Source organism: Ursus americanus, chromosome 5 (assembly GCF_024610735.1).
Source record: "Ursus americanus isolate L20-20 chromosome 5, mUrsAme1.1.p, whole genome shotgun sequence".
NCBI lineage: Eukaryota > Metazoa > Chordata > Mammalia > Carnivora > Ursidae > Ursus > Ursus americanus.
Genome location: NC_142131.1, coordinates 46,848,884 through 46,993,062, shown reverse-complemented (window position 1 = coordinate 46,993,062; position 144,179 = coordinate 46,848,884). Strand labels below are relative to the sequence as shown.

General features: G+C 40.6%; 2 protein-coding genes across 3 annotated transcripts; one reads left to right on the top strand and one right to left on the bottom strand.

Moving 5' to 3' along the window:
* Positions 1 to 7,798: 7,798 nt before the first annotated feature.
* LOC148110095 (uncharacterized) lies at positions 7,799 to 9,473 on the top strand. Its single transcript, XM_087861910.1, has 3 exons — positions 7,799 to 7,913; positions 8,613 to 8,743; positions 9,114 to 9,473. The coding sequence occupies exons 1-3, from the start codon at positions 7,799 to 7,801 to the stop codon at positions 9,471 to 9,473; spliced, it is 606 nt and encodes a 201-aa protein (XP_087718036.1).
* A 32,162-nt stretch (positions 9,474 to 41,635) lies between these two features.
* JAKMIP2 (janus kinase and microtubule interacting protein 2) lies at positions 41,636 to 108,963 on the bottom strand. Of its 2 annotated transcripts, XM_045795068.2 has the most exons (21): positions 108,706 to 108,963; positions 95,590 to 96,087; positions 91,784 to 91,993; positions 89,880 to 89,978; positions 86,046 to 86,192; positions 85,246 to 85,386; positions 83,044 to 83,100; positions 81,942 to 82,061; positions 80,700 to 80,828; positions 77,680 to 77,763; positions 76,937 to 76,999; positions 74,213 to 74,311; positions 72,513 to 72,611; positions 70,708 to 70,761; positions 69,733 to 69,798; positions 64,607 to 64,675; positions 62,381 to 62,458; positions 60,245 to 60,448; positions 54,716 to 54,781; positions 51,092 to 51,162; positions 41,636 to 42,167 (listed from the first exon to the last, which is right to left on the bottom strand). In XM_045795068.2, exons 1-20 carry the CDS (start codon positions 108,832 to 108,834, stop codon positions 51,112 to 51,114), a joined length of 2,463 nt encoding a protein of 820 aa, XP_045651024.1. In that variant the 5' UTR covers positions 108,835 to 108,963; the 3' UTR covers positions 41,636 to 42,167; positions 51,092 to 51,111. The 2 variants fall into 2 exon arrangements, with proteins under 2 accessions (XP_045651024.1, XP_087718280.1); XM_087862154.1 differs by lacking the exon at positions 51,092 to 51,162.
* Between the last annotated feature and the right edge of the window lie 35,216 nt (positions 108,964 to 144,179).

Sequence of the window (144,179 nt, the reverse complement as noted above, 5' to 3'; positions counted from 1 at the left end):
GGCACCTCTGTAGGACCGATCCCTTAGCCGAATAGCCACTATCTCCTGATGGTGTCAGAATTGAGCTGAATAGTTAGGACACCCAGCTTGTGTCTGGAAACCCCATCCCCACACTGGAATTGGTACCAGAAGCCCTACATCAGCATGGCAGGTAGCTGAAAACTATTCCTGCTGAGAATCAAACAGGAATAAGGGCTAAGGGCAGGTGGGCCTAAGATGGACCACTTCGGATGTTATTTTTATTTTTTGGGGGGGAGATATTATTTTAAATCAAAGTTACATACAAGACAGCCTGTGCAAGAAAAACACTCAGACCCCCTTCTGTTCCCCAGAAAGCAGAAAAAAGTCTCCCACATGAATGGTGCTCACCTTATACTAGGAGGTAAAGAGGCATCCTTATCACCAGAGATGGGAAATCAAGAGCAGAAAAATCTGTATAAACAACCTTTGTGGGGCACCTGGGTGGCGTAGTTGGTTAAGGGTCCGACTCTTGATTTCAGCTCAGGTCATGATCTCAGTGTCTTGAGATGGGGCCCCGCCTTGGTCTACATGCTGGGCCTTGAGTCTGCTTAAGATTCTCTCTCCCTCTCCCCCCATCCTTCTCTCCCTAAAAAATCCCCAAACCCAAAAAACAAAAAACAAACTTTGTTACTTTGACTAATTTACTACCCCAGCCCAATATCTGTTTAGAATTCCTTACTAACTGAAGATCCCAAAGTTAAATTTTCTTTGTCCTGTCCACTCACCACAAATTTATTGTCTCCTTGTCTAAAAAATATAAAAACCGCCTGCCTTGGGCATTTCTTTAGGTCTCAGTGTCATTATTGGGCTTCTGTACACACACAATAAAACTTTGGGTTTTTTCTCCTGTCAATCTGTCTCATGTAAATTTAATTGTTAGTCCAACCAGAAGACCCTGAAGGAGGGAAGAGGTTTTTTTACCCTTCACAGGTCTCCTTCAGTCTCTCACCCCAGACAGTCTATCTTCATGCTTTGCTTTACAAAAAAACCCTATCTTGGGGCACCAGTCTAGTTTAGTTGGAGAAGCGTGCGACTCTTGATCTCAGGGTTATGAGTTCAAGCCCCACGTGGGTTGTAGAAATTACTTAAAAAAAAAAAACCTTAAAAAAAAAACTTAAAAAAAAAAAAAAAATATATATATATATATATATATAACCCCATTTCAATAACTGCTAGGTTTTGCTCTCGCTGAGTCTTATTTCATCAACTCCCTACTCTTTCTGAGATTACATTCACTCAAGCTCATTATGGTATTGTCAAACTCCTTGCTAATATTGATTTATTTTATTCAATATGCATAAAGTGTTCTTTTCCCGTAACATTAGAGGATTTCAAGAATTGTTCCAAATCCAGTACAAAGCATGGTTAAGATCAAATCTCATAGCCTTGATAACTTTGTATTTAATAGAATAAGAGCTCCCTGGCTCCTGGTCTGTGATGACCTGATAGAATCACAATGTCTATTGTATGTAGCACGTGCTAGAACTGAATTCTGAATCAACATGATGCACATACACTTAAAATCAGAAGAAACTGCTCCAATAAGCAAAGACGAATACACTTCAATAGAACACAAAATATTTTTTAAGATAAATTAAACAAATAGATTCGTACCATCCACTCCAGGTTAATTTTCCAATAGTAAAGAAGAATGCTTGCAAATCATAGTAAGAACACTCAACTGCCCTCCTTTACAATCTAGCATGAGGAGCCTTAAAATGAACATCTTCAAAAATATATGCAAGGCAAGAAGGAGAACGCTCATTTATAACGAGAATGCAAAGTAATATATTGAACATTTTAAAGTGTTCATTTTATAGTTCTTTCCTGCCTAAGTACAAGACACTGGGCAGAGTCTGCAAAATTTCTGTCATGCCAGATATAAGATAGACTTGGTGGCAAAGTCCTGAGGGGTGTTCACTGACTTACTCCAGAGCAAAGTGTGGTAAGGTTGTTGTCTTCAAGAACAGTAACAAGCCCCAACTTAAATCTCTCTTCTTTGGGGAGGATTTTCCTGACACTTTAGACTGGACCATGTCCCTTGGTATTATCCCCACTCTAACCCTATGACTTTCGTCCATAGCATTCGTCGCAAATGCAATTTAAACAAATATTTGGATAATAATTTGTGTAATGAATACCTTCCTCATTAGAACGTAAGGTCCATGAGATGGAGTTTGTCCTATCACTTATTGAAGGAATCCAAATGTTTATTTCAATACTGAATTTATATGCATTCAAATCATTTTGTTGAATGAATCAAAGAGAAAAATTTACTCAAAATGATAAACAAAAACAATAAAAAGAGTGAATTCAGGCAATAAACAGGAGGGAAAAAAAAACCCTCAGTCTGACACATATTTAAAAAAAGAAGAGTGAACACATTGAAAATGAGCCAAGACGAGTTCTTTCCAAAATCTTGATATTAAAAGAATGGTCCTCCATGACAGTGCCTGTACTTTTAATTATATTGAGAAAGTATGTAATGATATACAAGCCCTTGTGGATTCAGTCATGCCTTTATAAGGCTTTGTATTTTGTTGTGATTCTATCTATATATACTTGGAAAATAACAGGCAGTTTTTGTATGCGACGCATGATTCATTCCATCTGCAGAGAACACCACAGTCAAGCACACACATTTGGTGTTTTCTTCCACAGTTCCTTGAATACTAGGGGACTGTCACTCACTATCTGAGAGTTACTAGGCTGCTGAATCATACCCCCAAATTGCTGTCTATTGTAAAAGTCTGAGGTTCATAAGCTCAGTGTTTGGCAATAAGGTGAATCAGCAGATCTAGTCCTTAATAATTAGACAAGATCCCTGCGAAATCTCAAGAATGTCTTCCAGCCTTCAGTTTGCACAATCAAGATGGCGGCACATACACTTCTGAGGCTTCTTTTTGGTAACATAGGTATCTGTTAAGAAAGAAGCAGGAGTGAGGGAGTGAATACCCTCACCTCTACCTCTGTCTCCTCCTGTTCTCTAGTTTATTGTTGTTGCCCCACCTGCCAACCCCAACAGAAGCTCATGGGCAAGAGGGTCTGGAGAATACAATCCAAAGACAGCAGCATCTTGGGGATTCTTGTCCAAGTTGGTGATGTAGGAAGACCCTACACTCACCTCCTCCACAGAACACACCAAATTACACCCATTTATAGGACAATTCCTCCTGAAGAAGAACTGAGGGCCAACTGAACAGCTTGTAACAACCAAAGATAGAAAGAACAGCAAAAGAGAACAGCAAGAGAGAGGGAGACAGACATAAGCATGTCAAGGCACAGTCTAGCTCAGAGAAGGACCTCGATTGGATCTACAGGGTCAAACGTTAGATAACCAGCTGTGGTAAAACAAAAAATACATTTGGTTTTTGTCCTGGTTTCCTGGCACAAAGCTCTTCAAACCCTTGTAATTTCCAAAGTGATAGGAGTATCTTCTGTGATTCACAACAAGCCTTTCAATCCCTCCTGAGTTTATGTCAATGAAGTGACTCAGGGTGAGGTCCCTATACAGGCTCAGAAAGAGTAAGTAAATTAGAGGGAGATTAAAGGAGATTAATGTTCCAGAAAAACTCCTGAGCAGCAAGATTGGGTGAGCTTCCGAGTAGAGGGACACTTGGAGGTACTGAAGAGTGGCTTGCCCAGAGCGGGTGTGGAAGCCCCATACCTCTTCCACAGACCCGGCCCTATGCAGTTCTTCCATCTGGCTGCTAGAATTATCTCCTATTATACTTACACGATTATAATTCCTGAGTTATATCCTTTTATACTAAATTGGTGATCTAGTAAGTAAATGCTTTCCTGAGTTCTGTGAGCCTCTCTAGCAAATGGGTGGAAACTCCAATTTATAGCAGATCAGTCAGAAGCAGAAGTGACAAGCCCAGGACTTGCAGACAGCATTGGAGGGTGGGGAGGGCTGCCTTGCTGGACTGGGCCCTTAACCGGTGGGATCTGACACTATCTCTAGGTGGATAGTATCAGAACTCAATCAAATCGTGGGACATCTAGTGGGTGTTACAGAATGGCTTGATATTTGAAAAATTCACACGTCTGGTGTCAGAAGCAAAATCGTGTTGTAGTAGAGAATTGAGAGTAGAGAAGACACACTGAAGTATTTTTCCCTGGACTAGCCCAGCGGAGAAACTTGTACATTTGTACAGTCCATGGCTTTCAAAGCAGTCATTAAGTCCACAAAGGCAAGGACTGGGAAGCTGACAGTGGGATGAAACAGAGCAACAGAGCAGTTAAGTCACTGGCCCAAACCTGAACAGCTAGTAACAAGTGGAGCTAGCACTTTGCTTAAGGATCTGAACTTTGTCTGGTGTCTTTGATGTTTATGCTTCCCACCTTCCCCCCTTTCCACAATCACAAGATATCCGAATCTAGAAATTCTTTGGTGCTATGGCTGAACATTGTGGGTGATTCGTATTCTGTTTCTTTTCTGTTTATTTGGGGATTTTGCCTCTATTTATAAAATATTACCTCTCTCTGTCTATAGTATTTGTGGTTGGTATTGGTGGTGGTGGTGGTGTTAAAGTGCCCAGAATCTTTCAGACCCTCTGTGTGGATGAGTTATGGCTAACATGACGCCTGATTATTCCCACCACTGGGCAGAAAAGCTGGTGCTTGTAGACCTACACAGGGCTGCCCCCTGGGGACTGTAAGAAGGAGCCCCTTCCCCACAGGGAGTGGAGAGCCTGATGTGCTAGGATGATGGTGAGCCCTCTGTGCTTTGTTGTTACCCCAGAAAACTTCCATAGTGACGTTCTATTCTCTTCTATGCCAATTCATGGTTTTCTTGTGCATTACTTTCCGTACCCCCTTGGCTGGCCAGATTCAGTGAGAATTACCAAATAAACTTAACGTTTAAAAATTAATAGGTGTTTCTACAAGGAAACTCAAAGAGTAAAAGGCAAAATTGTCCATAATCTCATCACCAGAGAGAACATTTTCATCTAAATCCTTCTAGTCTTTATTTTCTGTGTGGATATACATGCCTATTTATATAAAATTTATTTTAAAATGGAATTATTCTATACACACTGCTTTGCAGCTTACTTTTAATCCCATATGGTGTCTTAACGACATAAATTTTTCAAATTTCATACAGAACTTTTCCCAGCTATTTTATATCCAGAGAATGCTATGGCTAGAAATGAATGCCCTCTAGTTGGAGTAAGTGATAGGTGAAATGCCAGCTTTTCACACTGAAGTGTGCATATGACTCACCTGGGGATCTTGTTCAAATGCAGGTTCTGATTCTGGACGTCTGGGGTAGGACTTGAGGTTCTGCCTTTCTAGTAGGCTCCCTGGTGACGCTGATGTAGCTGTCTGTGGTCCACACTTTGAGAAACATACAGGTGTGCTGGAAAGAATTCCAATCTAGGAGTCAAAAACATGTGTCCAAATTTTGGTCATGAATTTTGGATAAGTTTCGAAACCTCTTAACTTGAGCTCTCTTATATAAAGTTCTCATTTTATAACAATCTGAAAATGCTTGGCACAAATTATGGATTTAGCTGTACAGATTAGTTATATGTGTGTATAGTTAAACTATGAAAGTACAGTTGAATCAAACTTAAATCATCATAGGAAAGCTACTTGAAGGAGAAACACAACTCTCTCTTCTCATATCCCCTATGTCCCACCTCCCATTGCACCCAAAGAACAAAACCTGCTCTCAAAATAGAAAAGAATGTTCATTAAATGGGCTTCTTGTGCTTACAGAAGTCCAAGACACCGAATTTAGAGAGAGAAATTGATCCACTTTGACCTTTTTAAAACGCTCAATAAAAAAGCGATCTATAGCCCAATGTGACCAGATGCCCCAGCACAGCCTCTATACACCCATCAGCAGCTCGCAGGTTCATTCGTTTCTCTTACAAACATACTAACATCACAAATATATGTGTAAACTGCATAAAATCCACTTTTCCTATTTATTCTTTGTCTATTTTTTCTGTCCAGAGGCCAACCATGTTCTTCTTCCCCAAATCTCCTTTTCTGTGGCCTCCCCGTCTTGCTGATTTCAACTTCCTCTCCCTCCAAGATCTTCCCCTCTGGACCCTCCATATCCCTTTCCTTATGAAGTTCTTGGCTTCTCTCGTTTTTTATCTTCATATGCATGTCTCTGCTCAATAAATGGCACTTCTCAGGAGTCTGATGGGATCTGGTGTTTTTCTTGCCATCATCATTGCATTTGATTTTTCTTTCACTCTTCAAAAGCACAATAATATAGAATTAGACTTTGTGTTTGTCTTTTCATCTATGGAATTTTCCAGCTGTATCATTTTATAATTCCTGACCTTTTTTTTTTTTTTTTTTTTTTAAACACAAGGACAGACTGGGGCCTCCCCTACAAAGGTAGGAGCAGAGGGAGCCAGGTCTGTCCTGAGAGAAAGGACTTGTTCCACCTGCTCAGGGAGCCACTTGGAGGGTTATTGGTGGGTCATCTAGCTTTGTGAGAAGGAGTAGATGCCAGGCTGAGTAGGTCTGGTTCTTGCCTGTGTTCCAGGAATTTGTTTTTATGAAAACTGAAAGAGCTAATTCTTAGGTGCTGTTTGATTCTGGACTCCTATAATGAAATTCTGAAGGCCTCCTACTGAGATGAAAATTGGGGGATTAGGTTCTCTTGAAATACCACCCTGGGTGGGCTTAGCTTGTGGACAGTCTGAGCTAGACAAAGAAAAAGAGTGAACTAAAATAGTTTTATTAATTGACCAAATCAGGCCAAGATAAAATTTCTGAGGCTTACATGTCCAGATCTTAATAAGCAAATGCTGTTCTTTGTTTATTCCCATGGAGCCTAACATACTCTCAGGCTTCTTAGCACTAGGGAGTGCAAACCCTTCTCTGCAAACCCACAGCAGTGGGGGAGGGGCAGAAGAAGGCCAGCTTCTTTGTTGTGACCTGGTTATTTATTTATTTTTTTGCAGATTCCTGATTCTACACAATAATTTTTTGTACCTGTATGTGGTGTGGTCGGGGGGGCGGGGCAGGTTCGGTTAATTTAAGTACATATGAGATTGCTCAAATCCTTTTTAGAATACTGGATAGATATATAGATATATAGATATATAGAGTCCACTTTTATAGAAGGGAGGTAATGTGGGAGTGAAAAGAGAATGAAGGGAAACAAAATATACTGTTGGGCTGGCCGAGAAAAAGGGGCCCAGACACCCAAGATGGCCGACTCTCCCGTCAAGATTTAAACCAAAACCTAGGCAGGAAACCGAAACCCGTCCTACCGACTTTCCTCACCCCCCAGCAGTACCCAATAAAAACCCTTGCTGCCTTGCCCTGGGCACGACTTCCCCGACTCACCGCTCTTTCCTGAGTCGTGGAACCTCGCCCGAGGGTGCTTGCAATAAAGTTCATCCCTTGAACCATGCTTGCCTTGCGGTCTTGATTTCATTGGCGACGAGAAAAACCTAACATTTGGTGCCGAAACCCGGGAGGAGATCGAGCCCCTGTTTCGGCACGGTGGCTCTCTACTCCTCTCAAGCGGACTGGGACCCCTCTCTCCCTCTCCAAACATCTCTCGGAACTTGCTGTGGTGAGTGTTCCCTGGTCCCCGATCCTCCTCTGGGACGCCCTGTCCTAATCGTGGCTGCGTCAGGGCAAGCCCCCCCTTCCGGCCACCTGGTGGCCCCCGTAGTTCCGAGGAATTGGGAGACGTCCCCATTCCGCTGCAACTACCCTCCCCTCCGAACCACGACTCAGCACACGGACAAAGGGACGCCTTTCTCCGTGCCCTGGGTTGATAGGCAAAGGGGCCATGGGAACCTCTCAGTCCAGATTCGACGGTAAAACGCCCCTGGGCTGTCTCCTGGCCAATCTTCGAGCCCTAAAATTGGATCAGGACCTACGAAGGCGACGCCTCATACATTACTGTACTGTCGCTTGGCCCCAATATCAATTGGACAACCAATCACAATGGCCCCTGAAGGCACCTTCGATTATCAGGTGCTCATGGATCTTGACAACCTCTGTAGACGCCAAGGCAAATGGTCCGAGGTCCCCTATGTCCAGGCTTTCTGGGCCTTACGCTCTCAGCCTTCACTATGCTCCCGCTGCTCCACCTCTCAGGTCCTCCTCGCCCGCTCTCCCCCTCCAACCCTTCCGCCTACTGCTCCCAAGGACCCTGATCCACCCTCTCTCTCTCCTCTCTCTGAACCTCCTGAGGACCTCTCGGGGCCCCCCATAAGGGCCCCCCTCGTACCTCCACCCCCCCTTACCATCCCGTTCCTCAGCCGCCTGTATCCCCTAATCCCCCGCAGACCCCAGAGCCGTCCCCAGCTCCGGCTACTCCAACGGCTCCTGAAGTTCTACGCCTCGGGACCGCCATTGAGCCCCGCTCACCCCCCCCACCCCCCGACTCTCTCTCTTCCCCTCCCATCTCCGTTCGTACCCGGTCCCGGAATCCTTCCCCCGACCTGGTTTGTCCCCTGAGGGAGGTCGCCGGGGCCGAAGGGGTCGTCCGAGTCCATGCGCCCTTCTCCCTGCAGGACCTCTCCCAAATCGAAAAGCGCCTGGGCTCTTTTTCAGCCAACCCAGATAATTTCATCAAAGAATTCCAATATTTGGCCCAGGCCTACGACCTCACCTGGCACACTTACATGTTGTCCAGACCACCACCCTCACCACTGAGGAGAGGGAACGTATCCAGGCTGCCGCCCGAGAGCATGCCGACCAGGTTCATCTTACCGACGCCACCATGTCGGCCGTCGCTCAGGCGGTGCCAGCTGTAGAACCAGGCTGGACTATCAGAACGGACAAGATGGCCGCCGACGCCGCGACCGCACGGTCCAGTGCCTCATCGCCGGGATGAGGGCGGCCTCCAATAAAGCTGTAAATTATGGTAAGATCAGGGAAATCATTCAGACCCCTGACGAGAACCCGGCTGTATTCCTTAACCGGCTAACCGAGGCCTTGACCCAATTCACCCGTCTAGATCCGGCCTCTCCAGCGGGGGCCACGGTCCTAGCCACTCACTTTATCTCCCAGTCAGCACCAGATATTCGAAAAAAATTTAAAAAGGCCGAGGAGGGCCCCCAGACCCCCATTTCCGACCTGGTGAAATGGCATTTAAGGTCTTTAATTCCCGAGAGGAGGCGGCTGAGCTTAAACGGCAGGCCAGGCTCCAGCAGAAGGTTCAGCTACAGACCCAGGCCTTGGTAGCGGCCCTGCGGCCGGCCGGCTCCAGGAGCCAGCAGACGGGGGCAGCCAACCGTACCCCACCGGGGGCATGCTTCAAATGCGGAGCTGAGGGGCACTGGGCTCGTCAATGTCCCAACCCAAAGGCGCCCACCCGACCGTGTCCTCAATGCCATATGATGGGGCATTGGAAATCGGACTGCCCTAACCTCTGGGGATCCTCGGCGCCTCTACGCGGGGGCAACCCCGAGACGGTAAGTCCAGCCTTCCAGCTACTTGGGTTGGAGGACGACTGACAGAGCCCAGACTCGGACACCCCTCTCACCCAGGCCGAGCCCAGGGTCACGCTCCAGGTAGTGGGTAAGTCCATCTCCTTTCTGCTGGACACGGGGGCTACCTACTCAGTTCTGCCATCCTACTCGGGACCTATGCTAACCTCACTGGTCACTGTCACGGGGATAGATGGGACCTCCTCCTCTCCCAGGGTGACCCTTCCCCTTACTTGCAGCCTGGATGGCTTCCCCTTCTCCCACTCGTTCCTCGTAATTCCCTCTTGTCCAGTCCCCCTACTGGGAAGGGATATCCTCCAAAAACTGCAGGCCACCATTCGTCTCTCTCCCTCCCCCTCGACCTCAGAATGCCTCGTCTTACCCCTCCTTCCTGCCCATCCGACCCCCGCCCCAGATAACCTTCCTGCAGTGGATCCCCAGGTCTGGGACACCTCTAAACCCATCATTGCATCCCATCATACCCGTGTTAAATACAGCTAAAAGATAACTCCAAGTTCCCCTTCCAAGCACCGTTTCCCATTTCCCTGACTCACTGTCAGGGTCTCAAGCCTATCATAGACCGGGTGAGACGGCAGGGGCTCCTGATCCCCATCAGCTCCCCCTGTAACACCCCTATCCTGCCAGTCCGTAAACCCTCGGGGGCCTACCGACTGGTGCAGGACCTGCGGCTCATTAATGAGGCTGTAGTCCCGCTTCATCTGGTCGTCCCCAACCCGTATACCCTATTGTCTCATGTCCCGTCTAACACTTCTCACTTTACTGTATTAGACTTAAAGGATGCCTTCTTTACTATCCCCCTGCACCCTGACTCCTACTTCCTATTTGCCTTTACCTGGGAGGACCCGAACACACATGTCTCCAGGCAGCTGACCTGGACAGTCCTGCCTCAGGGATTCTGAGACAGTCCCCATATTTTTGGTCAGGCGTTGGCCACTGACCTGCAGCAGTGCGCCCTTAAGGCCAGTACCCTGCTACAATATGTGGACGATCTCCTCCTCTGCAGCCCCTCTCTCTCCTTATCCCAGGAAGACACCTCTACCCTACTCAATTTCCTGGGGGGCAAAGGGTACCAGGTCACCCCTTCAAAGGCCCAACTGTGCACCCCCTCAGTCACGTACCTGGGTATCTTCCTGACTCCCACCTCTAAGTCCCTTACCGGGGACCGCATCCACCTCCTCCGGGAACTCCAGCCTCCTCAAACCACGGAGGAAATTCTTTCCTTTTTTGGGCTTGTAGGCTTTTTCAGACACTGGATTCCAAATTTCTCGATCCTGGCCCGACCTTTATACCAAGCGGCCAAGGAGACCCCCCAGGGTCCTCTCACTGACCCCACTTCAGTCCGGCACTTGTTCTCCAAGCTGCAGGACTACCTCACCGCCGGACCAGTCCTGGCGCTACCTGACCACTCTAAACCCTTCCACCTGTTCACTGATGAGCACTCCGGCTCAGCCACTGGCCTCCTAGCCCAACCAGCGGGGCCCACATACAGGGCCGTGGCCTACCTATCTAAACAGTTAGACACCACCACCTGAGGATGGCAGCCCTGCCTCCGAGCACTGGCGGCCGCCGCCTCTCTGACCAAGGAGGCCCTTAAACTTACTCTGGGACAGCCCCTCGTAGTCTGCTCTCCCCACTGACTCATGGATCTCCTCAGCCACTGATCCCTGGCCCAATTAACCCCCTCCCGCCTGCAACTGTACCATCTGCTATTCGTTGAAAATCCGCAAATTTCCTTCTCTGCCTCCCCTCGCTTAAACCCTGCTACTTTGTTGCCTGCACCCTCGCTCAGCCCTGAACCCACTCATTCCTGCCCGCAACTCCTGGAGGACCTCACTCCCAGGGCTCTCTGATCAGCCGTTGCCTAACCCTGACCACGTGCTCTTCGTGGACGGCAGCTCCCTCCTGGCCTCCGACGGCCAAAGACGCGCCGCCTATGCTGTAGTCACTTCAGAGGCAGTAATAGAAACAGCTCCCCTTCCTATCGGGACCATCTCCCAGAAGGCTGAGCTTATAGCTCTCACCCAGGCGCTACCCTGTCTAAGGGACAGCGAGTCACTATATACACGGACTCCAAGTACGCCTATCTCATAACTAACACCCACTCTGTCCTTTGGCAGGAGTGGGGGTTCCTGACCACCAAGGGCACTCCTATAGTTAACGGGCCTCTCATTGCCAAATTACTCAAGGCCCTTAGCTTGCCCACCGAGGTAGCAGTAGTCCACTGCCGCGGCCACCAGACCTCCAAGGACCCGGTCTCCCAAGGCAATAACAGGGCGGACTTAGTGGCCAGGCAAACGGCCCTGAACACCTCTTTGGCTCCGATCCTCCTCCTCAACACCCCCCACCGGCCTTCTTACTCTGAAAAGGAGGAACCCTCCAAGGCCTAGGGGGAAAACCCGGAGACAAGGGATGGACCTACATCCAGAATAAAACTGCCCTGCCGGAAAACATGGCTCACACCCTAATCACAGACATTCACCAGTCTCTCCACATTGGCCCAAAGGCCCTCCACCAGTTCCTGCAACCTCTTTTTCACCACCCTTCCCTATCTCGGGTAATTGAGACAGTTCACAGAGCCTGTAAAACCTGTTCGGCCGTAAATGCACAGGGCGGAATCTGCAGACCAGGGCCCAACCATCAACTCCGTGGCCATCAGCCAGGAGAAGACTGGCAACTGGACTTCACTCACATGCTCCGCCACAAAACCTTCCGATACCTGTTAACTCTGGTCAATACATTCACAGGCTGGATCAAGGCATATCCCACGGCCCGAGAGACAGCGGATACAGTGGCCACAATTCTCATTGAGCACATCATTCCAAGATTTGGACTACCCCGAACTCTGCAGTCAGACAACGGACCTGCTTTCATCTCCAGTATAACCCAACAGGTGGCAGAGAGTCTCAACATCACCTGGAAACTCCACATCCCCTACCACCCTCAATCGTCGGGTAAGGTAGAAAAAGCTGATGGGTTCCTCAAGGCAAAGCTCACCAAACTGACCTTGGAAACCCGTCTTTCGTGGCCCACACTCTTGCCCCTGGCCCTCACCAGGCTTAGGGCAACCCCTCACGGACCCTCGGGGTTGAGCCCATTTGAGCTGCTATACGGCCGACCCTTCCTTATAAGCCATAACCTCCCAGCCGTTCCCCCACCTCTCCTGTCCTACCTGCCTTACCTTACCCTCCTGCGGGCTCTCCTGAGGGCCCATGCTGATGCTGTCATCCCTGCCCTGAATGACCATGACCATAAGGAAGCCCCCCTTCAGGGGCTATTCCCAGGGGACCAGGTCCTTCTCAGAAATCTGCACCCAGGCTCCTTGCAGACGCGATGGACAGGGCCTCATGCCGTCATCCTTACCACCCCAACCACGGCAAAACTGCTGGGGCACCAGGCGTGGGTACACATCAACAACCTCGAACGGGCACCTACAGGTAATGACTGGACCTCTCAGATGGTAGGCCCTACCAAAGTTCGCTTGGTACGGGCTCCTCCCTCTGGTTCTCCTGAGCCCCCTGACCCAAGCGACAGAACATGAATGCATGTGTGGCAGCGGACACACAAGGTACTTCCAGTCATTCACCTATATGCCTGGTAAATGCTACGCAGGAAAGTCCCCATATACTTGCACATCTGCCCACACCCCAGGAAGAACCTTCTGGATGTCTGACCTCACTGAAAGGTACAGTGACCCTTGCGACACTTACCCCAAGATGGGGAAGGTCTGCTGGACATATCTGGCCCAGATAGGACTCTCCGACGGAGGAGGGGTCCAGGACCAGGCCGGCCGTAACCAAACCCAGCAAATAGTCCGGAGGTTACGTGAGCAACTACAAGCCCAGGCCTATCCCACCTACAAGGGAATCAATCTCGACAGCATCCAGAAGGCTCTCACCACTGAGCAACTGACAGTGGCCCTTTTAAACTCCACTATAACCTGTGGCGGAACGTCTCTCAGGACCACGACTGCTGGATCTGTTTCCCCTTCTCTACTCTCTCTAACATTGTGGGGATACCCATTCCAACCTGGTGGCCCCTCCCCAATTCCACCATCAACAATAAGACAGTCTACATTGGACCCATTGGAGGGACCATACCAATCCCTAATCTTTCCTCCACCATCGACACCCTCACCCCTCACACCGCCAACATCACCTCCTCCCTTACTTACTGCACTCCCTCGGGGTTGTTCCTCTCGTGCCCCAAGGGAATCTATCGCTGCCTGACTACTAATGACTCCCTAGACTGTATATTTATCCTACTATCACCATCTACCAACATCTACTCCCATTCCCAGCTCCTGTCCATACTATTCCCCCAGCGCCTAGAAAAAAGGGCTGTATTCCTTCCCCTGCTGATAGGGGCGGGCTTAATCACCGGGGTGGCAACTGGAGTGGCTGGGCTTGGGACGTCAATAAATTTCTACTATAAACTCTCCCAAGCACTCAACAATGACATGGAACGGATCACCAACTCCCTTACTGCCTTACAGACCCAGGTCACCAGTTTGGCTGCCATTGCCCTTCAAAACCGACGCGCCTTGGACCTCCTGACCACCGAAAAGGGAGGAACCTGCCTCTACCTAAACGAGGAGTGCTGTTACTTTGTCAACCAGTCGGGTATAGTCACCTCCAAGATCCGGGAACTCAAGGACCAGATCCGAGCAAGGCGCCAAGACACCTCCATATGGGGCCTAGACCCCCATACATGGGTAACGTGGCTTCTCCCTTTAGCGGGACCCCTCTGCTTAATCCTCCTGCTAATTTTGGTTGCCCCCTGCCTTATTCGGTACATACAGGAACGCTTGCGGGAAGTAACTCGGGTGTCAGTCAACCAACTGCTCCTACAGCCCCATTCTCGCCTGCCCACTTCCGACTACCCCTATGACGACGCCCAACCATCAGCAGAAAGTAGCCAGAATGGAGTTGACGCCCCCGATACCATTATATAAAACAAAAGGTCGGAATGTTGGGCTGGCCGAGAAAAAGGAGCCCAGACACCCAAGATGGCCGACTCTCCCGCCAAGATAACCAACTCTCCCGCCAAGATTTAAACCAAAACCTAGGTGGGAAACCGAAACCCGTCCTACCGACTTTCCTCACCCCCCAGCAGTACCCAATAAAAACCCTTGCTGCCTTGCCCTGGGCGCGACTTCCCCCACTCACCGCTCTTTCCTGAGTCATGGAACCTTGCCCGAGGGTGATTGCAATAAAGTTCATCCCTTGAACCATGCTTGCCTTGCGGTCTTGATTTCATTGGCAACGAGAAAAACCTAACATATACCACTTCAAAACATGCCTCTTTGGCATATTGATTTTTGTGAGCTGATTATTTTTGAGAGGCTGCAGACACAGAAGAATGTGAAAACCACATAGAAGTTACCCTTTTGTAAGAGACATTTACCTTTATGAGGGAAATGTCTACTTATAAAGGTATCTCCCTCTCTATACCTGGAAGAGGGGGATGACCAAATCTCTAGAAACTCTCATCAGTGGAGAAAGCATGGACTTAAATCTGCATGATAACCATACCCTCTTTGCAGTGCTTTATTTGAGCTCCTCCCATAACTGGTCTTCCCACCTCTCAGCCCCCAATGCAAAACATCTCTTTTGTCTTTAGCTGGAGGTATTTAATTCTGGTGAGTTACTCAGTTTTGCTGGCTAGCTCCCATATAGAGAGAAAGTACACAAGTAACTAAACTGTTTTTCTTCTGTTAATCTGTCTTTTATTATGGGGGTGGGATTAAGGGTGGGGTCTCAGCCAAGAACCTAGAATGGTAGAGGAAAAAAATTTTCCCCTCCCCTATAGCAGGAGCAATAAGGGCAAAGCTGACAAGATATTTTTATGTATTTTGGAGAATAATGATTAGGAACCAGATCAAGGAGACTGAATTTAAAGAAAATGAAAGACTGAGCAAAACTGATGAGTTTACATGACCTTTTGGGAATGTAAGGATAATATCTTTGACTCACCTTGATGATATTCCACATATTCTTATAAATAACTTGTTACCATCTTGGAAAGAAGCTTCTCACCCTGCTGGTCACATCTTATAATATTAAAGTGGCTTCTATTTATTGAGTACTTGCTATGCAGATAGTAATATTTCTTGGGTGTGCAGGGCAAGTTTATTACCACCTTCTGGTACTTACCCTTGGTGACACAGAATTGGATGAAGGGAAGTACAACTGGCAACACTATGAGACACAGGTTTTGCTACTTGGGCTATAGCATTCCTGCACAGAGAAGTCTGGACCTCAACATTTTCCATCTGCAGGAACAAGAGTCAGTGGTCACTCTTTAATGGGCAATTCTGAGTTCCCTCTCCTGGAGGTCAGGGAAAGTCCATTTATGCCTCTGTAAGTTAGAAGGTCAGGCTTCGGGGTGTGCCAGGACAGTTGTGAATTTTTGGTATATAATGAGTTGCAACATAAAACAAGGAGGACAGTTTGGGACTCTTGGGTTAGAGTGGGGATGGGAAGAGAATCAAGCATCATCCATGGCTTTGATGGTAGTGATTCTGCTTCCCATGATAAGCTCAATTTTTCCATTCCACAGTCCTTAGGTACAGTAGGTCATTTAATTTTCATAGAACTTAGTGGCTCCATTTTCTTCCACTTTTTCAACTATGGAAACCCAGTCTCAAAGAAACAATATTAACTTGATCAAGAGCACATAATCCAAGCAAAAAAGAGCTAGGCTTTAAAATTCAATCCACGGACACCAAAGGTCCTATTCCTTTCCCTTGTAAGGGTAAGAGAAGTTCTGCCAGTGCAGAATACACTGCCCATTACTACCCCACTCCCAGCTGCAGGGAGTAATGGGAAGGGAGTATCACAAAGGTCTACTGCTCTAATAATTGCTCCTAAGTAGTTACCAGTCCTCTCCAACCCACTTGGGTTGTTTTGTTTTGTTTGGAGAGGGGGAGGAGGCCCTGTCTGTCTGCCAACTTCTTTATTCCTTAGAACTGATAGGTCTTGGGATTCCAGTTTAAACTTCATTTTGGAGAAATCTGAGCCCAACGAAGCATGTCATGGCCACGTCAGGGTGGGTTTTTTCATTCTTTCTTTTTCTTTCTTTTTTTCTCTTAGCCAAGCAGAGTTGAATGGACAGGCTCTTGGCAACCTCATCATATCTATTATGTTCTGATCATTATTTAAACAAATGGTATTCACTAGGGTCCAAGTCCAAGGGACGGGACACAGAGAAGGCTTTTTATCAGTCAGCTGGACTGCCCTTCCCTTTTCACGAGTCTTTTGTGTTCCCTGAGGATCCCTCCAGTGTGGAGCAGTTCACAAAGGAATGAGATGGACTCAGCTTTTGTCTGGGGTGGGACATCCAATCAGTCCCCTCTGCCCTGTTGCAGATGTCTGGATCCTTTGGATGATTTTCTGTCTCTATTCAAATAAAAAAGTGGGGATGAAACAGTCAACACACTTTTCAGGCACTGGGAGCCGCAGAAATGGAGAGTAATGTGCAGGTTTTCTGCAAGGTCAGTTCTGATAAAGTATCAAGGAGGTACATCCGTGTGGGTGCTCTGACTTACACAGCAGAGAAGAAACAGGTGTTGAAAGATGCTGGCTCCAGAGACAGTGGGCCTTGCTTCCAATAATTATCCAAGTGATCTTGAAAAATGCCTTAGCCTAGCAAGACTTAGATCCTTTGTCTGTACATGGGGACAATAATTACAGTTATTTCATTGCATTGACTAGAGGAATAAATGAAATACTATATGTAGATTGCTTATTAGCACATTTTGAGTTTTTATTAAACTCTTACTTTTATAATTAGAGCTGAGGATAGGTTTATGGAGGAAGGTGGCCTTGGGTCCTGGAAAGGAGAAAAATTATAGAATATTTCAGGCCCAAGTCCAGGGACTTGGCTTAGGAGTACAAAGACATCCGCAATTTATCTTTTTACTCTAGGTGCAAAGTTAGTAAAAATTTTACTCATTTGAAAGATCTCAGGTAAACTACACTGGTTTAGCACACGGACCCTTGAGCATAATTGCCCAAGCCACATTCCCACAGAATAATAGTACAGAATATTTTTTAAGTTACCTCCCTGAACCCTGTAAAACAAAAAACAAAAAACAAAAACAAAACCAGGTTCTTTCACCGAATATATTTGGAAAAACTCAGCATATTTGGCAATTCCTAATCAACAGTAAGATAAAGGCTCAGAGCAGGCCTATATGAAAAGAACATAACCCAGCATTAACCAAATAAATTTGAACATGAATCATTTGTTGTTGCTTTTACTGCTATATTTGTTGTTTGGTGTCAGGAAAGCAGAAGGGCGCACATACTTGATGTAGGAAAGATGTTGGGATTTGGAGCCAACAGCCAAGAAAGAATTCTTGAAAAATCTTCAGTGCAAGAAGGTTGCAAGATTTTTTTGAAGCGTGAGGACAGGACCGGTGGGCAGAAAGAGCTGCAATGGGGTCGTGAGGAGTGGCTGATTATATACTTTCAAGTTGGGAGTAGGTGAGGGAGAAAACCAGCCTCCAAGGTATTTCGGAAACAAGGTTTCCAGGATCCTGAGGGGGCTAGCTATAGTTAGGAAAAGGTCATTTATTACTGTTTAGTAAACCCTCAGTCATGAGACCCTTCAGATGTGTATCGGTGGGCCATATGTTTGGGGGATGATTGCCAACATGTCTCTTGGGATTTAGGGGAAGGTAGAGATAAAGGAAGTTTCCAATGGAATTAATATGTTAAAGTAGGCTTACGGAATTCTGGGTGGTAGAGCTAAGATTGCCTTTTGCCCTTAGCAAAGTGTTAACATTGAGGCAGCTGAGCTCCCAGAGGAAAGTCACTCTGCCTGTTTCAAGGACTTGTCAGTGGGCTGTAAGTAGTAAGGGAATTTAATTCTTTTTTTTGCCTTTGTTTCCCACATCATACTGACATACTGAAGAACACAGGTCTGTGAGACATGCATTTGGGAGCTCTGTCCTCTGGTTATTCCCCAGAGTGGAATTGGCTGTAAGGTGGTTCACCCAGATGTGTGCTGTGAGAGCAAGCATTGCATGCAGGGTGTCTAGTCCATCAAAAAATATTCTCTGCAGGGAGCCTGGGTGGCTCAGTTGGTTAAGCGCCCAATTCTTGATTTTGGCTGGGGTCACGGTCTGGGGGTTGTGAGATCTGACCCAGGTTGTGCTCTGCACTGAGTGTGGAGCCTGTTTGGGATTCTGTCTCTCTCTGTCTCTGGCCGCCCACCCCCCCACAACTGCCTGCTAGTGGTCTCTCTAAAAAAAAAAAAAAATTCTTTGCAACACTTAATGGTGACACCAGGCATTGCCCTGAAGTGGTGGCTCTAAAGGGCAGTAATTCTGAAGGCTCAGGAGCTGAGAAGTCTGAGTGGGTGGAACCAGCAGGGGGAAGTACTCTATCTTGTCACCTCACAGTAAAGTATGACTTTCAATTAGCTAAGTTTCCAAGATATTTTTATAATCAACTTGCTTCTGAAAAATCTACAAAAATTTTACCCACTCCAACTCTTTCCTACTGTAGTATACAGAGTGTGTGGAAGGTCAGGGCATTGGGCAGAACTGAGAACGTTGTGGGGTATTTGTTAGACATGGGAATAGAAGGAGGGCAAGGAAGGAAGCCAGAGAGAGAATGATGAAGCCATGATCTCTTAATTTGAGAGGAAAAAAAAAATATATATATATATATATAAATACACACACACACACACGTGTACCTACGTATTTGAGAGAATTTGAGAGAATGTATATACACATGCACCTATATATAGATTAAAATATTATCCTTAGAACAAATCAGTAGCCATTCTTTTAGATTTATATAGAAATGTAATTTGGGTTTTAGGGGAGTGGAAAAACCCTAAAGATAACCGATGAAAATTTCAATGTTTTAAATGTATCTGTAGCTATATAACTGTAGATTAAATTTGCTATGACTAAGCTTTTACGAATTATTTAGCATCTCGTAGGTTGCTGGCACTGCATCGTGAGAACTTCCTATTTCTGAATTTTTTGGGTCTGAGCCCACCCACTCAGTCTAATGTATTGGGTCTTGGGAAATCTCTTTATGTATTCCTCGGTTTCTTCATCTGTAAACTGAAAATAATAATTTTGTTTCTGGGATTTTATGGAACAAAATAGTATACTGTAGTCATTCCCAAACACCTGTCCATATACTGGGGTTAGTTCCATAACAGAGGTAAAAGAAGAAAAAATAAGATCATTGTGATGAGTGTTAATCAAATTTTGTACAATTTTAAAAATGGAGATAAGTTCTTTCTACCTTTTGGCTTCAAATCTCCTTTACTTTATAAAATACTTTTTAGAGGCTTCTCCTTATTTTCCCCCCTCTTTTATTAGTAGGTAAAATCTCAGGATGCCTGGCTGGCTCAGTTGGTAAGGCGTGTGACTCTTGATCTTGGGGCTATGAGTTCGAGCCCCATGGTGGGTGGGGCTAATAAAAAAATCTTTATTAGTAGGTAAAATCTCAAAGTCCCAGGGCTGCTAAGGTGGTGACATGGGAACACTCACCAGATGTGAGTGCTCCTGTGATTTTTGCTTCCTGTAGGAAGTTATCCCTCGAACAGAGGAGAGAGAGCTCTTCAGATAAAAGTATTTGGGGGTTAGTCCCTCTCAAAAACAGTACCTTAAAGATGTTATTAGGGCCTAAGGAATCAAATAAAGTGAACTGCTCACAAGGTGTGGCCTCATTAGCGCTGAACCCTACAGACAGAACAGCCAGCTGAACTGGGAGAGAGCCATGGGGCTTTATTTTCCAAATGTCTCTGGCTGCATCACACAGCCAAATACTACTACTGATCTCCTGTTAGTCATTATTTGGCATTTTCTGCATCTCTTCTGTCCCCTATTCATGCTATAATTTCTACAGGCTTATTTCTTAATTCATTTAACAGACGTTCACTGGGGTCCATTGTTTGTCAGGTATCATGCTGAATATTTTGAATGCTTCATTATCTCATTTAATTCACACAACGGTTTAGTGAAACAGGCATTATTTTCATTCTCAATTTTCACAAATCAGCAAATGAAGCTCACATGGCCGTGTGCCACACAAGCCCCATTCAGCAAGAGAGTCGCTTAGCTGGGTTCAAGCCCAGGTGTCTCACGGTCTCAACATGGACCATGGAAACGCAAGCTCTTCAGTACATCAGGGAGAGTGTATGGTGGCAACATTAAAAACAAGGACTTTGGAAACATACAGTTTGCATAAGTTTATTTAGAAAATGGGGACAATAATGGAGCCTAACTTTTATGGTTGTTGTCAGGATTAAATTAAATGCTGTATACACATTCGTGGAACACAGTAAGGTTTTGGGTAATAATGTTAACATCAGTAACTGGACTCTGCTGGGCATTGTATGAGCCCTTCTGGGAAATGAGAAAATACATAGACCATGTGAAGTGAAGCAGGAAGTCTGGGTGGTGGGGTCCAAGTTGTGCGGAAGGCTTGAAGGATTATATTTAGAAGTGAAAAGATGATTGTAGGTGCGCTCCCATCTGGTGAGGGCTTCCTTGTTGAATCCCTCCTGGCCTGGTGGGCCCTGGCGCCTTAGAGATAGAATCCTAGTTTGTTTCTAGACACCACGTTTGCAGAGCTTTGCCCCAGTCCTGCGGGGGAGGGAAATGACCAATGAGGGAGGAGGTTCACGCAGCTGAGACCTCATGAAAGCCATCTGTATGGATGAAAAGCCGAGCCAGGCCTGAGGGGACGCCCTCCATCCTGGCTGTCTGGTTTGTGCTGAGAAGTGCAGTCAGTCTCTGATTACCTTGGCTCCAAACCCTTTCTCACAATGGTCCAAGAACCAAAAGATTAGGATCCTTCTGGCAGTTGCTGGCGTGTTCTGAACCACGACTTTTGAATTTGCTCCAAGCCTGGGACCCAGCTACCCAATGGAGTGTATGAGGAGGGGATTTCACATGGGCAAGAACCTGAAGGGAGAAATTGCTATGAAAGGAAATGAGGTCATGACTCCTGCTGCATAGCATTTCCTCCAGACTGGAGGGACTGGAACCATGATTTAGATATCTTTTGATATGAAACTAAAATCCACAACGATGATGAGTATTTAGAAGCTGGCAAAATTTAGGAAGCATGTCATGTTTATTTATCATTTATTTGCACACATTTTCAATGTAGACAAGCATCTAAGGTCCTAAAACTTCTCCAGAGGATGACTCATTTCTCCTGGTTCTTATCTTGGGTGTTGTTATCTGAGAGGGGTGAGGAGAAATGTGCTTAATTTTAATGGATTTTCTTGCATTTTTATACATTTCTACATATGCCCTAAATAAATAACGTACAGGATTCATTTGGATGTAAGTGTTCCTTTCTCTGGGGTAAATGCCCAGGAAGGTGGTTGTTGGTTGTATGGTAAGTGCACATACAGCTTTCTTTTAAGAAAGTGCCAAACGATTTTCCAGAGTGGCTATACCACTTTACATTCTTACTAGCATCAGATCAGTTCTTCACATCCTTATGGTATTTGGTATTGTCACTATTTTTCATTTTAACTGTCCTAATAGGTACGTAATGACATCTTATCATGGTCTTAATTTGTATTCCCACCAGCTGCATTGCCATATTTACATAGCCTTATTGAGATATAATTTATACACCATATAATTCATACTTTTAAAATGTACAATTCAATGGCTCTTAGTTTATTCACAGAGTACTACATCCATCATTGTAACAATTGTAGAGCATTTTTATTACCCCAAAAGAAACTCCTTGCCTCAGGGAGCCTAGGTGGCTCAGTTGGTTAAGCATCCGACTCTTGATTTCAGCTCAGGTCATGATCTCAGGGTCTTGAGATCAAGCCCCATCTTGGGCTCTGCGCTCAAAGGGAAGCCAGCTTCTCCCTCACCCTCTGCCCCTCTACCTGCACTCTCTCTCTTCCAAATAAATAAATAAATCATAAAAAAAAAAAGAACTCCTTGCCTCTCAGCCATTCATCCTCCAACCTTCCATCTTACCCCATCCCTAGGTGACCACTGATCTATTTATCATCTCTATAGATTTGCCTATTCCGGACTTCTTATATAGATGGAAACATACAGAATTTGGTCCTTTGTGATGGCCTTCTTTCACTTAGCTTAATGCACACAACATACATCCATCTTGTAGCATGTGTTACTACTTCATTATTGCCAAATAGTACTCCAATGTATGGTTATACCACATTTTATTTATCCATTCATCAGTTGGGTGGATCCACTTTTTTGGCTGTTATTAATAATGCTATGAATATTCGTATGTACATTTTTGTGTGAACAAGTTATCAGTCCTCTTGGGTATACACCAATCATTAGGTCCCATGGTAACATATGTTTAACCATTTGAGGAATTGGACACTGTTTTTAAAAATGGCTGTTCCAATTTACATTCCCACCAGGAGTATATAAAAGCTCCAATTTCTTCACATTCTTGCCAACAGTTCTCGTTATCTTTCTTTTTGAGTAGAGCCATCCTACTAGGTATAAAGTGGTACTTTGTTGTGATTTACATTCTGCTGATGTCTAATGATGATGAGCATCTTTCTGTGATCCTATTGGCCATTTATATACCTTCTTTAGTGAACTATTTAGAGCTTTTGCTCACTTTTTACTTGAGCTATTTGGGAGATTCCTTTGTACATTTTAGATACATGTCCCTTATCAGATACATGATTTTCCAAATTTTCTCTTATTCTGTGGGTTGTCTTTTCACTTTCTTGTGAGTGTCTTTTGAGCGACAAAAGTTTTAAATTTTGATCATCTCCAGTTTAATTATTTTTTTGTTGCTGTTACTTACGCTTTCGGTGCCATATCCATATTGATGCTTTATTTCAGTGCCTAATCCAAAAGTATGAAGATTCAAACCTTTCTTCTAAGAGTTTTAGAGTCTTAGCTCTTACGTTTAGGTCAATGATACATTTTGAATTAATTTTTGTTTATGGTGTGAGGTACGAGTCTACATTCTTTTTTTTTTTTTTTTTTTTTTTGAGAGGGTTGAGGGAGGAACAGCCAGAGGGAGATGGAGAGAGAGAAATTAAAGCAGGCCTCACGTGCAGCACAGAGCCCAACATGGGGCTCAATCTCACAACCCTGAGATCATGACCTGAGCTAAAATCAAGAGTCTGATGCTTAACCAACTGAGCCACCCAGGCACTCACACATTCATTCTTTTACATATAGATATCCAGTTGTCCCAGCACCATCTGTTAAAAAGACTATTTCCCCTCCATTTAATTCTCCTGGCACTCTTATAAAAAATTAATTGACTGGATGCTATATTTTTTAGAGTTGTTTTTTCCTATCCCATATCTCTAGTTCCTGAGAACTAAGCAATTTAAGCCTTCAAAGGATGTACTAATGCTTGATCTAAAGCTCCAGGAGCAACAACTTTCAAAGCTGTCAAGAGTCACTCATCCTTTATCTTAAATGAGATCCAGACACTTTTTAGAGAGCAACTTTAGATAGGGATGAGAGAAAATAGAGTCCAGTGGCTTTTGGTCACTGGAGGGGGGAAGGGAAATAGGACAAAGAGGCAGAGAATGTAAGACAGTCCCAAACGTCAACTTTCCTTCTTTTCAGTTGTACTTTAATTAGTCTTGGGTTTCGATTGTTTGTTTGGTCTCCTTCTATTCTCCACAGAGTATAATATAGCCTCACTCTGGTTAAAAATGCAGGATTTTGCATCAGACAAACATGGGCTCAAATCCCAGATCTTTTATTTTGCTAATTCCTTTGTTACTTCCTACTTTTTCCATCTCTTCAAACTTCAGTTTATTTGTTAGCCAAACTGGGATAATAATCATGTCTACCTCAACAGGTCAGTAAGTATTAGAGAGTACAAATAAATACTTAGCACAGTGCCATGGCATCTTTAAAATATTATCTAGTATTATTATTTTCCTTGTCCAAAATAAAAAACTTATTTGTCTCCTGTTCCATTTGCTTGGATCCTGCTCTGTAAGATAGGATAAGCCACTAGTATGATTTTTAATCCTAGCAGGCTCTTACTAAATTTGAAATTTTTTTTCTTATGGAGGAGTTGAGAAGATTTCAATTCAGTTTATGTTTAACTTCTTGATATATTATAAGCTGTATTAAATTACATTTACCATTTGGGGGTTTTAAGGGTCCTAAAGTCATACTAAGACTCTATTTTTTTCAAGATTTATGTATCTAAGGGGGGGGGGGAGAGGGAGAAAGAGTCCTAAGCATATTCCTCACTGAGCACAGAGCCCAATGAGGGGCTCAATCTCCCAACCCCGAGATTATGATCCTGAGATCACGACCCTTAAATCACAACCTGAGCTGAAACCAGGAGTTGGACACTTAACTGACTGCACCATCCAGGTGCCCCCATACTAAGACTCTATTAACACATGACAGAAAGGGCAAAAGTTCTTGGGGCACCTGGGTGGCTCAGGTGGTTGGGTATCTGCCTTTGGCTCAGGTCATGATCTCGTAGTCCCGGGATCAAGCCCCACGTTGGGCTCCCCACTCGACAGGGAGTCTGCTTCTCCTTTTCCCTCTGCCCCTCCCCACCATTTGTGTTCTCTCTCTCTCTCTCTCCAGGAAAAAAAAAAAAAGGGCAGAAGTCTAAAAAAGTCTGTAAAATCTGTAAAATTCTATGGCCCCTCTACTTATTCCTATGATTATAAGCAAGCTGCTCACCTGTGAGTCTCACTGTTACTGCTTGTAAAATGTGGGCGAAATATCAGGACGGACTGTTGTATGGAGTGGCTATGACATTGCAAGGAGGTAAAAAGTGTGCAGAGCTGGAGCATCTGGGTGGCTCAGTATGCTAAGCATTTAATTCTTAATCTCAGTTCAGGTGTTGATCTCAGGGTCGTGAGTTCAAGCCCTGCTTTGGGCTCCATGCTGGGCATGGAGTCTACTTAAAAAAAAAAAAAAGTGTGCAGCGTTCTTAAAATGATAAAGTTTGCCCCATCTGTAAGATGATTTTATTATTTTATTGAAATATGGAGCAAAGTGAATTCTGTGACAAAACACCAATATTAAATGTTTTCTGTTATTTTTCATTAATATTGTACTACAGTACTGGTAGCCTTAAGAGATATAAAGTGGGCAGTACTGTTAAAAGCTTCAGCTATGAAACAAAGTGAAGAGTCAAATACAGAAAAAATAGTTGTTAGTTAAGATTCTAAGATGAAAAAAAGATTCTAAGATGTTTTGAAGGGTTAATTAATGCTCAGTGTTTTTTTGGGGGGGGGGGCTTTTTTTTTTGCATTCTTTTTCTGAAACCTTAGAGGGCTGGCTCTCCTGATGCTTCCTTTTTCTAGTGCTATTATCTTTGAGAATAGGAAATAGAACTCAACTTATAATTTTAGGGGCCTTAATTTTAAGGCCAAAGAAATGGTCCAACAGGCTCTGGTCATTTAAGAAATAGGATAATCCATTGTGTGTGTGTGTGTGTGTGTGTGTGTGTGTGGTAACAGTATACTGATTTCAAGTTCACTGATTTTTAAAAATTAATTCGTTTTTAAAATTTCAGTGGCTCAGTCAAGTGTCTGCCTTCAGCTCAGATCATGATCTCAGGGTCCTGAGATTGAGCCCTGCATTGGGCTCCCTATTCGTGTGCTCTCTCTCTCAAATCAATAGGTAAAATCTTAATAAATAAATAAATAAATAAAATTTCAGTATATTTAATGTACAGTGTTATATTAGTTTCAGGTGTACAGTTTAGCGATTCAATAATTCTGTATGTGATTCAGTGCTCATCAAGGTAAGTCATGTTCACTGATTCTTATTGCTTAACATCAGGCTCTTTTGTTCAATTCAGGTATAATTATTTACAGGTATTTAAAAATAGGATCTATGATAGAACTCCATTTCCCTAAAAGTAGCCTCAATCTTTACCCATACACCTATATATTTAGACAGAAAGATGCCTCAGATGATGTCTATATATTGATAATGATGATAATTTCTATGTGGTACCATTTGGGGTTAAATTTTACTGTCCTTTTTCTATTTTCCTATATTGTTTGAGGGGTTTTCCCCAACTTAAAAAAATTATAAATTTGAAGATGAAAAATTGATAGAGTCCCACATAGCTTCTCCTTACCGTAACAAGTTTTTTTTCTTTTAAGATTTTATTTATTTATTTGAGACAGAGAGAATGAGCGAGAGAGAGAGAGAGAGAGAGAGAGCATGAGGGGGGAGGGTCAAAGGGAGAAGCATGCCGCCACCCCCCCCACCCCCCCAGCAGGGAGACTGACAGGGGACTCCATCCTGGAGCTCCAGGAAATTGACCTGAGCCAAAGGCAGTCACTTAACCAACTGAGCCACCCAGGCACCTGATAACATTTTTTGAAAAGATTTATTTATTTATTTGAGAGAGAGACAGTGTGTGAGCAGAAGGAGGGGCAGAAGAAAAGGACAAGAGAGAATCCTCAAGTAGACTCCCCGCTGAGCATGGAGCCAGGTGTGGGGCTCAATCCCAGAACCCCGAGATCATGATGTGAGCCAAAACCAAGAGCCAGCCGCCCAACTGACTGAGCCACCCAGGCACCCCATGGTAACCCCAGGCACCCCTATAACTACAGTACAATGGCGAAACCAGGAAATTACCATTGGTAAAGTACAAACTACAGACTTGAATCAGAGGGCACCAGTTTTTATATGTGCTGATTTGCGGCAACTGTCTATCTTGACTCTCTTTATTCCTCAGTGAGCACTGCTATTATGGGGTGGGGTGGAGTACAGAGCACACTGTACTTTATAGGGATAAACACATACCTGCTGTGAAAAATCACATTACTTATCACTCATATGGTAACAAATTGGCAGGAAGTTATCTCATCCTTCCAACATCACTGGTACTGATGTGCTTGAGTTGGCTTGTGCCAACTCTGAAGGCCAATTGTTAAATATTCTGGAATTTTGTCATTGGTAGCTTGAAGTCAGCCACCATAGAAATGTTTATCTTCGAGAGACCTGAAGAGAGTATAACTCACAGCTTCCCCTCTCTTCTGAGAGCCTGCTTTCCAGCACACCACTGTTGACAGGGCATTTACAGTTTGTCTGGGCTAATCCTAGTTGCCCATACACCTCTTCTCATCTGGGTCTCTCTGTAAAGCCTTCTTCCCTGGTAGGACATTCCCTTATCATTCTGGTGGTTTTTTCCCCTCAGGGTTGTAAAATAGGGCAGCTAGATAATCCAACAAAAAGGTTTTTTGTCAATGGATTCTAATACTTTAATATATGGCCTTTCTGGGTAGCTCACTTCCATTTTCCCCAGAGACGTTCTCGAATATATATATATATATATTTTTTAAAGATATATTTATCTTTAGATAAATAGATAAAAAATATATATATTTTTTAAAGATTTTATTTATTTATTTGACAGGGATAGAGACAGCCAGCGAGAGAGGGAACACAAGCAGGGGGAGTGGGAGAGGAAGAAGCAGGCTCATAGCAGAGGAGCCTGATATGGGGCTCGATCCCACAACGCCGGGATCACACCCTGAGCCGAAGGCAGACGCTCAACCGCTGTGCCACCCAGGCGCCCCTATTTATTTTTAACTCCAGGAGAACATTTGAGGATATGTGAAAGATAAGCAGCAGAAAAGGTGTTTGAGGGTGGAAGGAGCAACGGGGCAGGCCGCTGTGGGTCTGACCCACATGCAGGGACAGCACTGCCTTCACCGCCCCATTCCCATCCTTCTCTCTGTGGAGCTGCAGGGACTTGCTGGACCCTCTGTTAAGGGAGGTGGTGGGAATGGGGAAGAGAACCTTGTTTTATACTTCAAAAGAGGCAGAAAGGCAAAGAGATTCTTTGCAGGTAACTGCGAATATACAAGCCTTTATACAGTGAAGGGCCATATCCTTCCATCTTTAGTTAACACGTTAGCTATGTTTCTTCTTAACTCTTAGTATTGGTAAAGAAGAAAAATTCAAGTGAGTACATTTGAAGCTCTAATTGGCTTTATAAGGCGATTCATGAATTGGGCACCATCCCAGCTCACAAGTAGAAAGGGGTACCGAAAAGTTGTACAAAAGGGCAGGTTTTTATAGGAAAGGGGGTGGGACAAGGAAGTTATTGGCAAAAAGAAAGGAAGGATTGTTTCAGGCAAGGTCACTTTCCCTTAGGGGGAAAAGCAGAGAGTCTTATCATGCAGATGACCTCATCTTCCTTTGAGGGGAGGGGGTGGGGATGGAGAAGGCCCACAAGACAGATTACCTCATTAGTGCTGACCAGATAATTTCTGACTGACATGCTAAGGCTACACTTCTGGGGGGAGGTTGAAACTGTAGTTAGGTTAGGTATTAAGTCCCTGTGTGGTGACCTGGACTGCCCTAGTGACTCCATCTTGGGTCTGTGGTTTTCTTTTTAATAGTACATTAATTGTAGGCAAAAAAAAGAGTAAAAACAAAAATTTAACTTTTCTATTCTGTGTTCTCCCCTTGTCTCCATATGTTGCTCATTTAACAGACATTTGCAAACTCACTGTTGGAGGGGAGCAAAATTTGCCACTTCAAATGTGTCTCTTTGACATGTGGATTACTTGGGACTGACTGATTATCTTTAAGAACCAGAAGACTCAGCAAGAAACTTTGACTTTCCTCCTAACTACCGAAAAGAGTTTAGATAGAGTTCCTGTTTCAAAAAGGGAACTAGCACTACAGGTAAGTCCACTACAGTACGAACCAGGTGTGGTAGACAGGGAGGAACTTGGCAAAGGATGTTTATTAATATTTCTTTCTATGTCCCACTGTTTTTATATGGGCCAGCAAACATTACTTACTGAACCTTTACTCTTTCTCATCTTTCTGTGAATTGTCTTCCTTCCCTTTGAAATCCCAGACCTCTACCCTCTTCTCCTTCATCTGGATGGCATATAAGCCTCAATTGCCTGACTACCTGTGGGCCTCCTATTCTTATGATGCTCCTGTGAGTAATTAAATTTGATTTTCTCCTGTTATTCTGCCTCGTGTCAATTTAACTCTTAGACCAGCCGAAAGAATCTTTAAGGGTAGAGGAACAGTTTTCCTCCCCAACATGCTCTATGGATAACCTAAGCCAGGCACTGTGGGGAATAGTAAATATTCTCTCACTTCAAAGGCCTAGTAACTGTTTGGAAGCAAAAAGCACACTGGCAGCACAGTATAGCACAATGAGCACAAACTTTAGAGTTAGCTCTGGATTCAAATTCTACTCAGCCAATTTCTAGTTGAATCAACTTGGGCAAATTACCAAATTTTAATGTGTTAGTTTCTTCATTAGTAAATGCAAAGTTGTTAAGAGCATGAATGATAATAATGAGCCTCTACCCTGTAGGGGTCTTTTCTTTTTTTTTTAAGATTTAATTTTTTCAAGTAATCTCTATACCCAGTGTGGGGCTCAAAATTTACAATCCTAAGATCAAGAGTTGCGGGCTCTACCTACTGAGCCAGCCAGGTACCCTGTGTATGGGGTATTTTATGTAGCTTAATAAGTTTTTGTTTTATTTATTTCACTTTAATTTAATCCTTATCATAACCTTGCCAGGTAAGTTGTATTATTTCCATTTTATGAATGAGAGAATTGAGCCCCAGACACATTCATTAACTTGATTAAGGTCATAGAGCTAATGGGGAACAGTGTTGGGATTCATAAGATCACTCTAGAGGCCATATAGCATATGAAAAAGCGCATAAAAATTCCTGACACATAGTAGGGGCTCAGCCGTTGTATATTGTTATTCATTTAGTTTATAGTTAATTACATGATAGTTACATTGATGATTGTATTAATATAATTACATATTATATAGGATTCTATAATGTATCATACAATACTTTATTTATATGAATTAATTATGTATATATTTGAGGGGAAAGTTCACTAAACTTGGAATCAGATTATCTGAGCCATGCCTTGGCTCTGCTATTTATTACTTCTGCCAATAGCCAAGTCATGCAAGTATTCTTTACACACAGGCATGCCTGCTACATGGTAGCTGTTCAATAAATGTTGAAAAATAAAGGAATAAAAAATGAACAAAAAAATGAATAAATGTTTAAGATCTCTTCGAGAGATCTTAAAAAAGCAACTCTCCTTGCGATGTACACAAAGAAAAATTGTCAGGGATATCAGAGCTCTAGATGCACAAGACCACAGAGGGTCCCTACAGTGCCTCCCTGTGGTGCCAAGGAAGTACTGCAAGAGCATCGCGCAGGCTTCCCAGCCGTGCCTGATCCTTGGTATGTTGCCAGGGATTTGCTCAGCTACTTGCTTGCTCCCCCTCTACAGCCAATTAACTCTTGCCCAAGCAGGAAGAGTCCTGCTTGGTCCTATACATAAATCCTATACATAAATCACTGCTTATTCACTGAACATTGCGATATTCTGGCTGCATGTTTCTCTTGGTTTGGCAGGAGTCAGGGAAGGACTGTGAAGGCAGGAATGTCATACTACTGTTCTTTCATACTTTCATGCTCTTGTACTATCCTTTGTACTTTTCCCTTTCACACTCACAAATGAACTTCAAACCTCACAAATTATAAAAATGTGAGTTCTGGAGCCTACCCATGACCGAGCCCTTGCATACCAGTCACGCATTAAAACTTTTGGTACTCATCTTGCTACATGTCTCGTGTAATTCTGACAACAGCCCAACAAGGAAAATGATTTTATTCTCCTGTTTTACAAAAAAGGGAGGCTTGGAATGATTCAGTGACTCACTGAATACCACATACCTAGCAGCAGAGGTAGGACTGGGGCCCAGTCTGCCCGTCTTCCAAACACATAATGTCTCTCATAGCAGGGAAAAGAGAAACACAGGTCATAAAGAGAAAAGACCAATATGATCGTGTCTCTGCTTTACTTTCATCTGTAATTATAAGGAAATGGGAGCACCTGGCTTATTTTGAACCGTGCTTTCCCATAGCAGCCCTATACAACCAGGGAGACACCAGCACTAAAAAGCAGGGATGCTTTGTCAATTACACAGCGACTTAGAAAATGCTGTTTATGGTTAAGAATGGCAGGCTAGTGGAATAAAAGTGTATTTAGCCAATGTTTTGTGCAAACAACAAGAAATTGTTGCTGTTTTTCATGCTTCTTGGGAGGTAAATGTGTTTTAAGGACAAATCCCCTATTTTTTCCTTCAAAAATTCCTTTGAGAAACATAATGTTTTGGCCAAGATATTTAAAACATAATACTCTTATTAAAAACAAATTCAAATTCAAGTGTATTCACATAGAGAAACTTTAGACAGAATAACATACCTTCCCTCCTCTGTTCCCTGGGGAGAGCTTGCTTCAGAGGTGGAGAATTAGGGAGTGAATCCGATGAACTGCCTTGACCCCTTTTGTCTGGCGTCTGAGCGAGTTTGGAATATTTGGAGACTGTGTAATTGGTCGCTAAGTTTCTCTGAGCCTTTGTGTTTGCAGATGAATTTGCTGCCTGGGTAGAGACAACAACAGCCTCCCTGAAGTGAAGGACAGGCTGCAAAACCAGGACGATGAGAAATCATAGTAGGAGAGTGGGAGAGGCGGTGCCTCTATTTAGATTATTGCTTTCACATGGATGTGTGGAAGAGAAACACAAAACCAAAGGACACAAAATACCGCATAACATCAGCTTCAGATTTTCCTTGAGCTAACATATTTTCCTGGACTTTTGGACAAATGCTCCCCTCCTGTGGTCAGATCGTAAAATGCAGGGGGATGGAGAACTTGAACCAGGATAAGGTGAAGCGAGCAGGGAGCGTATTTTTTTTGCATATGTTTTCTGAAGAGCTTTCGGTTTATGGAATAAAACTCTCTTTCCAAAAGGAAAAGAGGGAAAAGAAAAGAAAAAAAAATAAGGAAAAAAAGGAAGGAAATAAGAAAACATACAAAAAAAACCCCCAGAAACAACAAAATAACTTTCCAAAAAATGGTCTGATTTACCTATTTCCACCTTCGTGGAGCCTTCTTTTACCACCTGAACAAGAAGCAATTCCTCCCTCCACAGCCCCATACATAAACAACAGAATCAGAATATTTTCGTGAGACTCGGCTAGGTAGTCGGGACTATGTAACACGCTCAAGACTGGAAGCCAAAAATGGCATATTCTCTGCCCTCAAACAACTCAGATTTAATTGGGGGGATGGTGGGGTTGAACAGAGTAAGTGATTTTAATATACATGGTAAGTGACAAGCTAGGTACACACAAATACTTTGGGAGAACAAAGGGCATTTTGTTCAACTCTTGAAGAAGGTGATGGCTAAGCTGAATCTTTAAAAATAAGAGTTATCCAGGACATAAATGGCCATGCTAAGGAGAGAATGTGAGCCTTGTTTTCTGGAGTTCGGTTAGATCAAATAGTGGCCTTGTATTGGCTGCAGTGTCTTACCCCAGTTCCCACTCCCATGTTTATGTTATGTGTTTAGTTCAATAAGCATTTGAGAATTAACCCCAGGTAGGCATGGGAAACCAAGAAGGGATTTTAATGATAGAACAACCTGGTCTGATCTGCACAGTAAGTCAAGCTAGATACAAGTAGGGTATATTCATTATTTTTCTATTAGATTTTTTTTTAGCTCTACGCCCAGTGTGCGGCTTGAACTCAGGATCTCCAGAGCAAGAGGCACAGGCTTCACGACTAAACCAGCCAGGTGGCCCTGTAGGGCATATTCAAAGAGGGCACAGCTGGAAGCAATTACTTTACCAGGAAGCTGCTGCAGGAATTCAGGTGAGAAGCTCTTAGTAGACGTGATGAAGAAAAGACTGACAGGTGGGAGAGCTGAAGTCACCAGAACTTGTAAAGGATTGGACGCGGAGGGTAAGGAAAAAGCAGGAGAGAAGGGGGGCTAGGAATCCAGGATAATCCATCTGTCACTGAGCTCGGAGAACAGGAGAAGGAGCAACTCTGGAATGAAAAATTAACTCAGGAAACTTAGTGGTTTGTGTATTGTCATGGCTTTTAGTCATCCTGGATCGATTCCTTTTTTTTTTTCTTTTTAAGATTTTTATTTATTTGAGAAAGAGAGATCGTGAGTGGGGAGGGGCAGCGGGAGAGGGAGAAACACACTCCCCGCTCAGCAGAGAGCCTGATGCGGGGCTCAGTTCCAGAACTTTGAGATCATGACCTGAGCCAAAGTCAGCCACTTAACCGCTGAGCCACCCAGGCGCCCCCTGGATTGATTTCTATTTCATTGTTTCCAGGCTTGATCTGTTTTACTTTAAGTTCATTGAGAGCAAGGACACTATCTTGTCTCAATATTCCTTAAAATGCCTTTTGAAAAAGTACTCTTATCAAATTGTTAAAAATGTCATTCTTATACAAACACGTGGACATATGTCAAAGTGTTATGTACCTCATTAATTAAACCAGGAGAATAACTAAGCTGGGTCAAGAAAGGCTTGAAGAACAGGTTAAGATAGGCTGAACTCAAGGCAGTACGTGGGAAACCAGATGGGTTAATTTGCACACAAGACTAAATCCTAATCTTTGGGTTTTTCTTTTTCTATCAAGCAGAAAAAAAAAAAAAAAAAACACCGGTCTCACCTTACCAACTTTCTGTAAGTTGGTCTTTAACTGTACCAGGCCATGCAACATTGGGGCACTCATCGATTGTTGCATTTGCCTTGGGTCAGATAACTTTCCAGCTGACATGTTAGAAATCCCCTCTGAAGTGAAATTGTAAAGATACACACTCATAATTTTGTCTTATTCTTATTTAGGGTATTTTTCTGCATACTTTCCTATAGTAGTTCTAAGAATACTTACTGTGCATTTTTACAATTTTCAATTTATATCCTGTGCTGTATAAAAATAGATTTGAGGTGGTATAATTAAAGGCAAAATTAAATTAAAAGCAAAACAATAACATCAATAAAGAGAAAATGGAATTGATAGGATGCCATAAGTAAATTTTAGATTTGTTCGTGCAATTCTAGGTAGTCAGGGCAAAATAATTTACACAGTAAATTTTTTTTTATTACAGAATAAAATTCCTGTTCCTGAGGTGGTTCTTACTTAGTTTTGTGTTTCCTCCTCTGCCAAAATTATAAAAAAAAGAAAGAAAGAAAGAAAGAAAGAAAGAAAGAAAGAAAGAAAGAAAGAAAGAAAGAAAGAAAGAAAAGTGTCCTATGGGGAACTTCACATAGATGACATAGAGATAGTAGCCCTTGCTCTCAAAATTTTGTAGTAATTGCAGGTACGGATTACCAGTGATTATTTGTTATAGACCCTTTTGATCAAAACCAATGACTTCATACTTTTAAGTGCATCCACATGCAAAAAAAATATATTTGTTCAAAAAGGATTTTTATTTGGAGCATTTTCTGTGAGAAAAAAACCTACAACCTCACATTCCATATGTAACTACGAAGTTGCTTAAATGAAGTAAGCATGATTCATCAGCCATTTGGCACAAATCTACCTACATGAGGTAGGTAAGTAAGCATTCGACGGCGTAGCTGCCCCTCTGTGACTGCGCATGCTCACCTGGAGGGAAGAGGCGGAACTGCCTTCCGAGAGGGCAGGACTCATCTCCCTGGCATTGTGGGAGGAAGCGTCTCCCATCCCCTTCACTGTCTCCAGGAGACAGGGCGGGGTACTTTCTTCTTGAGCTAGGAGAAGTCATTTGAGTTGTTGACATGATGGCATATTTGAGTTATGTATCAGAATTAGAGTTCATCAAAACAGAGCTTTTCATTTATAAAATTAGATAGAATCCGTAATAGTAGCTGCCTATTTCATAGCATGTTGATATGCTCAGTACCTTTTTCAGAGAGGCTCAGTCAGTTGTAAGTCTTCAGCAGATAACGTCGATTGTGATGTCTTGAGGGCTGGGGCTATGTTTTATTCTTCTCTGTTTTGAAGGTTTGACATGGCATGCAGGTGGTCCTATAAATGAGTAATAGAAGGTTGTAATGAACTGATGAGCAATGCTTTTTGCTAAAGCACTTAAGGTAACTAAAGTGCTCAAGTTAAAGATAAACGGGTGCAACTAAAAGAAGAAACTGTGGGTTTTTCAAGCCTATCCCCAAATACCAGTATTATTTATAGTAGTTCCATTTTTTTTTTTTTTTTAGGTTTTATTTGTGAGAGTGAAAGAGAGAGAGAGAGAGAGAAAGCACAAGCTGGGGGAGAGGCAGAGGGAGAATCAGACTCCCCGCTGAGCAGGGAGCCCAATGCGGGGCTCCATCCCAGGACCCTGGGATCATGACCTGAGCCGAAGGCAGATCCTTAACGACTGAGCCACCCGGGTGCCCCTATTTTTAGTAGCTCTTAGCAATGACCTACACAACTGTACCTCATATTGTTATACATACATGGACAGTTTCCCACATTCATCTGAAAGCTCTTTGAGGGTAGACCCACGCATGCCAGGCCAGGTACATAAAGGATGCTCACATGATACATACTTGTTTTTTTTTGTTGTTGTTTGTTTGTTTTTAAGATTTTATTTATTCATTCGACAGAGATAGAGACAGCCAGCGAGAGAGGGAACACAAGCAGGGGGAGTGGGAGAGAAAGAAGCAGGCTCATAGCGGAGGAGCCTGACATGGGGCTCGATCCCATAACGCCGGGATCACGCCCTGAGCTGAAGGCAGACGCTTAACCGCTGTGCCACCCAGGGGCCCTGATACATACTTGTTAACTTGCTACATCTAGTGGTTCTGTACCGTAGGGAAAAAAGTCAGGTGAGTACAGGAAAAGAAGTAATATCTAGAATAAGGATGGGAAATACCTGGCAAGATTCTCTCCCAAATTATACTCAGAGCAGGCATGCTAATGATAATAGGTCTTTCCTCGAAAGTGTAAATTCTGCCTTGGACCCTTCCCCACAGTGTACCTGGCAGTTAAAATAAAAAATTCAGAGTGAATAGATGAGGAGAAACCTAGTTACTATCCTTGATGTAGAGTTTGATCACTGACATTATACTGATAGCTCTGACTTTGCTTTACCTTGTCAAAAGTAGATAAAGAGGGCAGTTAAACATACCAAAGCAAAAACCTATGAACAATGCAAGATAAAGTTTTAAAAAATGCAGATTGTTTTATTTTTATAGAAACTAAAACACCAGAGCTCATGGATTCCTATATTAAATACATAAATTATAAAATAACCATTCATAAAACTTTACATACAATAAGTTGATTCCAGTCTCTGGAGTAATACATACAGTGCATGTACATGTTCAGTGTACTTCAGGGGATCATCCTGGTGAAACTCAGTCTATATTTTTCTCCCATTAATAAACAAGCACTGAACCAATATATGGAGTCATGCTAATGAGACAGAGAGAAAGAACCCCAAATGAGGCAGTTGATTGGATGAAAGCTCTGAGAAATTGGTCCCCTGGCTGCATTAACACAGTAGGCATCAGGGAATCATGTATTCAAATACATCGGCTCTCTTCTTGAGTCCCCATAGAGTAGGATCTCGAAGGTTAAAACATGCATGAACCCTTGTTGGAATGAGATTTCTAGCTGATAAAATTATGGGACTTTTGGGTAATATTAATACTGTAGATTGTACTGGACTTTCCATTGCTCTTCCTAGAAAACCACTAGCAACATTACCAGGCTGGTTTATAGGGCTGGGTAATTGGAAAGCCAATGAGTAGTTCTTGGCTTCAGTCAACAACAGGGAATCATGATAGTGAACAGAAGGTAGGGGAGGAGGGAGAAGAGGCAGGGAAGGAGAAGAGCACAGACACCAGATGCTAAACAAAAATATGAGTTACCTAGCAGCATAGAAAAACCCCTTCCTTAAGTCCTCAGTCCTAGCACAGAAGTACACATTAAGTAAGCGCTTGCACCATCACCTATGTACAGAATATATGTTTATATATGTACATTACATATTTATGAAAGTGTTTGGATTTTGATCTGTCTCATCGTAGGAAGTGACTATAGTGAGTGGGGGAAAATAGGCACATTTTGTGAGATGTCAATCAAATCTAAGTGATTGCTGTTCTTGATGGATGCTGGGGATGTGCTTTTGGGAAATTGCATTACCCACACTTGAGTAACTTTGTAGAGTCTTGACTGTAGGCAAAGTTGGACTCAAAAGTTGTTTGTCCACACCACTTCCATCCTACAGAACTTTGATATAACAAGGTTGGAAATAAAAGCATGGGTGCAAAGACCTCAATGCAAAAACACAAATGCAAAAACAGGGAACTTCACCCAATCAATCACTGCCATCTCTGAGCACGATACACTAGGTTGAATAGAGCAAATTATAATCTATTTTTGCCACATTACTCCTTGGAGTATATCTTTAGTAACTTGATTAAACATTGGACTTGGACTTTCAACAGTAGGTTTATTTAGGAAGAATTGAACTACAAATTAAAGGCAGCAAAGGAATGTGAATCTTCCTTGCCCAGTACTGAAATGGAATTAGAAGATCAACTCCAACCTTCTATTATGTATGAATCCTCTCACCAATACACCTGAAATTTAGTCTCAAGGTAATATGTTATATAGAAGTGACAGGGCAGTTGCACGGAATGGAAGCTTTTGTCTTTTAAGACCTTGTGACCTACTTTTTTCCCTTTAGAAAGTAGAAGTCCACTTAAGGAGAGGCTTGGGCCCATCCTGTAAGTATTAACTCATGACATAAAGTCATCTAAGATTTGCTTTGATTACTGATCTCTCAAGAAGTTATACTGAACTTTTACAATATGGTAAATGTATATGTGTATATATACATATATATACACACATACATATCCTGTGTATATGTATATATATATATACATACATATATAGTGCCACTCTTTGACAGATCAAAAAAATGCAATTAAGTATTCAAAAAATAAAATATCTATGCTGTCCATCTACTTTGATATAACACACATAATCCAATTATTTAAACATCAACACAAAACTGATAAATATCATTTTTACAGTTCTCATGAAAACCTAGGCAGTTTTTCAAACACTTCATTTTGAAACAATGAATTTATGAATTACATTGAAGACATTAAACACGTGAATTACACAATGGGTTTATAGAAAAAGTTGACAATAAATAGGCAAAAAAGAAAAAGTTTATCAAAGATTTATTTTAAACAAAAATTTAGTTGAAATAAAATACTGTAGCAAAAATTATTTGGCAAAACTTTATTTCTTCCATAATAGTGGAGAACAAATGTCCCCTTCCTACTGCAGTGATGACCCATGAGCCCTCTACATCATGTCTATCCTACGGGAGAACCAGGCCACCTAGGTGAACAGTTATTTGTGAATGGAAGAAAAATCAAAGTATATTCTTCCACCCCTAAAACCTCACTACTGGCAATAATTTCATTTCTATGATGTGGGCTAAAAGGGATCTGATGCTTATTTTCAGCACATTGTAGCGTTTCCTAAAATAAAATTTGGGTGGCATTAAAGAAAAATGGTTAGATGGTCAATTTAATAACAGAGGCTTTCTAGTATGATAGCCAAGTATAGTTTTTGATTTTGTTTTTCCTTCCTCATGAAAATTTTCCTGTCCTGAATAACTATCCAAATTGGGGCTTTCATTTTATGTCAAACTATTTTTTTATATCATGTTATGTTTATTTTCCAAGAGATGAATACTTCGATAAGAAAAATTAAGTAAATGAACCCTGAAGAATGTTATTCTGACTACAACTAACTCATTGGCCAAATGTGTCAGGATAGTTCAGATGCAGAAATTAAAGAACAGAGTGGGGATTATGCACTCTCTGTAAGAAGTGGGGCCACATTCAGCCTCTCCATTTCTAAAGAGACACATTTTACTATTGCTGTACATCATACGCAAAGAAAGCATTCATTTAAATACGATTCATTTCTGTGGATCCATGAGTGAAACATACCTTTACAATTTTGTTGATGTTTTTATAATTGTTGATATGGAAAACAGATCTACTTATCAAAATATTTAGCCTCATCCGATGGTATGTTAATTTTGAGGATCAGAAGTAAGACTTGGTAAAAATATCCCCTTTTAGCCTAAAATCTAGAGAACTTTGCTCATGTCCTGAAGGTTAAACAGAAAGTAAGAATCCCTCCTTTTTGCATTTGCCCTGAACACATCTAAAGCTGCTTAGATGGTCATCCTACCTGTCTTGCTCTTGTGTGATTTGTATGTGTGTGATACAACCAGAGTTATAGCAGATAAGGTACATGATCAAGCCACACTATTTCTACAAATGTTTCTAATCATTTAAGTCAAAGTCAGTGTTTGGATATAAAATTTAGCATACAAGTTTCTTGGTGGAAAAAGCAAGAGGAAGAGAAGGAAAGTAGGTTTGATATGGCAAATGGAGTATGAATTTGCTCAAATGGACCCTGGAATGACCAATAAAGAGCAGAAGAGAAAAGTCAAAGAGGGAAGAGTAATTTATTCTCTTCTGTGTATTCTGAGATTAGAAAGGGTTGGGCCACAGGCTGTAGTGGTGCCTTCTTTGACGTTGCCTGCACAATTAATGTGCTCTTCATATTGAGTAAAGAAACTACCCAGTTGAATAAAGAATCCAGCAGGATAATTAGTTTGTATATTCCCAGTAGGACCTATTACTGTACATCTCCCCAAAATGAAAGGGATGATCAGACTAATTATGTGATACTATCAGTAGACTCCACACCTTAATTTCTGAGTTGGCTCTCCTACGATTAAAGTACTGTTTCGTATCATGGCATGCATATGCAATAAGGAGAGCTAGGAGATGCTTATCAGTGAAATGACGTTCTTCTGTCTTGTTCAAAAGCACGAGATGATCTATTTACTACAGGTTATTAGAGATCCCGGCTCTGGATCTCTCAACCTTTATTGCTAGCAATATCCCAGGTAGTTTGATGGGAAAGCTTCAGTGCTACAGTGCTTAGATTTAACCACACTGAAGCACTATTTTATTACATGGGGGACCCTTTCTCAATAATACAAGAACGTCGAATAATACAGCAGACATAATTTTACAAAGCACTTTGTGCTACCTTAAGCACCTCTTGTTCCAGAATTGCAAAAAAACCCGAAAACAAACAAACAAAAAACCAACCAAAACAAAAAAACCTCATGAAAAAGCATTTAACCTCATTTTGCAGATGAGGAGACTGAGGCACAGAGAGGTTAAGTGATTGGGCCAAAGACACCTGGGTCAGCAGTAAATAGAAGGACAAAACGTGGGACCCCAGCATTCTAGCCTTTCTTGCATATTCTTCAGTTCCTGTTCTGGCTTGGAAAATGCCAGTGCTAAAAACCAAAGAATAAGATACAGAACTCTCGTATGGAAGGATTTGCGTAGCATTTCATAGAAAGAGTTACTGGCTCCCTACACACATTCTTTATGCATGGGAAATCTAGCCCTGTAAATAAAACCTTGACAATTTGAAAAATTGAGGCTATTTTGTTATCTACAGTAAATGAGGTGTAAAATTTGCTTTTCAGGAACATTTATTGGCTCTCAGAGCTGAATTCAAGACTCACTATTACATAACTTAGGAAAAGTACCAGTCTTCTACTTGTCTCTGGTAGAAAACGACCTTATTGGTAACGTATGTACTTCTATATAAAAAAAGTAGAGCTATCTTGCTGCTGTCAGCTCTCTGGGGACAAAATGTTATCAGTCTAAATAAGAAGAGGTCAGAATGCTCTAGGCATATCAGGATACTTTAAAAAAATCATCATAATTTCGTTGAATATTCACATCTCTGTGGCAAACTCAGCTGTTGGTAGAAGTTTACTTTTCACCTCTATTGTGTTTTTATTCAAATCGTATAACGTATGTATTTGCAGGCAATTTTAAGCAGCCATTGGAAAACCAGTATTTTGGAAACGGATTCAGAGATGCTCTTGGGCCTGTGTTCCCTAGAGACGTCAGCATTCTAATCAGAACCAAGTCAGGGAGCTCGTGAGTTAGAGCACCATCTTCTTAATTTTCAATATGAATGAGATCAGTCTGTTCGTGGAGGAAGACAGATGTGACAGAAGGCCAAGGCAGCATCAAATCTGCTTTTATTTCTTATGTTACATTCGCCTAAGTCCTCCGCCTTGTTGCCAGTTTAGTCACTGTGATCCGCTTCTCGTCTGTCTTCTGTGGAATGCATTCCACGAGCTCCACCTCTTGCAGAAAAACAAACGGGAGACTGCTTTCCTTCCCATTCACATTGCAGAGGGCTCTGTTCCTGAGTTTTAAACAATAAAGACAAAAAGCAAATCCCTGTAGTAAGAAACCAGACTTTTCAAATGAAACATTTTATTGTAAATAGGTCCTCATAGGTATTCCTCGTGCTTCATTCCCCACCCACCCTTGTTTTTTCGTTTGTTTTGATTTTTTAAAATGTTTATTTCAGGACTAGTGTTTCCATGGGGTGTGGTGTTACATTAAAATGATCCCCCTGCACAGCAGGGGGAGAATGTTTCTTTGTAACTTTGGTTCCATGCCCAAGACACATCTTTCCTTGATCTGCTGAAACTGTTTCCATTGCTGAACTTTTTCTTTACACAATATAGGTCTATAGTTCTTTTCTTCTGGTTTGACATATACATGTTTCATTAAATGCAGCATATATTGTAGATTTTCAACAGGGTCATGTGGGAACTGTCAAGTACGAAACCTTGAATAATGGCTTTAAAATACACAGTTGTAGTCCTGGCTACAGGGTAGTTCTTAGCTTTTGATCTCCCTCTCACTGTTGTAAACATTTCTGCCATCTTTGAAGGTCTAGAAGCATTTGCCTTTCTGGGGTCTTATCCATGTTTTCGGTTACTCTGTAAAATAGAGGGAAAATTCTTAAATCATCATTTCTGTCATTAGCTGAAAAAGGAAAAAATTCTTTTTTTAAAGAAAAAAAATTTCTTTACCACCTCTTTGAGCTCTATGGTCTAATGCAAGTTATATAAATGAAGTCTCTAAGCTAAATCACTTTAATTTTAAATGAGAAAAGAGAACGATCTGTTTCAAGGGTTATATATGCATTAAAAGCGGTGAACAGGTCTTATTTCATAATAAGTGGCCTGACGTATTAGCAATTATCACTGTGGTCTTTTCTTCTGGGGCCTTCCAAGACAACACCTTAGAAACTCAAATGAATTATCAATACCCCCAAATATAAATATAGGATTATTTTTAAAATAGGTCTGTCTGTGCCCTTCAGTGACTTACTTTTATGTCATATTTCCTCCTCAACAATTGTATCCAGTGGCAGGTGGTCTCCACCCTGAGGTCCTGACCTGGAGATTCCCTGGGAATTATGCCATACAGGTTTCTTAATTGGATCCAGAGATGTTCCTGAAAATGTCCCTGGACTATACCAGTTAGGACTCCTAGCCCTATTCCTCTTTAAGTCTCTGTGTCTGAGTTTTCACTTGGTTAGAAGGTAAGGTCATAATACTCTCTTCCCCCAAAAAGCCAGAGATGGCACAAAGGACGTGCTATCATGTGCTGCTCAAAGACATGGCCTTTAGAGCCTGAATAACGTGGATGGAGAAAAATGGGATTTCCATTTTCTCACTGTATGTCCAAGGACAAGTTATTTCAATTCTTTAAATCTTCATTTCTCCATCTGTAAAACAAAAATACTAATACTGTAGCAGATTTTACTGATGCCCCAGAAATAGTGATCAAGATCCAAAGTGGTGGGAGACAATAAAATTAGTACCCCAGGAAAGTTTCCAGTCTACCAACCAGAGGCAAATGAAAGATTCAAAAGAGTTCCTGCCATAAGCGCCAGTCAGAAATATTTGGAATTCATATTTGCAGAGCCACTTTTCTCCTAAAGACTAGATTAGACATGAAGGAAAGAGTGATAGGGTCACAGAGGAGGACCAGTGGGAAGGAAGTGCAGTGGGTGAGATGTAGGAGGGAGAGACTGTTGGTACTTGCACAAATGAGACTCACATTCTGGTGCTCAAACACAAAGCAATGCTCACCTATTGCACATCTTCCTTCGTCTATCCGGGCAGAGGACTGGAGAGGGATGGCAGGGCAGAGACAGGGGCAGGAGTTTCCTTCCCAGCAAGATGCTGTGGCTGGGAGCACCGATGCTGAGATCCAGAGTGGCAGGGGAAGAGCTTGGGTCTCAGCCAGTCAGGGAATACTGCTGTGGACACACCCTGCACAGCTTCTGAAGAACTCACGCATATGTTCCCCCAAATGGCCAGTCTTTCATCACCTCTCATAGAAAGGATATCAAGAACCAGTAACAGCCAGAGAAATAGCATCAACCCCCAGGGAGAGGGTCACAACCACTGTCAATGCAGTTGAGAGGCATGTACCCTTTCCCCCCTACCTCTTCCCTGCCCTCCAGGAGAACTGAGCTTTGAAGAGCGAAGAGGGAGAGATCTCTTAGAGCCAGATCATGAACCTGTCCTACACCTGGGATAGGGAAGAAATGAGATTAGATAGAATCTGAGGTTGAATTTGAAACTGAGCTAGACTTTCAAGAACTGAAAAACTGAAGAACCAGCTTAAGATTTATTAAAGAATAAGAGAGGAAGATTAAAACCTGAGTGAAAACCATGTTTTGAGAAAAATAGATTGTGTTCATATTTACATCCCACTGAGATGAGAGCCCCAAACAACTAGTTACAACTATAATACTCTCATATCCCCGGTAGAGAAGAGAATTGATCTTAATGTATATAAAAGATACTTTTAAGGTGTGTGTGTATAATATGTAATATACACACACATATAAAATATATACAGTGTATGTGTGTTTGTATGGATAAAATAAATTTGTAAACACAGAAAGTCTTTTGCTTGCAAACTTTCAATTTATACATTCTCAGAGATAAATCTAAAATTCTGTTTCAAAGCACATATGCATCATTTCTGCCTGTCATAATTGAGGTAAAGCCCATCATTTGAATAAAACCACATTGATTTTTAAAAAACAAATGGCCATATAGGCCGTCTCCCAGAATATTAAATTTGTGTAGAGTGAGTATCTGTAAAGGAACTTGGAACAGAGCCACATTTATTCAAACGGGCATTCTGAATAACTAAAGCGCCATCCAATGGACCACCATCGATGACCAAGTTTCAGTGAACCAAAGGTCAGTACACTATAACGAAAACCGTATAGAATATAAATTCATCTTTGATTGACAAGGCCCTTGGGATATGACAGAATCTCAGGGATTCCTATGAATGGGTTGCTTAAAGTCACTGAGCTTTAGTTTCCTCCTCTGTCAAACAACGACTGCAGCTACCATGTCTGAGAGTTTACTACATGCCACCAGACTGTAAGTGAATGAGTACAGTGATGTCACTTCTGACTTGTGACTCTAGTATCCAAGTACCCGCCACACTGCCTGGTTCATAAATGACACTTAGCAAATATGAGTTGGGTTCAATGGACAGGCTACTTATGTTCACTATTCTTTAGGGTTTTCTAACTGCTAGAAGTTAAGTTTGATCCTTTATGGGCCACATATTTAGAGGCATATTGATTCACAAACTGTAGCTACCTTCTGATCTCTAGTTATCATAAATAACCCCAAATTCTGGATAGCAGTCACTCCCTCTTCCTGCTTTTGAGGTGTCTGTAAAGGGCACCATCACCCAACCAACTCTACCATCCAGACCCCTAAGGGACTTCCTGACACCTTTCATTTCGTCAATCCTCATACACAATTTATCATATAGTAAAACAGTCAATAAAGGGTAGCTCTTATTATTACCTCCATCTTACAGATGAGGAAACCGACCCTGTTAGGTAGTTGGCCTATGAAAATAATAGTGAATGAAACATAACTGAAGTCAGAGGCTCAGAGGAGGCTTCCCTGAGTACCTGATTTTACCCTGAAAAGGGTAGGACAAATGGATATTAACTAGTTGACAGCTGTGTGGGAAATGTGGTCAAAATAGATAGAAGCACATCTCATAATGCATGATCCAAGACAGAATGCTTAGTATGTCCTAGGAACTTGGCTTTTAATGAGCCTTTCTACATGCCAGGTACTGTACTGGTTGCTTTACTTATATAATGTCACTTAATCCTTAGAAAAAACAGTAGATGCTATTACTTGCCAATTTTTTATATTAAGAAATTAATATTTAGGTATAACAGTATCTATTTTGTAGACTCTGTTAAATAAAATGGATATGAAATGCACTCATTGACTCACAAAACAGATGTCTTCTTTCTCTTCTGTACCATAATATCATCACTATCATTAAGAAGTATTTATGGATTGTCAGCTACAAGCTAGGCTCTACCTGGGTATTAGGGTTACAGGATAAAGAAAACATGTATGGTCCTGGCCCTTGTATACCTATATACAATGAGGAATACAGGCATCAATTAACAAAAACAACAACAATCAAAACAACCCGAATGCATGTAAAATTTGGCTGGGAGCGAAATCAAGGAAGACTTCTCTGTGGGAGTCACAAGTGAGCTGGGATCTGAAGGATGACTGAGTAGGTGTTTGCTAGATAAAGTAGGGCTGAACGTACTGTGTACACAAGGACTGCGTGGACGAAACCCTGCAGTAGGCAGAAGGGACGAAGGCTCATGAAAGGAGCTTCTAGAGCAAGAGAGAGCTCGAGAGACTGTCTGCAGTTAGACCACACCAGGCTCTGTTTGGCCACATTAAGGGAGTGGGATTTCACTCTAATGATGATGCTTTCTCAGGCAGGGGGCACGGTTAGATTGTGTTTCCTAAAACTCACTCAGCTGCTGTGTGGAGAGTGAGTTATAAGAGTGTCTAGAAGAGAAGCACTGAGCCAGGTGAGTAGGACATCACCACCAAGGAGTTGGGGGAGAATGTATTTGTTCATGTATTCTTTCCTTTGTTCATTCATTCTTAAAGTTATTCCCCAATGACACATAAAGAACAAATCGGAGGGTCATCTTGGTATTATAGTCCCATGCTATCCAGGGCTTGATCTAACGTGTCACGAATCTGCTTTCTCAGTCATTTACCCAACCATTTACTCATTTATCTGTCTACCCTTCAGTCCATCTGTCAACTTAAAATGTATCCAGCACCTAGTATCTATAAGGCACTCTTGTAGACCTTGAAGATACAAAGATAAATAAAGCATAAGCCCTCCTCTATGCTTTCTTAATAGTCTAATGTATAAGACAGAGAGGGAAACAATTTCAATATTAATAGATGAAGACTAATAGATATATCTACATAAAGAAAGACTGATTAGGAGCACCTGGGTGGCTCAGTCAGTTAAGCATCTGCTTTCACCTCAGGTCATGATCTCAGGGTCCTGGGATTGAGCCCTGCATCAGGCTCCTTGCTCAGTGGGGAGTCTGCTTCTCCCTCTCCCTCTGCCCCTCCCCCTGATTGTACTCTCTCTCTTGCTGTCTGCCAAATAAATTTTAAAAATCTTAAAAAAAAAAGACTGATTAGTTGGCATACAGTGATTCATCTTTTCTATTTCTCTTACCAATATAAAAGAAAAAGGAACAAAATTCTTCATTTTAAACAATAAATACAGTAGAGTCATATTGCCATTTGTTTTCCACAGGCAACCCACAGGCCTTGGGCAGGAGGGACTGAAAAAATATAAATGTAATAAGAAATAAATATTTGCATATTTTAATGGAGAACTAATCAACTGTGGCTGGGTTTTTTTTTTTTTTTAAGGTTTTATTTATTTATTTGAGAGAGAGAGAGAGAGAACGAAAGAGAACACAAGTGGGGGATGGGGAGAGGGCGAAGCAGGCTCCCTGCTGAGCAGGGAGCCCGATTCGATTCAGGGCTCAATCCCAGGACCCAGAGATCATGACTGGAGCAGAAGGCAGATGCTTAATTGACTGAGCCACCCAGGCACCCCTGTGGCTGTTTTTATAATACAGTATATATTTTTTAATCTTTTTTAAAAATCAGAACAATAATACAATATTACGTGCCTTTTAACATGTTTTATGTTACTAGACAGGAAGTGAAAATACTGAACTATCAAGTTCAAGGGTTCATGGTTGACACTGGGATCATTAAAAACAAACAACAGTATGTAGATGAAAAATCATGATCACCTGTTCTCTGTCTGGTCTTCCAAACTTCATAATGAACAGAGTTGGTTCTGATATGTTCTTCATTAACACGTCCCTCTTCAGAAGAAGAGGATTTTCAATGGGTCATTATAATCTGGATGTAACAATAACCTGGTGATAGCTATTTCTGTACTCCTCTCGTTTTCTTCTTTCCTTTGTCTCCCTGTATAACTGACATGGAAGAATTTGTGGCACACTTTTTATTTAGAATAAATCTACAGAATGCATGGGCAGATGTTATCTCCTGAAACTACGTGGGGTTCCCCTGCTTAAGATAAAAGTCCTAATATTATCTGTGGAGCTGCATTACTTAGCAACCGCTGAGAGCAGTGTAAGGGTGCCGTCTTGGGAGCCTTCAGTAGCTTCTAGATCACTGACAAAAATGACTTAGGTAATTGCTAAAAGAAAAAAAAGCACGAGTGGCTCCAATTTAAGGAGGGTATTTTTACATATAATTTAAGTTAGTCTTAGAATATAAATCCTTAATCTAGTAGGAAAAATATTTTTATGGTTATGTGCAGTACGCCTTTACTACCTGCCAACAAGCCAAACATTTTTCTCCCTCACTTCTTCCTCTCTCTCCCTCATCTGCTTTGGAGATAAAAGTGGCATTGATCAATTTCCAGTCATGTCTTGTTTAAATCTAGATTACTCCCTGAAAAGAGGAGACAAAAAGGCAATTACTTGTTCTGGTTTAGGTGGTAAACCACTTGGTAATGCTAGAGGTTATAATTCCTCTGTTTTCAAGACTTCTTTATTGGTTTTGGGAGAGCACATGTGAATGGGGGAAGGGGCAGAAGGAGAGAGAGAGAGGCAGAGAAGCAGACTCCCCACTGAGTATAGAGCCTGATGCGGGTCTGGATCCCAGACCGTGAGATCATGACCTGAGTCAAAACCACGAGTCAGAGGCTTAACTGACTGAGCCACCCAGGTGCTCCTACAAGTTACAATCTCAAACTTATACACGGACAAATTCAGTAAATGTGATAGCTAACTTTTAAAAATAATAATAGCTAAGAGTTGCTGATTATGAACTATGTTCCAAACAATGTGGTTAAGTCCTTTATATGTATAACTTCATTTAGTTCTCTCACTATAATACCATGTTGTAGGTAATATAGCCATTTTACAGAATAGGAAACCTCATCTCAGGTGGATTAAAGTTACCATGATATAGCTTGTAAAAGGCAGGATCCAAAGTTAACAGTTTATCTAACTTCAAAGCTGTAACTCTAAACTACTCAGCCATTTTCCTATACATATTTTAAACTCCCTAGATTCATTGTCACATTAATTTGCTATGTTATTATTAATTATAATCATGACTTTTCATTCAACAGACAATTACTAAGTGTCGATTATGTGCTACTCTGGAAGAAAGCAAATTAAATCCTGTACAACCCTCAAACACTCACAAAAAGTGGAAAAAGGCATAGAGATGAGCACATTGTAATTTCAAAGCTTAACAGCCAGGCAGTACTACCCACATTGCAGAAGACACCCCTGACTGCTGATATATATGAACACAAATGGGGCTCACAATGTGAGAGAAATGCCCTCTTTCCTTTGTGAGGCAGCGTGGTGGTTTGTAAGTGGCTAAAAGCCTCTAGAGCGAGGCTGTGTGCATACAAACGCCAGTCCTGCCAATTGTAGCTCTATAGCCTTGGGAAAGTCCTATGTTGGTGTGTCTCCAGCTGTGAAGAAAGGAATAAAAGCAGGACGGACTTTACAGGGGGTGTTGTGAGGGTTATTGTATGTGTTGCTTAGAATAGCCCCTGGCACGTACGTGTTAGCTGTTATTGATGTGAATGCTCAAACCTACTCATTTTCTAACTAGTATTTATGAGTCTTGATTCTTCCCTCAACTACCACATAGTACTTGGGTCTCACTAAACTTTGTTCTGTTTATTTCTTTATTATTTTTGGTTGGGGAGGGCTATTCATTTTCTGATGCTCTAGCCATTCTTACCTTTTCCTAGAAAATCTTACCCATTTCCCCTTATATATTCTCATTCAAAAAAAATTTTTTTTAAGAGAGAGAGCAAGCAAGCAGGAAAGGGGTGGGGCAGAGGGGAGGGAGAAAGGAGAAAGAATCTTAAGCAGGCTCCATGTGGGGCTCGGTCTCATGACCCTGAGATCATGACCTGAGCCAAATCAAGAGACAGATGCTTAACCAACTGAGCCACCCAGACGCCCCTATTCTCATTCAATTTAAGAGACTCAGTCCTTCTCCTTAGGTTCTGCAAGGCTACCATCCTGATCGTCAGACAAAGGATGGCCACAGTCAGAACAGAAACTCTTTTGGAAGATAGAATAAAGCCAGAGGGTTTGTTATAGGAGGACATAAACTTCTTGGGCATATTTGCTTAATTCCTTCCTGTATCAGGTCATGCTAAAACACTTTTGCTTGTCTGTTCCACATCTAGGTAACAGAGTTGATACCCACGGAGACAGAAAGTGTCTCTTCTCTATTTTTCGACTTGCTATAGAAAATACTGAAGAACATGAGGTCCAGGAAAGATCCCTGTGTCATACAATAGGACAACCAAAGTTGACACAGACCATGATACATGGATTTAGAAGAGCGCCTGGCCCTTCCTCATTTTTAAATAATGATAGTATGAGTTGTGGTTTCTGTACCTGGGTAGACATCAGAATCACCTGGTATGCTTGTTGAAGACATACATTATTCCTTGCTCTCCACCTCTCCCACCCTCCTTCTCACCTCCACCTCCAATAACCTGATCCATTAAGTCGGAGGTAAGGATTTGGAACCTGTATTTTTCATAGCACTGGGAATCAGTGTCTAAGATTATTTATACATGTATTCATGGGGCATGGACTTGATAATTTAGTACTAATAAAACTCTTATTTTTCTAAATTGACATTGAAAATAATCTTATCTGAAAAGAAGATCCAATTTCATTTAAGAGCCTGCTTTCCTGAGTTCTGATGAAGTCAGACTGGGAGAAAGGGTTAAAAGTTATTTTTAGCTTGTTAGACTTAAAGAATCGGAATTTTCAAGCTGGAAGAGATACTAAACATACACTCAGATCTTCATTTTGCAAATGGGGAAGCAACTCCTTCCGCATAATGAAAGACTGATGAGAACACTGAGCTCCACAGACATCATGACCTCCCAAAGCAATACAATTAACTAGAACAGAATTCTTGATTTCCACAATACCTGATGGTTCCTTTCTTTCTTTTTTTTTTTTTTTTAAGATTTTATTTATTTATTCGACGGAGATAGAGACAGCCAGCGAGAGAGGGAACAGAAGCAGGGGGAGTGGGAGAGGAAGAAGCAGGCTCATAGCGGAGGAGCCTGATGTGGGGCTCGATCCCATAACACCGGGATCACGCCCTGAGCCGAAGGCAGACGCTTAACCGCTGTGCCACCCAGGCGCCCCGGTTCCTTTATTTCTTTAATAATCACCCAAGTGGACTGGATCTGCTTCTCACTTTTTTTATTTTAATTTTTTTAATTGAAACACAGTCAACATTAGTTTCAAGTGACTTTTTTCTCATTTTATGGCATTTAAGCTAACCAAACTAAGCGGCTTTTTAAAAAAACTAACAAACAAACAAACATGGGCATAGTAACTGGATGCAGCATCCTTCTCATCACATACCTCTTAGAACCACATTTTGAGAATTAAATGAAATCTTACCTTTAAGAGGCACCTTGACATCAAGGCCATAGAATAAAGGCAAGAGAGAAGAACAAGAATAGAAACAGAAACTGCAGAAGAAAAAGAAGAAGATTATGTAAATCTGGATTTCTTTAGTGTCATTCATGTTGTACAAAACCTCAAGCCTTTCCACTTTGCTCAAGTCTGACCGCTTGTCACATACGCACCAAGTACCTGCTGTTTAAAAAAACCGTATGTTTTACTCATCTATTGGCAAAGTAATGCGATGAATAACCAGTGTTAACTAACATCAGCTCATACATTTTGGAATTCTGAGGGGGTCTAATAGATAATAGATTTAAGCCCATAACTTTATAAATGAAAAAAATAAGCACTGAAAAGTTAGTCAATAGTCTAATTGCCTGTAATTTTATGGCATAATAAAACCTGGAGTTTAGCCCTCCCGAGTCCTACTTCAGTCCATATTATAGTCTGTTTTGTAATGTGTGGCAGGGCCTACCAAAAATACAAAAATATGACAGAGCATACACTTAATCACTTAAGGCTATCACTGCTTGGTTAATCTGACAGGTTTTAGGAGCCAGGCAGAGCAGGAAGAATACTAATAGGTAAGGTAAACATAGGATATATCATCCACAGTGGGACACTTCTGAGGTAGAAATGGGGACACTATTAGTAATTACATCAGGGCAGCAGGCATAACCTGGGTCTGCCTGGATGAGTGAGGATCTAGTATAAAACATGCTTGTACATCAGAGGACGCTTTGGAAAATGAATGCATGATGCTGTCTGAATCTCCATGCTTCTCAGATAGTTCTCTCCTTGTTGACTCATAGAAGTTACATGGAGTCTGATTTGTCTCTCTTCTCTGAGAACCTTCAAAAAGAAGCAGATACTTGGGTGGACAGACATTACGTAGCAATGCTACATAACCAACTGCCTACTAATTATTAAAGATCACAAGTCAGATCAGCTTTTTTTTCAAATATCAATGTCCTTGGTGATTGACTCTTACAGAGTCCGTCCTTAGCCTTGTTGTCACACCTCAGGAGCATTCTGTTGGACTCAACATTTTTAAATAAGGGTTGTCTACAGTATTCTCACATTGAGCACATTATCTGCATGTGTCCTGTAATGCCACTGTTAATAGGACTCTTGCTTCATTGTAGCAAAATTGTAGTCAAGTTATAAACATGATGCTAGGAGCCATGTACTGGTGACTGTTCTATTAGTCTGGAAAGCAGAGACCCTCTCCTCTTTTTTCACTCCTTGAAGATGGAGAGTGGTAAAATGACACCCGTAGCAGAAGATGGAGGGGATGGGAGGCTTTCACTACTTCCCTGAGGAGGTCAGATACCAGCTCTACGTCTCAGGGCATCAGGAGATGCCCATCACCTCATTGGCAATGAGATTCTTTGTCCAGGCAGTGTGGTGGGCCGAATGTAGCGCCTAGAGTCAGACACCCTGACCCCTGGGCTTGATTTGCCACAGACTGTTATAAGGTCCTAGGCAAGTTGTTTAATCTCTCTGGGCTGTTGTTTTATTATCTGCGTAAAAGGGGATCCCAATACCGCCGTGCCCATCTCACAGAGTAACCCTGCATGGGAGTCAATGAAGCCAATGACCACGGAAGTGCTCAGGATGAGGTAAAGCTGCACACCTGAGGCAGTTCTGCTGTCTGTGGTTATCACGTGACGTATACTGTGTGCATGGAAGCTGGGAACAAAGAAGGAATATTTCAGGTCCCCTCAGTAGTTGTTCAAGTACCCCAAAGAAAAGAAAGAGGAGTATTTCTGACGTAAGTGATCTTTAGCATTTTTTCTAGGCCTGTGTGTTAGAATTGAGGTCACGGGAATAGGAGGTGTGTCACAAATCTCATCTCTCATTCAAATCTCCGGTCAGAAATCAACCAGATTGTTTTGAAGTGGCTTAATTTACTATTATATGTGGAACATGCTGTTTTGATAGCTAAAGAATCCTTCTTTGTCATTATGTACATTACTCCATCATCATAAATGTTTAGGAAGTTCAGATCTGTGACAAGTTCAGGGAATTCTGACAGGGAACATAATCTTAATTTCCCTCCTCCTAAAATTTCCATGAGGTTTATTAAGAAAATGCCTAGGGGAGTGACATTAATAGATACTTAAAAAAAATCCACACACACCCCTTTGCAGTTTGTTTTTCCTTAGATGAATGGGGACTGAACCAAACTAAGGTTTCTGGTTTTAACTCTGATTTCCTCCTTCAGTCAGTACAGAAAATGACTAGAACCAGGAGCTGGCCATTAAAAAATGTGGAAAATGGAAGATATCAGGCATGTGCTTTGACAGTCAGGGAAGCTGGGAACAATCCCTGCCTCCTGGGTCTTCCTGCCAAACACTGGGAAGTCAGACTCAGTCTGTGGCACTTTACCTTTGCCTCATTCAGTCTCATAACACAAATAGCACATTTTGGAAATGAGAACTGTTCAAATTTAAAATTTTGCAGAGGATTTGAACTTTGTGTTTGAAAATTTAAAAAATTACACTTTTTAATTGAATGCCCTCAGAGTTTTGTCATTTTCACGTAAGTGACTTCATTGCTTCTTCATGGAACCCATGAAAGGAGGTGAGGGCAAGCTTTATTATCCCTATTTTATCTGTAAGGCTTAGACACAAGTCTAAGTCACATACTCAAGGTCAAATAGATCTGGAAAGACCGAGCCTACATAAGAATCCAGGTGCTGATGGTCTGGCTACTGGCCCCTACGGACTCCCTATGATCTCACACTTATGGAGAACTACAGTAGCAACTGGGATAAATAAAATCCTAACCATTGTCTCAGAAACGTAGATGATTTGCTGTTTTCTTCTTGGGTGCCCACGGGAGATCCTGGAAAATAGCCATATTCTTTTGTAACACAGGAATTCAGACTGGCACTCTAGAGAAAGCCTCCTTGCTGTGTTCCTAGCACTGGTGCTCTAGGCATCATGGTGGGGGGGAAGGGGGGGAGAATTCTTTGTTGTGTGAGACTGTTTACCTCACTGCACCTTGTTCGGCACCCCTGTGTGAGCCCTCTCCCTTCTCCCACCATGCACATTTCCAAATGTCCTCTTTAAGAACTACTATGCTTTACCCCTGAAAGCTTGGTTGACTTGGAGGACTCTCTCTGGTCACTTGGGGGAAGTGACATGAGGGCATAATTACCATGTGTCAACCTAAATTTCTGGACTTACTGTCAAGGGGACACTGCAGCTCAAGGAAGAAAGGGTTTCTTGTGAAGAATAACAAGAATGATTTTTTTTTCCCAAAAAGGGACGGAAAAGATTTTTAAAAGAAAGACCAAAGTAGAGTCACAAAACTCAAAAGAAACTTTTGGAAAGGAAACAAAGGTAAGAAAGGGGAAACTGAGGAAAGAAAACACATGTAGAAAAGAACAGGAATCAACACAAAAGGCAAACATGTCCCCGAGAGGTTGCTGAAGGCAGAACCTTTGCTGGCATGTGGGTGCCTGCCTGACGGTGAAGGTCAGACTGTCCCTACACCTGCCTGTGCACGATACACAGTAACTGAGAAGAAATGAAACACGGTGAGTGAAACTCACATTATTTTCTGATCTAAAACTTAAAGACAGAAATTCATATTGAATTGAACATGTACCTTTTCTTCTAAGTCCTTTATCTGTCGTTTCTGGATGTCTGTTTTATCCTCTAAGTCACGAATTCTCTGAAGAAAGAAAAAAACCCCAAAGAGCTAGTGAGCATTAAGTTAACAAGACGATTGTTCACCAACCTAAAACACAAAACTTGCTATGAAAACATTATTAGTCCTTGCAGCTGGAAACATCACAAATACGTTTTTCCATATCCAGGAGATTGTTTGGATGTTTAAAAAATCACCCATACTTGACTGCGCTGACTGTACATATATTTTAAAATTTGCTGCTCCTGTCTACTATGCCCATCCCTCCAGACCCTGCCCCTGTGAGGGAGGGGTACTTCGCACCCCGCTGCCCTTGGGCTTGGCCATGAGACCTGTTTGGCCAGTGGAATGTGAGTAGGAGTGAGAAGCGGGAATGCCACTTCCTCAGAGACAGCAGCACGTCCCAGCACTAGTGAGCAAGAAACCAACTTTGTCGTAGCCATTTGGATTGGGATTTTGGGGTGTTTATTACCACATTCAAGAATGGCTGAAGGTGACACACACAAATGCAAACAATCCCGTTGTTTCTGCTACCCTTTCCTTCCAACCTTATTTCAACTCTGCTTGAGGGTGGAATTTCGCACAAAACAGGATTTGCCAGTTCTTGTAAAACCAAGGAGAGATTACACTTCACCAAAAATTCCAAGGACGGAAGTGATTAAATTAGAGAAAAACTAAACATAGCAAAAATAGCACACGTAATCCTAAAGACAAAAATGTTAGTTCCGGAACTGTCTCTGAACTTACCTGTCAACTATATAACAAAATTCCAGTGATTTAAATAGCACAGATTTGAAACCAACATCACCTAGACAATTATTTGCAAGTCGATCTGGCACTCTAAAGGCCTTTCAGGTTCACGGCACACGCGTACACAGCGTAGGCTTGTTAGTCAATGCCTCTTTTGGGAATAATCAGAAAATGGGGAATTGGAGTCTGAGAAGAAAACAGTGGAGGCTAAATGGGGTGATAATATAGAAAGAGAGGTTTTTATAATGCAATGTGGGGAGAAAAGGGGGAAGCTAGAACAAAAAATCCTTGAACTTGGAAATCCTATCTCCCTTTTCTCTGAAACAGTGGTTCTCAACTGAGGAAGACTCTGCCCCTCAGGGGATATTTGGCAATGTCTGGACATCTTTTAAAGTTAGCTAATATAATCTGAAGTATACAATTCAGTGATTTCAGAATATTCACAAAGTGGTGCAACCACCATGACTGTCTGATTGTCTGGACATTTTTGAATCACATGTGGTTACTAATCACATCCGGGATGGGGCTTGCAACTAGCATCTAATGGGCAGAGCCCAGGATGATACACAGGACAGCCCCCTATCACAGTCATCTGATCAAATGCAGGGAGTGAAGAGGCTGAGGAGTCTGCTTTTAAGGGAAGGGGTTGAAGGGTGTGCAGGAGAGAATGAGGAGGTTTGGTCAGAGAGACTATCAAGGATGACCTTGAAAGTATGGGACAATGAATGCTGGGTAAGAGAATGGGCCTGGAAGCTAATCGTGTGGGTACATGGGAATGATGTGTGTGCTTGTGTATATTTCCAGGTGACAGAGCTACACAATAAAAGAATAAATTTGCTAGACATTCCCACCTTGAGTGTGCACGTAATTCCTTGATATGTCTACTGGATGTGGAGGCAAATATTTTATCAATACAATCATGGATCTGTGAGATTACTGCAATGTTTCCTCAGCCATCAAGTGTGTGCTTGTTTTGGGGACTTCCCGCAGAGGACAGGGCTTTGCTGGATATAATGGAGATTCCAGACATCAGTCAGCTCTTGATCTCAAAGAACCATTCCAATCAGAAGGGGAGACAAAGTTTGAAACACAGGGAAAACAAGATCAAGTAGAAAAGGTACACGATGGCAAAACCATGTTTAACTTTATCACCGATCTCTACTAACGAGAACAGTGCTGAGTACAAAGAAGCTGCCTCCACGTGTTGATTACATGAGTTATTTCTGCCAGTGTGTGCTGCATGTCCTATTTCTTTTTCCTTCCCATCTGCTTGCCATCCAATCCAAGAGGGATCCCTGTCAGGTCCAAACCAGATCCTGTTTCTACCTATTTTATCTGTACTGCTAATAAGTCCACCAAGTCACTGTTGTCGGCATCAGCACCGGTGTAACAGCTTACTGCCAGCCCTTCCTGTTTCTAATTTAGTACATCCACCTACACCAGCTGTGTGTACTCCTGACATGTGAAATCATCAGGGCAGTCCCTGAGTTTAAGGTGAAGAGGAAGAGGAATAAGAATAAGGGAAATGTAGCTAAGCTGCACTCAGAATATAAGCCCAACTCCTTCAAGGCCCAACATGATTAAACCTTGTCTCACCGCTCCAACTTCACCTCACATCCATTTCCTCTTGGCTCTCTGTGCTCCATTTTTATGGCCTTTCTCTCTGTTCCTTGAATATTCCAAATGTCCCCACAATACAGACTTAGACTCTGTTGTCCCTATCTTTGGGGACACTTTGCCAAGATCTTTGTGTGGCTGGTCACTCGGGTTTTAGACATCTTCAGAGAGGCCTGGTCTGACCGGTCAGTCTAAAGTGGTGAATCCTATTCCCAAATTCACACACACACTGTATACTTTTCTTCACAGCACTCAAGGACACTCTTTACATTGCCTTGGTCATTGTTTTTTGTGTTGTTGCTTTGACCCTCTTCATATGTAGCATAGATGAGAACAGTGACCTTTATATCTTTGTCCACCGTTACATTCCTAGTCTCTGGCACAAGGATGCCCTCAATATGGTTGTGAAAGAGTGTGAAACAGGGTACGCAGTATAGATTTTTTTTTTTCAGTAGTATGCAGTCCATTATTATCAGGGAGAACATCCTAAAAGAAGTAGATCTTAAACTGGGACTGGAAAAAAATGGGAAAATTTGAATAAATGAAGCAGACACTGAAGGGCATTTTAGGGTGATTAATCAGGCAAAAAAGGCTTGGAGGTAGGAGTCACGGCCCAAGTGGTACCAGGAAGAGGTCTGCATAAGTAGAGAGAAAGGTATGTTCTGCAGATTGTCCCAGATCAGGTTTTCAGGGAAGGGGTAGCCAGCTAATGAAGGACCTGGAGAGACCTGCATAGGACCAGACTCAACTGGAAATTGTGATCATGGAGGCTTTTGAGGAAGAATGTACCATCAGAAAAGGTGAAAGAATCTGCAGTGATACGCATGGCGAGCTAAAGAGAGGAGAGCTGGAAGTCTTCCCCACAACCGGGTCCCCAAGGCACACTGCATATGATTTTTATGCCCCTTGTCAAAAGATATCAATTATAGTTATTTTTCTTTGTATTAGTCTCCTGTGACTCCATCAGTAGGTCCTAAGCTTTGTAAAGGTAGGGTCCATGTGAATTTTCTATGTCTGGCATGGTGTTCAAAGTCTAGGAAGTGCATTTAAACAACTGACTGAACAAATGAGTAGATGATCGATTCGGGTTACATCAGAGGACATCTGGCAGAAGCTGGGCCTGCTGCAGTATTGAAAGGTCCTGCATATGCCTGAGGTTTCAAGTGTGGACAAAATGCAACAGCTTCAAAAACATTTCAGGAGAAATGCTAGATGGATGTAGTGCTATATTAACTATTGGAGATGAGGACAAAGAAGGCTCCAGGGTTTCCAGCCTGAGTGCTTTCAGATACAGTAATTCTCCTGACCAAGGCAGGCAGATGGGGAAAGAAGAGACAAGTAAGGGTAAGAATGAACATTTAGATTTGTTTCATATGGGAAACATTCAAACAGAAATGTCCAGTGAATAGTTAGTGATATGCTCTAGGATTTAACTGGATCATATACTGATATATGACAAATTCTGGCTAAGACCTTCTGGAATAATTCTCTCAAGTCAAAACTACTGATTATAATGACAGATAAAGAGTAAGAAATAATAACTAAAAAAGGCATTTTCTAGTGAACATTTGTTTGAAAGATAGAGAATTTCAATGGGAATCTCTGAGGCTTAGAAATGTAATATACCTATCCATTCAGATTGATAACTTAAAGCAAACAAAACCATGTCTTTCAGGAGTGAATCACCTTAGCTGGTTAAAGACTCAAAACAGATGACAAGCTTTTAATCAGAAGTAAATTCAGATAATTATTTGTACATCTTAAAAATAAACACTGCTGTGGTTCCATGGCACAACTCCTGATTTGTTGAAATTAATTAAATGCTATTGTAGCATAAGAAATTTATGCAGAGGACACTTTCATTCCCCAACTAATGATACCAGAGAGTCTATTATTAAAAGATTTAAAAAACGGTTTCCAGGGTCAAACGCCTGAACTTTATGAAGGACTCTGAAGGGCCACTGAAACAAACATGTGTACATTCACCATCTCCAGGACAAATGGCTTCAGAGTTCCCCTGCTACCTTGGATCATCTGTCCAACTATAAAGATTCACAGAACTCCTGGCTACATTGGAGGTACGCTAAGTGTCACGTTTTTCATCAACTGTTCTTATTGGGGTCATAAAATAACCTGTTCCCTTTCCACTCACCTTGAACTCTGAAGACTACATGATTCTTACTTCTTCTATAGTCCATCTGGATTTTATAACAGTTGCTTGTCTCAGCTTCTGAGTACCAAATATGACAGCCTGGCACTATCAGTTTTGGAATTCTTTTGGAATCTGCTTTTTGACCAGGGCCCTAGTCCTCACCTGTCAAGCTAAGACATGAACTAAGAGTCGGAATTAAGAATTTTGGCTCTAAACTGAGTGTCTCTTAAGCCTTGCTGGTCTAGATGAGGCCCATAAATCGTAATTGATAATGCAATGTGCGTATGACAGTGTAGTGCAATGGTTAGATGCACTGGCCTTGAGTCATGCCCACCTGAGTGGTAATGCGCACTGGAGCTTGCTATCTGGGTCATCTTGGGCAAGCTTACGCACTCTTATCATCATATCTCCTCAATTGGGATCATAAGAATACTTACCTTGTGGGCTATTGTGAAGATTTAATGCAATGATGTAAGTTTAGTTCCTGACATAGCAAATGCCAGTAAGCAAGCGGCAGCTTCCAGGCTTTGTTGGTGTTGCTGTTTGTTCTGGGAATAAAGAAAAAGGCCCTTGTTCTCTTTTACCCTATTCGATTATTGGATCAGGCTAGGTTATGGACTGGGATGAGTAACAGGATGGAGGCATTATTTCTATCCTGAGGACAGTCTTGCTTCCCTGCATAAGGGAGCTAACCAGGATCCAGGAGATTCAAAGGGTATTTCATGACAAAATAGTTTCCAAAATAGCAGCAGTATGCAATGCTTCTGAAATGCCAATTTTTAAAAAACTGAATCATTACAAAACTGTCCTCTCTCTGAGTCTAGGTGGAAAACAACAGTTATCTTACTCTCTGAAAATAGTTTATAGCTCCTGGGCTTCTCCACACCCATACTTAGTACCAGGTACTTAGTACTAAGTCCCATTTGCTTAGTACCAACCCTACACCGATGCAGTGACTCAGTCCTCACCTGATGGGCTTGCTGTAAGAGCTCCATTCTCTCCTGAAGAATCTGACAGTCATACTCTCTGCTCTTCCTCAGCATCTGCCGCCGTAACTTTTCTACTGCTGTCCTCAGCTCCTCTTGCTGTTTTTCACTTAACAATTCACCAAACTTGATAACAGTTTCTTGCTGCAGAGCATTGTACAAAGTAGCTTCTAGTTCCTGGATTCTCTGGCAAACAGAATTAGAAAAGTCTAACTTTGGAACTTAGCATTGATGTGTGGTATGCGAATGGAGACACTTGTGTGTATGGTTGGTGGGGGTCATGTATCACTGTAGTCATACAGGATCAGAGCAATTCGATAAACTTCAAAGCTTGTCCAGCTTAACCACCATTTTGATAATCCCCTTTGTAAGATTCCCCAAAAGCCATCCAGCTAACAATACATGAACTTCTCTGATGATGGGGAATTTGTTTCTTTCTTGGGATCTCGTCCATTTCATTTTTAGGAAGTCCTTACTTTGTTAAAAGAACTGTATATCCTTCTATTCTCAAATGCAGCTGAGAGTAAGTTTGTTCTCTCTTTCATTTGACAGACCTTCAGATATTTACATCTATCGTGGTAGCCATACTTTTAGAAATAAGCATTGAAAAGTGGCCTATGTTAGAATACTTGAAACTGGAGATATATTTCATGTACAAAAGGCCACTTCTCTTCCATATGACACATCTATGAACTTGAAGATGGCTGTATAGTCTCCACATCTTAAAATACAAATTGGGAGATACGATCTAAAAATGGCCTAGAGTCTTCAAAATTGGTCTGTTTTTTAATACTCTGAGATTTACAGCTGCTTTAGCTATAAAATGCCTCCTTGAGTCTTTTCTGTTTCAGATGAAGAGTCTACTGCTCCTTATATCCAGTTATTTTTTTACCATGCTTCAGATACAGCAGCCCAAACCTACAATCTTACCCCCTGTGACTTTTACAGAGGTGGACGGTCATGCCTGGGTAAGGGGTGTTTTCTTAGCTCTTGTGCTGGACTAAGAAGATCTCATCTTTTTAACATTAAATGTGGTTATCTGAACAAGTACTCAGTCATGGGACACACGAACACACAGCTGAACCCTACCATGTGTATGTGGAGGAGGCAAGGATAAAAGGGTAGGAAGGGAGGGGGAAAGTGATTCCTTCTTGATTCTCCAGGGACCAACTCTCATTTTCTCCTTTCCCCATCAAGTGGTGATCAGAATTTCTTACTCGTTTTGGAAGGAAAGACTAATTCATCTTTGTTATAGGCAGGGACTAAGTGCTTCACTCTTATCCCCAAAGTGACTCAGGATGCTTCCAGGAAAGCATTATAAAAACCTCTACTAGCAACTCCTTGAAATGTTCCTCTTTTAAGTTTGGTCTTTTCCTCTTGAGTCATTACTGTGAATTAATGGGGGGGGGGGGAGAGCATACGGAGAGAACAAATGCAAGCTATAGTCCAATATTAGGAATTATGTATCATTAATTTGGTATGGGGAATGAATCAAATGTGCTCCTCAGTCAGCATAACATTCTGTGGGAGAGAAAAAGGCACAGTCCATTTACCAAAGAGCTTTCCTTACTGTGGTTGGATTATGGATTAGGGTCTGGAGTCAGACCTGAGTACTACCTGCTTGTTTTTGTCAGGCAAAGTTCTTTCACTCTCCAAGCCTTCATTTTCTCATATGTAATACAGGAATAATCAACTTTATTTTTACCTCACAGGGTTGTTGGGAGAAATACGTGAAGTAAAAATGTATATAACAGACATTAAAGGCTCTATCATTCTATTACTACATTAGGCTCCCAAACAACTGGATTTGATTTAATAAAATTTCTCTTTAATCCACAGTACCATCCGATCTGTCCTTCATCAAAGTATTTTATAATAACATACACTTAATTTTTTAAATGAAACATAATTAAATAGTTATTAAGTATTATAAGATAATTATAACAGGAAAGAGATAGGGATGTATTTGTTCTAAAACCAGAACTGGAAAACACTGAATAAATGAGCATCATGTCATGGTCTATTCAAGCACATGGCATGACAAATGAACCAGGATGCTTTACTCCGCAATAGAGAATTGTGAACACTCTGGGTGTCTTTAGTGCTTGCTGTACCTACCATATATGCTTGGTCGAGAGCTTGTTTTCTGTAGTCTAGTTCTTCCTCTAGATAGCCTTTTATTTTGCAGAACTGTTCCTATAAGAAGGGGGCCATAATGATAAATGAAAGAGTTAATTGAGTTTACTAGGAAGTGATATATAAATTGTACTGATTAATGTTTTCCACCACAAGACAAGTCACTAGCATTTGTAGGGTCATAGATTTTGTCTGTTAGGGAAATAGTTCAACTTTCATAGCCTCACACAGGGAATGTGAAAATCAATGGAAAGAAGTATAAAAGATACAATGATCAATTGACATGGAATGCTTTAAAGGATTTTTATGTTAGTTCAAGAGTATGTGGTTAAGGACAAATTTGATTTTGACAAGATAAGTTAGCAACTAGTAAGTATATCCGTGCAAATATATTGAGAGAATCTATTTTTGTAATAATGTTTAGGAAGGTAATATATACAGTTGTATAATAAAACAATTATTCAAAATTATCTGTGTACAATTAGCAACACAAAAATGGATAATGATTTAGTGAATGGGGTGTCACTTAATGAGAGAGCTTCTGCTCCTGAAGTTCCCCTGCTTGTCCTCAGTTTCCACATGCGTGCTCTCACATTGCAAGCATCTTGCCATTAGCATTTAAAAATAAATCTTTGTGTACAATGTAGCTGCAAGTACAGTCAATTATTTCTTTGTGTGCTTAACTGAAGGAACAAGGACCTCTTCCAATGCTGGAGGAAAACTGGACTGCATCTACTTTCAAGAGACTGTCTGCATGTGGTAATTGTGCTGGTGACTTCCCTGATTACCTCTGAGCTCTGGTGCCTAGAACAGTGCCTGGTACAGGCTGCTTGGGTAATTAATATTTGTAGATTTTAAGAGTTTTCAAGGGTTTTGTTTTGTTTTTAAAGATGAACAGTTCTTGTCACATGCTTTGACTTTAGAGTCTAACGTTTGGCAAAATAGAAACTCCATGTAAAATATAAGCAAATGATGTGAAGCTGTCACATACTATATAAATGCAAGTTGTTACTATTATAGGATTCCCTAATCTGATAGGAATCACTACCTGTTTTTTAGTAGTAATAACACTAATGAGAGTACAGTTATAAAATTCTATGTATTCCTATAAGTTATAATCAACAATTCCTGTGCTTGGAGATTTAAAAAAAAATTTAATTGTGGTAAAATACATACAAAATAAAATTTATTCTCTTAACTGCTTTTAAGTGTACAATTCAGTAATGTTAAGGATATTTACATGGTTAAGCAGCTAATCTCTGAAATGCTTTTCATTTCGCAAAACCGAAACTATACCCATTAAACAACATCCCATTTTCTCTTCCTCTTAGCCCCTGACAGCCATCGTTCCAACTTTCTAGGATACTTATGTAAGTGGGATCATCCAGTATTTGTCTTTTTGTGACTGGCTTATTTCACTTAGCATGATGCCCTCAAGGTTCATCCATGTTATATCACATGTTAGAATTTCCTTCCTTTTTAAAGCCTGAATAATATTCATTGTATGTATAGACCACATTTTGCTATCCATTCATCCACTGATAGACACTTGGGTCGCTTCCATGTTTAAGATATTGTGAATAATGCTGCTTTGAACGTGGTTGTACAAATATCTTTTTGAGACCCTACCTTCAATTATTTTGGGCATATACCCAAATGTGGTATTGCTGGATTGGGTGGTAATTCTATTTTGAATGTCTTCAGCAACCACCATACTATTTTCCTTAGCAGCTACACACCATTTTACATTCCTACCAGCAGTGCACAGGTTCCAATTTCTCCACATCCCCACCAACATTTAACTTCTATAATTTTTGATAGTGGCCATCCTAACGGGCATGAGGTGGTTTGGAGAGTTTTAAAATCAGAGTTATACTCATCACTTCTGTAATTTTTACTATGACTATATATGGTGGAAAAATTATTTAGGCTATGGAAAAAAAACACCGAGTTGAATTTTCTTCAGCATTAGTTTTAGAAGTATTATAAAAATACAACATATTTTTGAAGAAAATAACTTGAAATTGTGGGATACTTCCAGGAATTTTGTTCCATAGTCTGTACACAAAATAGTGGAAAGGTGCAAACTTTCATCAGTGCCAGATAAGCACTTTCATCAGTGCCAGATAAAACTGGTAGAAAATAGTTGTCTCCCATTTGCCTTGTCAATTTTTCTTCATTTTTATGATACCTCCTCTTTATACTCACCATGTCACTTTCTAATTCCATCATTTTCTGGTGTAGGGCAGCCTCTGCTCCTTCAATTTGCTGGATCCACTAAGGAGTAAACAAGACAAAAAAGTCTACATGATTGCTTGATTTGGTGTATATCGTGCAGTCTACTGAGTTGCTTTGTCTCTTCCTCTTATATTTCAGGAAGCAGACAAGAACTGAAGTGAAAACTTAATGCATTTTATCTCTTAGTTCAGGAAAGATAGTTCTTCATTCATTCATTCATTCATTCATTCAACAAATGCATTCATTGATGTCTACCATGTGTCAGGCACTGCACTAGATACGAGGGCTTTGATGGTGAGTAAGACCAACATGTTTTTCTGCCTTCGTTAGAAAACACCATAAAAGGCTTTCTTGGAAGTGACAACTGCAACTGAGTCTAATGAATTTGAGTCAGAGATGATTAGGCAAAAATGACAGGAAGGTTCCAAGCAGAAGAGACATCTAGTTCTCCATGGCTGGGGAAAACATGATAAAAGAAAGCAAGCCAGGTGAAATGGCAGTTTTTCAGTGTATGAAACTGACTATAGCTAAGTGTTGAAGAATCATTTTTGTCGAGTGGAGACATTTTAAATCACATAAAAAACGCCTATCTTTCCTAACACTTAGAATATATCATGTTAAATGGCACTAATGTTAATATTGATCGGCACCCTGAGTAAAAATAGATTTTGAATAATACGACATGAGCTTACCACATATTTGGCTTAATAGAACAAATTATTATAACGGGTCTCTCCCAAGTTAAACATCAGCTCATCCCTTAGGGAGGCAGCTGGGCATAATAATCATGGGGGTTCTAAAGGCACACTACTTTGGGTCTAATCCCAATTCTATCTTTTCATGGCTGTGCAGCCTTGAAAGGTTGTCTGATTTCTCTAAGCCTCAACTTTCTTTTCTATTAAATAGGGTTAATAATTTGAAGATTAAAGGATGCAATTAATGTTAAACACTATTCACAGTGGAATGCATGTACTTGGTACCCAATAAATTCGTTTTTGGTTAACATGTATTTTTGTACTTCTACACTGTTAGAAATTTGCCTCACTACTAGAGATTTCTTTTTTAGTTTATTGTGATAAATTATGTGGTGCACTGAGTATTTTTTCTATATACTAAGGCCTTGACATTCACAAGGCGACACCATGTTCAACAGCCTCTTAGGGAAAAGAAGAAATGCCTGGGGAGACTGGAGGGTCTACTCGCTCAGTTCTTGTACACACATGTGGCTTCCCCTTGAAGCAAATTTCCATCAAAAGTCATGGGTAAATAGCCTCATAATGCAATTGCATACCATCAAGCTTTATTAAAATGCTTTCTTTCACTTGCTGTCCATTTATCATTGAGAAACAAATTCTCTTGTAAACAGTGTTTTTAAGAGTACAGTAAATTGAGGGGTGCCTGGGTGGCTCAGTCAGTTAAGCATCTGCCTTCAACTCAGGTCCTGATCCCAAGGTCCTGGCTCAGCGGGGAGCCTGCTTCTTCCTCTTTCTCTCTGCCACTTCCCCCATCTCCATTTGTGCTCTCTCTCAAATAAATAAAATAAAAATCTTAAAAAAAAAGTACAGTAAATTGAAGCAGTCCAGTCATGGGCTTCAAATACAGATCTGTGTGTTGACTTGAAGCCCTTATTACTTGTGATACAGGACAAGTTTCTGAAGCCCACATCTCAGTTTCCTCATGTGTGGAATGCAAACAATGGGATGAATATAGGACAGTTATAAAGAACAATGAGATCTGTGCAGTACCTGGCCCATAACATGTTCTCACTTAAGGTCACCTTACTATTTAAGACAGAGAAAGAGAGAGAGCACGAGCACAAGCAGGGGGAGGGACGGTGGGAGAGGGAGAGAGAGAATTTCAAGCCAACTCCCTGCTGAGTGTGGAGCGTGAGGCAGGGCTCAATCCCACAACCCTGAGATCATGACTGAGCTGAAGTCAAGCGTTGGACACTCAACCAGTTGAGCCAGCCAGGTGCCCCGGCTGTTACTATTTTTAATACAAAGTCACAAGAGGATTTACTTGTTGGAAATTTGTCTAGGTTCAATCTCTGGTTATAGATTATACTCCTAGACAGCAGAATGCTATTCAAAGTTGCAGAATCAGAAACTTTAAGGTTGACATTTAGAATTCCTGGGAGATAGAAATGTTCATCTGTAAATCCCAAAGGTAGGAGGTGACTTTAAACTTGTGAATTGTGAAGATCTGCACAAAAGGTAATTGCCCAGACTATGCGCACTTTAAGCACAGGCATGTGTCTTATGCATCTGGTTCTTCCACTTAGATCTTCAGTGCTAAGCACACTGTCATCACTCTGTACATGTTCAACTGAACCCCTCATACCTGTCTTGCAAAGGAGGTAAGTGGAGGCATGAACTAAGTTGCCAAAGCCCTAAAAGAGCAGGTCCTATGGGCTCTACATAGTGCACTTCCTGCTTTCAATAGGATGCTTAAGGGGAATTTGGGTGCAGCGGTTAAGAAGATCATGGACTCTGCAAACAGACTGCTTAAGTGGGATTCCTGACTCCAGCATTTTCTAGCTGTGTGACTGGGGCAGTTACCTACCTTCTCTGTGCTTCAGATTGTCATATATGAAACTTCTGACATGTAACAGTCATACCAAGACTTCGGCAATTAGAGCAGCGCCAAGTGCAAAAGAAGCACTAAGCAGGTGTTAATTACGGTCAAGCTCAAGTTGCATCACATGCCACACAGAACAGGGAATGGAAGATTTTCTTCCAACAATCTAAGTAAATGCAAGGTACACAGACCTATTTTTCCTTTTCTTTTTCCTACTCATATTTTCTTTTCCATTTCCCTATCCTTTCCTTCATGTCCCAAGTCCTTGCCTTTCACAGAGCAGTTAAGTTTTCTTGATATTCCTAAACTAAGGTGACTTTTCTTGCAATAGAGAATTATAGCCCTTTATGAGTCCAACTGAATGAGACACTCTGGCTTTCAGTGACAAATAAATGTAGCAGACCTACAGACTGAGTTTTCTTCATCCAACTGGATGTCACTGGAACACTGTCCTGTGGACATTCACAAAGTCACTTGTTCACTCCTTCAGCGAACATTTTTTGACCCCCTGTTAGATGTGCTGGACTGTTGTGAAAAGCCAGGCAAACAAAGTGGAGTATTTGCCCTCACGTGGCTTAAAGTCTAGCATTTAGGTGGTTGAGGGACATATAACAACAGCAAAAAATGAGCAGTCACGTTATAGTTGTTAGAAGCCATTGTAGCAGATGCATAGGTCACTGTGGAAACAAAGAGAAAAAAAAACCCTAACTGGGCTTGGGTAAATAAAAAGGCTTCCCCATGTAGGGAGATGGCTAATGGTTCAGATTTAGCCAGACCAAGGTAGAAAAGGAAGAAGGGAATATCTTCGAAGCAAAGAGAACAGTGTAAAGGACCAAGGGATGGAGATAGTGATAGAGATGGAGAGAGAGAGAGAAGATTGGGACCCCAGAAGGATTTGTGTATGGCTGGACCTTAGCTATGGACCAAAGAAACAAGTGGGATCCTGGAGAAGCAGGTAAGGGCCAGATCCTCAGGGACCTTATGGCAAGTTCTGGATTCTGGGACCTTATGTTAGAGATAATGTGGTGCTATTAATTTGTTGCGGAGAGGGAAAGTGATGGGTCTGTAATTAAATCATAAAGGAAGTAAGTTTTTTACAAGCAAATCCCAAATATCATTTCACGTGTAAATACCTCAGTATATATCCCTAACAGATAAGGCCTTTTAAAAAAATCCTTAACTCATTCTTCCTCTCCCACTCCCCCTGCTTGTGTTCCCTCTCTCGCTGGCTGTCTCTATCTCTGTCAAATGAATAAATAAAATCTTAAAAAAAAAATCCTTAACTCAAAGACCATTTTTATACCTTGCAAAATGAACATGAACTCCTTTTGTTATCTCATTCCTGGTCCATATTAAAATCTCCCCAGCTGTCAGCAAATGTCCTTTTTTTCCACACTTGGTGCCCTTGAATCAGGATCCAAAAAAGGACCATTTTATTTTTATTTTTATTTTTTTTAAAGATTTTATTTATTTATTTGACAGAGATAGAGACAGCCTGCGAGAGAGGGAACACAAGCAGGGGGAGTGGGAGAGGAAGAAGCAGGCTCATAGCGGAGGAGCCTGATGTGGGGCTCGATCCCGTAACGCCGGGATCACGCCCTGAGCCGAAGGCAGGCGCTTAACCGCTGTGCCACCCAGGCGCCCCCCCCTTTTTTTTAAAAGGAGCATTTTAATACTTTTTAGGTAACTTTTTATTTTATAGCAGTCCTTCCCTCTCCCTACATTTTTTCCCCTTTATGTCATGGTATTGCTTGAGTAACTCAATAGGTCATTTGACCTGGAGAATTCCCTCACTTCAGATTGGAGAAAGCAGATCACTCACTTGTATATGGTTTCATTTATCACAAACTCTTTATACATTTAGGAATTAAGAAAGCATCTCAAGGAATTATACAGTTGTCATTTTACCCAAGCATGTACCCATGCCTCTCAAGTATGTACTGATTCTCAAAGCATCCTGAACATAGCCAATTACATCAAGCTTCTCCACTTGGCTCTTTCCTTTTGTCTCTCTTCCTACCATTTACCAGGTTTCGACACAAGGGGGCCAGAGCACACTCAGTGTTGCTCTTCTGCCAGTCCCCAGGTTGGGCTTTCTGAATGCGACTGCAGTGAACCACCACCAAATTACAAAATCAATTGAGGACAACCGGTGTGTACGCAGCCAGGGAAGAGCGCATAAAAAGAGCCAGGTGCCATTTTACCACCTCTCAACAAAAACCCTTCTTTATCGCTGTCCCAGCTTGGGAGGGATTGTTTGGATAATGTAATCCAGAAAGTTTTCCATGTTTTAAGGGACTACAAAGCGAGAATTATCCACCCACCCCAGATCAGTGTGTAGACTTTTCTTTTGTGTGTTCTCATTCTATTGGGGTTGTATCACCCTGAAAAAAAAAGATATTTATTAGGTATTCGGTAACACAAAGTCATGTGCAAAGAGAATGTCCTTCAACCCTACCCTGCTCTTTAGGTGTTAAGTTAGACATTGAGAGGATTTCAATGTTAGTTTGATGTATTACCTTTTCTGCCAGGGACAGCACAGTGCTGGCCTGAATTATGGCCACTTGTTCTTCATTTCTTAAGTTCTGCCGAGAGAGAGAGAGAGAGAGAGAGAGAGAGAGAGAGAGAGAGAGAGAAATAAAGAAAATAAGCTGAAGACAGTCATGATATTTGCACTATCTGCCTAACTGCCTGCCATAGATACTACTGCATATGCATGTATAAAAGTAACAAATGTTCTATTGTACTTAGTAACAATTCTTAACAAAAAGTTCATTCAAAACATGTAAAAGGACATTAAGTGTGATTTTTTTATGTCTCTAAGACTGACTTGATTTCGTGTTTCACTGTGAGCATACTTAGCTAATAGTCAGGTTATGAGAAAAGCAGAAACCAAAATGAAATAAAAAGTAATCTTTTCATAGTGGTTTGATGTGATTTAATTGATTCTGTTCTCTCCTTTGATGATTTTTCAAGGCAAAAAATGGGTGACTCCTTCAACCTATATGCATCATTCACATAATATCTCAATGAATGGTCCTCCCACTGAATTAATATGCCTTGACCCTGCCTAGAAGGTGTTTTTAGAAAGAAAAGAGATTATAGTTTCCTGGTCCATTTTTATGGGGCTGTCACCAACCCTACTATTTAGCAGCATTTGCAACTGCATGACTGATTAATTTCACGCTAGATGGCTCCAAGCAACAGTGAGAAGGTAATTAGCTTTAATCACTGCAGATGTGGTCGGCATTCAAACGTGAAACCAGCCCATAAAAAGCACTTCACCAGTTCCCATTTCTGGCACTGCCTTCCAGAGATCCTTACAAACCTCAACCAACATGTTTGATAATGATTGATTCTCTTCAAGGAGCTACATCCTTAAGTGAACATGGCCTCTCACTTGCTATTATTTTACATGATGCCCTGGCAAGTACTTCTTGCTCCTCTTTGGGCAAATTCATATAGTTACTGCCCTTAATCAATTCATTACTTACCCCATTATCACCTAGGATATCAAGCTGCTTTATGAGATCAGGGATGTTTACATCCTGCAATATCAAGGAGATACATCAAATCAAAGACACAAATGTAGCTTACTATTCTATCACTGCTTGACCCTTAACTTTAAGAAGACATTTTAAGATGTGTACTTCCTTGGGTTATTTTCAATCAGGCACATGTGGCTTTATGTTTTCACTCTGCTTCTTCCAAGTTGCGTGAACCTGGTCAAACTACTTAATAGTTCATTCTCAATTTCACCAGTTGCAAAATACCTCTTTCATAGGCTGATCTTGAGGATAAAGAGATGGTATATGAAATAGTCTAGAATATAGTCAGGACTTGGAATTCTTTCACTGAATTTTTTTTCTTATAATTGCCAATTTTTTTTGAATTATGGTAAATTTGAGGCATAAAGATAAGTAACAGGTAATAAATATAATCAACTAATTTCATTCTAATTAATGGAATTCTAACCTGGTTGAGATTTTGACCGCCACATAGAAAACTATAGCGCATTCCATTTTTTAGCATTAATTTCATGCTAGGGAAAATATCTCATTTTAACTGTACTTCTTGAGTCAGTTTGAAGCAGCTGAACTCCTCTGGAAAAGTTCCCCTGCATATAAATTTCATCCATTGGAGTAGGTTGTTTGTGATTTATCTAAGAAAGGTATCTAAGGAAAAGACAAAGTAAAGTCCTTTTCATTTAATTAGAGCTGAATAAAAAAACCCAACAAACTGCTCTGGTTTAACAAATTTTTGTGTAGCCCAGGAAGGACAGAAGTTTAAACACCATGAAAGGGGTGGAAAAGAAGGAAGCACAATTCTACTACCTAATTTTCCTCCCACTTTTCACTTAATTAGTACAACTCTCTCCTCTTACCCACATCCCGAGAGCAGTCCATCTGACCCCTACCACCAGGAAGGGGGAGGTCTAGCTCAGTTTCATAGGTAGAGAGAAGGCAACAAAAGCAGGTATTATCTGGCAGCTCAGAGTGGGAGCAGGAAGGGCCATGCACAAGGTCAAGGAGAGACCAGGAACAGCGGTAGGCTTCCCAGCTTTCCCTCCGGGATAGATATTCACCACGTGATTTCATTACATTGAAGGACAATATATTTTCCAGGAGATGGAGCCACCTCCATTCAACCTTAATGTTTAAAATGTATCCCGATATCCCTAAAAACTAAAATACATTTTACCTAAATGAACAACATGTTATCAATCATAGGTCCTTCCAAAAGAGAAATCTTCCCCAAATTAAACATAATAAAAAGAGATGGTGAACCAGATGATTTTAAGGTCTCTTCCAACACCAAAATTCCAAGATTATGAATCCCACAGCACTCAGGACAACGTAACAAAGGGACTCGACAAATACTTTTTTATCTGGTATACTTGAAATACGGAATTTATTTAATAGTTCCCCTAGACAATTTAAGGTAATTATCTTAATATTTCAAATCTGTATCTTCTTTACCCTACTCTGTTCTAAATAATCATGATTTCCTGTGTTCTCTGCTGTTACCATTCATACATCTGTCACACATCTTTTTTTTTTTTTATAAATTAAAAAAAAAAGTTGTTTTAAGTGGGCTCAAACTAACGACCCTGAGATCAATAGTGGCACGCCCTACTAACTGAGCCAGCCTGGTACCTAGATGTGACTATTTTCAGTTGCTACATAGTTGGTATCAAAATGACATCCAGTGACTAAAAAACAAAAGTGATGAACAACTTCCCCTTTTCCAATTCCCAGTTTTTCTTTTTACAGGCATAAAAATTTGAGTATCTGCCTACCTTGACACCTTCTTTCATACAGTAGATCTGTAGAGCACTCACACCATCAGAGAATGGGTGAATTTGTAGATTAAATGGAGGGGATCGTCTCTCTCTTTCCTTGAAATACAGTGAAGAATATATGGGAATTAAAAAAAAAAGCAACAACTGATTAAACACCAAACCAGTTGTCTGTGTTCTCTCTTTATGTTATTGCAGTAGTTTATCAATATCATGTGGCAAGAAAAAAAATCAAACTCAAGATGTTCATGCTTAAATTTAATGGAAAAGAATTGATCAACTAAGAGGTATGGTAGAAGAATTTATAGATGGTGTCATTCAGTCTTGCAAATTTTTTGATCAGAGAAGTGTCGGAAGTAAAGTTCCCATTTAAACTATATGAATATTTAGAGCTTTCAGGTGTCACAGAGAATGGTCTGTTGACCATGAAGTTTTATGGCTGCTAACAGCCTTTGGCATATTCAATCCACTCAAGCTTTATGATGAAGAAATGTGAGCTGCTAAAGAGGACTTCACTCTTCCTCACTGGGGAACACCAACTGCTAACTCTATCCAGATCTAATTTGAAAAAAAACAAGAAACAAAATAACAGAGCTATCAAATGGGAAATTTTCTTATCTTTATGTACCTACATATGTTCAATCGGATTCTAAGCCAGATTATTATTTTTTTAAATTTATTTAAGTAATCTCTACCCCAAATGCGGGGCTAGAACTCATGACCCACCGATCAAGATTTGCATGCTCTTCTGACAGAGACAGCCAGGTGCCCCAAAGAAGTCAGGCTTTTTCATTTTTTTTTTTTTTAGAAAGGGAAGGGGGTGGCAAAGAGAGAGAATTTAAAGCAGGCTCCACCCCCAATGTGGACCCCAACATGTGGCTCAATGTCAACCCTGAGATCATGTCCCAAGCCTAAATCAGGATCGGATTTGGCTTAACTGACTGAGCCACCCAGGCACCCCCGTTTTGTTTTTATTTTTCATTATTTTTTAAAGTAATCTCTACACCCAACATGGGGCTTGGATCAGGACCCTGAGATCAAAAGTCACATACTCTACTGACTGAGCCAGCCAGGTGACCCCCACCCCCTAGGCCAGATTCCATGTGATACAATCAAAATCTGATATGATTAATATATTTTACTTAAAAAAAAAAGACTGAAATTTGTTCAGGTTAACTAAGGTATTTCCTAAAACAAGTTACCTTGCTTCTTAGCCTTTTGTATAAATGCATTATAGATTAAAAAGTTTACTCACGAATTCAAGTGTCTACCAAAATATTTTTGTATATAGCACAATTTGAAATGTAATTCTTGAGGTAACATTTTTATGAGTCAGAATTCAATGAAGGATGGAAATGATTATTTAAAAGCTATGAAATATTGATGAAGTTTGAAATTTATTATTTAAAGTATTTAAAAATTATTCATTAATCTTATTCTTAAAGGCAACAGTGTCGAAAAGTATAGTATCTGAGCAGACAATTCTGACTGGCATCAGTGCTTTACCACTTATAGTCCCAGGTCTTGGGCAAGTTATTCAATCTCAGTTGCCTCATCTATAAAATTTTGATCACAGTTGTGAGGTTGAATGAAAGTAGGCATCTGAAATGCTTAATTCAACACCTCACACACAGGATGTGTTCAGTGCATGTTAATTGTTACGATTATTTTTATTATCATTATTATCATCATTTCCTTACTTCTAGCTCTAGGTTTCGAAACTCCAGCAGCTCATTCTGGTCTCGGGCATCCTGTAGTTCCTGTTGTAACCGGTGATTTTCTGCCTCCTGTTTTTCTATCTAATAAAGTAAATCCTCAAGTTAGGTGAACATTGCAAAAACCATCTGCAATTTAGCAAAGCAAGCACGGAGAGCACTCATTTAGTTGGTGAATAAATCATCCAGACTGTGAAAAAAAATCCCAAGTAGATGTGAATAAAGTAACTTTTAGGCTTTCTCTCCAGTTATCCTTTGGTTGACTTTTTTGTGTCATAGAGGAAAATGCTGTAAGACACTTGCATTCACTGAGATAATGTCTGGGGACCCTCTGAGTAGTGAATCTGAGAGTACTCATTAGGCCTTTGCTATGGGTCAGGAATGGTGTCCTGGTACTACCTTTAATGGTGTATAAAGTGGAGACCAACACCTCTTGTTTCTGGAGTTATGAATGGTCAGAAAAATTTTATATAAATAGCTCTGATCATATGCAAAATTTTACTGAGTTCCAGTTACCCAAAGAATAAAGCCAAACTTGTCAATATGGAATTCAAAAACCTTAATACTCTGGTCAGCACCTGGCTTTCTAGCCTTAAATATTCTCATTGTCATCTCTATCACATGCACACACTCACATGTGATCACACACACACAAAAATATAAAACCCTGCATCTACCCTTGGACTGACTGCCAGGAGTTGTGTCTTTGTTCATCTCTCTGCCTAAAAGGGGCTCCCTCTATTTCCTTCTTCATGTGAGGAACTCCTACTCTTCCTTGAACACAGAACTTGAACATCCCCTACCAGAAGAGGCTTTCTTTGTCTACCCATTTAGAAGTGACACCTTTTCCCGCTGTTTTCCTGTAAGACTTCTCCTATAACCTGATGAAGCATGGAATTAAGTTAATTATGTAGAGTCACCTTATAAGACAGGCCCATGTCTACAAGGGATCAGAAAATTTTCATGATCTGTAATAAGTTTGGGGCAGCCTTGGGATATTAGCTGTGTGGGTGGGCCTTATGCACAGGAACTATTTAAAATCTTGAATTTAGAAACAAAAACCCAAGGGCTCTTTATCATAGGATGAATCTTACTTTCCCAAGAATACTCACTTGAAGTAGGATGTTTAGCTTTACTGTCACTGTGGTCTTTTTTTACTCATAGAAGCTTGAGCCCCTAAAATCCCCTTTTATCCCAAAGAAATCAAGATCAAACAAAATCAGACCCAAGACATAATGGGAATTAGTTTTTAGGTGTAAAGAAAAGTAATAACGCTTATTCCTGGGCATCTCTATGACTACTAAAAACCTTTCTCATAGCCTCAGGATACTGAAAAATTATGAGAAAATAAAGATGGGGAAATAGGGAAATATTAGTGACAATGTTGTCAAGTTTTTTACACTTAGATTTACATTCAGATATTTGTGGTCATGTAAACTTTCAAAAGTTTCAAGAAGTTGACTTAGATGACCAAAGAGATTCTACTACCTAGAATCTTGAATTTGGATCTGAGATGGGATATTTGGGGAGATTTCTGGTTCTGGCAGTTAACACTGAAAATCAGGTCAGTGTCTCACAGGTTGCAGCTCATAGCCCAGGACCAATGTGTGATGAAGTTTCTTTATAGGGACACCTCACCTTTCTGAGAATACCAGTTCTCAATCCTCAAATACCTACCTGCCTTCTATACCTCTGCTGTCTCTTGTCACTCAGAAAGCAAGGTAGGCTAAGGACTTTGCGAGACCAGAGGGGAGGGATGATAAGCATCTTCTTTCCCTTCTCATGCTTATCAGAGTGTTGTGGTTAACTTTTGACTTGCCAAGGCTACTGAATATTGGTAGAAATAATCCTAAAATAATTTCTACATAACTTTTGGATGAACCTACAGAATTATTTCCCTTATTCAAATGGGCTTTCAAAGTCTGTTTTTTTTCCCAAGAATAATTTATTTTGTAATCTTTTCACTACATTTATGGAAGGTAAACATTAAAGGAAAAACCACCTTTAAACTTAAGATGATTTCTGTTGTATTTCATTGCCCCAATCAAAAGTCTATGTTCAGATAACCAAATTAATTATATCTATTGGGCCTAAACCATGCTTTTGCATCTTGATTTGTTGAACAACCTCCTGGACATGCTGTTTTGTACCTTGGATACATCTTTTAAAAAGTTCTCCCATTTAAAAAGAAATATATACATATATATGTATATATATGTATATAAATAGCCAAGATTAGCAAAATGATTAAAAGTGAGAACACAGTCTGTGCTAGGTTGCAGCATGGTCTTGGAGTCATATTCTGTCACTGCGTTGCACAAAATAACAAGTCCTATTCGTAAGTGTGCTTTTTGTAGATGGACAACCACATAGGATGTGTGCACTTGTGGGTGTGTGTGTATATATATATATATATATGTACAGGACGCATACAGTATATATATATATATGGTTAACAAATCAATAGGCTTCAGGGATCACATCCTCTCAAGTCGGCACAACGCCAGCACAGAGCCATGCACACGTGCCACTAACTGATGGTGATGGCGGTGACAGGGATGCAGTTGAGCACGCAGCAGAGGAGAGCACAGCGCCGGAAAAGCCTCCCCTTCCCCGAGCCCCTGTGCCACTCCTGAGAGGACCCCCTGCTGCTCCTGGATCTCTCATCATTTTCTCCTCTGCCCCACTAGGGTGTTGAGCCCAACATACCTTTTCTAAAAGCTCCTGGTTTCTCTTAATGAAAAGTTGTTTATCTTCTACCCAGTGTGAGTCCTGTTTGACAAAGAATATCGCGCAGTCAGCATTTCAGAGTGGCACGAAAGAGCATGTGTCGTCAAACCACTTGGCCAAAGCTGTCTTCTCTCACCCTGTTTGTTGGCCTGCCAATGGCTGGTAAATGACACCCACCCCTTATTATCAGCCCCTTATTCAAAAGACATTGGGGCCAAAGTTGCCAAGAAAATTTCACCCCCTTTTCATCGACACTGTCTCTAACTTTTTCAGTCTGAATAATCCAGGACCAGCCTTCCGGGGACTCAGAAGTGACCACACAGGCAAAAAGTGAAAAGGGTCAGAATGCACACAGGCTAGATACATATGGATGGAAAACATTAAAATGCAGAACCATAAACGTAGCATAGAGGCAAAGAATGCAGCTTGAGGGGCGGGGCTTTGTCTCAGCAGCTTGTGACCACTCTAGCCTATTTGTACAGGGTTTCTCTTCCTCTGGCATTCTCTCTCTTGCCCAACCTTATTCATGTTGTAGTGGGGTTCACACTCTGGCCAGAAAAACACCAGGGACAGAAACATCGAGTTGAACATTCTGACACAGTTTGAGAAAGGTCACTGTGGAGAGCCAAGCCGTGTCCTGGGTGCGGCCCATGCACAGGAGCTAGAGGAAGGTCGGACTGAATTGTCTGCATCTGCAGGAGTGCTAGCAACCGAATGCCTACCTGCCCTTTCTGAGCCAGAGTCGCCTCCAGATCTTCAATTTTGGCTTTATACCTTAGCACCTCTGCTTGGAGCTGTTCTTGAGCCTAGTGAAATCAAAATTCCAGAACTCAATAAGTAAAATGGTAACTCAATATTTTTCCTCCCCTTATGTTCCTTGATTAGAACTCAACAAGGCAGGAAAAAAATTTTTTTTTCTATGATCAAAGAACCTTTAAAAACTATTTTTAGGATCTAAATTCTTGCCTAAGACTTTCAGTGGTTCCTTTTATCATCAGGTTAAAATTCAAAGTCTTCAGGTGAGATGTGAAAACTCCCATTATATATGCAATCTTTTCCCCTCTACTCATCAACAAATACACGCCTGATCTGCTGGTGATCTCCTTATTTCCTAAATATGCCTTGTAATCCTCCACTTCTCTCTTACATCCTCTCAAATTCCCTTTCTGGAAAGCCTTCTCCCATTTTGGCTCTCCCAAAACTTGCCACTCTTTCAGAGCCAACTTTGTGCCCTAAATCTAAATCTAGATCCAGATATATGTATGTATGTATGATGTGTATGTGTGTGTGAGGGGGGGTGAGTGTGTGTATCAGCATTTTTGGACACTGATCTTCTGTGGAGCAGTCTCACTTCCTTTGTTTTCAAATTCTCTTGTATTCTCCCCACACTGGACCTTATTTTCTGTGAAAAATTAGTGGGTTTTTTGTCCATACACATATTTTTTACTTGTCTTAAGATCTCAATAAGTTCTTTAGTATAATGTGGAATAAAGTCAGCAATGGCAGGTATCCTTTTTTTCCTTAATCTTTCCTTCCTTCCTTCCTTCCTTCCTTCCTTCCTTCCTTCCTTCCTTCCTTCCTTCCTTCCTTCTCCTTCTTTTCTTTTCTTTTTTTTTAAGAGGGGGAGACAGGCTGGGGAGGGGCAAAGGGAGAGGGAGAGAGAGAACCTCAAGCAGACTCCCCACTGAGGAGCCTGATGTGGGGGGCTCAATCTCACAACCATGACAACATGACCTGAGCTGAAATCAGAGTTGGATGCTTAACTGACTGAGCCACCCAGGTGCTCCCTTTCTTCCTTAAATACGAAGAAATACTTAAAAGTAATCTCTACACCCAACATGGGGTTCGAACTCACAACATCAAGATCAAGAGTTGCATGCTCTGACTGAGCCAGCCAAGTGCCCTCCTCTTCTTATTCTTCTTTGGACTATTGAAGATTATATTTACCTTTATAGGTTAAAAAAAAATCCCAAGCTTAATTTCACTAAGAATTATTTTTAACTTTGAATGAGCATTGAATATAATCTATTTTTTTCTTGTATCAAAATGATTACATCTTTTGCTTTCATTGATGCTCATTCATCTATATTATCTATTTTTCCATTTCTTTTAGTTATTTATTCAGAGAGAGAGAGAGTGAGTGCACAAGTGAGGGGGTGAGGGCAGAGGGAGAGAGAGAATCTCAAGCAGACTCCTTGTTGAGCACAGAGCCTAATGCAGGGCTTGACCTCAGGAACCTGAGATCATGACCTGAGCTGAAATAAAAGTCGGACGCTTAACCAACTGAGCCACCCAGGCACCCCACCTTTGCATTTCTTTCTCTGAATTTACTCTATTGCTCTTTTTCTAATATCTTGATTTGTTTTAGACTATTTTGCTGAGAATGGTTAAGTTTTTTTGACTTTCATGGCCAGAAATAATGCTAAACCTTTATTTAGAGGAGAGGGTGAGATGAGAGAAAGAACCGTTTTCTATATCACCACCTCTTCAAAAAACAAGATGTATGCCATTATCTTAGCCAATCTTATGTTGGTGAGAATGCTTAGTACATACTAATCATGAAAACCACAACTATTATATATTAGAGCATAAACATGAAGGAACACACATACATCCCTTTCTAATGATTGCCTGCTTATCTATTCCAAATCACAGCGGTTTTTTAAGCTGTTTATTCATTTATGAATAAGCATATGCATGTATGTATGTTACCATTTTAAAATACGCAACTATAATATCTATCCTGTCCCACTAAACAACTAAAAGTAGTTCCTAAAACACTCTTCAGCATACTATAGACCCTCTAAAGTGGAAGAAGGATAAAATCACTGGGTGGGCACACTCCTTCTTTCCCCATGTAAATTAATCTATGAGGCAGTTATGGCACAGTGGTTAGGACTGTGAACTCAGAAACACTAGGTTCATATCCTAGCTTTCATCTAACATATCCTGGTTTCAACCTAGCTAATCTACATTTAAATCCTACTAAGCTATTATCTCCTCTCCTATAAAAAGGACACAGCTAATAATAGCGTCTAACTCTTAGGGTTGTTTTAGGATTGCATGAGATGATGTATGTAATGTGCTTACAACGATGCCTGTAACACAGCAAGCACTACTAAATTTTTTTTGTATTGTATGTGTGTGGCTTTTTTAAAAAATAAGCTTATGAGAGGCAATTGCGATGTAATGGAAAGAACATGTGACCTAGTAAAGACTTTAGGCGGAATCCAAGTTTTCCATTTATTAGCTATGTGATCGTGGGCAATTCAATTAACCTCTCAGAGCCTCGAACTCCTCTTTTATAAAACACCTGCCTTAGGGTGCTGTCATAAAAATTAAATGAGATATTGCCAGTGAAAATTCTTTGGAAGCTGTCAATATAATGCTGTGCACTTATTAACTAAGAAAAGAAAGTGGCTAACCACAAAAGTATTTTTTCCAAGCAAGAAGCTAAAAAAATGGATTATCAAAATTCAGTATTGTCTAGCTTTGAAAAATATGTTTTCAAATAGCAAGAATAAGAACTACTATCTTTAAAGGAACAAAAGCATCGATCTAAGTTGGTTCTAATATCTCTAGATCCAAGGTTTGTTGACATAAAAGATAAAACAGTTCAAAAGCCACAGTGGAGAGAAGGATACAGGGGAAGCTATCCTATTGATATTTTTCTGTCCATGGTACTTTTATGTTGTGACTGCTGCAAGCCAATTCAGAGCACTTTCCCCAGACGTATACTGACCTTGGCTTCCCTTTCAGCATCGATGATGCCTCCAGTCTGCTCCTGCAGGAGGGCATATGCTCTTTGGAGGGCCTGATATTCTTTTGTTAATTGTCGAAATCGTAGCTCAGATTCTTCAGCTGCTAAACTCTTGAGGTTACAAAAAAGGCCAAAAAATAATTATGTTCGGGTTCTGTGTTCAAAGTGAAATACTAACATTTGTCCACTTTATAAAGAGAAGTAAACATTTGTTTGATAGTGGATTCAGTGTGATTTTATTCTTTTTGTGGGGTGAGGGGCAGAGGAAGAGGGAGAGAGAGAATCCTAAGCAGGCTCCACGTCCAGTGCAGAGCCTGAGATAGAGCTCTATCTCGCAACCCTGAGATTATGACCTGAGCCGAAATCAAGAGTCAGACACTTAACCAACTGAGCCACCCAGGTGTCCCGTAATTTTATTCTTAATTTTAAAGTATGTGTATAGACACAAATACTGTAGTACTTTCAAGATGGACTTTGCATTGCAGAAATACTTAATGTTTGTTAATAAGAGGCATTTGCTTATTTATACATTTCTGATGATTGCTCTTTTAGACTTGGATTACAGTCAATTTTGGATCCAAATGAGAAGAACTTACACCTAGCTTTTGGATTCAAATGGGAGGAAATGATAGAGTTTTAGTCTCAATTCTTTTTAATACATCCATATGCAATAATTTCTTACAGAGATAAACTATAAAAACATAGTTTTACAACTTTAGGTCTCAAACTTCAGAGCATAATACAATCACCAGGGAGCTTTGTGAAAAATGCAGATTTGGGGGTTCTACCTGTAAGACCCTGACACAGGAGCTATGTAGCAGAGTCCAGGAATTTTCATTGTGATTGAACCCCCTAGATGATTCTGATAATGGTAGTCTACAGAGCACACTTTGCTAAACCCTATCCTCAACTGTATCTAGAAGCTTGTTCTTCTAAGCTTGTTCCTCGGTTCCCACCTTCCCTAGATGAAGAATTTGGAAGAGTGTCTTTTAGTTTGAAAAAAGTCCTCAAGTTACAGAACAGGATTTTAGACAAGCTGTTAAAAGGGTTATGTGACACAAGCGAAGCTATTTTCCAAGAGGTAACAAAGTCAAAATGAGTCACTACTATGTGATCATTTTGCGCCGTTCATAAAGGATGTAAGAAGTGCAGTGCTTTCTCTCCACCTTAAAGGAAAGGTTTGGTGACAAAATCACAAAAGACTAGAGAAGTGGAAAAGCTTACTTCGTCCAAGTCATCATCAGGAGTAGCTGGTGTTCGGTCTGTTCTAAATGAAGCCATGGATGATGTCTCTGAATCCATGGAGTCCTCATCATAGCCAATAAATGGGTCTAAAACAGGCCTCTAGGGGAGGGAAAGTACATATTTACTGACACAAGTAGAAGTGGAGAAAGTCAACATATTATCAAGGCACCATCAACTGGCATATGTGCACATGGACCCAGAAGACAGGGGTCTTTTAGTACTTCTTGGAGGAAATAAAAACTTTGGGCATGAACACAATAATTCTAATAAGAGTGTGTAAGTGTGTCCCACTTTGTTTCACTTCTGATGTTGCTGAGCAATATTCATTAACATTTGGCTCTCTTCATAGAAACACTGGAGCCTCTTTTATATTACATTTTATACCATGATGAGTTTATGTGATTACTCTTTTCAGTATTTAAAATATAATAAAGACACTTAAAGTCCAGGCACCTATCTGGGATTATCAAATTGTAAGTCTTATCATCCAATCCCATATCCAAATCAAATAATGTACTTGATAAAAACAAAATCAAACAAATTGACAAATTAACAAAACTTTGTGGATTATAAGAGGCTATACAGATATGGGTGGACTGAGAGTACCGTTATTAATAATCATTATCAGCAATAGTATCCAAGTGAATAATGAAATAATAAAATCAAACCACTATCAATAATACCGTCCAAGGGAATAATAAAAGTATACTAATAATTATAGCGTGGGTATGAGACACTAATATTGTTCACTGGGGGGCATTAAATCATGTGTATCTCTTGCATGTTCTTGGAGTCTGACTCTCTGGCTTGTCAAATAATGCTTTCTACATCAAACCTAGTGCCTTATTTACTCAGATAAAGTCATATAAAGCAAATCTTAAAAGTTAAAATCCACAACGCAATCATTTTTGGACTTCTAAGAACTATCAAGAGAAGAGATTTTCTTAGGCAAATAAAGCCCATGGTTTGCTGCACTTTAGGAACACCTGATTTATCACATCTTTGCAGGAAGATTCCTTGGCAAGCCTCACAGAGCTGCAGGGTTTGTGGCAAAAGCCTGATAACCTAGTTTTCTCATTACCTTAATTGGCTTGGAACTTCTTCTATGTTTTCTCCTACGGATGAGCTTTTCTCGGTCCTGGAAAACAGAGGAAGAACTTTTCAGATGTTGAGTTGGTACATGTTTCTCTCTAAGTTTTGGTTTTTGTTTTTTTTTCAATGACAGAGTTGGTTTTCCCCTGAGGCATTACATATTTCTATTTAAAATAAGATTATGTTTTGTAATTTTGGCAATTTTTAGGTTTGCTACTTATGTATCTTTTTAAAGATTTTATTTATTTATTTATTTGAGAGAGAGCACGAGCTGGGGGAGGAGCAGAGGGAGAGAAAGAAGGAGGGGAAAGAAACTCAAACAGACGTCACACTGAGTATGTGGGGCTCAATCTCATGACCCTGAGATCCTGAACTGAGTGGAAACCAAAAGTCAGACACTTAACCAACTGAGCCACCCAGGTGCCCTGCTACTTACATATTTTTTAAGTAAAAATACACTACAACTTTTCCTGATAATCTATGTGGATCTGAGAGCCTTCCAATCAGGAAGTACACTGTCTTCCTCATCAGAATCCTTTGTTATACTTGAAGATCAAGTAGCTCTGAAAATACACATATTTTCCCAAAGCACAATTTTTCAGTTTTCTCAAACCCCAAATTACTTTATATTTAACTTTATATTTAAGTATTAAAAAGTACTACTTTGCATAAACCTTATTCTTTTCATTTAATCACTCGAAAGGCATAGCAAGCTGTCTTAGACTCTTGTTCTCACCTGCACCCTCTAAAGATGGGAACAGAGTGTCTGCTGGGTTGGAATCATCTAGTGGGTTTTTTTGGGGGGGGGGTGGTTGTAGTTGGAATGTTCTGGAAAACTCAAAGAATATCTAGAAATCATGATCGATTTCTTGATTCATTCTTGTTGTGGATGGAGATACCCTGGGAATCTGGTGTTCATCCACTAAGTACTCCACGTATTTACTGTACAAATTCAAAGGTAGATTAAGTAAATGACACTTAGTTTCCCTGGAAGTCTGGATGACATGCCTCAACATGTCAAATTCCTATAAGAAACTTTTAGCTTAAGTTCAGACACTCAAAGTCAAGAAAAGTGTGGCTGAGTGAATCTGGGATTTACTAGTAATTAAGGATGTGGATGTGAATTAAGAGGCACAGTGCTTCAGAAGGCCATGTTTAATACATGGCCTGGTTTATGCCAGTGACATTAACCTTTAGGATTTCCTACCCTGTAAAAATATTTTGATCATACAACCTCAATATATCCTAAACTTCGAAAATTAGATTACCCTCCTAATACAGTATATGCATTATATTACCCTCCTAATACAGTATATGCATTATAACATATATTCAAACATAGACAATTTTAAAAGGATAAACCACAAATAGTTATAACCAGAAGTTATCATGTTTTCTCCCCTCAATAGCAGTAAATCATCTTGCTCACCCTACTCAGTAGAGACACTTGTCTAACCCCCCCCCCCACTTCCCCATTGCCAATTCCTCAACTCTCCAGCCCTTGGCTTGGTCCTGAAGTAAGAGCAACCAGAGATAACAATCATGGAATAAACATGGAATAAACACAGAGAGGCAAACAGGAAACCCAAAGGCATCTGAAGGTCTTAGGCCACTGCTGTTTGTAAAACAGGCCTTGACCAGATGCAAACGGGAGTAGAAAGTGCACTACAGGCACTGAAGTCATGGTCAAAAGATCGGGACTGAAATTTCTGCTTTGTCATGTAATTACGATGTCACTGTTCAATCAACGAGCATTTATTAAACTGCACCTATGTGCTAGACACTGAGATAAATGTTGGGAAATAAGAGGCATATGGTCCTGTTACTACTATTGGCCAAATATTTAATCTCTGAGCCGCAGAATCTTGATACTGGAAGGCATTTATGAGGTATACTCACACTACCTACCTACTCACGTAACAATGCATTTGGAAGTTCTTTTAGAGTCTTTGCAGTCACTATTTGTGTTATCAAATAAGTTAACAAAGAATTATAACTGAAAATGTATAAAACAGTTAACTAATATGAAGTATTTTTGGAACAGAGTCTCTTCAACCTACTTATATATTGACTATATAAACTTAGGCCTTTGGGACTAATTTGAAATTATTAAGTGGTTCCAGTGTATGTTGATTTCTCAGCTACTTGCCCTTGGGAACAGCTTAGAATTTATAGATTGATCAAGACCTACCCTTGTGAGCTCATCAATAATGTTCTGCTGCTCAATGACTTGAAGTTTTAAAAACTCTGTCTCTTGTTCTTCATTAGCTTGATCGAGGTCATTCAGAGATTTTAATTTCTTTAAGGGTGGGTGGGATGTTATTTTTTCTCTCTGGATTGGAAAAGAAGAAAGCATAGGAAGAGACTTTAAAAATCCCAAACTGTAGTGGTTCACATAAATTATCTACAGAAACTTTATGAGGCTCCAAGTAAATTTGAAAATTGCTCAGCTTCATAGACGCACCAACCAAAACCCTCAAGTATATTTTATTTGCTACAAGTCAAAATCATGGGGGATGTTTGAAGATCTCGATAGCTGTGTTGTAAATCTGTTAAGGAGTGCATGAGCTTATCACTGTCCATACGTAATACAAGGGTGGGATCTATTTCTCAACCATTATGCAATGTCTCAGAAGATGAGAGGTATCCATTGTACAGTTCTATAAAGAGCATGTTAGTGAAATTCTTGGAAGGAAGTTTCTGTGGCTGAGGAGCTATGTTGAAAGTTTGCTTCTCTATTGGGGAGATTTTGGAAAGTGTGCAGATTCCTGGAAGCACTCCTACCATTCTGCAAATTTAGAAACCCCTTAAAATTCAGAGCCAGCAACGTTCTTTTGCTTTCTTTCTTTAAGGTTCCTTGCTTACACGGGGAAAACCCCAACTTTCATGAATAGCATTGTATTTTAGAAATAAACTGAGAAAGAGCAGTAAGTCAGGTTAGTGGAGTAATATAAAGACGGAAGCTGCAGTTTTGCAGTTTGGGATACACACCATTTCTGAATTTTCCTTGGTAACGGCTTTTAGTTTCTCTTCCATGCGCTGCAAAGACACCATCAGTTCATCGTTTCTCTTGGCGAGGCACTTGTTCCTTTCCAGAAGAGGTTTACATTGTTTCTCGGTTTCCCGCACACGTTTTAACTGGGAAGACATAAGTTAAAATTTGTCTCTTGTGCTAGAGTGGATGTGGGAGCAGATGGAGTTAACTGGCAGGGGTGAAACCCATCCTGGACCACCTTGGTCTACCTCCTGTGTCTCGGAACTGACCATGACCATCCTTCATTTAACAGCCTTTGTCTTCAGTTTCCTCTGATGGTTTTTCATCACAGTATTCACAACTCTATTGCAAGTATTACCTTCAGGGAGGTGCTGCCGAGGTTCTGGTTATGGAAATGCTCGGAAAGAGCAACTGCACACCTTGCTTGCCCAATTCCTCTAGCCCAGGTACCCTGGTACCCTCAGCCTCAATCTCAGGCTGCTCAGACCTCTCCCCAGGCCTGCAAAGACCCCTCACTGGCTCAGAGAGATAAAGCAGCTCATATGAATCACAAGTCACTAAGGAGTGCAACCAGGACCCAAACCCAAGCCTGGATGTCGCCAAAACCTGTTCTTCCCATGACAGATGTTGCTAAAACTCCTGAAACCATACTAAGGCTGTTCATTTATTTTTTTAAGTGTTTTTTTTTTTTTTTTTTTTTGGTAATCTCTACACCCAGTGTGTGGCTCGAACTCATAACCCCGAGGGCAGGGGGCTCATGCTCTTCTGACTAAGCCAGCCAGGTGCCCCAAGGGTGTTTATTTTTAAGAAAATGTTATTGAGAAAAAAAAAATACTCTCAAAATTCTATTGATTTTGTGTTTAAGAACATTTAATTCTCACTGAGCTTAGGAAAAGTATGATTCTATTCTTACCCACCCATAATTAAAAGTGACCATATTCTGGTTTGCTAGTTAGTCTAAGGCAGGGTTTCTCAACCTCTGTACTCTAGACATTTTAGGCTAGATATTTTTTGTCATGAGGAGATGTCCTGCATTGTAGAATGTTTAGCAGCATCTCTGGTCTCTGCCCACTAGATGCTGGTAACATCCCCCCAGTTGTGACAATCAAAAATGTCTCCAGATACTGCCAAAATTGTCTCTAGCTGAGAACCAGTGGTCTAATTTTATGAATGCTATCTTGGGGTAATTATTAATAATCCCCCCTTTTACCCTCAAAACTCCCATTTTGATGACATATTTTATGGTGCCTCCATACATAATGGATTTCCATGTTAAAGTTCCCATGCTTAGGTCAGTGACTTTATACTAATGTTTCTGAATGAGTATGTATTGGGGGAGGGGTACTGAAGCAAGGAAAGTGGTGGTGTGTATCAGAACCATCTGACAAGATTGTTTAAAGTACTCACTCCTATTTTTGAGAATCTAACGTTTTAGGAAGTGCTGGGGTAGGAGACTTAGCTACCTATAAATATTTGAAACAGCTGCTTATGGGATTCTAAAACAGTACTCCCCAACTGTATCCTAACTGCCATTTGAAAACTCATTTTATATCAAAGGCCAAAATTTTTCATAACTTCATTTAATCCTAAGATTTGAGTTTCAGTGTCTGAAGAAATCATATTAAATATGAAGCACACACAAGGAAAAATAAATTATTCCACTAGGTTCACTATTTCAAACTTCGTCTCTTTTCTGAGGGTCAATGACAAGGGTTTTAAACAGTTAAATTTACTTAGTAGATGCTATTTATGGAAGATGCAGAAAAACACAAGTAAAAAGAGATATCAGTAATTCTACCATACCATACATCAGTAACGATAGATCCAAGTACCTAAAAAAACTGTTCCTTTTAAAAGATATAGCTTAAATATTATACAGGAAGTGAGTGTGAAAGTCAATATAGATATTCATGAAACCACCAAAAGAAAAAATCCAATATAGTGCAACTAACATCAGACCAAGACTTTAAGAAGTATTACTAAGATAAAAATTCATGATGCAAACATTTAACAAATCTTAATTTATATGTACCTAGTAACATAACTTCAAATATATATAAAGCAAACTTGACAAAACTAAGAATAGATATGGACAAATCTGTTGGGAGAAGAAGCACACAAAAATAGTATAAAGATATAGGAGATTTTAAACAAGACTATTAATGAACTTGATTCAAAATGCATGCAATGATTGCAGAGTATACCTTCTTTTTATGCGAACATGGAATGTTTCTAAAATTGACAGTATGCTACCATCATAAAGTAAATTTCAACAAATTTTAAAGAATGAAATGATACAAAGTATTCCTGACTAATGTAACATTGTGTGTCAACTGTACTTCAATAAAAAAAAAAAAGAAATAATACAAAGTATATTCTCTGGCTATAATGGAATTAAGGTAGAAATCAATAACAGAGAGACAACTCAAAAATCTCCAAATGTTTAAAAGTTGAGCCTTATGGTGCTAAGTAACCCAGGGGTCAAAGAAGAAATCATATACTAGAAAAGATTTTGAAATAACAATACATTACAACATAAAAAAATGTATGGGATGAAGCTAGTCATGCTTAGAGACATTTATGACCTAAAATGTATATATCTGGAAAAAAACAAAATGCTGAAAATAACTTCTTTGTACCAAGAGCCACCATTAAGAATGTAAAATGTAAGACACAGAGCAGGATTTTTTTTTTTTTTTTAGATTTATTTATTTGAGAGAGAGACAGAGAGAGGGTGTGAGAGAGGATTGGGGAAGGAGGGCAGAAGGAGGAGAGAGAGAATTCCAGGCAGACGCCATGCTGAGCACAGAGCCTGACACTGGGCTCAATCTCAGGACCCTGAGATCACGAGCTGAGCAGAGACCAAGAGTTGGATGCTTAACCGACTGTGCCACCCAGATGCCCCCAGAGCAGGATATTTTAAATGCAAATATCCAAAAATGATGTAAAGAATTCCTAATATTAATAAGAAAATAAACACAGCACAAAAGAAAATTTTACAAAAGACAAAGGGCCAAAAGATATTTGAAAATTCACTCAACCTCATTATAAAGGAAAGTGAAAATCAAAATCCTACAATCAGAATATCGCTCACACCCACCATACTGACTAATATGATCAATGATCTGTGCAAGTTGGCAAAGCTGTGGAGAAACTCCAAGTCTCCCACATTGGCGGTGGGAATGCAATTGTTCTAACAACTGTGGAAACCCGGCCCCAGTACTGAGGCTAACCACATGCACACCCTACAACCCAGTCATTCCATTCCTTGGTATGCTCTCAGCAGAAATGAACACGTTTTCTCACCAAAGACATTAACAGCACCACCAACATTAAAACTGTTAAGAAACACTATAAATGGCCATTAACAATTAAAGAAGAAATATACTGTTGTGTATTAACTGAATACAATAGAGTAAGAAAATGAACGAATGATACATATAATACAGTGAGTGACTTCCACAATGTATTGATGGGCAAAAAAGCCAGACACAGAAGAGTGATTACTGTAGGATGCCATTTACAAAACATTTAAAAAATGGTGACATATGTCTATAGTGACAGAATTCGGTAGAGTGATTAACTCTAGAAGGATGTGACTGCCAGAGGTCCCAAGAGAGGGAGGCTCTGAGGTGCTAGTAATCTTCCAGGTACTTATCTGGGTGGTAGTTATATGGGTGTATCACTTTGGGCATATTTATTAATAACTGGACCTTTATTATCTGTGCACTTGTCTTTATTATGTTATACTTCTACAACATCATAAACAATTTTAAACAAAATGTTTAACAAAATCACCAAATAAACAAATAATTCTGGGCAGAACTCACCAGTTCATTTCGTTCATCTCCAAGCAGGGTGTTCCTGTCTTCTAATTTTCTTATAGTGGCATTCAATTCAGCTATTCTCTTCTGATTTCTTCTCAAATCCTATGCAGGAAAATTAAAATGAGTATTTCTTCAATAACACTTTTCACAAAGTTTGGGAATTCCACTCATAAAAGTAAGAAGCTTGGTTCCTTTCATCTGGCTTATGAGGTGAGAGTAAAATGTTCTGTACTCAGAGAAGAGTAAATATTTACCGTCTTCTAACCCTTGATATTCACTGCTTCGGTTGAAGACCAGGCCTGGTTGAAACTGCAAATGAATTCCATGTGGCAGATACTCTCTGGAGCCCTGACTCCTGGCAAGGGGAGTGGTAGATGGTTGGATGAGCCTATCAGATCTGTGAGCTCTGAGACCAAGGTCATGTCGTGATTACATGAGGTTCAAGGAGCATCTCTTTAGTCATGGCTGCACATTGCTTCCCACAGCTAAGACAGATGTCCTATCACACTTAGCCAAAGAATAGAAGATAGGGCTGGGCTTTGAAAATCCCTACATACTCCTGGAGAAAAACGTCAGTGTGACAAGGCTGAGGTATTGCCTTCCTGTATAAAAGGCAGCAGATTATAAGATAGCCTTTGCTAGTACATTTTGCCCAGAGCTACCGGCATCCCCACTGTCATAATTGCCATGGATCACTTTACACATGGCTCTCATGGATTAATTCTATGCTCTAGGATCCATAGGACCATTATAGACTTGCAATTCCGTTATCATCTTACATTTTGATAGTGCTGTACTGTTGACAAAGCAGCTTCCCACACATTATATCTCCAGATTCATAAAATCCTAGAGGATTCAGCAGAATGGTGAAGATTCAGGGATATCATAACTCGTTCAAGTTCTTGTGGCTACTATCGATAGATCAATAATACTTATTGAATGCTAACTATGAACCGAACACTGTGCTCAACATTTTACACACCGTTTCTTCTAGACCACCGCCCAGCCTTATGGAGTACCATTATTGCCTCTCTTTTACAGATGAGGAAACTGAGCAGGAAAATGATTTGCCTGAGGTCACACAGTAAGTGGCATATCTAGAAGTTGAACTAAAGAGTCTGACCCTAGAGCCCATTCTCTTGACAATTTTGCTGCACTGCAGGTAAATGTCAGGGATAGAACTGAAACTTACATCTGCTAAATCCTGGTTCCGCCACATACTGGGATATATATATCCTGAACACCAATTCATAAATTATTCATTACTTGGTTCTAAGTACTACTTTGGAAACTATCTCTGTTCCTAAATAATACATTTTCATCTTTTTAGCTGCTACATAATTTGAAAGGTGTAAGTTATGAAAGCCAACTCTATACAAGCTGATTTCTACGGCTGCAGTTCTGAAAATAATTTCTCCTATAAAATGATAAAAATCAGGGTAATAAGTGGCAAGTTCAATCAGACTAGAAGGCTTCAGATGATAATTTAAGCGGTTTAGTTTTTTATATACTCATACATTTTCACCCCTGTAGATGACAACCGTCTTCACCAATTTCCAACCCAAGGGTTCACACAAGGGAAAATTACCAGTCTTGGCAAGAGGCAAAGTAGTTTCATTTAATTTATGACTCTTATAATAGGCTGAAGTTTGGATGGGTATCACGTGGGTAGAAAAATTCTATGCAAGATTTAAAAACACCTGTAATTCTCTTGTGATCTGCTAATGCAGGGCAGACCACTTTGTGAGTTTAGAAAACCCTGTTCCCAAGATACTAGCTGTTTTATAGGCGGAGGCAGAATTGATTTCTTTGTAGTAAACAGGATAAGAGCTTAAGTGAAAAGTAAAACTTGGGAGCTAAATAAAAGATGACTCTTGAGTTCTTCACTTCAACTCGGACAGACTTACAGGACTGCCGCAGTGCTCAGAGCCGTCTCCTGCTCTTCCCGGAATTTCTCGTTTTGGACTGCTCATGTTACACTCGGCCTCCTTGACCAAAAAGAGCTGTTCATCCAAAGCCTCCTTCTGCAGCTGCAGTTTCTGTACATAGCCAGTTTGGGTCTCCAGTTCCTTTTCCAGGGAAAAGATGATCCTGTCCTTGGCTTTAATCTCATCCATCTGAATTAAATGACACCCAGGACATTTTATTTAACAATGCTGTAAAAAAAATGCATTTTTACTTCTATCTGCTGATTGTTATGGGAAAATATTATGACTGTGACAGGTATACCAAATTTATGAACAAGACAAGGTAACACTGTGTAATGAAAGGCTATCTTAGGATAATTAGTTATCAAGGAGAGTAACTTTTTCTCTGCGGTATATCCGGTGTAGATGCTTTAATTCAATATATTGTTTGAAATAGTCTAGGTTGGTTGGATTTAGAAAGGAAATGATAACTTTAAAATGGGTCATTTGTAAAAAAAAATAAAATAAAATGGGTCATTTGTGTTAATAAAGACAGATACTCAATATTCCATTACAGTGTTTCCCAGGACAATTTTTATGTTCCCTCCTGTTTGGAGGAATACCCTTTAAGTTCACTTTAAATAGCAACAGCCACTATGAACTGGTCATTTTTTACTGACGAAGCTGCAGACTTTCCAGGACCCTAGTCAGTTCCTAAGGCCAGTATGTTTGAATTCAGGTGGCAAATGTGGAGCGAATTCAGGAGTGAATTTGGAGCATGGTTCATGTTACGTGGATCTTTCCATTTCTTTCCACATTTCAGAGCAAACAGGTAAGGCAACCATTTTACTATTACTGTCAGAAAAGCATGGTAGGGACAAGAAGAGGAATAGGAAGCACCTGGTAATATTAGCCACTGTTTCCCCTCCTACATCTGTGAGACATATTTATGTATCCCAACACTCAACTTAAGTCTCGGCATGGTTTCAGAGTTATTTGTCAACTAAAGGTCATAAGCATTTGCTATCAACTGATGAAGAGTTCCATTGAACCAAAAAATTTGTGCCATTCCTAGTGAGGGCTAGTGAAGTTAATGTCTGTAAACAATTGCTGAAGGAGCATAACTATCAGGCAAAATCTTTCTTCTCACTTCATTATATTTCATAAGAATATTCAAAATGGAGATAGGATACAGACATTTAATACAGATGATATTATACTGCTCTCTTTATAAAAATGTCTCCTTATTTATAACAAATCACTTTGTGTACATCTTTCGTTGCTGTGTTCCTTATATAAATATGCCTATGTATATATTTGGAACAAAAATTGATGTGTAGTCCCATTTTTCCACAGGTAAGTATCTGCGAGCTACTGCCTCCCAGTCACAGGATTACATTTTAGATCAATTTTGGAAGGACATGGAGCTAAATTCTGCATGGTCCTGTGATATCATCTGATAACTTGGTGAGTAGCCAAACACTGTCCTGTTAATTCTGGAATGAAGCACTGTCTTTAGTTTCTACCTCCTTGTAGAATATTTGAATCCAGTGTTATTCTTAACCAGGTAGTACATTCATTCATTAGACCTGTCATCTATGATGTCATTTAAAGTTTACTGTGGCTCCACACCTCCCTGCTCCTAGTTGGTTCTGATGTACCCTACCTAAATGAACTTGCTGGAAATTACTCCATTACTGCCCATATAATCATCCTCATCTTTGCCATCATCATAACTACAATTTATTAATTTTTTACTATAGTCAAGGCACTATCCTCAGAGCTTTACATACCTTACCTCCTTTTATAACAATAATATACAAGTTCTGTTATCACCATTTTATAGATGATAACCAAGAACTTCTGACTCATTCTAATAGGCTATGCAATACTAATCCCAACATTATCCTTATACTTCCAGCATTTTCCAAAGTAGTTTTCTATAGAATATCCAGTAATCAGTGTCGATGAGTCTCTATTGCATAGTGGTTGTAAGCATGGACTCTGGCTTCAGAATCCTGAAAATCTTCCAAAGTTCTAGTACTTAGATGGGAAGGGATGCCTACCAGAATTCCCTGGAGAAATTTTCTAAACAGAATGGCTCTCATTTCTCTCCCTTCCAGTTCCAAAAAGAGCTGGGTGTGGGGGTAGTGACAGAACAAGAAGAAAAAACTGAAGACAAGCGCATCTGTACTACTGAAAAACTTCCCATATTACTCTGTTTGCACCCAGTTTTTCAACAACTCTTGAGGTAGCTTAGATTTCACATTGTTACTAAGAGAGACTGCATTGTCTACTTTAGCAGTATGCTGGTAAAAGGAAGTCACAGAAAGAAACTACAGATCAACAAGTGGATATACTTGCAGATTGTATATCGAAGACCATCAACAAACAGAAATATTTGATGTATAACATCCTTTTCATTTACCCACCTGCTGACTCCAGGTTTCATAGTCCTGGTTCTTTCTTCATCAGCTGTTGTCTTTTCAAAAACCGAAGGCAGGGCAGAGACCAATATTTCTGCACTGCATTTGGTCTTTATTGTCAACCAGGGCAATAGGATGAATTGCAGACAAAGAATTTGGAAAGTGTGGCAAAGGCAAAATTTTACGGTACAAAGAAAATTACACATTTAGCTTTTTAAAATATTCTGTGGTAACCACTTTTACTTAAAATCAAAATCCTAGAGATATTGTCCAAGGAACATAATTGGAATTCTTACAAAATAATTGCTTAGAATTGGCAGACACAAAAGGAAAGTGTAGTGATCCTAAGAAAATATTATTCTTATTTTTAAAGATTTTTGTTTTAAGTACTCTCTACCCCCAACACGGGGCTCGAACTCACAACTCTGAGATCAAGAGTCACATGCTCCACTGACTAAGCCAGCCAGGTGGCCAGAAAATATTATTGTTAGAGAAGCATAAAGTGCATTCTAACAGGTGCACGGTAATTTGATAAGATAGAACTAAGATATAACTAATGCTAAACATTCTGAGTGTAGATGCATTTAAATGTTTCTTCTAAAATAATTGGACGTGGTCAACTTAGGGCATTATGGCTTTCACGCAATAATTATACTTGTTTTATTTTTAGGTGTAGTGAGAGACCAATGTGGCTTTTGGTCATACATATTAAAAAGAAAGATCCAAATCTATAGGCTTGAAGTAAGTCTTGGAAATTGGCAATAGCAAATAAACTACTTAGAAATAGTTTAAAAATTATAATGGCCACTGTTTTGAATAGCCCTTGTTTATTTTGGGAAAGAAGATCTATTTTAAAAATGTCTAGGGAACTTATAGCTCTATTTCTTGCTTTCAGACACAGTTCCTGGAAAGAAGACAGGTGAATCATTCAAGATGCTCTCAGCGGCTGCCATTTCAGATACCTTAAAAGCCACAGAAACTTTCCCCACCCCTGTAAAAACCCAGTAACATTTTATAAATAGAAAGCCCACAAACATGTTGATTTTAGAAGAGTTCATAATTTAGAATATTTTTATAGACATTCAAGAAAACAGGAGTCATTGACTAGATACTCTCTGTATATGTGAGGCAGGAATAATCCAGTTTTTATGAGAAAGGTGATTCCAATATCTTCTACACTTTACAATTCCAATTTTGGCTTGGGCGTATCTACTTATTTACCTGCCTACCTACCTACCTACAGACCTATCTTGTATTTTGGACAGAGTGCTAGACAGGAGGTGAGCACTGTTTATAATCCACTCATGAGAAACAACCATGGCGCTCTAAAACCTGGAAAGAGAATGGTTGTACACCGACGTACTGCCCTGGGTTACTAACCAGCCTCCGAATATCCCGTTCTGACTCCCACTTGATCTTCGAGATGGCTTCCTGGTGGGACTGATGTTCACTCCTAAGGTCCCCAGCCTTGATTTTATCCGCTTGGATCATATTGCTTAGAGCCTCGTCCACCTGCTTCTTGGCAGTTTTCAGGTCCGCAATTTCCTGTAAGAGCTTAAGGCGCTCTGCATCAAACAGTTTCCTGGCCTCCTCCCGGGCCTCAATGGTGAGCGCTGTCCTTACTTTGTCACTGCTGCCGTCCCGGAGAGCACACAGAGCCGACTTGAGCCTCTGGATCTCTCCATCCCGCAGCTTCACCGTCCTTGACATTTCTTGCTCGTGCTGCTTGATGAGATTCTCCCTCACGGCCTGCAGCTCCTTCATCTTCTCCTCATGGAGCTTGGCTTTGAGTTCTGTCACCAGGACCGTGTGCTTGCGCTGCTCCAGCTCACGAATCCTCTTTGCTTCTTGAGTCTTCTCTCTTTCAAGCTTAGACACCTAAAGGCAGAGAGGCGAAAGGATGAAACGAGATGAGCCTCAAAGGAAAGGTGAGCTTCTAAGCAGGGCCTGTAGTGCAGAGCCCTGAGCTCTCTCAGTTCCTCATCTCTTCCACCTCAGTCACTGTGCACTGAGGGAAGGGAACCACAAGCCCCAAAGCTGGGAATACAGTGTGGGGAAGGAGGAGATACCTGGAGATGCTCGTATTATTTGGTGCAGACAGTATCTGATGTTTGGGGGCCTTACTATTACATCTGTGGTCTGGGAGATGCCAACACAGGCATCTCCCAGAAGCTTGTCAGAAATTCAGAATCCGGGGCTCCTTTCCAGACCTACAATCAGGACGTGCGTTTTAACAAGTCCCCAGTGACTGTATGCACATTAAAATTAGGACACAGTGCTGTAACGGTTTTCACCTTGGTGGGGAGAAGTTCAAAACAGATCACCTGCAGAGCTTTTTACACTACACATCCCTGGCTAGGTGCAAGCTGATAAATGTGGGTGTCTTAGGACTGTTCAGAGTTCAATATTATGATCAGACTAATAAAATGGTGCCCAAAATGATATTATAAAATATTTCTCCTGTTTTCCCCTTCTTTTTTGGCTGCTCTAACGGGAGAAATGAAGCCCGCTGACACATCCTCAACCTCACCTTTTTTTCCTATGGCAACTTAGTTCTACCCCCAAACATTACGTGTACACACACACCAACCCCAAACATTGCAGTTCATTGGGCCATCTCTCTGTTCAAGGGGTCTGGTGGCTGTTACTTCTGCATACTCCACAGATGTCCCTTTGTGTCCTTCCCTGCCCCACTCAGCAACCTTTCCTGCTCCCCCCACCAACTAACCCTCCAAGTAGTTTAATAAAGTATTCCTTCTAACCCTTAGATGTTTCAGGTATTTTGGTTAAACAAAATCTTCTGTGTTTTGTTTCAATTCTGATGATAATATGGGTCTCCTTATAGGTTAGCCATGGTGCTACCTTAATCTGGTTGCGAGTCCTGGCTCTGATTCAGTAGATCAGGGTGGGGCCCTGGCATGTGTAGCTTGGAGAAGCCTCTTAGCAAATGTTCTTTACTACTGTGCTCTTCCCCCCTCCTCATCTCTGCTGCCTGTCTTTGTTTTTTCTGCCTCTGTCGTGTACCCGTAGAATCTCTCTCTCTCTCTCTCTCTCTCTCTCTCTCTCTCACACACACACACACACACACACACACACACACACACACACACACACACACACACACTAAGCTGGGAAAAGGGAAGAATTAGGCAACCCCAGGAGTAATATCCGGTTCAGTGAAATTGGGTCTCTGTCATTTGTAAAATTGGAAGGTTTCATGCAATAACTGTGAAGAGCCTCTCCAGCTGAAAAATGTTAAGGTTCAAACTCCTTATTGAGACTCTTGTAATTATAATATAAAGCGTGTGAGATTTTACTTACCTTAACAGTACCTACCTTTGGCTAGAACAGGATTTTCCAAGTCCACATGGCAATTTATGAGTATTTTATTTTAAAGGCACAGCAATTATTACCACGTTGGTTATTCTAAAAGAACTCAGGGCACAAGGAGACTTGGGAAAATAAATAGCTAGGCATCCTTAAATGACTGTCTTTGATCTTGCCTCCAGCTTAGGCCAGGGTCCCTTCCTGGATGCTTATTATTACATATGCTCCAGAGCCATGCTGTCCAATACGGTGACCACTTGCTACACTGAGCACTTGGAATACCCCAAGTCTGAACTGAAACTTGCCCTAAATGAAAATACACACCAGATTTTGAAGTCTTAGTGTAAGGTAAAGAATGTAAAAACCTCAGCAATAATTTTTACATCGATTACATGTTAAAATTATAATATTTTGGATAAATTAGATTAAATAGAGTATATTGTTAAAACCAGTTATTTCTTTTTTACATTTTATAATTGTGATAACAAGAAATTTAGAAATCATATACATGGCTTGCATTTGTGGATTGTATTGTATTTCTCCTGGACAACTTTGCCCTAGGGTTCTTGGTGTATTAAATGAAACATGCTTTCCCTACACTGATGGTGATATTTCTCTTAGTAAAACCCAGTCCTCTTTTTTTCTTTTTTTAAGATTTATTTATTTATTTGAGAGAGAGCAAGGATGGGGGAGGGGAGGGGCAGAGGAAGAGGGAGAGAGAGTCCCAAGCAGACTCCACACAGAATGTGGAAACCAACCCTGGGCTCAATCGCACCATCCTGAGGTCACTACCTGAGCTGAAACCAAGAGTCAGAAGCTTAACCGACTGCACCACCCATGTGCCCCAGTAAAGCCCAGTTCTTTTTTTTTTTTTTTTAATAATGATTTTTTATTATATTATGTTAGTCACCATACAGTACATCCCCGGTTTTCGATGTAAGGCTCGATGATTCATTAGTTGTGTATAACACCCAGTGCACCATGCAATATGTGCCCTCCTTACTACCCATCACCGGTCTATCCCATTCCCCCACCCCCCTCCCCTCTGTAGCCCTCAGTTTGTTTCTCATATTCCATAGTCTCTCATGTTTCATTCCCCCTTCTGATTACCCCCCCTTTCTTTATCCCTTTCTTCCCCTACTGATCATTCTAGTTCTTATGTTCCATAGATGAGAGAAATCATATGATAGTTGTCTTTCTCTGCTTGACTTATTTCACTAAGCATTATCTCCTCCAGTGCCGTCCATGTTGTAGCAAATGTTGAGAACTCGTTCTTTCTGATTGCTGAGTAATATTCCATTGTATATATGGACCACAACTTCTTAATCCAGTCATCTGTTGCAGGGCATCTCGGCTCCTTCCACGATTTAGCTATTGTGGACAAAGCTGCTATAAACATTGGGGTGCATATGGCCCTTCTCTTCACTACGTCTGTATCTTTGGGGTAAACACCGAGTAGCGCAATGGCTGGATCATAGGGTAGCTCAATTTTTAACTTTTTAAGGGACCTCCACACTGTTTTCCAGAGTGGCTGTACCAACTTGCATTCCCACCAACAATGTAGGAGGGATCCCCTTTCTCCACATCCTCTCCAACAATTGTTGTTTCTTGCCTTGTCTATTTTGCCATTCTAACTGGCGTAAGGTGGTATCTCAGTGTGGTTTTGATTTGAATTTCCTTGATGGCTAATGATTTTGAACATTTTTTCATGTGTCTGTTAGCCATTTGTATGTCTTCATTGGAAAAGTGTTCATATCTTCTGCCCATTTTTTGATTTGTTTATTTGTTTCTCGTGTATTGAGTTTGAGAAGTTCTTTGTAGATCTTGGATACCAGTCCTTTATCTGCAGTGTCATTTGCAAATATCTTCTCCCATTCCGTGGGCTGCCTCTTAGTTTTTCTGACTGTTTCCTTCCCAGTAAAGCCCAGTTCTGATCCAATTTATGTACTTGCTCAAAAATCACCCAGGTCTCCTTTATGTTGTAGAATAAAACCCCAACACCTCAGCTTTGTCTTTCCCGCTCTCAGAAGATTTGGTTGGACTCCCAGCCCCCATTTCTGTTTCTCACTGTACCTCTCCTCACCTGTCCCACACTGCAGGCACTGGGGATTATGCTTTTCCCTGCACATGCCCTGAATCTCTATACCTATATGCCTACTGTTTCTTTTTCCTGACCTGGCCTTCCCTCAGCTTCCTTTGGGATCCTCTCATCCCTCATAGCCAGCTAGATGTCACCCTCTCCAGTCATACCACCCCTGACCACCAAATGAGGACAAACCTAATTTCTCCTGTCTATGTCTTTTCAAGGCACTTTGCTAAAACCTCCTTACTGCTCCTTTCCATATTTTTCTTTATGCTATGGTTTTTTGTGTGCTTGTCTGTCTTCACCACCTCTTCTCCTGCTTGCACTCCACAATGCAAACTGCCAATGAGCCTTGTTCATCTTTGTCTACTCAGTGGTGGCCAGTACAACACATGATAAGGAGCCTGAGAGTGTGTGTGCAATTAAAGAACGTATGCCAGTATGTTTCCCTAGCTAACCCGCTAACCAAAGGCAAGAATAATATATCCTGTCACATAGTTCAGAGAACACAGACTTGCAGGGTTTCCTGGAGCAGCCCCTTTCCTAGAGCATCCATCCCTTCCCAGTGTACACCCCTCACGTATAAGAATGCCCAGCCTTTACTTGATATTTCTCTCAGTGCTTTGGTAAGGACAACATAAATCTTACTCCCCAGTTTTCTAGAATAAACTCAAGTGAGTATCTTCTACCATGGGTGGACAAACCACAGCCCATGGAACAAATAATTTTCTCCCATTTTTGTGAATAAAGTTTTATTGGAACACAGCCATGCTCTTCTATTTACATACTGCCTACAGCTGCTTTTATGCAACAATGGAGTTAAGTAGTCTCAGAGAGACTGGCCCACAAAGCCAAAAATATGTACTATTTTGCCCTCTACAGAGAAAGTCTGCTGATTTCTCTTCTAATAATACAGTTTTTGTGGAAAAAAAAAAAAGGCCTTATTTTTCACTGATTTAGGAACTCTGATAATTTACCTTGCATCTGGGACCTTGGGAAAGTTAACTTCAGCTCAAGTGACAGGAAATTAGTCAATTTCAGCAGGATGTATTTACATTAGGCATTTGCAACACTATCATGACTACAGGGCTGTCAGGTAGCAACTTCCTAAGGAGAATTTCATCAGTTCTTCTGAGAACAATAAAAAACTGTGGTAAAAATGGACAAATGATAAGGAATTCTGGGTTTGCATTTTGATTTCACAGTCTGCTATATTTAAGAAAGTTGCTTTATCCTTCTGAGGATCTTTGATTATGCTTAAAAACTACCCATAATAGGATTATTCTTAGGGTTAAATTAGCTAATGAATGGGAAAGTACCTTGAGCTATAAAGTACTATGAAACGCAAGGTAATATTATTTCTGGATATAAGAGGAGATATTCATGACCTAAAATTATTTATGTCAAATTCTTGACAGGTGCATTAGATTGCTTCACTTTGTGATGCTGTCATTTCTCTCAAATTATAAACACTGATCTTTTGTGTGTAGACTGGAGACGAATGAAAAAGAAAAAAATGAAAATACAGGAATATATGGAAAATATATTCCAGTCTGAAGATAAAAACAAATACAAACAAACACTGGTCTTCTTGTACATCACTTAAAGGAATCCACAGAAACCAAAGAAAATTCAAAGGCATTGATTGATTACATTTGGCATTTTTCAAGTCTGCTTATTTTGGTTGCCATGGAAACTGGCATTTTTGCAGGATTTCTAGGTATGACTTGTTTTTTAAGCTTGGGAGAAGTGTTTCCCTATGAAGGAGACACAAAGGATGTGACTGACATTTGGGAAGGAAAAAAGCCAATTAAAATTTCTGTAGTAAAATCATTTTCTGAAAATTATTTGCAGATCAGATTGTACCAGCAAGAAAATAGAATTTACTATCTTAATGTAAATTGTACACAAAAAGAGAAAGAACTGCTCCTAACAATGAAAAATATAAAGATAATACTTGAAATGGAAAAAAATATTTTGTAGAAGAAGGAATCAATTTTGATATGGATCACATAATAGCATTTATTGAGGGCTTACCGTGTGAGTTACACAGCTTTCTAAAGGCTTCACACACATCACTGCATTTAACCTTGGCAGCTCTGTGATGTAGGTAGTATCTGTGTCATCCGAATGTCAGATGAGAAAGGTGAGGATGAGTCTCTGTACAAGCACGGTGTGAAGAAGGCTGCTTAGCACCCAGTGTGGGCCCAGAGCTGGGTCTGGGTCACATCCCACAAATCCCTGTGCACTTTTTAAAAAACAAATTTATTATTTATTTTATTTTTATCTATTTTTCATTTATTGGGAGAGCGAGAGAGAAAGAGAGAGTGTACCAGCTGGGGGAGGGGCAGAAGGAGAGGGAGAAGCAGACTCCTTGATGAACATGGAGCCCGACTCAGGGCTCTTGAAGGGCTCGATCTCACCACTCTGAAATCATGACCTGAGCCAAAACCAAGAGTCAGGTTCAACCAACTGAGCCAACCAGGCTCCACCTCCTGTTCATTTTGAAGCCTCTGGCAAGCTGTTCACCTCGCTCAGTCTCCATTTTCTTATGGTCAGCTGGGATTGGGGGGTCTCATTCTCATATGGTCAGGGTGAGGGCTAACTTAGATAATGTACCAAAAGTCCTTCAGAAAGGCTGGAACACCTAGGAGATTAATAATTATTAATACATCATTAAATAGTATAGTATTAATTTTGATGAATATTGATAAATACTGTTGATGGCACATTGATATTATTATACAATGCAATGCTATATTAATATCAATGACATAAATATAAGAACCCATATTATCGGGATAAGACTAACGTGACTATCACTATATTATTAAGACCATAATAACTATTTTCCTAACAGAAACCTTGAAAACAAAGGTAAAACTGGGTCTCCTGGGGATATCTTGAGTTCCCTGGCACTGGTGGCATCTAATGTTAACTTGGAAGAAACTCAGATTATATGTGTGTAGGAGTGGGGTGTGGGGTAGGATAGGGTAAGGGGATAAGCACTGAACAGGGCTTTGAAAGATACAGATCCCAAACCCCTTCTTCCCTGAATGTCTTATGGAAGAAAAAAATCACTAGGAAAATTTAATCCTACTGGGGAGAGATTACACTGTGTCAGAAGAAGGAACATTCATGACTACTAACCTAACTGGCCTCACATCGTATTTTCCTTTCTAGCCTGGCCTTTGAAAGCCACTGTAAATTCTGCCAAGATAAAGACGGTGATGTTTGAACTTTAATATGATCTTAGAAATCTAGGATGAAAAACTGGATGGCCTTGTCTAAGGTGAGGAAGTGGAGAGGTTATCTAGGCAAGACAAGCTAACATAAGCTTTGGTGCGGATTATCTGCACTGCGTGTTCCGGGAGAGCTAAACTCACAGTAGGGAGGCAGGGAGTCTAATGGGCACTAAGTAACTCGCAATTAGGAGACATGAAGCTGCCACTATATGAAGGTTGTTTGTACAGGAAATTTTATACAACCTGCGGAGGTACAAAGGCTTCTATTTTTTCATTTCTTACTTTTAGACACAATGCTTCCTGAAAACAAAACTAAAGGTGCATAAAGCAAGAAATACTGCATCCCCAAATTGGGGCACTGAACATGGAGGCTCTGGAGCAGTCACTTGAGGACAAGGGTTGGCTGATTTTCTGGGAGTTCTAGAGGCAGCAAGATACTCAGCATTACCCAGGTCATTTGGGAATTCCCATTTTGGCTCCTCTACTTGCTGTGTCATTGGGAGCACATCAGTTAAACGGTTAGAACTCATTTTCTTTCTTAGTGAAATTGGGATAGTAATCACACCTTGCCTTCCTCCTAGGCTAGCTGGGACTGAAAGTGCTCTGCAGTCTGAGGGCTGTTCTAGGAGGACAAACTCCTGTCTAGAACCGACTCCTCCAGACCCAGCAACCCAGGCCTGCTGCTTTGCTGCCCCAGTCTGGAGCCCTGTTGTCTGCTCCTTGGCCTCCAAGCCCTCTGTCACTGTGCCTGCGGGATTCACTGAAGCTGCAGGCTGCCTATGAGGGAAAGTAGGAAGCCCTAGGGAATCGGTGGGTGGATTCCACATCTCATAGCAATCCCTAGTGACCTCACACCCCTGAGCAGCAGATTACGGTCTCACGCAGTTCACAGGAGAGACAAACAGGAAAACACCAAAGCCTAATGGCTCAGAGCGCCGGTCCAAATAAAAAGACAGACCTGGGTGGAAATCCTTTCCTTTCCCAAGCCCGGGGTTTTCCATCTAAATAAATACTGTAACTGTATTTATGCCATGGTGTTGGTGGGAAAGTTTTTAAATGGGAACATGAAAATATATTCCACAAGTAGTATCGAGCATCTGAGCATGCCAAGTAGCATTCAAAGCGCAGGATATGCCTTCCTTAGGGGATCCCTTACGAAGACATGGTCTCTTATGGATAAGAAGCTTACATTTTACTGGGGACAGGCAGGGTGTGGTTAGGCAGTGGGCAATACCCAAGCAGATGAACAAAATCACTTCAGGCAGGATAGCGTTCTATGACGACGATAGAGCAGGGCAAAGTGGTACAGCAAATGGATGTTGGGGAAGAGCATTACCTAGACCAGGTGGTCAGCATGGGGCTGACACCTGGGGGTCCTGAGAGCTATTTCAGTGCAGGAAGAGCTAGAGCACACAGCTGCCTTCCCTGACCAATCCTTATGATTTTGGAAGGACTGTAGCACCTCTATGCTGCCCACAATCCACTCATTTTATAGATGGGAAAATGCAGGCTCAGAAATGACAAGGACACATGGCACAGAGGCCTCACTGTGTGTTCTCTCCTCTCCACCTCATGGTTCCATCTTCTTGGGCATTGTGCTTGGAGTTCAGTCAGAATGACCTACTTACCTGATTATTCCTATCAGTGCTTGGCAAGTCTTTTAGATAAATTTCTATTCACTACATGTTGATTATGTCTAGTCTTTTTGTTTCATTTCCCTGCAGTGGAAATGCAGAAGTCTATGAGAGAAGGATTCAGGTATGTTCCTACGCCCACCCCCAATACTTTGTTTCTTCATTTGAAATTTGCTTAATAGTGGAGAGTAAACTTCTGACATTCTATCTTCCTTTGCCTAAGGCTTCCAGTGGTTTTTAAGACCTTCACTTTTTTTAAGAGCCTAGGTAGTGTAAGACATGGAAACAACCTGAGTCCATCAGTGGATGAATGGATAAAGAAAAAGGGTACATATTACATACATATACATGTTATATAATATGTATACACACATACACAATGGAATATCATTAAGCCATTAAAAAGAAGGAAATCCTGCCATTAGCAACAACACAGATGGACCTTGAGAGTATTTTGCTAAGTGAAATAAGTCAGGGACAGAAAAACAAATACCGTGTGATTTCACTTATATGTGGAATCTAAAAAACTTGAACCCACAAATACAGAGAAGAGATGGGTGGTTGTCAGAGGCAGAGGCAGGGGGGCTGGGGGTAGGAGAAATGGGTGAAGGGGGTCAAAAGGGACAAACCCTAAGTTATAAGATGAATAAGTCCTGGGGATGTAATGTACATCATGGTGATTATAGTTAACAATACTGTACTGTGTTTTTGAAAGTTGTAAAGAGAGATCTTACAAGTTCTTATCACATGAAAAAAAATTTATAACTGTGAGATGATGGATGTTGAGTAAACTTATTGCTGTAATCATTTTAATATATATATCAAATCATTACATTGTACACCTAAAATGAATATTATATATCAATTGTATCTCAATAAAACTAAGAAAATATATCAAAAAAGAAAACAAGAACATAGGCTCTGGAAGAGAGGGAAAGGAAGTTGAAGAACTAGCTCTGCCACCTCCTAACATGTGACTCTGGGTGAATTACTTTACTTCACTGAATCTCAGTTTCCTCATCTGTAAAATGGGGATAACAATGCCCACCTATAATTAAATCATAATACTATTTTTAAAAGATTTTATTTATTTATTTGAGAAACAGAGAGCATGAGTGGGAGAAGGGGCAAAGGGGGAGGGATAGGGACAAGCAGTCTCTGCTGTGAGCACATACCCCACCATGGGGCTTGATCCCAGGACCATGAGATCAGGACCTGAGCCGAAACCAAGAATTGGACGCTTAACCGATTGAGCCACCCAGGGGCCCCTTGAATCGTAATACTTAACATGCTTGACACAAACCGCTCACGACCAGCACACACACATACATCTGCATGAAGCAGACACTGCTATTCTCCCATTTGATAGAAGAGGAAAGGAAAACACTGAAGGATTTTTATAACCTGCTCAGGGTCACTCAGGTGCTATGTGAAAGAGGTACGATTATGTCAGGATGAAATGTGCTTATTACAGCGTGTGACAGATTGTAAACATTCAATAAAATATAGCTATTTATATAATCAGTTTAAAGCATTTATGACTCTGCTCTGTCTGCAGTGTTTTCTGTAAATGTCAAGGGGTAATGCATCTTTCTGGAAAAATGACTGATGCTCCACCGCTTCAAAGGTTTCCACTCTTTAGCCCATTTCCCAATAGCTGAATTGTCATTTTATCATCATAGCCTAGGAGCCAAACTGAGAATATGAATATGAATTCACATCTTGGCATTGTTTATATTCTCTCTCTTAAAGCCTGGGCCTTTGGAAACAATCATATTTATTTTAATAAAATTGCTTTATGACTTGCTTGCCCTCTAAATTCCCTTTGCTCTTTGAGGAAGGCTGGTGACAGGCACTGGGGTTTTGTTTTAGTCCCTGTGCTGGGATTGTAATTAACTGCCATGGAAAGGGAGACACAGGGCAGCCAGCAGAGAGAAGGTTACGGACAGTGCTTTTATGCACGAGGCTGACTTTCAGGCTCTTGTCAGAGGAAGGGGAGATTACACTTGACCTGCCGGCTTAGAGACCAGGCCGTAGATAAACAGGTAGCCCTGTCCACGCTCAAGAGTTACCCCTTTTAAAAGGCTTGAATGTGTAGAAAATTGACAGTGGTAGGGTCTGCAAGACCTTTGCCTTTCTGAAACCTCATGAGTTTGCTCTCTGTAAATCAGCGTCAGTTTACAGTTACCCGTCTCTAGACGGACGGGCTTCTCCCTACGAATGTAGTTTGTCATCCTGTCGTTACCACAATTAAAGGAGTCTGTCTCCCTTGAAATGTTACGTTGCCCCAGGGAAAGTTAAAACCAATGAAATGTTCTTAGACTGTCAGACCTGGAAGGAATCTTAAGAGTGTTGTGTTTGCCAACACGAAGGCAGAGACCCACCTCCGTGGGGACTGCCTGGACCGTCTGCTAGAATGCCAAGTCCCGGCCCTCACTACGCCTGCTTTATCAAAACCCACGGATTGTGGGCCCAAAGGTCTCAATTTTTAATAAGTTCCCCCAGGTCATTCTAATGCACAGTGATGCTTGAGAGATACAGATATGGAGAAACAGATTCAGTCATATGAATTACAGATCAAGAGACTGAGACACTTATATGTGTCCCTGAGGAGGAATAAACACAATGCCCTGGTCTTCTGACTCTCAAATGTTTTTTTGTTTTGTTCTGTTTGTTTGTTTTTATGATATCATTTTCCTTTTAGCTTCATGGGAAAAGACTTCCTCCACAAATTTTACACTGGGGTCTGGTTATCCAAGGTTTGTAAGGCTTAGCTGAGACAGGAGGCAAGGGGCTCTGGCAGATCCAAGCTTTATTATTGCTGAACCCAGGAGAAATAAGATTGTTGAGAAAATAAATGATTAAAATTTAATAGTAATGTCAAGGAAGAAGAGATAGATAAAAAAAAAAAGAATAAGGATATTGGTTTTTGATCAACAGCTTGATCAGGAATATTTATTTTTGTTACTATACAAAGAGTTATCTAAATAGGGCAACTTTGTGCTGACACGGCTGTCTCTGGTTTGCAGGGAGCAAAAATGTCTTATATGTGTCAGATACTTGAAAATGCTTTCCTATCCATGACCCTTTTTGATATTCACATCACTCTAGAGAGAGAAGTGTTAGCATATCCAACGACGGGATGAGATTCAGAGAAGTAAAGAGACTTCCCTAAGTCTAGTTAGTAACTGACTCACATGCAGAGCGTATTAGAAAATACTCCTACGAATAACTGTTTAGGAGTTTACCATGTGCCAAGAATCTCTCTGATAGGAATTTTCTCATTCAATCATCATAACTGCTTTATATACTTGTCTAATTTGACCCTCATCACAGCTGTATGAGATAGTAATGTGTTACTAATAAAGAAGCTAAGGTATAAGGAAATGAATCACCTTTCATTCGTTCCTCTACTCATTCAACAAACCCATACTAAGCCTCTCAGTTATAGACATTTATTTAAGCTCTAGGGATCCAGAGGTCAGGTAAGACTCTGCTTTTGTGGAGATGACACTGGATGGTGGTAGAAATAAGCACTAAACAAGGAAATGGATAAATATATAAATCGCTATGAATCAAAACAGACCACGGGAGTAACTGGACACGGCAAGTGTTGAGTCTCGGACACTGCGGCAGATGAAAGGTACTGGAGATGACACCTGAACAGGTACACAGATGCCTGGGGGAAGAGGGCCAAAGGCTCTAAATGTGATCAGCGTATCTCTTGATCCAGCAAAGAGGACGGAACAGAGTCAATGGGGGAGAAAGCAGTGGGAGATGAGTCAAAGAGAGGAGGAAGAAACATCCTGTCGTGGTAGGGAAAATCTTTTGACTTTGAGAAATGTAGGAAACCACAAAAGGGTTTGCTCTGTACCAAAGCGGGGAGATCCCATAGAGGACAGAGTGGAACTTGCCAGGGTCATACAACTGGTGGGAGAAGTGAGGGTGCAGGTCGTTTCAATGTTTAGATCTGGCTTCCTGAACCAGGCTTCCTGAGGAGGCAGATATCAGTTTCACGAGCCTGTTATCCTCACCTTCCACAAATCCTGTGCTCAAGTCCCTCCTGCCACACACAAGAGAATCTCCATAAGGACGGGGATTAGTGCTCTCCCCGGCAACTGACAGAGAGAAGCCATTGGGGTGGGCCAGCAGGCAGAGCTAGGCCAGAGCCATTCTCAAGGCTGTGGCCCTAGGTGGCCTCACTCACCTTGGACTTCTCTTGATGTAGCTCTATCTGGATGTCTGTGAGCTTGGTCCTGAGGTCTTCATTGGCAGCTTGAAGGGCAACGATGAGCGCTTCGGGCTTCTCGCCCTTATTTCGCCCTTTCTTGGACATTGTTCCTTTCTAAAGGGAGTCTTGTTTTTTAATGCCTTTCAAACAGGTGCTGCCATGTTACTGCTTCTTATCGTGGGTGCGATGTTTCAGCATCTACTGTGTGGTGCTCCTTGGTAAGGTCTCCTCAGGTGCTGCCCTGGAAGCCCTGGGGAGAGGCAGAGATGGCGATTACTGCTGTGGCAGAGACCTGGGCTAAGGGCCAGGGAGGGTCTCTCAGCCTGAGCTACCTGTATGAGCCTGCTCCTGAGGGCTCCTGCCCCCAGATACTCTCATCTACTTTGCACATGAATTTAGAGCCATCTTTTGAAAGACGTGGTCTGGTCCTGTCAATGCCCTGTTCAAAATCCTCCAAAGTATCTGAACATATTTTTCACATCTTGGAGTGCTTTTTATGTCTAAACCTGCCCATTCCCCTAGCTTCTCTCCTCCATCTCACTCACTCACTCTTCAGCCCTAAGAAATCCCCTTTATGGGGTGCCTGGGGTGGCTCAGTCAGTTAAACGTGTGACTCTTGATTTGCACTCAGGTTATGATCTCAGAGTGTGAGACTGAGCCCCACCCGCTCACCCCCTCATCGGGCTCCTAGCTGGGTGTGGAGTCAGTTTAAGACTCTACTTCTCAGGGGCGCCTGGGTGGCACAGCGGTTAAGCGTCTGCCTTCGGCTCAGGGCGTGATCCCGGTGATCTGGGATCGAGCCCCACATCAGGCTCTTCTGCTATGAGCCTGCTTCTTCCTCTCCCTCTCCCCCTGCTTGTGTTCCCTCTCTCGCTGGCTGTCTCTATCTCTGCCGAATAAATAAATAAAATCTTTAAAAAAAAAAAAAAAAGACTCTACTTCTCCGTCTTCCTCTGCTCCCCTCCCCTCCTTCAGCTCTCTCTTTAAAAAAAAAAAAAAAAAAAAAAGCCCCCCCCCCTTTCTTTTCTTAAGTAGGCTCCATGCCCAGTGCGGAGCCCAATGTGGGACTTGAACTTACAACCCTGAGATCAAGACCAGAGCTGAGATCAGGAGTCGGTGGCTTAACTGATTGAGCCACCCAGGCAGCCCAAAAATGCCCTTAAATTTTCTGATTCTTGCTCTCTTCCCATAAAGACTTTGCCTACCCTGTTCATTTCTCTCCATGCTCCGTCCAGCCTCCTCACAAGTCCACCCTTATGTCCTCCTCCTCACAGCCTCACACACCACAGTTTAGTTTGGCTAACTTTTATGACTCCTTCAGGTCTCAGCTTCCATATCAGTTCCTCTTGGGAGCACCTCTAGATTATTGCATGCCCTCATTATTTAATGGTGGTCACAACTCCATGAATCTGTAAACTCTGTGAGGGCAGGAATGCGTTATTCCTATTTACAACTTGCTTCTCAGAATCCATCATAAGACCTGGGACGTACCAGGTACTTAATTTCACTTAGGTGAAAGGAAGTCAACTATGTCATGGCTTCATGTCGCCCCATAGAGACACTACGGTTTAAGAAAATCCCATATATAAAGACCTAGAATCATACAATGGATAAACTATGAGAAGGGGAAATTAACTATACTGGGTTAATTGGGTGACTCATTTATTCATTCAGACAATATTGTTAGAGTTCCTTCTTTATGCTATGGTAGGTACATTATGTTGAAATTGAAAATAAGAGTCCCAAGACATAAAAACAATAAAACCTTTATCTCTATCTATTTATCTATCTAACTTCATCATTATCATCGTCATCACCGTCACCTATCTGATAACTGCCTTTAAAAAAATAAACACTAGTTTTTTCAGAAGTATAGACAAGGACTCCTCCCTCCAATGAGGTGACTGACGAACCTCCTTGAAGAAGGCGGCACTGCCTGGAACTTGAGGAGCAGGATGTTAACAGATGTAGAAACAGACGAGGCATCCTGAGTGAATGAAATGGCAGGTGCTGAGATACAGGGGGAAAAAAAAGCACAGCAAGTATTTTGTGAGGAAAAGGGGGGCCTGATCGATTAACCCAGAGTATGGCTGATGGGCACTAATGGTGGAGAGGTTGCCTGGAAATGACAGATTGCGGAGGACCTGGAATGCCAACCTTAAGATTTTGGAATTTTCTTTTCAGTAAGCAATTGGTAAGCTGCTAAAGTTCTTGGCAGGTGGATACCCTAACAGGGAAATGTTCTGGTGTGGTTATTCTGGTGGCAGAGTGGGGAGAAACTGGGGGCTGGGAGACTGGATAGAAGGCAACTGAACTTGCTAAGGTGAAAGATGATGCAGCCCTAAACAGAACAGTACCAACAAGAGAGAAAAAAAGAGGGATGTGTCTTGATTTACAAATTCTTAAACGCTTCACAGGAACAAGGAGATCAGGAAAATATGGATACTAAATTGTTAAAGTCAATGGGAAAAACACGACGAGATACTAGAGAAAGTTTCTCACACAACCTTTCAGAAAATTGGGTATTGTGTACATGGAGGTGCTTCGGTCCAAAACTAAGGGGAATTCCTACTGGTCACCCATATGTTAAAGCAGCTGCTGTTCTCTCAAGCCCCCTGGTATTCAGCCTGGAGGACCATGCTGGGATCCTGGGCTTTCTGCCATCCCCACATGAGCACTGGGACCATGCCCTTTTCAGTGTGACCCTAGGGAAAGGGATAGGAAGAGGTTAGGAGGTCGAGGGGACCAGTCTGTCTCCAGAAGTCATGGAACTGTCCACCATATTCTACCCTAAGCTGGATGTTGGAATCATTCTTCACGCTTATTTTGCAAATGTTGCCAAATCATTGAAGTGTACAGCTGGAAGATGTCAAAGGGGCTACCATTTTTTACTTTTAGAACTGAAATAAATTAACAAGAATTTATTGGATTTTTATAACAAATACCACTAGGCACAAAGATAAATGAGACAGTGTTTAATTTCAATCAGGTGCTAGGGGGAGTGAACTCACATGTTTTTGTTTAACAAGTTTCTCTTCCTCTAGCTGATCCTCTTGCTGGTCCCCTGGGTTCCCCAAAGTTATCTACACTGGGCCCACCTATAGGGTTATGACTCCTCATTTTATATCCACAGCCCCGACCATTCCCCACACCCCGACTCACATATTCAACATCTTACTTACCAAATCTATTTGGATATCTGACCGGTGTATCAAACTTAACTAACATGAATGTCTTATTACTAGTCCCTCACAGCCTCATTCTCTCCAAGCCTTCCCATATCAATAAATGCACCACCATGGGCCCAGTTGTTTCAGATCTAAGCTTAGAAGCCCTCCTTTATTCTTGTATCCATCATTCGTCTTCTCTAGTCCACCAGGAATCCTGTTTGTTTTTCCTATAAAATATAATTCCCTTTGTCAACTTCGCTCAACCCCCTACGGTGCTCTCAGAACATGGAGAAAGGAGGAATTTGAGAAAAACTTAAGTCACTTCATAGTCTTATGGTCTTCCTGGATGAAGAAAGGGCTTTTCTGATTAGAGATACAGGAACGGCACAGAAAGAGCTTGAGAAGTACTGGGAGTCACAAATTTGCCAGATGCATTTAGAGAAGGTTGTGAACAGGGAGAAGACAAACTGGTTTAGATTGTACAGGTTCCTGCAAGACCAATGGTTAGATTTCATTGACAATTATTAGATTTCATTATGTAGAAACAAAGCATTTGAATATAAGTGTGATAATAAGAACTCAGAGTGACCAACCACTTTGAGCTCGACATTGGACTAAGCACTTCACATACTGCTCTCATTTCAACCTCCCTAAAAATAGGGGGAAACGATTCACAGAAAGATGAAGTAACTTGCCTAAAATGACAGAGCCATCATAGATGGTGAGGCCTCATGCAAGCCTGGTATCCAGGCTGTGATGCCCTGGGTTGCGCTGCCTCATGTTTGCATTTTAGAGAGGTAGCTTAGACATTGTGATGGATGGTGAGTTTCCAGGGAGGGTCACATAGGAAGCAGGAAATCATGCTGCTTCACTGGTCCAGGTGAGTAGAATACAGCTCTGACCCTACCCATGGCCATGCAGATGAAAAAGGACGTGGCAACTCTGACACATGAGATTTTGATGGAATCATGTCTCCTTTTAAACATTAATACTGGCTTGAACATTCTTCTCTGCTATGGCAAATAATGAGTACCAGCCTTCTGGTATTGCTTGCAGCAAAAATGTGCACTGCCATAGTCATATTCTACATTTTAATCTATAATCCTTTCCCAAAAAATATAATACTATGTGCCCACTTCATGTATTTTTTTCTCTGGGAATTATATTTAACTTAGTCCTATAAGAGCTAGGGAAAAGAAGAGGGTTAAAAAACTAGAAACACGTTCAAGTCAGAAAAAAGCATCACAGAAAGTTACTGATAGAGTCAGCTTATGGAAACTGTAAGGTGAGCATCCTTTCATAAGGATGATTCTGTACATCCTCCCGGTGAAGGGGAACTTTGTGAAGTCTTTTCCGGTTGTGATGGGTGTCTGGCAATCTCATGATTCTCGTGTAATTTTGCTACAGCGCTTCTGTCACCCTGTGCTGCCTTCCCCCCCCCCACTTTTTGGACACCCTTACTGAGATATAATTCACATATAAAATTTATCCTTTATAAGTGTATTAATTCAGTGGTGTTAGCATATTCTCAAAATTGAGCAATCATCACCACAATGATCTAGATCCAGGAGAAATAGAAGCCTTGTTCAACTAAGAGCCAATCCTCTTAAAGATATTAGATAATTAAAAGATAACCTCTTAGGAATCCTTGTATTTTAAAACTGGATCATTGTCTGAGAGTAAACCTTAATGTAGAAGTGGATTATCAATGGAAGAATTACAGTCATCATTCATTCATTCACTCATTCATTCAAACAGACATTTAGAAGAAATATGATGTAGTATTTGAGAGCAGAGCTTACCAAATCTTTGGTCTGGTTGTGCAAAAATCTCCTGGAAAGTTTTAGCGACTCTAGAGCTCCATCTCTTTAGATTTTGATGTAGTAGTTGCCAGGTGATTCTGATGCCAGAACATTATTGAGAATTTCTGGTTAGGAGTATGGGCTATGGGTCAGACAGACTTCAGTTTAAGTCCCACCTCTGTGTTTAGTAGATGTGGATCATGGATAAATTGCTTAGTTCTCTAGGCCTCAGTATTCCTCATCTCTGAAATGGGGATGAGGGAAGGGGGATACATAGAACTATGGCATTGGACTATTTGACAATTTAATGAAAAAATGTAAGTGAGAGTCTCATACAGTTCATGACATATGACAGTTACCACTTATTGAGTGCTCTCCATTTCTACTATTGGCTAAGGTGGTAGAAACAAAATAGCCTGTAAGTGCTGTCCTCAAGATGCTTAAATTGAGTAAGAATGATGGAAGATATGCAAAAAGTAATAATTCAAGAGCCATACTTATGGAAGGCCTCAAATATGAACAAAGCTATTCTTATTCTTGGTTCTCTATAGATTCATTTAGGCATTGACACAAAACCTGAGAGAGGGAAACCACACAATTCTTTGTCAGAAGTATAGCCACATATTTGATTAAGAATGTGGCCACTATTTATTGAGCACCGTTCTCAGCTTTTCATAGATGTTCAAAAATCGAAGCATCATTCCTGCCCTCCAGTGGCTTCCGGCCTATAAAAGGAGACAGGTGTGTATGAAGAGAAAACAAATTCTAGAAAGCTGAGAATGATATAGCTGGTAAATGTGGGGGCAGTGCCTTAGTTTGGACTAAGGAAGACAAAGACCTGTTAGAGAAGGTGTCATGTGAGCTAAGCCTGAATGAGGCTGTGTACCTCACTGGGTCCTTTGTGTCAGGCGCTGTGCTATGGCACACGAACATTAGGTACGTTAACTCACTGAACTGTTGCAGTGCACCCTTTCAGATGTTTACTCTTACTATTTCTTAGATAAGGAATTGAGGATCAGAGAGGTTAATGAACTTGACAAAAATTACACAGCTAAGAAACGGCAGAGCTGTAACTCAATACACATCTGTCAGTCTCCAAAGCTGCTGCTGCTGCTTTTTTTTTTCTTTTTTTGAGAGACAGAGAGAGAGAGAGAGAGAGAGAGAGAGAGCACACACATGCACAGATGTGGGGGAAGGGGGGGGAGGGAGAGGGAGAAAGAGAATCCCAAGCAGGCTCCATGCCCAGCATGAGCCAACGCCGGGCTGGATCTCACAACCCTGAGATCATGACCCAAGCAGAAATCAAGTAGGACGTCCCTTTCTAAAGCTTCTTAACACTTACATTAACACTTTCTTGAAAGATCGGCATGGTTCAGCTCTGGTTGTAAGTAGGCTAAAGAGATGGCAAAGGTGTGCAAATGTCAGCTGGCGGCTTACAAAAAAGAATGGTAGAATGGAGTGGTTAAAAGACTGGACTCTGAAATCAGAAAAACTGACTTTGAATCCATCTTCCTCGCTATATAGTCTCAAGAAATTACTTAAACTCTCTAAGCTTCTGTTTCTTTACTATAATATGGGGAAAGGGATATATTTACTGCAATGAGCTCTTAATGAGGAATAAATGAACTAAAGTGTGTCAAATGATTAGTAAATTATTATCATCATCATTACCATGGTTATTATTTTTCTGTTTTTCTAACTATCCACGAAAAGCCAGCTTAGATTTTAAGAGAAGAAGAAATGCATTTATCACCTGTTAGTGTTAAAAAGACAGGCCAGGAAAAGCACAGAGATCCCTGGGAAGACAAATAGAATTCATGTTTATGCTTTTGGGGCAATGGGACCTGCGCTGACAGGATCAGTATGCCCAGGAGTCTTGGCTTTGTCACTGGTTCCGCCCTAAGCTATAAGCTGAATAAAGTCATTATTAATCTTGGAGGTTCCAATAAGACGGTTGCCTTGGAGTCATGATTTGCAAAGCAACTGTAATACAAAAGGGCTAAAGTTCATATGTGTGAAGCTTGAGGTGAGCCTTCCAAAGGCTCACCACTTCTCTGTGATTAATATTTGGGTATGTTCACTCTACCAAAGCCTTGGGAGTTTGTTTTGGCCATTTTCCCCTTTTTTCCTAAAGATGATGCTTTGAGTCAGATGTTGTTAGTATTTAAAATGCATGAATTAAACTGCTTTCTTGATTCCTGGTGATATGGCAGAAATACATTACCACTTCTTAAACCTTTCCCTACGCAGGCAAAAAGTCTCACTGTGCATTCATGAGCTGGACACAGCAATTTAATATAAAGGACAGGGGGCTGTTGTTTAAGCCAGTCCAACCCTGGAGTCCTAGTTTCCCTATATTAAGGGAATGTGGTGGTGTGGCTACTGGGTCAAAAGACTTTTTATGGGGCGCCTGGGTGGCTCAGTTGTTAAGCGTCTGCCTTCAGCTCAGGGCGTGATCTAGGTGTTCTGGGATCAAGCCCTGCATCAGGCTCCTCCGCTGGGAGCCTACCTCTTCCTCTCCCACTCCCCCTGCTTGTGTTCCCTCTCTCGCTGGCAGTTTCTCTCTCTGTCAAATAAATAAATAAATTCTTAAAAAAAAAAAAAAGACTTTTTACCCCTTACACATCTGTTAGAAGGAAATGAGTCTGAAAGGCTGACATTCAGCATGGTAGCAATCATGCATCTTCAGGATTGTAGGGTGCCAGGCGTCTATGTCTTCTTATGTTTGTTTTTCTCTCTCTCCTCATCTTCCACTGAAATGCCCTCTTTATCACCTAATAATAGTAGCAATTATTATTATTATAAATTATTTATAGTTAACATGGTAAGTTTTTCATATGAAAGAATGCTAAATAAAAGCCCAAACCTGGGCCTCCTTAGTGGCTCAGTCGGTTAAGCGTCGGCCTTTGGCTTAGATCCCAGGGTCCTGGGATTGAGTCCCAAGCCGGGCTCCCTACTCAGGGGAGAGTCTGCTTCTCCCTCTCCCTCTGCTCCTCCCTCTGCCACCCTGCTCCCACTCATACTCTCTCTCACAAAAAAACAAAAAAAATACCCCAAACTTATTACTCCCAATGAATGTGTTTTTTTGATCTCAGGTTTAAAACTTAACATCAGAAATATACATCATAACGTGTAGAATAAGAGAGTGCTCTCAGCACACATACAAGAGACTTCTAACCTCTTTAAGGGGGCTTCTTAGGAAGGCTTGGTAGAAGTGATGTCAAATTTGAGATCCAATGCAAATAGGATTCATCCCAAACTGCTCTATTCTGCAAACTCTTGGCTTTGCTCATGCATGTCTTTCCCTTTCTCAACACTCTGGTGAACTCCCTCCCATGCATCCCCCCCCCTTTTTTAAGATTTATTTATTTATCTGTGGAGGGAAGGGCAGAGGGAGAGAGAGTCTCAAGCAGACTCTGAGATGAGCACCGAGCCTGATGCGGTGCTCCATCTTATGACCCAGATATCACAACCTGAGCGGAAACCAAGAGTTGGAGGCTTAACTGACTGTTCCCCCCAGATACCCTCCCTCCCACACATCCTTTAGGGCCCAGGTCCGATGGAATCAATTATTTCCTCATCTGGATTTCCATTTTCACTTTGAAGATACGTCTTTAAGTATTCCTCATTCATTCCTCAATTCATTTACTCATCAATTCACATATATTGTTGAAGCATCTTGAGCAGGGGATGTCTGTGCTAAACTTAAGAGACAGGGTCCTTGTCCTTCCCAGAGGAGGAATCAGCAGTTTCGTATAGTGTGATAGTTGCATATATGATAGGAGACAGGAATCACAGGAGTCTTGGTGGGCCAGGAAGGACTGCTTAGGGAAAGTGCTACTTAAAAAAAGGTGTGTAACATGAGGAGGAATCTGCCAGCAAAGGGTTGGAGGGGGAAAGAAGAATGTTCAGGTGGACAGAGCACTGAGTATGAAAGTCTACAGGTAAAAGAATATGAATGATGCTGTGGAGAAACATACAGGCAAGAGCTTGGAGGGGAAAAGGTCAGATGAGCTCAGAGAGGCAGGCAGAGAGCAGCTGGTGGAGAACGGTTTCAGCTACGTTAAAGGAGATGGACTTCCCACCCGTAGCATGTGTAGTCACCGACAGGTCCATACAGGCAAGTGGCTTGATGACATTTTGAATTTAGTAACAATCCTCTGGCAACTGAGGATAGAATGGACTAAAGGGGTAAACAGAAATGCAGAAAGACAAGTTTGGAGGCTGTGGCCATAATTCATTTAACCTGTAGTTATTTTTTAGGTGTTTGAGTCCCACTTAAGGGTAAAACTGTGTTTTATTCATCTTTGTACTTATAGTACCTGTCACAGTGACCACCATGAGGTTCAACTGAATTAATATTGATCTGAATCCAAGGAAAATACTGAGATTGAGGAGTGTATTTTACAATTTCTACAAAGATCATTTATAATAAGGTCTATTATGAAAAATTTCTTTTACTTTGCAGGAGCCTTTGAATGACTGTTTTGATTTCAGGCAAAAGTTAAAGCTTGGTGGAACAGTTAAATAAACAATAAAATTAAATGAATTTTTATTTAAGCCATGTGTTGAGATTTCATAATCCTTGCTGCTATCCATCATACTCCCAAGCTTAATCTCACTTCTCAGCACTAGTAAGTCATCTTGCACTGCGCTCTTTTGTCTGGGTTTAGAAGGCTTTCATAAGGACTAGTTTAGCAAAATAACTCTCTCAGTGCTATACTGTCTTATTTGCTTTGTCCTTTCTTTCTGGATTCAAAGTATTTCACAGCTGTTAGAGTGAGAAGTACCAACTTCATTGGATGTGGGGGAAAAATCTCAAACACAGCAGGAAACTATTATGTATTCAAGGTCAGACAGCAAGAAACATGCCTCAGAGCCCCTTGCCAAGGCAGGCATTCACTCTGTATGCATACTTCTATTAAAAACAAACTGGTATATTAAGTTAAAGAAAAATACCCAAATCACTGAAAGAAGTGGTCTTCAGATAATTATATTTAAGTGATAGCAAGCTTTCCTATTTTAGGTATAAGTGAAACATGTGTAACCCATTCTGTTGTTTCCTTGTTTCCAAAGACCTTGAATTAAAAAGAAAAAAACTATCATAAAGGCACTTGCGCAAAGTGTCACACATGAGCAGAAATTTCTATATATAGGAGGTGAATCAGGTGTGCCTGCTATTAAAAAAGGGGGGGGCAGAACAATATCTGTATTAAGATATACATTAGGGCACCTGGGTGGCTCAGTCAGTTAAATGTCTGCCCTGGGCTCAGGTCATGATCCTGGGGTTCTGGGATCAAGCCCCACGTCGGACTCCCTGTTGAGCTATTCTCTCTGTGCTCACCCCCCAACCCCTCCCTGCTTGTGCTCTTTCACTTTCACACACACTCTTTCTCACATAAATAAAATCTATAAAAAGAAAAGATTTACGCTGATTTATAGGACATAAGTAAAAGCACATCAAGTTTGAATAAAATAACTTCAGATATACTGTGTGGTTTGATTAGCATTACATTTAACTTTCCACATTCTACTGAACAGAATCTGCTATCACTATTTTCCCTATGTTATAATATGGTATGACGTAGTATAATATTACAGAGCAATATAGATTATTCCTTTGTTAATATTTAGGATTCTGTTTTGAGTTTTGTCCCAGAGGCCAATGTATAACTACATTTTTTTTCCATTTGATGCAATGTTGGTAGCAAGACTGTAAGGAGGACTAATGGAAGGCTGTCAATCTAACCCCACCATAAGTTATATGCTATAGGAAAATAATTTTAAAAAACAGATCAGCAACTCTCTCATGAACTACAGTTACTATGTTAGAGTTGAAGATGATGCAAGATGTATGTACCAAACAAAGCTGCATCTCCTATGAGCCAAAGGAGTGGGGAAACACACACACACACACACATACACATGAACAAGAGGAAGCACAGCAGGAAGGCAAGGACCATCTTTCTCTGGCTCCTTGTTGAATTTCAGTGCCTAGAACAGTGCCAGGCACAAAGTAGATGCTGAATAAAAATTTCTGAATAATTAAATGATATCACCAAAAGAGAAGTCCTTACAGTTAAGACGGGGACATAAAGGATGAATAGGCAGAATTAAGGAAAGACAGGTAAGTGTGAGGAAGAAGTTATAGATCACAATGTCTGGTGTGCAATGCTCACCGTGGGGAACCAACGGATGGACAACAGGAAAAAATTATGCATGTGTTGACTGCCTAGATACTGAATTTATGTCTTGCTTAACAATTACTGAAAATCTGATAAACATTTTTAAAAGGAGAGGCATGATCCAATTTTTTTAAAGAAAGATTAATCTTGAGGTTGTGTGCAGGGCAGAATGGAACAGAAAGGAACTAGAGGTTAGAGGTCCAGACAGGAATCCATTGCTAGGGTTCAGATAGAAAGACAGGACATTTGGATTAGGATGGAGGGTAGAAGGGCTTTTTCTTCCTTAAGCTAAAAGAACTCTTATTCATCTCACCACCACCATTTTCTTCATCCTTACCCAACACCTTTTCTCTATTGAGCACTCCGTATGTGCTGAGCACTGCACAATGCAGCACTTGTGCGCAACCTCCCATTTCAGACTGAGAGCAAGGCTATGAGATGCATGCTGTTACTATCTTCCATTTATCGATGAGAGAACTGAGTTGATAGGAGACCCATTCCCTCACTTAAAGTCACAGAGCTAGGCAAATGGTATAGTTAAGGTGTGTGTGAGCCTGAAGCTTCTTACAGATATGAGTTCCTATACTTCTCTCCATCTGGTGTGTGGTGTTTGAAGAGTCCACATAATGTGCTAATTTGGGGAAGTAATGCCAGAAAGAAGGAAAGATCAAAGATGACAACCAATGCTTGCACATGGGACATTAGAAGAATGTGGGTACCATCCACAAATTTGCAAAGATGTAAGGAGTCACATGCATGCTTAGAAATAACAAGACCTAACATTTTCAGGGGCTTAATATAAGTCAGGCTGTATATGAAATAACATACATTCATTTTCTCATTTAATCCACAACATTATAAATACTACAGATGGGGGGAGCCCAAAAAAGAAATATGGATTGTACAAAAGTGTGTTGGTGATCAATAGTAAAGTCAAGACATAACATGTACAGCCTCACTCCACAGCCTGTTTGCCCAGTGACTATGCAGTACCAGAAACACTCCAGTTGGTTTTTAGAGAAATCATATTTCAGGGTGCACAGTAGCATCTTTTAATTATTTATTATTTTACCTACTTTTAAATTTTTTCTCCACACTTATTTGAAAACAATTTCCAAGGCCTCAATCAGATAAATGCACTTCAACATAATAAGATTTAACACATTTAACATGAAGTAGACAGTACATGTGTACACATATATAGAGATAGGCGCTGGAATCGCAATCTCTTTCTTTGAATAGTAGATGACGGGAGATGTTAATTTAAACTTCTTAAGGCTTTTCTTCTCCCTCTCCAAAACGTCTATAATAATTGTTATATAACTTCTATAATCTGAATGAAATAATGTTTCTGGGGGGAAAATGAAGAATTCAGTGAAGAAAGAGGAACAAACAGACAGTAAGGGTAGATAACCAGCTGAAGCCAGGAGTGAGGCTGGAACACACAGGCATGCTTTCAACATCGCATTATGAAAAAGCTGGAACTAATGCAAGCACAGAGATTTTGTTCCTAAATCTGAAATGCTTTGGACTCTAAAATGTCCCTTCTCTCTGCTAAAGAGTGAACCAGCCATTAGGCAAAGCAAGTCACAGCACAACTGTTCACTCCATAAAAGCGACAGCTGAAATCAACAAGAACAGAACAGATTCCTTCTGAATGGATGCGGGACCCTTTCTTGGGAAGGAACTATATAGGCAATTAGATTGGACCTTCAATAAACCATTTTTTTGGAAATCACTGGGAACACTGTTTTTTTTTATCAAACCTACCTTTCTCTTTCTTCACTGCCTGCCAGCCTCTCCTGTGGATATCTCACAGACTCGAGAGTACAGATCACTCAGGGAAATAAACTATTACCTATGAAATTAACTTTTCTTCCTTCAATATCTCTATCCCTTTTTGCTTCATATAGGCAGAGATTTTTCTGGGCCTGTTCACCACTTTAAACCCCACTGCTTAGCACAGAGCCTGACAGTAGGTACTCAGATATAAAAATGTTTATTGAATTAAGTAAATAAAGCCAAAATGGAATTTTCAATGGCAAGAGTAAAGAACTCCTTCAACCCACAAAATATTAATGTTGTTCTCCCAAATAAGGACTATTATAGAAGGAGGTATAATTCACCATATAATGTTATTCTACCCCATGTTAAACTCCGGAGTATATTAATAGTATCTAACTACTCAGAAATTTAAGCAATATACTTTCAAATATAAGCAATTTACTTCTAAGAAACACATTTTCCTCCCATTACTTTCCTTGACTTGTTATTTCTGACACAAAAAGTAGGAATTACAATTTCTCATTTAAGGTTTGAAACTATTTCTATAGACAGTCTTATTAGGAAAAGCAGTCTCAAAATTTTTTCTCCACATGGACCAGAAGATTCTGAGAGCCAAATTTCCTCTTTGTACGGTAAGCAATCTTTGATATTTCTAAAACTCTGGGGCCCTGGCCTATGACATTCTAGTTCATAACAACATTCATATAGATAATTATTAAACTTCATCTGCTTACTCACCTCATACTGTGACAGATGAATGCTCTGCTAATCATCAGCATCATTATTATTATTGGTTATTTACTACTGCTGGCTGCTGTGCTAACCTATTAAAAGCATTATCTTTTCAGTGCTCTGAGGTGGGTGTTAAAAGTCATCCAGTCCAGCCCTGAATGTATGATTTATGAATCCTCTCTACAACTCCCCACTGGGAGACACCAACATTCAAATATGAACTGCAGGCCTGAAGATGTGATGAGTGTTGAACAGAGAAGCAAAGCAGACACTACCAGAGCACAGAGGAGATCCAGTTCCCTGGGGGGGACTGAGGCTGCTTCTAACAGAAGGCACGGCTGAGCTGAGTCTTGAAAGATGAGAGAGTACTTGTCATATGGTTGAAGAAATAAGGAAGAATTGAATAAATATAAGATTTGGTATGAATCACGGATGTACCGAGACTATTGATTAACTGCAGTTGTGAGGAGGGGGAAGGAGGAGAAATTTGGAAAGGGCTCATTTTTGTATCTGATAGTAAGCTCATCTGAATTCTTACTTCTCAGGTAAAACTTTCAATTTGGGGTGAAGGGTTCCACATTCTGAACTGTACAGTGAAAAACGTTTTTTTCACTACACTAGTTTAATAATAACTCTATTAAAATCTTTCTGTACATCAAGCACAGTACTTACCATTGCACATTTATTATTTCACAGAAACAAATTCATGAGATAAAAAAAGAGAAGAAATTAAAATTTAAAATTTGCCCAACATTACACAGCTCGTATGTCTATGAGCCACTCATTCATTCAATTGTTCCTTGAGAGCCTGTGATGTGTCTGTCAAAATCTGAACGTGGGTCAGCCTGATTCAAAAACATTTGTTTTTTTGTTTTGTTTTGTTTTGTTTTTAAAGATTTTATTTATTTATTTGACAGAGAGACAGCCAGAGAGAGAGGGAACACAGCTGGGGAGTGGGAGAGGAAGAAGCAGGCTCCCAGCGGAGGAGCCTGATGTGGGACTCGATCCCAGAACGCTGGGATCACGCCCTGAGCCGAAGGCAGACGCTTAACGACTGAGCCACCCAGGCGCCCCCAAAAACATTTGTTTTAATCACTGCATAGCACCTGTCCCTCATTTAGTATCAGAAAGAGAATCTATATTTTTTCTTTTTCACATTTATTATTTTTTAAAGATTTTAAAAATTTATTTGAGAGAGAGAGAACAAACAGGGAGAGGGGCCAAGGGTGAGGGAAAAGCAGACTCCCCACTGAGCAGGGAGGCTGACACAGGGCTCCATCCCAGGACCCTGGGGTCATGACCTGAGCCGAAGGCAGACGTTTAACTGACTGAGTCACCCAGGCACCCCTCCCATTTATTATTATCTTTAAAACTCTCAGATAACTCAAACACAAGTCGTATTCTATAGAAGTCAAAGTGTGAAGCTACTAAACACATTTTTTGTCCAGAGCATGACAGAGATTTAACACAAAGCTGTGTATCATTATTTTAGCGATGCTCTGAGTGCCGCCTGAGTTCATCGCTTAGGCCACTTCACGGATAAATCCCATTTTTCAGGGCACTTATAATCTAGCAGTTAACATTTTCCTGTGTGAAATAGGCTAAGACAAGGAGTACTTTAATCTGGCAAAATAGTACGCACAAAATAGCTATTAAGTCTTAAATGATCACATAAGAGAGATAAGTAGATAAGATGGGATTTGGAGCCTAAATCTGGGGGTGGGGAAAATCTAGGGCTTTGTACAGAAACTGACAAAATACAATCGATAGTGGTAAATAGGAATCATTAATATTTCCCTTGTATTCATTCAGTTGGGATAACGGAGACTTAGTGAAGACACACTATTGGCTTGCGACCTAGAGCTGGTTAGCAATGGGGTGAGGCTGTCCTCCAAGCTATTTGACTGTAGAGCCCAATGTCTTTGGTCTTTCTCTGTAGTACCTCCCTCATTGGGAGCTGGTGAAAATGACATGGAATAATGCAGGTAAAGGGTTTAGCAGAGTATGTGTCAAATAAGCACTCTCTTTTAAAATCAGTTCGATAAATATGTATGAACATTTATTTAATTGCTGCCAGTCACTGTTCTTGGCCCTGAATAAATACAATAAAACATATAACATACATGTCTGGCTCATGGAGCTAATGTGTTAGGTGGGAGAGACACACAATAAACATGTTAAATAAAGACATAAGTACTGTGCTAGATGACACACATAGGAAGTGTCCAGGTGGGATTGTAATTTTAGATAAGGAAAAGTCTAACCAAACAGGTGCTATTTGGCTAAAGGCTGGAAGAGAAGGAGCTGTGCAGATGCCTGGGTGGGGTGGGGTGGGTGGGGGAAGGCTTCCAGGCAGAGTGCAGGGCAATACAGGAGTCCCGCAGCGGGCATGGACATCCCAGTTCCGGGAACAGCAGGCAGCCAGGGAGGCTGGAGGGAATGAGCAAGTGAGGACAGCAGCCAAACTGAGAGCAGAAATGAATGGGAGGGCAGTGTGTGCAGACCATGCTGTGCTTTTTATGCTACTTTACATCAGCTTGGGCTTTTATTTGGAGTGAGGGCCCACTGAAGGGTTTGACAGGAGGATGCCCTCATCTGATTCGGGTTTTAGCATTTCACTGACTGCAACAGAAAGAGTAGAACGATTGGCATGTGTGGAAGTACAAAGACAGGTTTGGAAGCCGCGGCAAAAATCCAGCTTTGAGATGGTGGTGGCTGAAGTAGGGGTGGGAGCTGTGGAGGCAGTGAGAAGGATCAGATATAAGCTGCTGTTAATCCTTCTTAAATTGGCATCTGGCCAAAATTAAAACCCATCGACTGTTGAGCTGAGATGCAAAGCCACGTAGGCCTGACTAAAGTTTTAAACAATGTGCTATACTCTTTGTCTCTGAAATGCATTAAAAGCTCCCAGTCTAAGAAAGGCATTAGGCCAAGCACTGCAGATGAAAGAGATGAGGGTGACTATCCCTGTCCCTTTAAAAACTTAACTCTATTAAGAGGACAGTATACCCTAAATATAAGCAGGGTCATAGTGTGGCCATCTGCATTCCTCCAATAAATATATTATTGCAGTTTTAGGTGCTGGAGATATATGGATAGAATAGACAAAAATCCTTGTTTTCATGGGGTTTATATTCTAGTAGAGTGAGACAAAAAATTAGCAAGAAATATAAATATATAGCATATTAAAAGGCAATAAGGAGGGACTTCAAAAAGATCAAGCCCATACCTGTGCAACACTGTTAATACTGAAAAATTAAGAACAATGTAATGTCCATGTAAAAGTAACTGGGTCAATAAGTTGGTATGTCCAGCCTACAAATTAGTATGCAACAGTCTAAAAATACATAAGTAAATCTAATGAATCAATGAGACTAATTTTACTTTAAGACAGATAATAAAGAGCAAGATAATGAGTTAAGGACACACACCTCCATGTATACATGTATGTATACAACGCCACAATGCATTCTGGAATGACAGATAGGGTGAAAGGTACCACCTTGTTTAGGAATCAAAAAGGCTTCCTAGATGCTTCACCTCATGAGCTTCAAACCCTGTGGGGAATGTAGTTCCAACCCTTCCTTTCTCAACCGTGGGCCAGTCCACAGCTATGTGGCTTTCTGGCCACTGCACGATACACTGTAGTCGTCTGCCCCACCTAGGCAACAGCTCTGACAATTACATACTTTGATCTACTCTGGAAAAGCTGAGACCCTTAAAGAGGACAGGGTTGGTCCTGGGTGAGAACAGGATTTCTGCAGTTTTTCTCCTGTCTCCCAAGGCCTTCTCGGGGGCTTGGGGGTGACCAGAGCCCCTCCTAGCCTCCTTTCTCCAGCTCTGCCACCATCTCCTCGAGCAGTGCCTTGCTCCATTCCATCTCCCCCAGATCACTACGTGTGATAAACCACTTCTGTCAATGTGCTAGCAGATAAGGTTTGTGTTCACAAACTCTCCCAACCCCCCAATGCATAAGTTTTATTTTAAAAAGGGATTTAGGAGGCACAAGCATTGCATAAGATTACGTATGAGGGAACTAGCTGTTACCCACTAACCACTGTACTTAAATTGAGTTATTAAAATGATTATTAACTCTTCCACCCTCTCCACAGTACACACATTAAATGTTATGATTATTATTAACCTTCTCACCTCCTCCGCAGTATACACACTGGGAAATGCTACTACTAAACCCCCTCCCCCAACCCTGCTCCTTCTGCCACTGGGAAGGCATTCACAGAAACTGTGCTAGGCTTAAAGGCCAAGGATTTTAGTCTTCCCTATTCCTAGTGCTGTGTAACAGTCTTTCTATTTATTTATGTATTTCTGTATTTATTTATTTATCAATTAGCCAACGTATGGTACATCATTAGTTTTTGGTGTAGTGTTCAATGATTCATCAGTTGCATATAATACCCAGTGCGCATCACATCACGTGCCCTCCTTATTGCCCATCACTGGGTTACCCCATTCCCCCACCCACCTCCTTTTCCACAACCCTCAGTTTGTTTCCTGGAGTCAAGAGTCTCATATGGTTTGTCTCCCTCTCTTATTTCTTCCCCTTCAGTTTTACCTCCCTTTCCCTTTGTCCTCTGCACTATTCCTTATGTTCCACATATGACTGAAACCACTCTGGAAAACAGTATGGAGGTTCCTCAAGACTTTAAAAATAGAGCTTTCTTCTTATTTATAAGCTTACAAGGTATTTGAACATGCTTTACCTCATCCATATTCACAATGAGACTGAGGCCGACTCTAGTATTCCCACATTATAGATGAGAAAACAGGCTCAGAACATGCAGTCACTCACTGGAGTTGTCACAAGACTGGGAATTAACCTAACTTATCTTCTTCCAAACACATGTTCATGTACCACAACCCAAGCTTCGTCCCTGAAGGTGGTTTTGGCACACAGACTTTCTTTCCTATAGCCGTGCCCAGAACAGGGGAGTGTTTCCCCTCCTTCTATTCAAGAACACGTGAGGGTTCTAGGGGATTAAGAGGACGCAGAAGGAGGAGCCCGGGAACCAGAGTGAAGACTACATGGTTTGCAACTGTCCACACCTTGTGTGAGGACATCCGTATGCAAGCCCATGGGTCACACCTGCAGGTGCACGCTCTTGAGTCTCTTGGCTCCTGTGTTTCCCTGCACAGGTGTCTGTTTCTGGATCCTCTTTCAAGTCATCAAATAGAAGGCTCCCTAACACATCACATTTCCCTTGCACGGTCCTCTCTTCCTTAAATTCTAGTAATCTCAGCTTAAATGTAATTGACTCAAGGAAACTGTTGTAGGTGAAATTGTGTTCCCTAAAAAATAATGGCCAAGTCCAAAGTCCTGTTACCTCTGAATGTGACCTTATTTGAAAATAGGGTCTTTGCAAATGTAATTAATTAAGAGGAGGTCTTACTGGATTAGAGTGGGCCTTAATCCAGTGAACAGTGTGCTTTTAAGAAAACGAAAATTTACACACAAACACACGCACAGACACACATGGAACAACGCCTGGATGAAGGAGGCAGAGATTGGAGTCACGTGTCGACAAGCCAAGGAACACCAGGGATTCGCAGCAACCACCAGAAGCTTGGAGAAAGGCACAGAAGAGATCTCAGAACCTCCAGAAAGAACCAACTCTGTTGACACCTGGGTTTCAGATTTCTGGCCTCCAGAACAGAGAGAGAATACATCTCTGTTGTTTTCATCACCCACTTTTTGGTTATTTGTTACAGCAGCCCCAGGAAGTCTTCTCGTTTTTTCCAGATCAGGCCAGTTTCTTCTCCTGTACACTTTCACAGCATTGGCTATTTTTTTCTAAATAGCGTTGTGTCACAGCATGTGGTTACATATTTGTTTGATTTTTTTAAATCAATATTTATCTCCCCACTAAAATGGAAGCCCTGTGAAAGCAGATGATGTGGGGTTTTGCTCACTATAGTGACTATCATAAAAACAGTACAGTCTACAATTAATATTTTTTAAATAAAAGAAAGAGTGAATGAATGATTAGATTGATGAATGTAAGAAAAGAGCAGAGCACTTAAAATTTTGGCCTGAGGGTGTGGGAGAAATGCTCACCTGAAAGCAAAACAAAGATCTCTCTTCCCATCTCTCTGTCTCAGAACTGTCTCTCTTCCCTCTCTCAGTCTCTCTCTTCCTTGTTTGTGCCAAGTTAGATTCAGAACACGTGTCTTTTTTTTTTATTTAAAGATTTTATTTATTTATTTGACAGAGATAGAGACAGCCAGCGAGAGAGGGAACACAAGCAGGGGGAGTGGGAGAGGAAGAAGCAGGCTCCTAGCAGAGGAGCCTGATGTGGGGCTCGATCCCATAACGCCAGGATCACACCCTGAGCCGAAGGCAGACGCTTAACAACTGCGCCACCCAGGTGCCCCCAGAACATTTGTCTTTTTAAAAATCTGTGGGGAATGATGAGATTGACAAGACAGTTAATAATATCAGAGAAAACTGTCAACTCTAACACTGATGATAAACACTGTAAAACTGTGAAAAATTAAAACAAATGATTTCTTTCTACAAGTTAGAGAAAGTGGATACTCTTTATCATTTTGTCTTAGCAAACAGCACAACAGTAATTATTTGTACCATTAGTTTTGTATACAATCTAAAACAGCAGACAATTTTTATTTGATGAAAACAGTAAAAATCATACATATTTTTCTATCTTAAAGTTAGCTATTTACAAATATAGTCACATACTCATATATCTTAAAAATTACAGAAAAATGATGTTGTACCATGGTTAAGGACAAGAGCTCTGGAGTCAGACCCCAAGCGAAAAGACCAGCTTTAACCAACTACAGTGGTTATGCTGGATTTTGACACATTATTTAACTTGTCTCTACCCAGCTTTTAATTTCTGCCTCATAGGGTCATGGTTTGGATAAAATAAGCTAATATATGCAAATACATACAAGAGTAATTGGCATACAGTAAAACTCGATACATTTTAGCATTATTATTGTTATTAGATATCTGACGTTTGATGAGACCTTGGTGAGTAGTCATTGAGATAATTTCACCCATTTATGTCATAACTATAAATTACAAATCATTTTCTTTTTTCATCTTTCAGAATTAAAAAGTGATGAACAAAATAGACTGGTGAGTGATGCGGGGGGTTAGGAATTGTAAAGAGATTTTGCAAACACTTTGTAATAAAAAATGCTGAAAGGTTAATTAATCTTTTGGAGGGGCAACAGTGAGTGGGGGGCATAAAATAAAATGTCCAAAAAAATGGAATTATAATACTTTATTTCCATTCTAGTGGAGGCATTAACTTATTTTTATGGTAATTTTTTAAGTTTGAGTTTTGTCCTTTGGTCAGTCTTGTCAAGTCACAATTTCAAAGGATTTTTAAAAACTCAGGTTTAATTTCTTAAGTGGTTTATAAGACTCAGAATTCCAGTTAATTTTGGGGTTGAACTTCTAATTAGATATGTCAGATTTCAGTATAAAGTCAAATCTATTAAGCATATCTGTGGTGCTCCTCCTTCCCAAAGAAATACTTTCTTCTACTGACATTTTCAGTAACTTGCTTGTTAATAAATTTTATGGACAATTAATTAATATATTTAAACTTAGCTCTTCTCTTGGTGTCAAATAGGATCATTTTCATCCGATCTGAGATTTAATGTTGACTGCTCAGCTGGCAGGTGCTACTGCCTACACTGGAAAACTGCTAAGGTTTAAAAATTTCCTTTAAGGTTCTATTTTGGCTAGAGAAAATAAAGTTCATTTTCAAGGGGGATGCCAGCAGCTCCTTATCTTTTTGGGTGTTTCCAATCTTGTCTTTGTGGCTAATTTGGGGATCACAATCATATGATGGGCAGCAAAAATAGAAACAGGACTCCTCAGTGGGCTGTCTACACCACAAGCAGTCATTACTCCCCGGCCAGAACTTACTGATAGATGGAGAGGCCATGCAGGAAAATGAGCCACCCCAACAAGATTCCTACAGGTCCTATAATTGCCTAGTGAAATTGATAGGCTATGCTTGCCAAAGCTGCTGTTTGTCATTCTCCCGGACTCCCTCTGTCTTTGTGGCTGGCAATTTCCATCTGCAGCTTTTACACTCTGATGTATAATTTGGCCTCTCATGCCTCTCTGAATTTTGCCTGTGTGTTACTTCTCCTTTGAGACTGTGTATTTCTCAAACTTTTCTTATCTCTGAGTATTGTTCAGATTCATTCTTTGCTGTTGGAAGAGTCAGAGTTCATCTTTGCAAAAAATACAGTAAAGATGGAAACAGCTGTCAAATGAAGAACAGAAAACAAAAGTTGCTTTTAAAGGCATAAAAATCAAATTTTATGTCTCTTGTCCTTTTTTAGAAATTTATTTTTTTGAGAGAGAGAGAGAAAGAGAGACCGAGTGGGGGTGTGGGTGGGGCAGTTGCAGAAAGAGAGAAAGTCTTAAGCAGACTTCGTGCTCGGAGCGCAACAAGGGGCTCGATCCCACAAACCTTGAGATCACGACCTGCGCCAAAACCAAGAGCCGGGCGCTTAACGGATTGCATCACCAAGGCACCCCTTATGTCTCATCCTTTGACCAAAGTAATAACTACTATATATGGCTCGAAGCTTATAAAATTGTGACAAATTTTGTGTTTGAGGGTCTAAATTGGAAGCTGAATAACCTGAAGGTACAGAATAATAGAAGCACAGGCAAGCAAGTCAATCTGTTTTATATGTGACCATTTTTGGACATAGGACCAGAAGGATTTTCTCTCCTCATTCTCAAAGTTAGACTATTGATGAGTATTCATGATCAAGTTAGAATCAAACCAAATTGATTCAGGATTCTTATGGAGTGATTTTTTGTACCAATTTTGGCAGTTTATAAATAGTTACCAATCCAACTAAATTAAGGGCTCTTTAGCACAAGCTTAAACAAACATAAGCCTATTCATTGGTTGACAGGATAAAAAGGAAAAGCAAAATGGCACCAATTGCCTGGTTTCCTTACACACACATTTTAGAAGGTAGAAGACCCTCACGGATCCAGGCTTCCTTTCCTTAAGACTCAACATAGGTAAAATTTATGATGGCTTCTCTTAGTCTGCAGCTTGGCTACACCAGTTCCCATTATTTCCTCTCTGGGGAGAACCAGATGAGTAGGATTCCTTCTTATGGTATTATCTAACAGGGATAGCAGTGCTCCAACTGAAGCAGGCCTAGCTTGTGCCCTCGGCCCAGACATTTCTGTTCTTCCTTAGCTTCTGACCACCAAAGCAAGGCTTGCTTGCTTCTCTCTCTTCTTCTTCTATTGTTATGGAAGCGAAGGTGTATCTCTGTGTGTGTGTGTGTGTGTGTGTGTGTGTGTGTGTGTGTAGTAGGAAAACACTAAGGCACACTAATTATATGCTGTAGGTAAAGGAAATTGAGGGAAAATAGAGCTGGAAAGGTAACTTAGGCCAGTTAAAAGGCTTATTCAGTAGGCCAAATGGATTTCTGATGGTTTGAATAGGTGTGTGACATGAACAAAGTTATGCATTAGTAAGTCAAAATGAGTTACAGTAAGTAAATTGCTGCAATTATTAAACAAGATAGAATTAGGCTTTAACCTTGGTAGATATAGAGAAGACAGACATAGAAAGATTTCCAGGGTAAAAGAAGGTAACTGACAAACAGATCCTGAAAGTTATCTACATTGGTAAGAAAATAATTAGAGAAGGAGTCTTTTATACTAGTAAGACCATGAAGAAAGAAGGCAGGAAGACAGGCAAGTGAGGTGGGAATAGGGCTGAGCGGCTTGGGAAATTGAGACGAATTAAAAAGAATTTCTTTTCCAGCCATACACTGATCTAGTTTTCTTGAACATTTTGCCCACTTAAACACCTAAATTTACAGTTAACAACAATAGCAACAACCAATAATGTACCAAAAATAGGATTCCGGAAATGTAAACAAACACCACAGATGATTCAATCCTAGGGGTATCAGTCAAAATGTGATGGTTCTTGTACACTAGGACAGGAAATAAACCCTAGTGTCTATCAAGAATATGGCCTTTTATTGTATGAAGGAGCCTGCATATAATTGGGTTACCAAAAAGAACTAAATATCAGCCAATTCTACCAGAAGAATACCAAGGCAAATTGCCACAAGTCATCCATCCTTTATGACGGTGTGTGACCTGAAAATATACTACATATGTTAGTTGAAAACATGTTGGATGAAAAGCCAGTGATCTAAGTGTACAGAAGGAAGCAAACTGAAAACCTATTTGGAGAAGCACACCATCAAAATAGATCTCGAAAAATTCTCCCAGATAAAGTTCCCAGGTAGAACATTTTACTGGGAAAGAGGAGCAGACAATAAAATCAGAGTTACAAAGATTCAAATATTGAAATTATCAGGCACAGAATATGTTATATATGCTAAAAATAATAAAAAAAGAGATTTTAAATATAAGCACTAATTATAAAATATACAACTTTTATAAAAATGATTAAAATAATCACACAAATAGAATTTCTAAAATAACCAAAATTGAATCTTTATAAGTGGAACAATAATTGAACATTTAGGAAGGAAAAAAATAATTACAGTTAAAAATTAAATGGATGGTGACTATCAAGTTAGATACAGATGAAGAAACACTTAGTGAACTGGAAGACAGAGCTGAAGAAATTATTCAATAGTATGAACAAAATGAGACTGGAAAAAATGCAAACAAGGTTAAGACAAATGTAAATCAGAGTGAGAAAGCCTAATATATATCTTATGGTATCTCCAGGAGGAGAAAATAGGCAAATCTGGAGTGAAATAATATTTGAAGAGATATTGACAATTTTAGAATTTAGCAAGTGTCTTATGAGGGAAATTCAGCTGTGTGTTTGAATTTCCTCCATTGTGTCACTACTAAATGTTTTGAGCCAGGACCAACCCTGATTCTCAGTCTGTAGCCAGAGCCAAGAATTAGCAAATCTCCAAGGAAAAAAAGCAACTGCAGATCTTCCGATCACCTCCCAAAGTTTCTCTTTTCTTAAATTTTAGTCCCTCTCATCTTTCTTGCTTCTGCAGCTCTCTAAAGGCCTTTAAAATAAAACCTGTGTAACACATTATGGCTCTTCTAGTTATTTGCAGTGGGAACATGGACCTATCATGAACTACTTCATTCTAGCAGGAAGAAATTTAGGGACGCTTCTTTGATATTTGAGCATATTCAACTGGTTGGAGCATTTGTGAAGGGGGGAAAGTGACAGAAGGAAATAGTGGTTGCTAGGAGTGAGAATATGTAAAACCTTGTAGGCTACAGTAAGGAGTTCATTTTCCCAGAACCGCAGCATCAAAATATAGTAAGGACCAATGCCATGAATGAAAAAATCTCTAAGGAGAGACACAAGATACAGAAAAGTAATATGATTCTGGATAGAGGTGAGTGGGTATCTTGGGATTACACGCACAAGGAGGCTTGGATCCAAAAACAGTAGAATAAGTGAATCACGCTGCCATCAGATACTGGGTTGTAGTTGAGTGGTAGAGGCAGGATATTTTAAAGATGAATGGAATGCAGATTCCTTCTCCTTACACTCACAATTACTACAAGTAAGACGAAAAGCAGAGAGAAAAGTAGAGAGACAACCTTGTTGGCAAAAGTTAAGCTTCAATGATACTGAAAACTATTGCCCCCTCATCTTATATTTCCATCACCTCTACATTCTTCCAATAACAGAACCTCCTTCAGGAAATCATCCCTCTTCCATTCTCCATATGATTTCAATAGAGCCAACTGCTTCGCCCTCTACCTCTCTCCTACTTGCCTGGCAAAAGGTTGGTACATGATCCAGAACAGGTCCTAGCAACTGGTTCTAGGATGGACACAATTTTGTCTGGTGAAACTCAATTCCAGGACTTTTCATGGAACTATTTTGTTCAAGTTGATGGAATATTGGTCTACATCTGGTAGTGGCTGCCTTGCCAACATTAAAGAAGAGCTAATACAGAGGACAGTAGAACCCAAAGTAAAGAAATTAAGAGTCAGCAGGACAGAACACCAATGATCCAAACATACTTGCGTATAGTTCTATCTCTAGACTTTCCATTTACATGGCGTAATAAGTTACCCTTCCTGCTTACATCAGTTTGATGTCACTTGCAAAAGAACAACCCCTGACAAATACACTTGAAAAAATTTGAAATGGATGTTATTTGTTTGCAACAAAATGGGAGTTTCACAAGGCATAAAAAAGGCCAATCTTAGAATTTCAAAACAGTAAAGAACTTCAGAGATAAAGAGTATGTTTTGACTTGCTTCAAGTCTCAGAGCTAGTTAGTGGTAGATCTAGTGATAAAATCTAGATCTCTCATACTTTCTTCCCTCAAGAAGAGATGGTGTTGTGCTCTCCCTTTGTCTCCTTGCCTTCCCCTACTGGGGCCTTTGGTGCTAAAGAGGATGAGAGGAGGCATCTCCAACATTGGAGGTGGGGCAACATAAGATGAAAGCCAACAGGAGAGTGGGCGGTGGGGGGGGGGGTGATGATGCACTCTCCTGCAGGACTAAATTATCTATTAAAAATCAATCAGCTTCTCCATGGAAAATCAATGGATCCTCTTTGATAATCAGTCAGCACAACCATTACTCAACAGTGAAGTCTGACAGGTTTTGCTTCCTTAACTTGTACAGATCTTCAGCTGTCAGTAATTTTTTGTAGTTGATAAGGCTGATTATTCTGACTTTGAAGAAAGGATCTGAGGTAGAGTTAGGAAGCTTCTCAGAAGCAGAAGTGCTGCAGCATGGCTATGTGTAAAGGCAGTCTGAGGCCCAATAGAGCTATGTTTGTTCACTTTTCTGATGGATGCAGCATTTACTGGATGAAGCCAGAGAGAGAAAAATAGCACTCACAGCATAGCAGAGTGTGAATAACAAGGTACAGGCAAACATCTGCACACAAATCAGCCGGGATAATTTTATCTCATCATCTGCTATAGCCAGGATGCGTGAGCAAAATCTCTTTGGAATCTGCTCTTTGGTGCTTCAAGAGAGACTATTCCTTGCTCTTAAGGATAATTATCCTCTGAGTACTTGATTCCTTGGAATGCCTTTTGAATCAGACAAGCCCATCATGAATGTGTGGAAAAACTTGTCTTGCTCAAGCTGGGTTTGAACCCCAGAGTTCTAATACAGTCATTTATCTTTTCTGCACCTTAAGCAGTAGATTATTGGAGCCAGAAGAGAATTCGAAGAGCACTTTGGGCTTCAACTTTCAGACCCGCAAAGTGAGATTTGGGCTAAGTGAAATCTAAGGTCAATTTCAGGGCAGAAATGCTCTGACCATCTCTCTTCAGGGTAAAGTGTGTCGCTGGGAGGTTGGGTCATTTGGTTTAACACAAAGCACTGAAAGAGAGCAGTTCAATCTTATGCATAACTAAGGGCTTGCAATTTTATTTTCATTTTTTAAAAAAAGATTTTATTTATTTACTTGACAGAGACAGCCAGGGAGAGAGGGAACACAGCAGGGGGAGTGGGAGAGGAAGAAGCAGGCTCCTAGCGGAGGAGTCTGATGGGGGGCTCAATCCCAGAACGCTGGGATCACGCCCTGAGCTGAAGGCAGACGCTTAACTACTGCACCACCCAGGTGCCCCAGGGCTTGCAATTTTAAAGCTATAATTCTGTTTTTTATATATCAGAAAAAAAATTTTTTTAAGTGCCGTTTTGGCAACGATGTGGGGAAACTCTCTTATACTGTAGTGGAAGAGTAAACTAGCATAATCTTCCTGTACAGCGCTGTGGCAACAATTGAAAATTCATGCACCCTTTGACTTAGACATTCTACTTCTAGGAATTTCTACTATAGGTAGAGTTGCACATGTCACTATAGTATTGTGTGTAGCAGGAAGAGACTGGGAACAATTTAAATATCAGTATCTACAATGGAATAGCTGTACAGTGGAATATCATGCAACTGTGACAAAGAGTAAAATGGAGAGAAAAGTCTTAAAATGTGCTAATAAGGAAACACTTTTGCAGAAATGAATCACCTTGGCTACCTGATTAAAGAAAAGCTTAAAAGGGATGCTGGCTCTTCCCCAAGTCTTGAGTATCAGGAATAGGTTCAAGGCCAGTAAGTAATTCTAACAAAGAATTGACCAGAACTCTTTTCAGTCAGCACTGGTAAGGATGGTGATGGGGACTCTGGCTGAGGTATTCTATTCATGATCTCCTCCTCTGTCTTGTCCCTCTTCCTAGTGACGCTTGTGTGTTAACATCTTCTGTCATAAATACTCGAAATTCTCTTTCTTAACACCTTTAATGGTCACCTGATATAATGGACATCTCTTTAAAAAAAAAAAAAGTTATAGTATTGAATACCTACAACGCACCTTGCAGTATGACTAGAAATTAACGTAAATTCTGCCATTTATCCTAAAAACTACAATCTACCTAAATATTACCTCCATCTGTCAAATGGGAAAACACAGATGCTGAGAAGCTTAATAATCTATTAAGAGAATGACAGTCAGTAAAGGGTTCTTTCTGCTGTCAAAGCTTATGTGTGTTTACCTTTGTGTTGTCCTCCTAGGACAAGTGAATATTTTTCTTTGAGGACATGTGAACATTTTTTTATACAGGAAGTTGAACAGTTTAAACAGACATTGTGATTTAATACATAGTAATTAATCCTACATGCCAGGCATTAATCCTACATGCACTTCAGCAAGTGCAGCCAAGCTGTAAAGTCCCAGAAAGGACAGAAATGAACACATGCTCCCAGGGATGCTGGATGCCCATGATGGATATACAGCCAATATTGATAAATACACTGCTTCTCAAACATCAGGCATTTTCATACCACCCTCACAATTTTCACTATAGTTACATGCTACCTATAATATTATTTAATTAATTTTTCTTTAAATCAATTCATTTTTTCCTTAAAGTCTGTCTATTTTAGCCTTCATCTAAGCAGACATACCTGTAAGACCAAAGTTCTGGTGTGTTAGTAATATTTTTTTACTAAATGCTACAATAAATACATAATTATAGGGAAAAAATCCATCCATGTCCCATTTAACATCACACGTTAGGAAATACTGGATTATTGCCAAATTGTGGTAGAGTGATAGGGTCCCCTCCCATGACCCATGAGATTCTCTCATTCAACTTTTAACAATGCTGTTCCTCACAGAAATGCAGTGTGTAGCCACCAGTTTTGCTAGCACTGGTACCTCCTTCCTGGTGACATATCCCACTCCAAATCTGACAGACATATACATTTTCCATTATACATTCTCCTTCTAAACGTTTGACTAAGACTGCTGATGTGATATGTAACAGCAGGTTTGTGACACTGAATTCGGTGAGTCAATGTTTGCTACATAAATCAGGTTCAAAATAGCAAGTAAAGAGTCTTCCTAGCAAAAAGGAATTGCAACAAGCAGTGGGAAGAAGCCATGATCTAAATTGATGTTTCACAGAACTTGGGCTGTTTTGATGTGGGCTAAATATTGACCAGTCTGAGAAAAACCAGTTACAAAAAAGCTTAAGCTGGGGATGATTTTTTAAAAGATTTTATTTATTTGACAGAGACAGTGCACAAACAGGGGGAGAAGAGGAGCAGCAGACAGAAGGAGAGGGAGAAGCAGGCTCTTTTTTGAGAAGGGAGCCCAACGCTGGGCTCAATCCTAGGACCCTGGGCTCATGACCTGAGCCGAAGGCAGACTGAGTTTAACCGACTGAGCCACCCAGGTGCCCCGGCTGGGGATGATATCTGAGTATTTTCTCCTAAGACTACAAGTCAGAAAGAAGGGAGATTTAAGTTTATATTATATACTACCAACAAATATTTAGTTACTTTCTAAAAGATTTTCTTAGGAGATATCCTTGGAAGTGTTAAATTATTGAGTATGAAAATATTCTACACATTTAGATACACGTGATGAAATCCTAACAAACTAAGGTTCAAGTGACAATAGAAGCACAGTATCAATTTCAAAAAAAAAAAAAAGAAGAAAAAAAATCAAAATGAAATTTAAAAAAGGAAAGTGGGCCAAAGAAAGATTCACATTTCTCTCAGCAATGGGTTTCAGACATTGATTCTAAAACTTTGAAGAGATTTAGTGTCAACCGAGGAGTCAGTTAAAACTATCGAAGTTAGGCTCCATCTCTACACATTCTGAATTAGCTCTGAGGTGAGGACATGGAAAGTCCATTTTTAGCAAGCTCCCGGTGATTCTGACATGCAACACACTTCAAGACTTAACTGACAGCTAGTCAGGTAGGAGGAGGAACAAGTTGGAATTACGATTATCAACATTTATAATTTAATTATGATTAGTTAATCATCAATCTACAGAATAAACAGCCTTTAAACTTATTATTTTTCATCCACAATTTTAACTTCTGTTCCTTCCACTCTAATATGACCTCCACACACTTCAATATTCCGGAAACTGAAACACTGCTTACAATGTATTTTCTTTTCCTGAAAGATGTTAGTAAATCAGTGTTACAAATACAATGAATTGTGTCTTAATCAAAGAAATACATTTGTGAGTGACCTCGAAGGTCCACGGAATGAGGTCATTGTGTAATACCGTAGATACCTAGGTTTGAACAGTGGGTACTCTGAAACCAGTGCGTAGCCTAGGTTACTGCTGGTGAGTGAGCTGAGGCAACTGTCCACATCCACAAGCAGCGACTTTAGAAATGCAGTGACTTTCCTAAAGTATATGTGCTGCTGAAGCAAGCACTGTGGCTTTCCTAAAAGTGAAGCAACCATCACCACCTCACCAACAGCACATTTTGTTTCCTGGTAAAAATCATCCCCCAGATATAGCCAGTGGTTGGCCCTAGTGTGGGTATGGAAAGACCTAAGAGTGATCTTCGTATATAAAAAGAGGTCTTTTGAAAAAGTCAAGAAGTTGAGGGGCGGCAGCAAGTAAGGTGTATCAAATGAATCGTATACAGATTTGTGGAGCTGTCTTATTTTTAAATGATATTTTATAACTATGTTGTGAAAACTTCATTACATCAGGGGAATTGAGAAAATCTCAGACATCTGCTGAGAATGTTAAGGGTCTACGTTATGCAACTATTACATATACTTGCATGTATTTGTGTATGAAGAGATACACAGAAAAGTAAAGTAAGTCAGAGAAAGACAAATACTGTATGATCTCACTTACATGTGGAATCTAAAGAAACCAAACTCATAGAAACAGATCAGATTTGTGGTTGGCAGAGATGCGGATTGGAGGATAAGGGAAATGGGTGAAGGTGGCCAAAAGGTACAGATTTCCAGGTATAAGATAATTAAGTTTTAGGGCTATAATATACAACATGATGAGTACAATTAACAATACTGTACTGCACATGTGACAGCTGCTAAGAGTACATCTTAAAAGTTTTCATCAAAATAAAAAAAATTTGTCACTATGTATGGTGACTAATGTTAACTTATTGTGATAATCATTTTGGTATATATACATATATCAAATGATTATGTTGTACACATAAAACTAATACAATGTAATACGTCAATTATATTTCAATGAAACTGGAAAAAATTTAATTGTATAGAAAAAAGGAAATATATATGCACACATCCCCTAAAAATGTTTATGTACACATCTATAATTATTTATATATGCACCCATGCCTAAAATTACATACATATAATCATTTCTATGCATATGCACATGGATCTATATAAGTATCTCTATTTAAATATGTACATACATACTGATATATACGGTATGCCCTTTAATTTATGTAAAAAATGCAATTAAATAGTTAACTGTGGTCTATCCTACTAACAGAGCAAGTCACACATATTAATGACTTATTCTGAAATCTATATAAAGTAAATGAGAGGGAAAAAATTATTCTAATCTTTCGTTTCTTGTTCTCCTGTTTGTATTTTTTTTAAGATTTATTTATTTTGAGAGAGAGAGAGAGAGAAAGAAAACGAGCTGGGGGAGGGGCAAAAGGAGAGGGAGAACCAGACTCCCACTGAGCAGGGAGGCCGATTTGGGGCTCCATCTCACGACCCTAAGATCATGACCTGGACCAAAAATCAAGAGTTAAATGCTTAACCAACTGAGTCACCCAGGTGACCCCCTAAAAAAATTTCAAAAAATATTGCCAGTGTTTTATAATATTACAGAGATCCATACATTCATTCTGTGGTGACACACAATTTTATCATCTCTTCCATCAAATATATTAGCTATCAAAAAAGAAAAGTCAAAATACCTAAACGAACAGGTATGCATTGTATGTACAGCAAAGTGTTAAGAAGTGAAAAACACAATGTACAATCTTTTGCAACTGGCTTATTTCACTTAGAAGTCAAAAATTGTAGAATCTAGTCTGAGCTTTGCCACCTACTAGCTGGGTGACCTTCAGAAACAAATCAATTACGTTTTGAAACCCCACTTCCTGGTCTGTGAAATAAAGATTATAATACTTGCTGTATCTCCTTTCAAAGTTGTTGTGAGGTCCATTAAGATAATATATGTGAAAGCAGTTTATATAGTGCCATACAAATGAAGGTTGTAGTTCTATCCTTCAATACCAATGTTTTAATGGCATTCAACTATATGTTATTATGGTGCAATGAATTCAAAATGCACCAAGGCTTTGCTGAAGAGAAACATAAAATAAAATGATAGATGTGATGGAGTACAGCTCTGAAAAGTTAATTACATTATGCAAATGCAAGGTACTACTATTATTTTATATCTTGATGCAGATTTCTGAATCAGTTATAGGGCACATTCCAAGGAGTGAAATGTCTAGGTAACAAATGACTGTTTCTGAACAGAGGAATAAAAACATTTACGCTATTTCGTAAAGCCAAAGTCTTAGGCTCTTACATCTTTCTGAAAATTATTCACTTTGTTGAAAAGGGAACATGTTAAATGATAGCATTTTACAACGATAGAGACATGAATGGATCCACCTTTTAAAAAAACTGTCCTTATTTTCATGTTCATAGGGATTTTGAAACATGGGCTTGATGGAAAAGACAATAGGACCATGACTGCCAAGAAACAGATGCCTGTGCCTAATAGTAGAAACATGCCATCAAACCCAGAGCCTGTGGTTTTCTAGTCATAATGAGGTGGTTGGTGGTCCACAGGAGTGATGACAAAATGGTATATTCTATTCATTTACTCATTTATTAGTTTATTCATAACAAGTATTTCTTTTACATTGGGTACTTGCTTGGAAGTGGAGACTCAGTAGTGAATAAAAGGGATGTTTCTTTTCTTCCCGGACTTTTCAATCAGGCAGGGAAACAAATGTTAAGGAACATGGAAGCAGGGTGACATACTGGTGACAATGCAGACAGCTCAGAGACAGATGCTGTGGGAATTGGGGGCAACCTAATTTTATTAAGCCTCAGTTTCCTCTTGGATATAAGTGGAATAGTACTGTCACTGACCTCATGAGCATTTTAGAAAATTAAATGAAACTATGAATTGTAAATTGTAGTGTGTAACACACAGTAAATTCTTATGAAATGGTAGACTGTAAGGTGTTGATAAAGAGATCTTTACCAGCTATTCAACTTTAAACTAGTTGCACAGACTTTACGCCATTTAGAACATTCTTCAAGGAAACTTGCTTTATCCATAATTTAGATTTCAAAAATATATGCCGTGTTTTCACATTGAACTTTGTTTCCTGATTCGAATCCTCCCTGTTCTGATCTTTGGCTTTGTCTCGGCTTTTCAACTGCACACCTACTATCAGCCTATGTCTGAAACTCTCCTCCTGTTCTGGGCTGACCTTTCTGGTTACACTCCACACTCATCTGCAGAAGTCATGCTTTGCAGCTACTCCAGGAAATAACTGAAGGCCCACAAGATCAAGATTCCCACTGGGTTTGTGTCAGCCCAGGGAAGGGATCTGGTCAAGTTTATTTATGATAAAGCAATTTATGTTCCCTAGGTCTCAGTTTCAGCATCTGTTAAATGACAAGATTTGATTAGATAGGCCTTTTTATCCATCATTTTATAAAGTCCTGTTTCTTTTTTTTAAAATTTTGGTATGAAAAGATCATATTTTGCATATAGTCCCTTGTAAAATCATATGAATCTGTTGAAACAATAGGAACATGAAGGAGGGGAAACAAATTTTAAAGTCTTTCCACTAATAATACGTACACAAGGCTTCACGCACATTTCTTTGTGTGGCTTTCTAGCATCATAAAATTGCTTAGCCAATATCAGTTAGTGGAGGGGGAGGAGACATTTTAAAACTAGGAATTGGATGCTTCACTCGGTTGCTCCCTCATCCATCTTAATTTAGACACCATAACCACACAGCACCTAGCACCCACCCCTCCCACTCTGAGGGAAATAGTGGACACATCTGTGAATGTTTAAAAGCAAAAATGGAAGGGCACACATTTCAGCTTCAAATGTAGACACTTCCCATTTTCTTTCTCAAGTGAAATCTTAAGCAATAACCCTTTTGAGAATTCTAAATGTTGAAATAAATAATCTTTGTTATGCTGATTTCATAAAACCAAGTAGTTCTAGGTAGACAGGACTTCTTTAAGTAATATGGCTAACAATTCAGAAATATGCACACAAGGAGGGCAGGAAAGTGAGTATAGGGAACTATCAAAACTGCCCATCTCCAAAAATAAACCACACCATCCTGAATATTGATAATATATTGTATAAATTTGTGACATTTTATAGTTAAAATATTTCTAGCCAGGAGTGATATAATGCAGCTGGCCCAGCTTTGTTTTCACTTTAAGGATGGTAGAATTAGCATATCTTTATTACACTAATACAAAATTGCTTAACATTTGTTTAACTTTTTTGATAGTTTGCAAACTAAGTCTTTTTGCAAGTGTGAACCTTCATTAACATCAAAGCTCCATTTTTTAGGAGGTATTGTTTTTCACCATTTTAAAGATTTACTTACTTATTTGAGAGAGAGAGGGAGAGAGAGAGAGCGCGGCCCATAAGGGGGGGAGGGGCAAAGGGAGAGGTAGAGAATCTCAAGCAGATTCCCCACAGGGTGGAGCCCGAGGGGTGGGGGGGCTCGATCTCATGACCCTGAGATCATGGCCTGCACCAAAATCAAAAGTTGGATGCTCAACTGACTGAGCCACCCAGGCAACCTCATTTTTTAGGAGGTATTTTTAGCAAACAGCAATAATGTTAGGAAAAACAATATTTATATTTATATCGAATATTCACTACCAGATACTATTCTCAGGGCTCTGCATTCATCAATTCACTTGAAACAGTCTAAAGAAGCAGGTAATCCCTTTTTCAGTTATAAAGAAATTTATAGTAGGAAAAATGGTAAATGTTTAAGAATATTGGGGATTCTCATTAATTAATGGCAGATCAGATAATTCTGACCAACCCTCAACCAATAAAGACAACTTAAAAAGACTGCAAAAAAAAAAAAAATTCCAAGTTTTAAAAGGCACTAAAGAACAAAAGAGATCTATAAAGAATTCCTAGCTGAGATTTGGGGAGAAATAGGAACCCAGAACCAAGAACACAGAGCAGTCAGGGGCTTTTGGTTTGATGGCATTTGCTAATTCAGGAGAGATGGCCAAGAGGCTGAACTGAGTTGTTGCTGTTTCTTTTTTTTAAAGATTTTATTTATTTATTTATTTATTTATTTATTTATTTATTTGAGAGAGAGGGTGAGAGAGAGAGAGAGAGAGAAAGAGAGAGAGATCATGAGCAGGGGTAAGAGGGTAGAGGGAGAAGCAGGCTCCCCACTAAGCAGGGAGCCCGATGGGGGATTCAATCCCAGGACTCTGGGATAATTC

Coding starts and splice junctions, on each gene's coding strand:
- JAKMIP2 (XM_045795068.2), bottom strand. CDS start 108,834: ATGTCCAAGAAAGGGCGAAATAAGGGCGAGAAGCCCGAAGCGCTCATC. Junction 85,387..86,045: donor CCAAGGAAAATTCAGAAATG/GTGTGTATCCCA, acceptor TTTCCAATCCAG/AGAGAAAAAATAACATCCCA. Junction 54,782..60,244: donor TCTTACAGCAAGCCCATCAG/GTGAGGACTGAG, acceptor TTCTTTCTTCAG/AGAATTCGTGACTTAGAGGA.
- LOC148110095 (XM_087861910.1), top strand. CDS start 7,799: ATGGGAACCTCTCAGTCCAGATTCGACGGTAAAACGCCCCTGGGCTGT. Junction 7,914..8,612: donor GCGACGCCTCATACATTACT/GTACTGTCGCTT, acceptor TATTTGGCCCAG/GCCTACGACCTCACCTGGCA. Junction 8,744..9,113: donor TTACCGACGCCACCATGTCG/GCCGTCGCTCAG, acceptor ATGGCATTTAAG/GTCTTTAATTCCCGAGAGGA.